The sequence below is a fragment of the Ostrinia furnacalis genome, unplaced genomic scaffold (genome assembly GCF_004193835.3).
Source record: "Ostrinia furnacalis isolate ACB-3 unplaced genomic scaffold, ASM419383v2 OfSCF1370, whole genome shotgun sequence".
NCBI classification, from domain to species: Eukaryota; Metazoa; Arthropoda; class Insecta; order Lepidoptera; family Crambidae; genus Ostrinia; species Ostrinia furnacalis.
In genome coordinates, this window is record NW_021131609.1 from 1 (window position 1) to 103,164 (window position 103,164).

Below are 103,164 nucleotides of genomic sequence, written 5' to 3' on the forward strand. Positions count from 1 at the left end.
GTATGCTAATTTAAATAATTAAACAAGTAAACTAGAAATAATAATAACAAGTGCCATGCATACTATTTTTGTATTAAATAAATATTTCAAGTAATAATTGAATACTCGTAATAACAAAGTAAACAACTCGTTTAATTAGTTCATTGGTTAATTGTAAACAAAAGGTCAAAGGTACCTTAATAACATTGTTTCAAGACCAAGTTAGCTAATATTGTTATAAGTAAATAAATGTACTGTCATGTTTTAAACAAAGAGTTATTATTGGGCTAATGATCAAACACAAGTTCAGTCATGTTTTATATTTTAATTTTTACTCGTTATGAAGTTACCCAAAAATAACTTATTATTAACATGAATTTTAGTTGTTCTCGAAGAACCTTTATGTACCAGACTTGTGATTTTTCCAGGTAAAAATCTCCAAAACAAGGGAGGATGTGACGCGCCCCGCGACGCATCGACAGCCCTAGCACCGAGCACGGAGATTTTGACAACCCTACGGCTGCGCGGCCGCACGCCGCACGGACCGAGCTAATATAAGAGACGGCGGCGACCGCGGGCGCCTAGCATTCGCTCGGGAGCCATTGTAACAGCCAGACGTTCGCGCGCGCGTCTATTATTCCCTCGGCTGCATTGCAAAGAGTCCCTAGCGAATAGCTATCCACATTGTTCCCTACTAACCCTAACTGTTCGACTCTGGCTTGATCCGATACCTCGTCATTAATCCGCGGCTTGCCATAAAGCGTCGTGTCGAGACGTTCTATCGTTGATAGCCAACCGGTTCTCGTCCTTACCGAGTAGTGCATGAGATACTCATCCCGAACCTGCGGTAGCAATCCTGCTGCCACCCTTCCTGAACTTCACACCTATGAGCAGATAGAGGTAAAAGTAAGGATCACTCACACGGCATATTGGAGGAAAGAATAAAGGTTAATTTCTTCCTTCAGCTTTTAAGTTTTGTCACACTTATTCTTTAACAAATTCGCTCGTCAGTTTGCACACATTTCCCAACAGAAATAAAACGTATTTATTAATAAAAAGTCATTATTTTGAAGAGCACTCGTACGGCCCGTGTGCGGTGTGAGTGATCCTAAATAATCGTCATAACTTTGGAACGGGAAGTGTAAGGAATTTCTGAATTTGTTAATAGTTATAACAAATTCTTAACAATTTTTCTATACTATAAAAAGAAGTGGAAAGGCTTTATTTTCTGAAATAAACATGTTGACGTTTTCTTAAAGCGTGCGGTATGAGTGCTCCTATTTATTGGCCATAACATTTTTATCTTAGGTTTAACAAATTTTTAAACTTCATCGCAATGTTTTAACATATTTTAAGTAAAACTTCCTCGATTTTTGTTTAGATTGAAGCAAGGATCACTCAATCCACATGCACATGTGCAGAATTGCCATTATTCACCCATAAGTTCTAGGTACTAAATCTTAGCCCACAAAAAGAAGCAAAGATGGCTGTTGTGGAAACTCTTGGGGCAGCCCCCCTAGACAAGTTGCACTTTTTGATCGAATAGAAAATCAAATCCGTCAAAACTCCATACAAAAAAAAAGACATTTCGACCATTTTTCGACTAGTTTGCGATTTTACAAATGTTTTCTCGAAACACTGCGGTAGAGCTAAATTTTACGACTAATTTAGTTCATAGCAACTTTGAGCTTCTTTATGAGGCCACAAGGTGGACCGACGACATCATTAACAGTTTAACTTTTCCCCGCGACAAACTTGGCCTTCATTGGTTGGGTTTTTGTGGCGGTCAAGCTGTAGATCCTGGCTACACAGGAGTTGCAGTGGTGGGAACGAGGGAATAGTCCCGTACCTTAATGATGTCGTCGGTCCACCTCGTTGTAGTCCATACCTAAATAAAGGTATTTAGAATTTGTCCATGGTCGCAGTTGGACTTGGACAAGATGCGTCCGGCGCACGTGACGTGTGCGCTGGAGGACGGCGGCATGAAGATCTGTGTGTGGGAGGCCGGCCACGTACTGGTTGCGCGCGACCACTGGGGCCGCTGGCAACTGGTCAGTATAAGGCTGGTTTTAGAGTCACGCTGACGCACGCTGACCGTCAGCGCTGACAGCCGAAATGTATGAAGAGTCGGCGCCGAGCGATCAGCGTCACTCAAGAACGTTCCCTTCAATTACAAACATATTGATCTGTCAGCGCCGACGATCATCGAGCGGTCAGCGCGATTCTAAAACCCGCCTAAGTAGTTTATAGTCTGTTTAGCACAGTACATATGCCTTTTCCAATGAGTCCATACTCCAACCAGGAGCTCGGTGTCACTCAGCGTTTATCAACCGTAGTACAGTTGCGCATATTGCAATACTTTGGACATGTCTCAAGGCGGGATGACAACTCCAATACTCCATAGAACGACGGGTCGTCCAAGGAAAAGTCGAAGGAACCCGTTCGCGTGACAGGTCACCGATGCGCTGGACCGACCAAGAGAAATCAGCAGAGGGAGACGGCAAATGTGACTGCACCAGACAGTCTGCCAACAGAGAGAGATGGCGGGAGATCGTGCGGAGAGTTGTATCCGCCTCTACAACTGATGTGAACAACGACAACCACGACCGCTCTGCCAAGAGCGAAACGAATAAGAAGAAGAAAACCCTTTCCAGAACACAAATATATAGCTTGCCCTACCACCACTTCGGGACAACATAATATGGGTAGCTTAATTCACGTATTTTGACAGTCAAAATCTCGCTGACGTTCAAAAGTCGTCGCATTGAAAATCACTGCACTGTGAGACTTCATAGTAATGTTTGTGAATACGGGCGTGAGGCTGGGTGCTGAGAAGTGGCGGAAGAAACTCAGTCAACTTTGTCAGCCTATTTTTTAATCCAATACATGAATGAGGACGTTTGATGTAAACTCACATTAAGCCTTCTGGTTTCAGCTGGGGGTGGGTCTGAACGGGCCGGGCTGCGGCGCGCCGGGCCGCTACCTGGACATGATGACGTACTGGCCCTGGGTCGTGGCCAGCCTCGGCAAGTTCCGGCGGCTCACCATCTCCAAGATCAACCAGCACAAGTTCGTGCTCAGAAGTAAGTTCGCTTGCCGTAAGGACTGTTGCTTACGGTGACTTTTTGTAGAGCGTTTTTACACTAAAGCGCCTTTCTAACAGCGCGACAAACGCACCAGTGGCGGATTTACAGTTTTGCCGCCCGTAGGCTAGGGTGGGGTTGGATCTTTATTTAACTTTTATCTTCTGAAATCGAGTAAGCGTCATCTGAAATCTGCCGCCCCTAGGACGCTGCCGCTCCTAGGCCGCGGCCTATACGGCTTATTGACAGATCCAGGACTGAAACGCACTAAAAAAGTAAGTAAACTAAGATTGATTTTGTCTGCTAACCATAAATACATATAAGTACCTACTTACTAATATTAAATGTTAATTTCAAATTGCCAATGTGAGCGCTTTGGATCTATCTGTAAGCTCACTTGCATTTTAATTAAATAAATAAATAAAATAAAAACGACGCTGCCACGCTGCTTTCGCGCTTCTCACGCCCTAATGTGAAAGCGGCCTTAGTGATGCTGTCGCGCGTTTCGTTGACGAACGACAGCAACGCTACTAACGCGCGTTAGTCGCATTTGCATCGCGCTACAGAAGCGATGCCAACGCGTTACTAACGCGCTACAGCAGCGCGACTGTATCGATGCAAACGCGCGACTGTGTCTGACGACATTGTGTAGGTTATTTATTTATTTATTTTATTTTATTTATTTGGAATAACANAGCAAGTAGCTTAAAGAATAATGTTTTTAGTTTATGGAGAGTACAGTTGTTAATTAACTCATTGGGAAAAAGGGGTGTGACAGCGTCAGAGAATAAGGCTACCAGAGACATCCTTACACCTTCCCTTGGGCATACCACCTCGCGGTTATCATCGTTTCGGTCAAATGACGTCATTCGTCCTCGCAGTTATACCTGGCTGAATAAGAGGACATCATTCACCCATAAGTTCTAGTCACCAATAAGTACTTAATCTTAGCCCACAAAAAGAAGCAAAGATGGCTGTGGAAACTCTTGGGGCAGCCCCCCTAGACAAGTTGCACTTTTTGATCGAATCGAAAATCGAATCCGTCAAAACTCCATACAAAAAAAGACCTTTCGACCACTTTTCGACTAGTTTGCGATTTTACAAATGTTTTCTCGAAACACTGCGGGTAGAGCTAAATTTTACGACTAATTTAGTTCATAGCAACTTTGAGCTTCTTTATGAGGCCACAAGGTGGACCGACGACATCATTAAGGTAGCAGGAAGGCGCTGGATGCAGGCCGCTACCATCATCATCATCATCTCAGCCATAGGACGTCCACTGCTGAACATAGGCCTCCCCCAATGCTTTCCACGCTGACCGGTTGGTAGCGGCCTGCGTTCAGCGCCTTCCTGCTACCTTTGTGATGACGTCGGTCCACCTCGTGGGTAGTCCGTACCTTCATCATCATCATCATTTCAGCCATAGGACGTCTACTGCTGAACATAGACCTCCCCTAATGCTTTCCACGTTGATCGATTGGTAGCGGCCTGCGTCCAGCGCCTCCCTGCTACCTTTACGATGTCGTCGGTCCACCTTGTAGGTGGACGCACATACAGGGCAGATATGTACCATCCTAGACTGCATCTCACTTAACACCAGGTGCGATTGCGGTCAAATACCTGCCTTGTCTAGCATAAAAAAAAAAGTCCCACGCTGCGTTTTTCGGTACGCGGCCTCCACTCCAGAACCTTGCTGCCCCATCGGCCGTCAGTTCTGCGTACTATGTGCCCTGCCCATTGCCACTTCAGTTTGCTAATCCGTCGGGCTATGTCAGCGACTTACGCCCGTATTCACAAACGATGCTTGCTTAAGTGAAGCAGCAAATGGAACGCACAGCGTTGAATAGAGCTCTGTGATTGGTTCGCATGTCACCCTATGCGTCCACGCACACTGTGTGACCTCATAGTAATGTTTGTGAATACGGGCGTTAGTCCGCCGTACCTATCGAAATAAAGGTATTTTAGATTTTGTCCATGGTCGCAGTTGGACTTGGACAAGATGCGTCCGGCGCACGTGACGTGTGCGCTGGAGGACGGCGGCATGAAGATCTGTGTGTGGGAGGCCGGCCACGTGCTGGTTGCGCGCGACCACTGGGGCCGCTGGCAACTGGTCAGTATAAGTAGTTTATAGCTGGGATGTTATGGACAGAGTAAATACAAGTGAGTATCTCATCTTCATAGAAACGCACCGAGCGCGGTTTGTATGTGAGCGCGCCAATATACGTATGCGGCGCGCACGCACACACTGACAAAATTTGGGGCAACTCACCGCTAATCAACGCAAAATTTTGTCAGTGTGTGCGTGCGCGCCGCATAGTACGTATTGGCGCACTCACATACAAACTGCGCTCGGGCGTTTCTATGAAGATGACCTACTCATTTGTATTTACTCTGGTATAATAGACTAAGGGCTAGTGAACGCCAGACCTACGTCATTTTATAAAAGCTCAAAGTTTGTCAGTGTATGCTCCCAAGATAGGTTAGAATGTTGGTGAATCATGAAGTTTGGGTCATCGTGGCTATCCTAAAAATACTGTCTGGCAAGGAGTTGGAACTGTCAAAACTATCTGGCTGATGAGGAAACTACTTCTAATTATTGCCCAACAACAAAATTCTACGTGCTCGCAGACCAGACTATAGTTAGCGCGTAAAAAATGACATTAAATGTTTGACTTTTAAGAACTTAAATTTTCATATATTATTTCATTTTTTAACGCGCTCACTAGTGAGGATTTTTGATGTAAACTCACACTAAGCCTTGGTTTCAGCTGGGGGTGGGTCTGAACGGGCCGGGCTGCGGCGCGCCGGGCCGCTACCTGGACATGATGACGTACTGGCCCTGGGTCGTGGCCAGCCTCGGCAAGTTCCGGCGGCTCACCATCTCCAAGATCAACCAGCACAAGTTCGTGCTCAGAAGTGAGTTCGCTTGCCGGACTGTTGCCCACGGCGACTTTTTGTAGAGCGCTTTTACACTAAGGCGACTTTCTAACAGCGCGACAAACGCACCCAGTGGCGGATTTACAGTTTTGCCGCCCGTAGGCTATAGGGTGGGGTTGGATCTTTAACTTTTATCTTCTGAAATCGAGTAAGCGTCATATGAAATCTGCCACCCCTAGGACGCGGCCTATACGGCCTTTTGACAGATCCAGGACTGAAACGCACTATATGACAGCGGATGCCTGCCTTCATATTATTGCTACGTACCAAAATAAAAAATCCTGTCGTGCTTGGTAGTATTAGTTTATTTGTTCCAAATAATTATACACGCACGGGTCGTCGCCATCACCGCGTCGGATTAATGTCCCCAATGGTGATGACCACCAATGATCGCTTGCAGGCGCGGGCAGCGGCGCCTACCAGCGCTTCGGCGCGTGCGACCCCGAGGAGAAAATCAATCTGGTGTACCGCGAGGTCATCGTCCTGCGCACAGACAACGACCAGTACCAGTTCATGACCTACAACGTTCGTATTCAACCTCGACACAACTTCTTATAAAGCCCGGTCTGTGAGCACGTAGAATTTTGTCCAATGACCCCAAGCTACCCATCTTACCGCTCGCGCGTAATTATATTGCTGTCGCGACTGTGCGACCGACGCCCGCAGGGTAGCTTGGGGTCATTGGACAAAATTCTACGTGCTCACAGACCGTGCTTTAGTCCGAGAGGGGACCGCAAGAAACCCTACGTCATTTGATACTGAGATAAGCTCCATGGCACACGTTCAGAAAATTTGTGCTAAGCTTGGAAAAAATAATTAATTCCGATTTTGCCGATAGTACAAAAAAATTGCTATTTTCGGTGAAAATAAATCGGGTCACTACTTCACGTCATTCGATAACGATGTAACACTTGGTAGCAGTTACTAATTAATTGGCAGTGACGGATGAATGAATCCGCCGATGACGATGGAGACCGCGTACCAGAAAACGCAGGGACCTCCACCCACAAGGTGGACCGACGACATCATACGAGTAAAGGTAAGGTTGATTTTGATTTTGATTTTGGTAGCAGGAAGGCGCTGGACGCAGGCCGCTGTCAACCGGGCAACATGGAAAGCATTGGGGGATGCCTATGTTCAGCAGTGGACATCCTATGGCTGAGATGATGATGATGAATCCAGTCTGCCGGGCCTTACCTATAGCTTTCCTGCCTTCCCGCCTCGGTGTGCTGACCTTTAGGTCCGGTTTCCACAAAGGTGGAGTAGAGCAGAGAAGTGTCGGGCCGTCAAATTTTTCTATAAGCTGTGCTTAGCGGAGAGGAGAAGTGGAAATAACGAAATCTGATTGGTTATTCAAAACACTCCGCTCCACTTACGTCTCTATCCAATAATCGTTCGTTTCAGCCAAAAGACGTTCACTGCTGGACGAAGGCCTACCTCAAGGATTTCCATAAAGACCGGTCCTGCGCCGCTCGCATCCAGGTGCCTCCCGCGACCTTCACCAGATCGTCGGTCCACCTAGTGGGAGGCCTGCCCATGCTACGTCTTCCGGCTCGTGGTCGCCACTCAAGAACTTTCCCGCCCCAGCGGCCATCAGCTCTACGAGATGCGCTATCCAATATTTTTTTTTATGCATAACAAGGCAGGTATTTGACCACAATCGCACCTGATGTTAAGTGGGATGCAGTCTAGGATGGTACATAAATATCTGCCCTGTAAGTGCCTATTCACTCTCGCCTTGAAGAGGCCTGGATTATAGTTTTGTAATAATTTGAGTCAAAGCGAGCGTAGTCCGTTTTACTTCTAGATGAGCGTGTACGAAAATGTGGAGTACTCCTGCCTGACCCTGGAGCTGGTGAACGCGTCGGCTGTATCGGAGATGAAGGTTCGCCACACCTGCGTCCGCGAGTCCTACGGGCCCGCCTGCTACGCCTACCGAGGTAAGGGCACAGAATAAGTAATAGTACAGGTACAGAAGGATTACTCCGCAAGACGATTTAAATAAATGCGAGTCTTGCTACGACGCGATACAATGGAATTCAGCTCGCACAGCACTACGTACCTGTAGTAGTTTATTCAACTACAAGTTTTGTCTCTTTCTATCGCGTGCCTCTGAACTCTTCTTACGCTGTTAGGGTTGCTGTCTAGTGAACAAATAAATTAATCTACTTATATGTAATGAGGTACGTATGTAGGTAAGTACGCATTCGTTATGGAAAACCTTGGGAAAGGCCTTTGTCCAGCAGTGGACGTCATTTGGCTGAAACGAAAGAACGCATTCTGAGCAGTAGTCATGGTAGGTTAGGTTCCTATACTATCCTAAGAATTATTGATTACCTACATGGCAAACATACCTTTCAGCATCTTTGGGAAGCGAAAAAAAAGATAAATCCGGTAGATTTCTTTTCGAATTTAAACACCCGAACGCCGCACAATATTTATTTCTCTTTATGTCCATTTTTAAATAATACTTCGATCATAGAATTAGGTACCTACTACAACGCACGCCAGCGTCCTGACGGGCGCGCGCGTGACACTCGACTGATATAATACCCGCCGGCGGAGCGCTTCGCTGTAGGTATTTATCGGATGTACCGCGCGAAGTGAGCCAGGCCTGGTAAGGGGGTGTCCGTTAATGACGTGAGACAATAGACAGTTTGACACCCCAATAATTCGAAACCACAACTGTTTTAATAAAGACTCTTCATTCTGGTCTTAAAAACCTAATTTATTTTAAATTACCTGTAAATTACGATTTTTGTTCGAATTGTAACTGAAAAAAGTAGTTTAATTGGGTTGACAAAATAGTGACGTCACTTGCTTGTAGTGCCATACAAAATCTATGGGAGAGTTTCGTTTTGACAGTTTTAAAAAGTACGTCAATTGATTGTGGTGTCAACATGTCTATTATGGATATTTTTGTACCCCCCTTCCCCCCTTGGAGAGATTTGGTGAGATTTTGCCTGACCCCCTCCCCCAACACCTAATCTCACGTGATTAAAAAAAAATCTGAAAGATTTGTAGTTCTGGAGTAATTTAACTGAGAAAGATTTTTTCTTAGTGCGAGTTGTGGTGCGAGTTAGAGACGGTATAGAATAAAATGTCATTATTATCAACTCAAATCAAATCAAATCATTTATTGCATTACATGTGTGGTTTGATAGTTGGTAAATGGTAGGGTAGTACATAATAAAAAATATTTTTTTTACTGACGTTTTCTGGGAAAACCCTATTTCTTGCAGTAAAAATTACGTTATATTTCCTGAGACTCCCACTCTCCCCCACGTGAGATTTAGTGAGGTTTTTGTTGACAAAAAAAGTCTCACGCACTTAATGGACGCCCCCTAAGTATAATATAATATTATGTAAATATTTTCAACTGCAACGCAACTGGACTGGACGACGAACGAAAATCAGCTGTTTGCGCAAATTCATATCGCGGTGTCGCTTTGACAGCTAGTTTAAACGAAGTTGAAACGTAACGGAACGCAACTGCGTTTTTGTGTAAAGCGCGCTCNCAGAGACAGACAGACAGACAAAAATTTTACTGATTGCATTTTTGGCATCAGTATCGGTCACTAATCACCCCCTGATAGTTATTTTGAAAATATATTTAATGTACAGAATTGACCTCTCTACAGATTTATTATAAGTATAGAAAACAAATAATAAGTATTTATTTCGAACAACTCATAGTTCATAATGTGGTTAGTAGGTAAACACACACCTTAAATGCTAATATTAGTAATCATTATCATTATTATTATGAGTTAATTAATTTAACAAGGTATTTTAAAATGGAAGGGTTATTTAACAATTAAGTACCGAGGCACACCGAGGGGAGTCATCGGTGTAATGTATCGGCGTACTTTTCATAATATTATTTTTCAGACTATTCAAAGATGATGTTTGAATGACTTGTCATCATGCTGATATCAATAATCATCGTGAACTTATTGACTACAAAAATCAATGGTGAGTCTATCTTTATTTCACTTTAGAGGTAGTTATAGGTATTTAACAAAAAAAAACATAGCGCTAGTTATGATAGTTTGGCAGAAAATAGCGCTAGTAACAAAAAATTGCAGCCTTTTAGAAGTACATGCTGTCACTGTCAAAAAATGTATGGAAAAACGTCACTTTTGATGTTCAGCAAACGTGTCCTCGCCGAAAACATGCTAAAGTTTCAGCAGTTGCCATGGCGATCGCTATTTTTTGATTAATAACATTTTTTGGCTAATATTTTCGGCTAAAACACAGCCATTTAATTGCCTTGTTCATTCATAGAAAGGAAATCTAATGGTCAAAGAATTTTTCAAATCGGTGTAGTTAGTTACTTTTTGCGCTTAGTGTATTGCGTACTTTCTTGCACCCTAAAGATTTTTCTTTTGTTTAAAGCTAAGGATTTGCACTGTGGGATCAGTAACGTCCCAGAACGTGACAACTATGAAGGCACAGCGGCCATAGAGGATTATCCTTGGCTTGGCAATCTATACTATCCGATGGGTAAGAATGACTTCAAATCCCATGAGTTTCGAAGGAATAGTTAGAAATAGAAACAGTATACAGTAGACTAGTTATCTGCCCAGGTTCCCATTCGGTATAATAAAATCTATTTCAATCAATTTTGCCTTAGTACCTAGGCTAGTTTAGTTTGTAGGAGTGAAATCATGATAGTGGTGCTTCAAATACGCACCATAGAATATATTGAAAATGTAAATTTTAAATAAACAACTTGAAAAAATCGAACTGCCTAAGGCGGGACACGAACCCACGACCAATCGCGGCCATAAGAGCGTACTACACTTGAAAACGACAGATTCATCCAGTGTCTAAGTAGCTCAGTTGGAAGAGCAATCGCCCGGCAAGTGGAAGGTCGTGGGTTCGTGTCCCGCCTTAGGCAGTCCGATTTTTTCAAGTTGTTTATTTAAAATTTAGTTTGAGAAGCGACTCTGGTCTATTCTATTAATTTAATAACGAATGTCTTATTTCGATACAAGGAGATAAAGATTTGGTGACTTCGGTGGTGTTGGTGAGCAGGAGCTTTGTGCTCGCCTCGGCACTGGAGCTCAATGCTATGCCTAAAATTAATTTCAGGTGAGTAGGTACCTACACGGAGTTTAAACTTCTTCTTCTTCTTTTGAAGGTTCCGTAGCTAAATGGTAAAAACGGAACCCTTATAGATTCGTCATGTCTGTATGTCTGTCTGTCCGTCCGTATGTCACAGCCACTTTTTTCAGAAACACACACAAAAATAAAAATAAAAATTTTTGGGGGTTTTAGAATCTGAAACTTAGTTTTTTTTTTCATCAAACCTTAAACATACATGGGGGTGAAATCGAAAGGTCTAGTCCTCACCTATCACCTGCCTTCGGCTTGACACCTTACAAGAAACACCCTGTATGGTATGTGTATGTATGTACAGGTTTGTACGGAACCCTCAGTGGGCGAGTCCTCCGAGATCAGGGAGTACGCTGAGTGACCATTTTAGCTCCATTCACTCCATTCGTATAAGAGCCAAAGCACACGATGCGTTGCGGCGTGGCACCGCGTGTGCCGTGGACTTAGTTAACCCCCGTTTTAAGTTTTACCCCCCCTGGGGGTTGAGTTTCGTAAAACCCGTTCTTATCGGATGTCTACACCCTATAAGGAAGTTTTTAGGTGTTATAGTTTCTGAGATTTCGTGATCAGTGAGCGGTATTATAGATTATAATAATGCTTCTTTGCAGAAAACTGGCTAAAGTTATGTTGGGTCAGAATTGCTCTAAGCCCCGCATCCCGGTGCGGGAGTACGTCTACCACCCAGACTTCAAGAACGGCACCAACAATAGCCTGGCCCTGGTACAACTGGACACCAGGTTTGTAAAGCAAGGTAAGTTTTGTTTTACTACCGCAAGGTTCAAATTCTTCTTGTTTTTGGACCTCATGTAAGGAAATTAGTAAAATTGTTGGGAACTAAGTATATCTAGATAGTGCTATTCTCGAGTGGCGGCCAAGTACCGGAAAAATAATGTAGGCAGNTATTTTTTTCAAATAGAAATTGTGAAAAAAATCGCTATGTTCATAAATCGCAATTTCGCTCCATAGTGAGGCGGGTGGCTGTCATTTATTTTATAGTTTGTATATTTTAAATAATCTTAATCATTGATAAACATTATGAAACAAACGATAATAATAATGAGTCGCACAGGAATTTTTCTTTGTAAGCAAACATAAAACACTAATAATATAAAAACTGGTCTCTTGCGAAGAAGGTTCCGTAGAAAATTTTGTTTAAAAATTATATTATTAAACTAGCATTTGCCCGCGCCTTCACCCGCGTGACATTCAGCTTGTCACAGATCGTCATAAATTACCTATAGCCTGTATGTTAGTCTGAGTTATAAACAATAATACTGTAAAGTATCATCAAAATCCATGTACCTAGTAGTTTTTGTGTGAAGGAGTAACAAACATCTCGCAAACTTTCGCCTTTAGGTATAAAAGTGTGATAGAGCTCGTATTTTTTGTAACTAGAATAATAGCAGAGTAAATACAAATGAGTAGGTCATCTTCATAGAAACGCACCGAGTGCGGTTTGTATGTGAGCGCGCCAATACGTATGCGGCGCGCACGCACACACTGACAAAATTTAGCGGGGTGTTGCGCCGAAACCGCGCTAGGTGCGTTTCTATAAAGATGACCTATTCATTTGTATTTACTCTGATAATAGTCAATTTCAAGACCAAGCGAAGGCTTGAGGAGACAAGTTGAGCGGCTTGAGCGTTGTTAACCTGAGAGCAGACCATTAGAAGTAAGCACGTTTTATACTTGTAGTATACCAAGTACCTACTAAAGCTACTGCAGCTGATGACCGTAGGAGTAGAACAGTTCTTGAACGTTGACCACGAGCCGGAAGACATAGAATGGGCAGGCAGGCCTAGGCTCCCACTAGGTGGACCGACGATCTGGTGAAGGTCGCGGGAAGTATCTGAATGCGGGCAGCACAGGACCTGTAGTTGTGGAAATCCTTGGGGATTTTGTTCAGCAGTGGACGTCATTTAGTTAAAACCATAGAGTGTATGTAAAGGGAGATGTGACAAGAGGGCGGGGCCGGTGTCGTAGCAATATGCCCAAAAACAGAACACATTGCTCGTGACAGCAATGATGACAGCAGCGACGTCATAATGTAAACAATTTACATTGCTTGCGTAGTACTAAAGATTATCCGAACGTTGAGTACTGATACCGCAGTGGATAATGAGCACATATTTTGAATACTTTGTGTGTGTGAATTTCTAATGCGACACTGAGTTTCGAACTCAGCGCATTAGTTCGCATCTCTCTATATCTCTATGGTTAAAACAAACGAACGAGAGAATATCAAGTTACCTACATAATACTCAGTGGTAGTAAATACTACCTCATCTCATAGTTTTAAGTGGCAGTGGGCTGGTCATATTAACCGCCTCTGTGGTTTCCCTGCTTCAGACTCAGAGGTCCCGGGTTCGATTCTCAGTGGGGACTGACTTTTCTTCCCATACCTATTTCTGTTCGATTTGGTTGGTAGGGCTTGTTCTAAATCCGCCTGGCTGGCTAGCTACCACCACCTTCCACCATCTTACCGATGTCTGTTACTCTGTGGTTGTAGATTTCTGGTGAAGCTCGCTTTCACCTTGGCCTGACCATCACTTTCCATGAGGCGAGAGCATGCCAAGAGTTTCCTCCATGATTGATGACGTATTGGACCCCTTATGTTCTTCCGATTAATTTCTTTGCGGTTACAATGACAGTTGATCTTTTTCCCGGTACAAAATTGGCTCTTATGAATAAATAAATAACTTTTATGAATTTTATAGTACGGAACCCTAAAATACATCTTCGGAAGTGATAAGTAAGTATAAATACAATTCATTATGTTAGCTACTAGGTAGTTAGTGCGTGTCCTAGCCAGGTGAAAAGTGATTTATATTGAGGAGGTTGGTAACTTCATCTTGTTTGTGAGATTGTAGAGTGCGTTTACTGGTAGTGTATCACCTATGCATACCTACAAAAATACAGGGTGTCCCTGTAAGTATGGATCAAACAAAACTGCGTTTAAAAATCCGACTTTAAAAAATTAAACTGACTCCAAAAAAGTACACTAAAAAGTAGAAAAATAATTACGTTCTTTATTTAATTAGGATAATGATTGATATTCTTGGAGTCGGTGCGAAGTTCAAGAAACGTACTAAATTTACCGGCACAGACTTAAAAGGGCTCGTACTCGTACACATAAACACGACGCATTGTGTTACGATGCGCCATCGTGCTCCGACGCGGCATCGTGCTCCGACACGGCATCGTGCTACGACGCGGCATCATGTTCCGACGCGGTATCATGCTTCGACGCGGCATCGCTCGTGCTACGGAGTTGATAGTGCCTTATGCTTGGACTTAAGATCAACCATTCAAAAATAAAGAAATTTATGGTGGTAGACAGAGCGCAAGTACTTCCAGACACCGACGCAATCTAAGCAAACTTACCTACCTAAAACAAACAGACATCATTTAATAAGACAACAAAATACATGAAAATAAAACATAAAAAGAACTGAGAGCCTAGTGTGAGTTTTCATCAAACGCGCTCAAAAAATTACATTAAATGTATGACGGATTGTACAGCGCCCCTAGCGGAAAACGTTCAAAATTTTCATACATTTTTTAAACGCGCTCACTAGTGAGCGCGTTTGATGTAATGTAAACTCACACTCAGCCCACTGCTGATTTTGTTACTGCAGGTGACAATTAAAAGAAAAAAAAAAACAATTTACTTGTCACTCGGAGAGATATTTAAACGCTTGCACATTTCCATCCTCCACCTCCAAATCAAAGTTTATGTTAATAAAATAAATAAAAAGTATTTATTTCGAACAACTCATAGGTAGTTCATAATGTGGTTAGTAAACACACACCTTAAATGCTAATGTTAGTAATCATTATCATCATCATTATCAGTCAATGAATTTAACAAGGTATTCTAAAATGGAAGGGTTCATCGAGGGGAGTCATCGGTGTAATGTGCGTACTTTCTTATATGTCCATTATGTCCATAAAATATACTAAAAAGTCTATGGTCTGCGCCTAGACTAACTCAAAATTATTATTTTTCAGGCTATTCAAAGATAATGTTTGAATGACTTGTCATCATGCTGATATCAATAATCATCGTGAACTTATTGACTACAAAAATCAATGGTGAGTCTATCTTTATTTCACTTTAGAGGTAGTTATAGGTTATTTAACAAAACATAGCGCTAGTTAAGATAGTTTGGCAGAAAATAGCGCTAGTAACAAAAAAATGGCAGCCTTTTAGAAGTACGTGCTGTCACTGTCAAAAAATGTATGGAAAAACGTCACTTTTGATGTTCAGCAAACGTGTCTTCGCCGAAAACATGCTAAAGTTTAAGCAGTTGCCATGGCGATCGCCATTTTGCTAACATTTTCTAACAAGCGATATTTTCGGCTAAAACACAGCCATTTAATTGCCTTGTTCATTCATAAAAAGGATTCTAATGGACAAAGAATTTTTCAAATCGGTGTAGTTAGTTACTTTTTACGCTTAGTGTATTGCGTACTTTCTTGCACCCTATAGATTTTTCTTTTGTTTAAAGCTAAGGATTTGCACTGTGGGATCAGTAACGTCCCAGAACGTGACAATTACGAAGGCACAGCGGCCATAGAGGATTATCCTTGGCTTGGCAATCTATACTATCCGATGGGTAAGAATGACTTCAAATCCCATGAGTTTCGAAGGCATAGTTAGAAAAAGAAACAGTATACAGTAGAGTAGGTACCTATCTGCCCAGGTTCCCATTCGGTGTAATAAAATCTATTTCAATCAATTTTGCCTTAGTACCTAGGCTAGTTTGTAGGAGTGAAATCATGATAGTTAGTGGTGCTTCAAATACGCACCATAGAATATATTGAAAATGTAAATTTTAAATAAAAAACTTGAAATAATCGAACTGCCTAAGGCGGGACACGAACCCACGACCAAACGCGGCCATAACAGCGTATTACACTTGGAAACGACAGGTTCATCCAGTGTCTAAGTAGCTCAAATGGAAGAGCAGTCGCCCGGCAAGCGGAAGGTCGTGGGTTCGAGTCCCGCCTTAGGCAGTCCGAATTTTTCAAGTTATTTATTTAAAATTTAGTTTAAGAAGCGACTCTATTCTATTCTATTAATTTAATAACGAATGAAATTGTAATTTATTGTCTTATTTCGATACAAGGAGAAAAAGATTTGGTGACTTCGGTGGTGTTGGTGAGCAGGAGCTTTGTGCTCGCCTCGGCGCTGGAGCTTAATGCTATGCCTAAAATTAATTTCAGGTGAGTAGGTACCTACACTGAGTTTAAACTTCTTCTTCTTCTTTTTAAGGTTCTGTAGCTAAATGGCAAAAACGAAACCCTTATAGATTCGTCATGTCTGTATGTCTGTCTGTCCGTCCGTATGTCACAGCCACTTTTTTCAGAAACTATACGATGTATTTTATGAACCGCATTAAGATATTCACACAAAAATAAAAAAAATAAAAATTTGGGTTTTTTAGAAACTAAAACTTATTTTTTTTTTCATCAAACCCATAGTACCTATGGAGTATCTATGGATAAGTCTTCAAAAATGATATTGCGGTTTCTAATATCATTTTGTTCTAAACTGAATAGTTTGCGCGAGAGACACTTTCAAAGTGGTTAAATTGGTGTCTATATTATAGATAGATTATAATAATGCTTCTTTGCAGAAAACTGGCTAAAGTAATGTTGGGTCAGAATTGCTCTAAGCCCCGCATCCCGGTGCGGGAGTACGTCTACCACCCAGACTTCAAGAACGGCACCAACAATAGCCTGGCCCTGGTACAACTGGACACCAGATTTGTAAAGCAAGGTAAGTTTTGTTTTACTACCGCAAGGTTCAAATTCTTCTTGTTTTTGGACCTCATGTAAGGAAATTAGTAAAATTGTTGGGAACTAAGTATAGTGCTATTCTCGAGTGGCGGCCAAGTACCGGAAAAATAATGTAGGCAGGCCACCTACTCGGTCCGGGGGCTTAGTGTGAGTTTACTACATCAAACGTGAAGACGTGAACTGGTGAAGACCAGTGACTGCGTAAAAAATGACACTAAATGTATGACGGATTGTACAGCGACCCTAGCAGATACTTTGAAGAACTAAAATCTTCAGAGATTTTTTTGACGCGCTCACAGTGACGATGTTTGATGTAAACGCACACTAAGCCCTCAGGTGATGGTTGCGCCAAGCGCCTAGATGCGGGCAGGGCCGGTCGTTATGAAAATCTTTGGGAGAGGCCTTTGTGCAGCAGTAGAAGTCTGTAGACTGTAAGCCATTTATTTATGATCACGCAGACCTGACGACCGATGCGGCAGCAAGGTTCTGTACCTCTANTCAAAATAAAATGTAGCCTATGTTACTCGTGAGTTATGTAGCTTTCGAATGGTGAAAGAATTTTTAAAATCGGTCCAGTAGTTTTTGAGCCTATCCATTACAACTAAACAAACAAACAAACAAACAAACAAAGTTTTCCTCTTTATAATATTAGTGTAGATTAAGGCGGAACAAAGTTCGCCGGGTCAGCTAGTATGTTATAAATGAACGTGGAGATTATTACTTACAGAGTATAACGTATTAACGGCAAGCAAAACACACTTCACTACATTAACTACACAGTCTACACACCCCATTTTTATTTGAACTGCACTTTCGTGAAACTAAAAAGTACCAGTTACCACGAGTTTCCAACCGTAAATAAATTAGGTAAATTAAGTTGATAGGGAAAAGTTTAAATTATTATTTTAATTATGGTTAAGGTTATTCATATATTATTTTATAGTATAAATTTGGAACGTTAACAATTCACGGAAAATAGTATTCCTTATCTCACCACAAAATTACAAAATACAGTAAGTAAACATTTCAGTAGGAAGTATGTTTAAAAAGACCACTAAAGAGTTAACGAATTAAATTAAACACTATAATAATATTATTTTGTTTAAGATTTTATGAGTTAAGAATGTTTAATCAGTTAAAGTAAAGGTTTAGTTTAATGTAGTTTATATACATAATATCACAGAATTCCTCTATGACATATACATAGAGGAATTAATTCCTCTATGACATTATTTATTATAGATAAACATTTAATAAAATGTTAAACTACTTAAATAAACTAAATAAATAGGTATTTAGCATTAGGTATACCGTGGCCCCGGTGACAAAGGTCAAGGTACCATATACAGGGTGATTTTGTAAACAGTATTCAATTTACTTAACTTATTTTTTTTAGTCTAGCTCTAGGTATTTTTCGCAAAAAAATATGTCTAAGCTTTGCAGTTACCTACTTGTTTGAACGTATTTTTCTATGAACGAAGTAACTTAAATTATCCACGTGTGAAAATAAGTAAATATGAAAAAATAATTTTGTTTTCTTGTTGAGTCGCTATTAAAAATTTGGACACTGATTGCAAATACACCCTTTATGTACCTAAGCAAATGAATAGCCGTGTAGCACAAGCTTTACAATAAGTCAGCCACAACTAAACTAACTACGTACCTACATTACCTTTTTTGGGATTCTGTTCTATTGCGTTATTGGTATTTCCGACACTAATTTTAACGGTTAATTTGGTTATACTTAAGTATTTCAAGGATAAAAATCATACAAAATTATTACAATATTAAGTAGGTACAATAGGAAATTGTAGGCTGAAGTATGTAGGAGATTTCTACCTTACTATTACTATTACTTTGACACCTAAAAACAGAAGTAACCTAATCATAATCAGGAATCAATTTTGGTCATCACGTTTTGGATCTTCCAGGTAGGGCAAGTTAGATGCAAGCAGCACGGCACTAAAGAAATATTATTTAAAACTGCCACCCGGCCTTCTATCAACGGGAACGCGTGGTAAGTAACTTACTTCTGAATGTAGGTATTGTTGTAACTTCCTACTTTTTTTACCCGACTACGGCAAAGCAAAAGGAGGGTTATGATTTTGACAGGCTATGTATATGTATGTATGTATGTTCATGTTCATGTGTTCCCTCGTAACTTCTAAACTACTTATCAGAATTCGACAAATGACATATCATTAGAAGCGTTTTAATTGTCCGATGGTTATAGGCTATATGGGGTTTCACAAAATCTAATGTGGCGCCCTCTAGCGGACAAAATATACGGAGTAAAAAAATAAAGTTAAGATAAATATGCCGTGTTTGGTATCATTTGAAAGCGCTTTACTTGAACATTTTGAATATACAGGGTGTTAGGTAAATGGGTATATGAGCCGACACTAGCCCATGTTAACATGGTCATATAAATGGTATGGTGAAGTCAGAAATTTGATATCATCATTTTATTTTTTTTAATTTTCATACAAAATTAATTTTATAAAATCCGATTTGTATGAAAAATAAAATAATTAAAATGAAGATATCAATTTTCTGACTTCACCATACCATTTATATGCCCATGTTAACATGGGCTATTGTCGGTTCATATACCCATTTACCAAACACCCTGTATATGATCGTTTTACTAATTTTAATTTAAATGTCACAAAGTATCTGTAAGACGGGCACATAAAAAATACAAACATTTTTTATGTAGAGTCACATAAAAAAATAAAGCCCCCCCATTCCAAGAGGAGGGGGGTGGGCCCACAATCACATGAGATCATTTTTTCGATTAAATTGACATCACAACATCGCCTTAAATTATCGCTAACCCTATCCCAAACACACTGTATATGGTAGATTTCTATTTAACAAAGCTTTATCAAGTAATAATATTTATAACACTGAACTTAATCTAGTAATATAACTATATCACTAAACTTGGGCCGTTTTATAACTATAGGTATTCCTAGTGAGATAGTAATGATTCGCTTTCGTATAACTATGTTACGGTATATAATTATATCCCTAGGGATATAACTATATTACGGTTATAACTATCTTACTGCGACACATACATATTATACATAGAAAACACCCAGTCCAATACAAACAAATATGTTCATGCACACAAATGTTTGTACTGTGCGGGAATCGAACCCGCTACCTCCGGAATAGTAGTCCGCTTCGAACCACTACACCAAACGGCCGACTTATGGCAGCAGTTACTAATTCATTGGTAGTGACGGATGAATGAATCCGCCGATGACGATGGAGACGTACCGCAGCGTGGGACGTCCACCCACAAGGTGGACCGACGACATCATACGAGTAAAGGTAGCAGGAAGGCGTTGGACGCAAGCCGCTACCAACCGGACAACATGGAAAGCATTGGGGGAGGCCTATGTTCAGCTGTGGACGTCCTATGGCTGAGATGATGATGATGATGATGATGATGATGACGGATGAATCTAGTCTGCCTGGCCTTACCTATAGCTTTCCTGCGCTTCCCGCCTCGGTGCGCTGACCTTTTAGGTCCGTTTCCACAAAGGCGGAGTAGAGCGGAGCGGAACGGAGCGGAGCGGAGAAGTGTCGGGCCTATAGAATTTGACAGCGGAGCTGTGCTTGGCGGAGAGAGAAGTGGAAATAACGAAATCTGATTGGTTATTCAAAACACTCCGCTCCACTTACGTCTCTATCCAATAATCATTCGTTTCAGCCAAAAGACGTTCACAGCTGGACGAAGGCCTCCCCCAAGGATTTCCACAAAGACCGGCCCTGCGCCGCTCGCATCCAGGCGCCTCCCGCGACCTTTACCAGATCGTCGGTCCACCTAGTGGGAGGCCTGCCCACGTTACGTCTTCCGGCTCGTGGTCGCCACTCAAGATCTTTCCTGCCCCAGCGGCCATCAGCTCTACGAGATGCGCTATCCAATAATTTTGTATGCATAAAAGGCAGGTATTGACCGCAATCGCACCTGATGTTAAGTTGGATGCAGTCTACGATGGTACATCTGCCCTCTAAGTGCCTATTCACTCTCGCCTTGAAGAGGCCTGGATTATAGTTTTGTAATAATTTGAGTCAAAGCGAGCGCAGTCCGTTCTGCTTCTAGATGAGCGTGTACGAAAATGTGGAGTACTCCTGCTTGACGCTGGAGCTGGTGAACGCGTCGGCTGTATCGGAGATGAAGGTTCGCCACACCTGCGTCCGCGAGTCCTACGGGCCCGCCTGCTACGCCTACCGAGGTAAGGGGGTGTCCGTTAATGACGTGAGACAATTTTGGATATTTTTCTACCCCCTTTCCCCCCCCCCCTTGGAGAGATTTGGTGAGATTTTGCCTGACCCCCTTCCCAAAAACCTAATCTCACGTGATTAAAAAAATCTGAAATTTTATACTTCTGGAGTAATTTAACTATACTATCCAACTATATGTGTATATTTAACTGTGGAAACTTAATTGGTTTATGTGTTTTCTTACTGCACCTAAGTTAAATTATATGGTAACTGTATGTTTCCCAAAAATAAATAAATAAATTAACTGAGAAATATTTTTTTCTTAGTGCGAGTTGTGGTGAGAGTTAGAGACGGTATGGAATAAAATGTCATTATTATCATAAAATAATTTATTTTTACTGAAGTTTTCTGGGAAATTTACCCTATTTCTTGCAGAAAAAATTACGTAATATTTCCCGAGACTCCCACCCACGTGAGATTTAGTGAGGTTTTTGTTGACAAAAAACAAGTCTCACGTAATTAATGGACGCCCCCTAAGTATACCATTGCTTCGCCCCGATTGCGCTAAATATTTTCAACTGCAACGCAACTGGACTGGACGACGAACGAAAATCAACTGTTTGCGCAGATTCATATCGCGGTGTCGCTTTGACAGCTAGTTCGAACGATGCTGTAACATAAACGGTACGCAACTGCGTCTTTGTGTAAAAGCTGACAGAAAGCTACTTATTTCAAACGCAAGTCAAACGTACGTACACACGGCCACACTGTTAACTATCATTTCCTTTTTTGCTCTCGCTCTCATCAAATGGTGATTCTTTGCAATAGAACGAGACGACAATATGACAGGCAATGGATAGTTAACACTGTTGCCGATGGTACACGTACCTACCCAGCTTATGCCCTAGGGGAGTCATATCCAGCTTAAGTAAGGAGCACGTTGAAAACTACAGGCCGATCTCAATCTTGCCTGCTATGGCCAAGGCATTTGAGGCATTGGTATGTCCATTGATCCAAAATTATTTCAGTAAATATTTGTCACCTTGCCAACATGGTTTCACTCCTTCTAGGTCAACATGCACCAATTTAGTAACTTTTATCGAAGACACGATAGATGCTGTAGACTCCGGTAAACAAGTGGACACTATTTACACCGACTTTAGCAAAGCTTTCGACAGGGTCTCTCACGATTTGCTTATTCAAAAACTTGAGGTGTATGGATTTGCTGGTGCACTTCTCAATTGGCTAAAATCATATTTAAGTAACAGATCATTTTACGTGGTTGCCGATGGATACAGGTCTAATTCCTATAAAATATCTTCAGGTGTACCACAAGGTTCACACCTAGGGCCAATTCTTTTCAACATATTCATCAATGATCTTCCACATTGTTTTATCCACTCCATCCCATACATGTTTGCTGACGATCTCAAAATTGCTCGAGTGGTTCACGATCAAACTGACGCACTGCTTCTTCAAAGTGATATTGACAGACTTGTAGAATGGTGCTCATTAAACAATATGAATCTTAACGTCAAGAAATGTTGCCAGATTACTTTTACGCGTAAATTGAACCCGGTTGCCAATAACTATCATATAAATGGTTCTATTCTAGACATAGTTAATGTTATTCGGGATCTTGGGGTACTCATAGATCAGAAACTTACTTTTATCCCACATATTGATAACATCATTAAGAAAGCTTTTAAAGCTCTTGGTTTTGTTATAAGAAACGCTAAGTCGTTTCACAAGCCCAAAACAAAAATTACTTTGTACAACTGTCTAGTGCGTAGTGTCCTTGAATATTGCTCGGTGGTATGGCGACCCCACTATGCGACTCACAGCTTGCGTCTTGAACGTGTTCAAAAGAGATTTTTGAACCACCTGGCTTTCTCGGCAAAAATAACAAAAAAGATTCCTAGTTATACAAAGCGTCTTGCTCACTTTAAAATAAAATCCCTAGAAGCACGTAGATCTACCCATGATTTAACTTTTTTGTTCAGAATTTTAAACTGTAAGGTTGATAGCCCCAATCTACTTTCTAAATTTAAACTTAAAATCCCTCACAGATACCCAAGGTACCATATTAAACTGCTATGCCCTCCTTACCGTAAAACTGTATCAGGATCCAACTCCCCTGTTTCAAGACTGTGTAAGTCATATAATAATCTCAGCGCTGATGTTAATTTGTTTGGCACAAATATTTCTAAATTCCGTCGTCAGATTAACCAAATAACCTAACTTAATTAATTAGCTAACTATTGTCAATCTAGGCACTCACTAGCCGCCTTGTGGTTGCTCGTTGCTTTGCAATTCAGTTTTTAGACTAAGTACTTACTTTCTTTGAATGGTTTGGTTTATATAAACGCATGCAGTGTTTACCTACTATTATATATTGTACTCTTAGAACATAGTATCAATGGATTTTTTTGTTATATTGTATGTATTATTGTACAATTGTTGGTAAACCAATAAATAAAAAAAAAAAATAATAAAGTCCTACGGGCCCGTCTGCTACGCCTAGTCATACCCAACTCCGATTGGAAACTTTTTAGGTCAGATCATTTGACTTAACTCCTTCAAAGCGATACATAGGTACTAGCTTTTGCCCGCGGCTTCACGTGAAACTTAGATTGTCACATTTGTCACAGATCGTCATAAGCGTAGGCGCAGACCACCGACTTTTAGTTGGCCGATAGTTGAACCCGATACTAATTTGTATGAAGAATCGGCCGATACCAAATCGGTGTAGTGTGCGCACTTTCATAATATCTCCATACTGGTCAAAAGCCCGATCCAACTATCGGCCAACTAAAAATCGGTGGTCTGCGCCTAGGCTAAGTTATAGCCTATTTATGTTATTCTAGATAATCTAAATATGTCACTCAAAGCTGACTGACTGCCTGACTGACAGGCATAGTGATCTATCAACGCACAGCCCAAACAACTGGACGGATCGGGCTGAAATTTGGCATGCAGGTAGATGTTATGACGTAGGCATCCGCTAAGAAAGGAGTTTACGAAACTCCGTAACTCCGTAAAAGGGATCCACGCGTACGAAGTCGCGGGCGGCCGCTAGTAAGCAATACTACTGTAAAGTTTCGTCAAAATCCGTTCGGTATACTGAGATATAGGTACGAGTAGATTCCCCATTGTTTCTCACCGCGGCATCAAATCAAATACATAAATTTATTTGCTTAAAACAAAGTCGTGTTAGTTACTCCACTTATAACTCAAGAACGGCTGAACCGATTTAGCTGAAAATTGTCAGGAAGGTAGTTTAGAGCCAAGAGAAGGACATAGGATACTTTTTATCCCGTTCGAAATTTAAAAAAAAGTCTGCTTATTTATTGCCATTAAGGTGGAACAAAGTTCGCCGGGTCAGCTAGTACCCTATAAAAATTCATGTCACTTAGCCATATTATAAGCGACTTAAAGCGACCTTTTGAATCTTGCATTTGGTAGGTTTTTGATATGGTTCGGGATACAACTGTATATCTTAAACACACATGGCATCACACTGATCAAGATAATGTTTAAGTTTTGGTAAGCTATCATATACTAGATGACTAGGATCTCTAACATTGAAGTTTACAACATCTTTTCGCTTTTTGAATAAATTAATATTACTTCTCACAAACAGAGCTACTTCAAGGATGTACAGACAAGGTAGGGGCAATATTTGTAGCTTTCTAAAGACAGGCTCACAGGATTGACGAGGGGACATACCACAAATTGCCCTTACGCATTTTTTTGCGCTTTAAATAATAAATTCATGTCAGTAGAATTTCCCCAAACCAAAAGTCCATGCCTCAGAATTGAGCCGACATATTCCATGATATGCTGCCAGACAAGCATTCAATTTATCTGTGTCCAGGGTCCGTGTTCGACATATCCGTGTACATGATGTTCTCCGACAAATGCCGCTTCGAGATGTTCGCGTGGGGCTGGAAGAAGAACCTGTCTCTCATCGACATACAAGACTGGAAGTGGGAGGAAGGCACCTACTACGAGGACTTCTCTATGACCCGCGTGAGGACCAATACACTAAGCCTGGGTTGCACCATCTTACTTTAACTTTGACAAACGTCAGAAATCTGTCAAATTCCATACAAAAAGCACCGGTTATCGTTAAAGTTACGGTCAAAGTTAGGTGGTGCAACTCAGCCTAACATTCACCGTCATTCTCATCATCATAGAGATATAGAGCGATGCCAACTAATGCGCTGAGTTCCAAACTCAGTGTCGCATCAGAAATATATGCTCATTACCCATTGCGGTATACTCAACGTTCGAATACCTAATCTTTACCACGCAAGCAATGTAAACTGCTTACATTATGACGTCGTTTTTGTCATCATTGCTGTCGCGAGCAATGTGTTCTGTTTTTGGGCATATTTGCTGCAACACCGGCCCCGCTCCCTTGTCACGTCTCCCTTTACTTTGTGATCTGTGGTCATCATCATCATTTCAGCCATAGGACGCCCACTGCTGAACATAGTCCTCCCCCAATCAAAATCAAAAATCAAAATCAAAAAATATTTATTCAGTTTAGACCACAAGTGGCACTTATGAACGTCAATAGAAAATAATAAAAAAAGAAAAAGGTAGCCCTTATGGGGCACTTTACATGTCTCCTTATCTTTTGGGCCCTACCAGCGCTTCGAGACAAACATATGGCAAGTGCTGAGAAGAAACGCCGGAACAAACTCAGTGATTCCCAATGATTCAATGATTCAATTCAAATTCAATTCAAATGATTGACTCAATGATTCCCATAAAGACAGGTTGGCAGCGGCCTACATCCAGCGCCTTTTTTACGGGATGCTGCATAATTGAATTGGGATAATAAAATCGAATTTCTATTTAGTCCGTCAGACAGATAATAAAAAAATATTGGACACGCATTTTTTCATTTTTTTCTTACTCGAATATTACAGTATTAATTGGGTCGAAATGTTGCGTGACGTTACTTCTAAGTAAAAAATCTACATAGGCGCGAGGTAACGCACCGTTTCAACTCGATGTAGCACTGTTATTATTTAATTATGAAAGAAAATAAAAAATACGAGTGTAATATTTTCTAATTATCTGTCTGACGGACAATTCATTGAAATTTTGTCATCTAAAGTCTGGTCCATGAGTCCATAACGACTGTGCGACTGGCACCCACAGTGAGTGTGCGTCGCGACAGCAATATAATTACGCGCGAGCGATAAGGATGGGTAGCTAGGGGTCATTGGACAAAATTCTACGTGCTCATGGACCAGACTATAGCCTATTGCCGTGGGAACAAGCACTTTTCGCGTTGTAGGTCGAGTATCGGGGCCCGGCCGACCAGACGGAGTACGGCTTCGAGCCCATCGACGAGCGCCTGTGGGTGCCGGAATACGACTACTGGACCACCACCGAGTTCGACAACTCCACCACCACCGTAGCCCCCACCACCCCCCAGAGTGAGAATTCATCATCATTTTTAGGGTTCCGTAGCCAAATGGCAGAAAACGGAACCTTTTTAGATTCGTCATGTCTGTCTGTCCGTCTGTCCGTCCGTATGTCACAGCCATTCTTTTCCGAAACTATAAGAGCTATACTGTTGAAACTTGGTAGGTAGATGTATTTTGTGAACCGCATTAAGATTTTGATGCAATAAAAAAATAATATAAATATTGGGGGCTCCCCATACTTAGAACTAAAACTCAAAAATTTTTTTTTCATCAATCACTACGTGTGGGATATCTATGGATAGGTCTTCAAAAATGATATCGAAGTTTCTAAAATATTTCTTTTCTAAACCGAATAGTTTGCGTGACAGACGCTTCCAAAGTGGAAAAAAGTTGGTCCCCCCCCCCCTCTAACTTCTAAAATAAGAAAATGAAAAATCTAAAAAAAAACATATGATGTACATTACCTACTATAAAAACTACCAACGAAAATAGTTTTGAACGAGATCTAGTAAGTAGTTTTTTTTAATACATACCTCGTAAATCGTAAACCGCTTATTACCGTGTAATCTTTCATACAAATAACTTAAATTAAAAAAATAATAATGCACGCACTTAGCCGGTTTTTTCTTCATATTTGTATTGCACAAATTACTATTAGTCCCGTTAGCCCCTCGTGGTAAGCTAAATAAATTAAACCCTAACGATCGAGGCAATAATAATTACTAATTACCTACTTATTTATTAAGACGAATTATTAATATTTATGTAGGTATACCATGATTGATACTTCTGGAGTCGGTGCCAAGATTATGAAACATGTAAAGTTTGCCTGCACCGACTCCAAAAGTATCAATCATGGTATACCTACATAAATATTAATAATTCGTCCTAATAAATAAGTAGGTAATTAGTAATTATTTTTCTACGTTTTAGTGTAGGTTTTTTGGAGTCGGTTTTATTTTTTTTTATAAAATTTTACTTATTTCTTGCTTTTTAGTTAACTAATTATTACCTTGATGTTACCACTGAAGGTAGGCAGTACACTGAGACCAAAAAAAATTGCGGCGGAGAGAATTCCACCCTGTATAACAGAAAAAGGCTCAACCCGTGTATGGTTCCAAAATACTGAACTGTCTTAACCATGACATTGACACCGTCAATACCGGATCGCTGGTTCCGATTTTTGCCATGTTGGAAACCATTATAGTTGAACGATGGTAGCGCCCCTCTGTCATTGAGTTTGGTGGGACAGTTCAGTGTGGGTCATCTATAGGACTAACTCGCGTTGTTCTTTATGTTACAGTGACGGCTGAGCCAGACTGGGGAAAGGAATACAATGTACAGGAAGACCAACCTTTAGATAAGTTTATTTTCGAGTCGACGGAACCTGAGAGCGAATTCCTGCTAGGCATCAGGTGGTAGGCTTTACCATTCTTGTGCTCATCGTCATCATTATCATTTCAGCCATAAGAACATACTTAGGTGGATCAGTGGTTCTTAACGGGTGCGTGACTGTTTATATAACTTTATATGATATAAATTCATTTCAATAACGTTCATATTGTATAATAAACGTATGTTATAATAACGCTTGATATATTTTTTTAACATATAATGTTTACTTCATATAATAAATTATTTCTAATAATATCATTTCAGATACCAATCACAACGCATAAAGACATTGATATAAACCTTATAGCCTGACCAGGAACATAAAAACCCTGGCATAGAGGCGCCTCAATTGCATTTGATAGTGCAACACTGAGTACAGTCGTACCTGTGTTAAATTAATAGGCTAACTTTATGTATCAGGATTCAGGATTACGGGCTAATTTGATATTTTCATAAATTAACGAAAAAAATATTATTATAGGTAACCTGGTTTAAATAAATTAAATAAAACCATCAATCGAGCTAGTAGGATTTATTTTATTATTCATCAATAATCAAATTCAGAACTTGAATATTCAACTACAATGTCTGCTCATGAACGCATCAAACTCGGTACTTCTTTCCCAATTCCATAAAATTCAACACTTAGAAAGTGACAAAAAACTTTAAAATAGGTAGTTGAAACAAACCATAGCTAATTTTCATAGTGGACTGTACTATACGATTAACATGTCAGTCAATTTGACAACCTTTGTCGGAAACATTATTCAGTGAAAATATTGTCCGAACCCTTAGTATTTCTCTTCGACAAATACTTTAACACATTGTGAACCACTTTTCTTTCACGACTTTAAAAAGATTTTAGCAATTTAATTCACAAAATCAATTGCACCCATTTAAAATAAAGTTTGTTTACACTTTGACAGCAATAGACTGACATGCAAGGTGACATGACAATGAAGTTTTCAGTTATAGTTCCAAAATACTGGACTGTCCTGTCGATGACATTGACAGTGGGGCGCCACCGTCAATACCGGATCGTTGGTTCAGATTTTTGCCATGTTGGAAACCATATAGTTGAACGATGGTAGCGCCCCCCTGTCATTGAGTTTGGCGGGACAGTTCAGCGTGGGTCATCTATACTGTTGCCATTAAAAGAAATTAGTACCATTAGTTTTCCGCAACATGGCGAGGGTTTTTATGTTCCTGGTCGGGCTATACTTAATCTAAGACTCATTTGATGTAATTTTGTTTAATATAAATATTATTTCACGTAACCATTACTTGTAATAAATATTATTTGTTATACTCTTTAATTGATATAATTTCTGATAGATATAACTTTAAGTATGTTCTTTTTTAGCTTGACTTATAAATGACTTTAGTGACAAAAACGAATCGCCGTAAAACCGACTCCACGTAGTCTTGTGTGCCCTACCCCTAGAGTGTAATTTAGAAGCGCGTAGGCACGGAGGGGAGAGGCGGCCCGCGGGCTGAGGAGCAGGTGGCTGGAAGCGAGGCGCCGCGGCTGAGGCTTTCGCCGGCCAGCAAGCCGAAGACGCGGTGTCGAGCGAAAGCCATCTGCGACGATTAGCACGCGAGGGACCGCCAGAGCCCCGCAGTGCCGGAGCCGTGACAGAAGTCTCGAGTTTTTAGTCAAATTTGCATGCTGCATGCCTGCATGCCTGCTTGCTTGCTTGCTTGCCTGCTTGCCTGCTTGCTTGCTTGCTTGCCTGCTTGCTTGCTAAAATTATTATTGTTATATGATTTAAGTTTTATAGGAAAAGAATTTTATGTCATTTGATTGTTCGACATTTTATTTTTATATGATTTGAATGTTATTTGTTTTAAATAGTATACATTGTAAGTTTTATAGAAAATATAACATTACATCAAACCATTTTATATCAGTTAATAGTTATTTGTCTTAAAATTATTCGTTTTAAAATTATATTATTCGTTTATTATAGTAAATAATTATTATATTAAACGATTTTATATAATTTGATGTTATATCCTCTAAGTATTATATGATATGTAGTTATATCATACATTACACACCCGTTCTTAACCTTTAAGTCACGAGGGACCATTTTACCAAATTTCTGTCTAGTCAGGGACCACTTTTTTTTTTCAAAATCCTATAAAAGGGGAGGTCGATTTCTCGCCCACTGTGCGCCGTTTGCGTTGTGTTGACTCGACGTCACGTCACTTATTAGGTACGATGTCTTCGTGGACCACTAGGAATGCCTCCAGGGACCACCAGTGGTCCGCGGACCACCGGTTAAGAACCACTGCGATAGATAGACCTCCCCCAATGCTTTCCATGTTGATCGATTGGTAGTTGGTAGCGGCCTGCGTCCAGCGCCTTCCTGATTCATCTTTATGAGGTCGTCGGTTTACCTTGTGTGTGGAAGTCCTACTCTGCCCTCCCGGATTCTTGAACTAAAAGCATTTAGTAATAAACTAACATTATCACTGAAAACTTGTTTTACTTTTCTGTCGCATGGCGTTATTACCTGACTGCGACAAAAAGAGGGTTATGTTTTATTTGTGTAGGACCTCAGTTCTAAATAAAAGAGAATGAAAGTGGTTCAAAAACCAATAGCGAGATGTTCTGGATTTTTGTAAGGTTTGTAAGGAGTATTAGGTGAATAAACTACCAACTCTAGCTGCTAGAATAAGTATCCAGCCAGACTGTGGAATTGACTGTCGTCTGCGGTGTTTCCGGACCGATACAACCTGCAAGCTTTCAAGAAGAAAGCGTTAAAGGCTGGAACCGCACCTGTAACGCGCCTGGGAGTGCGGGTGTCTATGGGTGATGGTAATCACTTACCATCAGGCGATCCGTCTGCTCGTCTCACTTAAAAAAAGCCTTTTTATGTATTAAGTGACTGTATCTAATTAAAAATCTAAGTCTGAAGTCTAAATACCTCCTAAAAATATTTATTCTAAAGTATTTTTTTTGTGACCCGCAACTGTTTTACACGAACCACCAGGCGGTTGGCTGTTATTTATATTATAGTTTGTATATTTTAAATAATCTTAATCATTGATAAACATTATGAAACAAACGATAATGAGTCGCACAGGAATTTTTCTTTGTAAGCAAACATAAAACACTAATAATATAAAAACTGGTCTCTTGCGGAGAAGGTTCCGTAGAAAATTTTGTTTAAAAATTATATTACGAGACTATATCAAGTTACCTACATAATAATATAATCTAAGTGGCAGTAAATACTACCTCATAGTTTTAAGTGGCAGTGGGCTGGTCATATTAACCGCCTCTGTGGTCTCATGCTTCAGACTCAGAGGTTTCGGGTTCGATTCTCAGTGGGGACTGACTTTTCTACTCATACCTATTTCTGTTAGATTTGGTTGGTAGGGCTTGTTCTAAATCCGCCTGGCTGGCTAGCTACTGCTACCACCATCTTACCGAAGTCTGTTACTCTGTGGTTGTAGATTTCGGGTGAAGCTCGCTTCCACCTTGGCCTGACCATCACTTTCCATGAGGCGAGAGCATGCCAAGAGTTTCCTCCATGATTGATGACGTATTGAACTCCTATGTTCTTCCGATTAATTTCTTTGCGGTTATAATGACAGCAGGTCTTTTTCCCGGTACAAAATTGGCTCTTATGAATAAATAAATAACTTTCATGAATTTTATAGTACGGAACCCTAAAATACATCTTCGGAAGTGACAAGTAAGTATAAATACAATTCATTATGTTGGCTACTAGATAGTTAGTGCGTGTCCTAGCCAGGTGAAAAGTGATTTATATTGAGGAGGTTGGTAACTTCATCTTGTTTGTGAGATTGTAGAGTGCGTTTACTGGTAGTGTATCTATCACCTATGCATACTTACAAAAATACAGGGTGTCAGTATGGATCAAACAAAACTGCGTTTAAAAAATCCGACTTTAAAAAATTAAACTGACTCCAAAAAAGTACACTAAAAAGTAGAAAAATAATTACGTTCTTTATTTAATTAGGATAATGATTGATATTCTTGGAGTTGGTGCTCAAGAAACGTAGGTACCTACCTACTAAATTTATCGACTTAAAAGGGCTCGTACTCGTACACATAAACACAACGCATTGTGTTACGATGAGCCATCGTGCTACGACGCGGTATCGTGCTACGACGCGGTATCGTGCTCCGACGCGGCATCGTGCTCCGACGCGGCATCGTGCTACGACGCGGTATCGTGCTACGACGCGGTATCGTGCTACGACGCGGTATTGTGCTACGACGCGACGCGGCATCATGTCACGGCCAAGGGCCGACTAAAAGCTGTAGTATGGTGCGAAAAGTCTGTATAGTACTTAAACAATAAGTTGATGGCGATGAACTTGCGTTTCTTTATTCGTCACTTACCTACCTAAAAGAAACAGACATCATAAATAAGACAACAAAGTACATGAAAATAAGATATAAAAAGAACTGAGAGCCTAGTGTGAGTTTTCATCAATTGCGCTCAAAAAATGATATTAAATGTATGACGGATTGTACAGCGCCCCTAGCGGGAAACGTTCAAAAACTAATATTTTCATACATTTTTTAAACGCGCTCACTAGCGCGTTTGATGTAATGTAAACTCACACTCAGCCCACTGCTGATTTTGTTACTGCAGGTGACAAAAGAAAAAAAATAACAATTTACTTGTCACTCGGAGAGATATTTAAACGCTTGCACAGTTCCATCCATCTACAAATCAAAGTTTATGTTAATACTAGCGTCCGCCCGCGACTTCGTACGCGTGGATCCCGTTTTACCCCTTTCATCTATCTTACGCGGTTTAGACTTTTCATANGTTTTTATACTATGTATAGGTCTAAAAATAAACAAATTATGTGGCGCTCTTAGGCGCCTTCATAGTCTATAGAATTTATGTACCTGTTTTCGGCCGCTTTTCTTGCCGGGCACTCCGTGTCACCTGTCTTGTGGCCGCAGGGTTTCTTGAAACGTAGACAGGTCGCACATTTAGGTGAGTCCGCTTTCTTCGAGCACTCCTGGATTGAGTGGCCATCTTCCCCGCAGTGGCCGCAGGTCGGAGAGGCGGCTTTGCACGTTTTCGCCGCATGTCCATATTGCTGGCACTTGAAGCATCTTGTTACAAGTGTAAAGTCTCTAACTGGGCATGATGTCCAGTTAATGAAAAGTCTGTCCTGTGAGATTAGAGCTTTACGAATGACGGCTGGTACTTCTATAACATAATTTGTGTTTTCCAAATTTTTTCTTCCAGACTTATGGCTCAATTTTATTGAGGTCAGAAAAGTATCACGTGACATTGTTGGAAGTTTGTCATGGAACAGGGCACGCCAATAATAATAATGCGCGGTTTTCGTTTGTTGGTTTCGTCGACAGTGAGACCCGAGTTAACCAGGTTGACCGAACTCTTGAGCTTTTCCATATCCTGTTTAGTTTCGGTGCTAATAATGACTCCTCCGTTTCTAGTTTTGCGGACACTTCGAACTTTTAACTTCATTTCTTCAGGGCAGATAATATTTTGTACCAGTGTCTTGGTGTCGTCACTTGTTTTTGATGCGTCATTAGGGAAAATTGCGACGGAGCTGAAGGGGTTTGGGCGAATGAAATTGTTTGACCCCTTCTTTACCATGTCAGCAAAGGAGGTACTTGCTGGCTGATGTTTCGTGCAAGCTTCCACGGACTGCTTCATCTCAAGAAGGCAGTCCGTTAGGTCTCGTTCTTTCTTCAGCTGTTGAATTGCAGAATGTGTTTCTATAGCTTTTTGCTTTAAGGACTGATACTTAACAGCCATTTGCGCGACTCCATGTCCAACTTTTCGGCAAATGTTGTTTATTCTTAATTTTTGGTCTGAGTTTAATTTTCCTTCACTAGCGATGTGGCATACCTCATTCAAATGTTGCTCGATTGCACTCATCCAGCCCTGCAGGTCTGACGTAGAGATGACTACAGGAGCGTCCCCTTGGTCCTGGGATACATTCTGGGGTGTTGACGGTGGTTGAGGGGAGCGGCGCGTAATTCCGCTCCGGCTGAAGGGGCTGCTTTCTGCTGACATTTTATTAGTATGTGCGAACACTAGCCACTAGTAAAATTGTCATTATAGTGAAACTATTCGCTGATTGAGCATAGCACAGTGAGTCACTATACTAGGTCACTATTTAAAATATTGTTAATTTATGAATATCGAGAAATGCGCGATGTGCACGTCTGCACTCGTCGAAAGTCCAAACTATCAGGAATGGAGCCACGTAACTGCAAACGCGGCGTGCGACGTCCACACACAAGATGAACAGACGTCCTTATAAAGCTTGTAGGAAGGCGCATTTGAATTTGAATTTGATTCTGGAAATCATTGAGGGTGGCCTTATGTTTAGAGTGGCTGAAATGATGATGATTAATAGTTACGTTGGCCATTTACGCGCCTTTTTTTTCTATGCAGAAGCTAGGCATTTGACCGTAATCCCAATAGATGTATGAGATGCAGCCTAGGATTGTAAATACCTGCTCTGTAAGTGCCGATTCACTCTTGAAAATGTGCGGATTATAGTGTTTTTTAGAGTTCGAGCCTTTTTCAGGGCTCGAGCCTTTTACAAGCTTTTTATTACTTTCATTTGAAAGTCCAGTTAACTTTTGTGTTAAGATCGTTCTATTTAATAAAACTGCAGAAATTCTGATACCTACACTAAAATAAGTACATATTTCAAAAACGTTTTTCACAAAAGGACACAAATCAAATAATGATTAGGTACCTACATACGATTAGAATTATAACTTTTCCTAACAAAATAAAATATAAGTTTAAGAATCTTATAATAAAAATCAATGTAGGTGATGTTTTTTTATTTTTTTCGAAGGTTTGAGCTCATTTGAAGGTTCGAGCTCTTTTGAAGGTTCGAGCTCTTTAGAAGGCTCGAGCTCTTTTAAAGCCTCGAGGCATGGCTCAGAGAGCTCGCAGCTCGGCTAAGCTCGGGGCACCGAGCCTACCGAGCTCACTGAGTCTTGCCATTCTGCTTCGAGGCTTCAAAAATAGGACTCGACGCCGTCGTATAAGAGTCAGCGAAACGATTTGTGAGCTGGTAGAATGTCGACAAATTAGGAATGGTACTCTAACATGTTAAAATAACTTCTTTTTAAATTACAGTTCTCATGCCCATATGCCCGCCCCCGTGGTACCTATCACCAACGGCTGCTTTCTATGCCATGAGGATATTAAGTGGTGGGGGTAAGTGAAAAAGCCTTCGGAATATCTTCTTCTTCATCTTTTTTGATGTTGGCAATACACGTCGGGGCCGACTTGATTTGTGCCATTTTCAAATAAGTGAGACGAGTTACAAAATGGAACCAAGTGGGATGGGACTTGGGTTAATGATATAATGAAGAATGATAGAAGAGACCCCTTCCCACCCTTTCTTTGAATACAGTTCTGTTTCTTTTAAAAAATAAAGGAATGTTTTATTTGAGTAAAAATTTCTATCTACAGTAGTACTCTTAATAAGAGTACCTTCCCTCCAGGTGGCATTACAAAATTCCACCCTGTATAGTTTCCAACATGGCAAAAATTGGAACCAGTGATCCGGATAGTTGTTCTTATTTCGCGTAGTATTAAATTATTAATAGACATCAGAATTTCAATAATTTATTATCGATCTGTCTATTACCACAGTTTTATTTCTATTGAATGTCACAATCACTACAATGTCTGTTGTTTCAGACTGTTACGATCCTATAGTCAGAGTGTACCTAATGGACTATGTAAGTCTGGAGGATTGCCATGCGTATTACAAAGAAAACAACGTAAGTATTTTAGGATCAACTGTTATGAAAAACAATCCTACTACCCGTTCGCGCTGTTTGCCGGTCCGTGGAATGCACGTCCAACGTGGATTAAACGCAATTAGTTAGTGATTAAACGCAATTAAGTGTTTTATTTTACGCAAATACACAATTTTTATCAATATTAATAAATAAAAAATATTTTCAATATAGTTCGCTATAGTTATAGACGCTTTCCTTCGAGTGACGTCATATCGCCAGCGGCAAACTTATCGCGAAAGGATAGTACTTCCTATTTAAGGTCATAGCAGACTTATCAACTTAGAAAAGGATCTTCTCATTTTTTTTCGAAAGAAAAAAAACAAATAATTATTAAATGCTCCAAATTATTAACCCAATAAATTAATTATTAAACCAATAAATTGTCAGAAAGATAATTTCAGTTACAGAGTAGGTAGGTTACTTAACCCTTAAACATATTTTTTTTATATAATAATATGTATTATAAATTTAACCCTTTTTACTAAAGCTTTTTAGCTTTAAGTAGATATAGAATGTATTTTATTTTCAATTAAATCTTTTAGTAGATCTATCATTGTTATATTCGAGGGGCCATGCAGAAAGGCAGTGATTGAAATGTGCTGTTTTATTTGGAGGAATCCAAAATTTCAATTTGTCTTTCGCTAAAAGTTCCAAATTAATCAAAATAAAGAGAAAATAAAATAGACTATTTATTTAACACCATTCCCCAATAATTCGAAATCACAACTTTAAAAAGAAACTTCATTCTGGTTTTAAAACACTTATTTAATTTTTAATTAACATGCAAATTGAGATTTTTGGTTGCATTGTAATTGAAAAAAAACCGGCCAAGTGCGAGTCGGGCTCGCGCACAAAGGGTTCCGTAGCAGCAAATATAATAAACTTATTATGTCAATTTATACACCTGGTGAATGGAGCCTAAACTCTCCCGATATTTTGCCTTGTACTTTTATGTATGAATATTAATTTTATATATGTATTTATAAATATTCCGAGCTAAANGGCAAGCGGAAGGTCGTGGGTTCAATTCCCGCCTTAGGCAGTTCGATTTTTTCAAGTTATTTATAATTTTCAAATGAAAAAAAGTAGTTTAATTGCGTTGACAAAATAGTGACGTCATTGGCTAGTATTGCCGTACAAAATGTCTCGTTTTCCAAATTTTAAAAAATTACGCTAAATGGGATGTTTCCTGGGTCAAAAAGCAACCGTTTTATTTGTTAGATTGACAAATAAAAATATATGTGTCCAATATTTTTGATATTAAACATGACGGACTAAAAAAATTTTTTTTAAGAAACTAGCCTATTGATTTTTCTTTTAGCTGGACGACAGCGATATGTGGCCCACGTATCTCGCCTGCGGCAAAGCGATGCAGGGCGGCGAGTGTCTCTGGGTGGCGGGGACAGCTCTCACAATATATCAGAATGGAAGGTGGCATATGGTAAGCTCCAATCAGTTTGTGTGAATCTTTTCTTATAGGGTTTAGGGTTATGTATCCAAAGGGTAAAAACGGCACCCTATTAATCACCCCTGAATCGGGCGTTGCTGTTCAAAACGACACACTCCAAGGCCCCGATTGTGCTAATTTGTAACGACTCCAATTTATTCGCGTTTCAACTTCAACCGCGCGCGATTCGCGCTCCAATTTCATTCCAGCTGATGTGCAATTCGGTATCACGGTAAAGTTCACGCGCTAACAAATACTAAACAACAGATAAAATTATCACTTCACGGGATTTTAAAACAAAACTTTTATAGTAAACTAGCTGACCCGGCGAACTTTGTTCCGCCTTAATGGCAATAAATAAGCAGACTTTTTTTTTTTAATTTCGAACGGGATAAAAAGTATCCTATGTCCTTTTCCTGGCTCTAAACTACCTCCCTGATAATTTTCAGCTAAATCGGTTCAGCCGTTCTTGAGTTATAAGCGAAGTAACTAACACGACTTTCTTTTATATATATAGATAGATAACCTAAACTACCTTTACCCAGTGCTAGTGGGCTGAGTGTGAGTTTACATCTAACGTTTACATCAAACTAGTGAGCGCGTTAGAAAAATGTATGAAAATTTTAGATCTTGAACGTTTCCGCTAGGGGCGCTGTACAATCCGTCATACATTTACGCGCTCACATGCAAACTCACACTAGGCCTTCATGGGGCTAGTGTATGAGTTTACGTCAAACGCATTCGATATCGACTGCGTTAAAAATATATGAAGATTTTAGTTCTTGAAAGTTTCCGCTAGGGGCGCTATACAATCCGTCATACAATGTAATTTTTTAGGCAGTCGATATCGAATGCGTTTGACGTAAACTCACAATATGGCCCCAGAGCACGAAAAACTTTTTGCGTATTTGACAAAATTCTACGCCTTGGAATTCAACGATAACGTGACGATCTCGATTGTCAAAATTTGTTTCGGGCTACCATTTTCTTATACTAAGTTCACTTTACGTCATGTTCATAGGGGCGCTGTTTAAGTTTTCATACTAAATCGTTTGATGGCGTTTTGAATACGCAAACGAATCAAAGTTTAAAGTTTTTGTGGTAGAGATGCAGCAGTGGACGTCATTTGGCTGGACATATTTTGGTCCATAAGTCTAGATATCAGCACGTCACTACTTTGTTTGTTATACTACGCAATCTTCTATACCTATTTTTGTACGATACACCATACAAGAATAGTAGTAAATTCAGAGAACTGCTCCTGAATCAATATATACCTACTACTGCAATTTCTTTTTATTTATATCAACCGGCAGACAGTGGTGAACTGGTGACTGAGTTTGTGTCATAAGTTTTGTATCATAAGTGCCACTAGTGGTCTAAATTGAATAAATATTTTCTTCTCAGCACTAGCCCAATGTTGTTGGTTTCGAAGCGCTGGCAGGGCAATAAAAAGATTATGAGGCAAGGCAATAATAATCAAAATGTTAGTTTTTTTTTGTTAGTTTAATATTTGACGATTTGTAAGCACTATTTTTTAATAATTCATGCAAATAAAGGAATTTTGACTTTGACTTTGAACGCCATGATATCTTTCTGCAGGCGGCGTTAGGAGTGTATGGGCCAGGTTGCGAGGCGCCTGCCCGGTTCCTGGACTATTTCCTGTACCATGACTGGGCCTCGCGTAGTTACTCGAGTCCCAGCAGGACAACACTCAGCAGAGTGGGTTCAAATGAAGTCATTTTAAGAAGATGTAAGTAGGTCTTTCACTCTAAAAAGAATTAGTTTGCATTTTTCTATATTTCATTTTGTATTTCTTTTTACAATTTTATTTATACTATTTTTCATTCGGCGAATCGTGCTTATTTTGACGTTTCTGATTTTGAAATGGCGGAAATATTTTAAATGTTTCGAACGCGAATGCGGCGCGCCATTGTGCACATAACAATTTGCACGTGTGCACATCATCGCTCATGCTCGCAGTCTGAACCCGCTAGGTATATTAAATTAACTTTATGAAGGACCTGTCTGTGTTGCGCGAAAAGCGCTTGTCAGTCTAACTATACACGACGTCAGCAAGGAACGTGAAACAGATTCATAAATGGACTGAAAAATAAAACGTATTTTATTTTACGTACACAGCGCTAACACACGTACGAAGGTACGGGCCCTGCGACGATGAGGAGAGGCAATATGAGATCTATGGTGACAGGACAACTATAGACCACGACGTGCAAAAAAGGGGGAAGGCTGTATACAATGTGAGCTTTTTTTAAGTATTTTTAAACCAGATGGTTGCTTTGTAATGAGGGTTTTGGCGAATGAAAGATCCGCTAGATGGCGGGACGTGGATGTGGGGTCTGACTGCTGCGTGATTGGTGGATTTTGACATATCTGTCAATGTCATGTCAAAAATAACCAATCATGCAGCATTTGAACCTCGCGTCTACGTATTGCCATCTGGCGGATTTTTCGTTCGCGAAAACCCTCATTGAAAAAAGTTAGTCGATAGAGTTTGCAAAATAATGACGTCATCTGGGGCATAGTGTCAGTTTGCGTCAAGCGCATTCGATATCGACTGCGTTAAAAAATAAATGAAGGTTTTAGTTCTTGGAAGTTTCCGCTAGGAGGGCGCTGTACGAACCGTCAAACGTCATTGTGTGTCATTTTTTACGCACTCGATATCGAAATCGTTTGATGTAAACTCACACTACGCCCTAGCCGGCGTGCACGATGACGATGGCGATCAGACTTTCGCATTGATCGCCATCGCGCACGCGGGCTGCACGCGTTGGTTTGGTCGAACTTTGTGATCTGCCACAGTGGTGGATTACAAGCGTTTTCTAAGCGGAGCGACCACGTAGCGAACACGTGTTGTGGATGCATCGATACAGTTCATACCTACGGTCACAATGCGGTCGCTAGCTGCCCTCGCCCATATAAATGCGTTTCTGTCGTGATGCAAACGCGATTCAGTAATCATCTTTTCTTTCCCCGATGTCGTCCGACACGGTCGCGCGTTGCATCGACACAGTCGCGCTGCATTGCTTCTGTAGTGCGTTGCAAATGCGACAAACGCGCGTTAGTAGCGATGCTGTCGCTCGTTTACGAAACGCGCGACAGCATCACTACAAAAAGTCGTGCCGTGGGCGAGGGGCGCCCTTAGAGCGCTTCCACATTTAGCAGCGCAACAAACGCGCGACAGACGCGCTGCCGAAAATTTCATACTATGTGATAGCGGATGCATGCCTTTTACATTATAAAAACACCGCTGCCGCGCTGCTGTCGCGCTTCTAATGCCTTGATCACACGTACCGAGCAAACGGGCGAGACAGTGCTTTCGGCTGAGTACTCGGTGTGTTGTATGAACATGTCTCGCTCGTTTACTCGGTACGTGTGATCAAGGCTTTAAGCCAGTAAAATGTTTACTCGGTCGAGACAGTTGGGTGAGCGAGTCACATACTCGAGCGCTCGGCCGAGCACTCGGCGTAATGTTCATACACATCGAGTACTCGGCCGAGAGCACTGTCTCGCCCATTTGCTCGGTACGTGTGACCAAGGCTTTAAAGTAGGCGCACACCGTTGATTTTTAGTTGGCGGATAGTTGTTGTGCCCGATTTTAAATTGTATGAAGAATCGGCCAAATCGAATCGGCCTAGTGTGCGCACTCCCATACATGCCCATACTGATCAACTGCCCGACAAAACTATCGGTCGACGAAAAATCAACGGCGCGGTGTGCGCCTACTCTTAAATTCTTAATTGAACGCGGCAGCTGACGTTGCTGGACACCGTGGAGTATTCGTGCGTGGTGGTGCGCGCCGACAACGCACTCGGCGGCGCCGCGCCGCGCCTGCGCCTGCGCCGCTTCTGCGCGTCCACGGCGCAGTTCTGCTACGACCAGCACCACCTCGAGGTCAAGTTCCACGTCACCATACACTTCGTTGGTACGCCATCATCCGCTCAATTTTAAAAACCTGCCCCCCTAGACAAAACGCACTTTTTGATCGAATCGAAAATCGAATCTGTCAAAACTCCATACAAAAAAGGGGCTTTTCGACCACTTTTCGACTGGTTTGCGATCATAATTTGCACTTTGTCTAGACCCACTGTACTTCTAGCATGAACAACTTTCGTCTTCGAATCGTTTGCGTATTTGACATAATTCGATACTCAACCTTCGAATTAAACGATAACGTGACAATTTTGATTCTCAAAATAAGTTTCGTGCAACCATTTCTCATATTAAGTTCACTTTACGACACGTTCACAAGGGCGCCTGTTGTAGTTTTCTTACTAAATCTTTTGATGGCGATTCGAGTACGCAAACGATTTGAACTCGAAAGTTTTTCGTGCTAGCCGTATAGGTTCTTCGATCTTCACCGGATCGTCGGTCCACCTAGTGGGAGGCCTGCCTACGCTACGTCTTCCGGCGCGCGGTTAGAAGACGTAGAGTAGGGTCTATAATCACCTTAAAAACGACCCAGGCGTTTGGTCTCTATAGTGCTTCAAAGGAACATACATACATAGGCTAGGCTGTTAAACACATTACCACTCCTTTGTGTCGCGCAGTCGGGTAAAAATAAAATTACTTCGACAGCTTTATCACCTTCGAAGTTCCCCAGTGTTAATTTTTTTTTATTTCAGGCCCCACAACATACCAAGTAAGAGCATACGGGAAGCCAGTCGTAACAATAGACCCGAAGCAAGCCATGAAGTATATAAACCAATTCGCTAAGCACCCTGAATTGCCTAAGTATAATACATTTTTTGACATGTTCTATCAGGATAGCGTTAACTACTCGTGGGTACCAGGATGGAAGCATGGATCTTACAAGGGCTTTAAAATTAGACGGTACGAAGTCTATGAACATTGCATGCAATGGTCTATAATGCCCCGAGACAAAAAATACTGTGGGCAATTGGAGTTTGCCGTTGAACCAACCTGGTGGTTTAAGAGGAAAATACAAAATAATTATTTTGGAATACCCGATAGGACACGCCATTTCATATGGCGTTATGAAGGACAAGAAGAAAAATTACAATACAACATCGCCGGTTACGAACCAATAATAGGGTCTGCACTTCAAAAGAGACGAAATCAATTCTTGGACCGCCTTTTTTTAAACGATCCTTATAATCCTGATCCGTACTTAGTTATATATGTCTTAAAAGGTTATAGGCATGTACCTACTGAATATTATCCTATAATCTTTTCAGTTGGCAGGCCTGTATAGAAGAATCTAGAAATATAGACATGATGTCAATTAAAAATTATACATCTACTATTACTAATACCTACTATATTATTATTATTAATATATAAAGCTGAAGAGGTTGTTTGGTTGAATAACCTTTGGTTTGGCCCTAAGGTTGACTGGAGGAAAATGCCGAAAGGCATTAAGTCCGCCTTATGTGCACCGTTCTATGTGCATATAAGTTTAAATAATAATAATAATACTAATGCGCTAATCTCAGGAACTACTGGTTCGAAAATCTGGGATTTTTTCCTTTTGAGAGCTGTCGCTGTCGCTGCGTAAACGGTTAAAGTTTCACAAAAATCATACTGAGCAGAGACCAATTTGGTACAATGTATTTTGCTTTTTAAGTTGATTGTACATATTGTTTTATTTTTTGATACCAAATAAACGATTTTTCTTTTTTTCTTTATTTCTTTCAAAAATAATTTTTATATGACAGGATTGTTCCACTTTAAAAGTTGTAAAAAAAGTCCACGATCGCATATTATGTCTTAAGGTTGGCTCACTATAACCTTTTTATGCCAACCAAATCATCATCAAAATTACCATATACAGGCCAAGAGCTTCCTCGATGTGGGTAAAAAAAACTGTTTAAAAATAATGCATTAAATTAAATTGCTGTTTTAAATTAATGCGTGAACAGACCACGCGGACGTTGCCCAGGGTGCACCACGAGGAGGTCCCTCACCATCGCACTCCAGAGTTCATATACTGGATTGGCTCAATGCTCAATTGAATATTGGCTGCCACAGCTTGACTGCCTTACGTAACGATTGATTTATTTATATTGTTTGACGTTCATAGGTGTCAAAATATTGGTTAAAATTGAATGAAATATTTTTGATTTGGTCCCGCTCGATTCGCTGGTATTTAAAGGGTTAAATTACGAGTAATCAATTAAACATTTATATCGGTCCAGTGGTTTCGGAGCCTATTCAATACAAAAATACAATCTTTCTTCTTTATTATTAGATAGAAGTCTACATAGCGACTGGTTGCTAAGATTCGTAATAAACCCGCCGGTCGGGACGGCATACCGACATAGTCAGTTGTTGTGAAACGAAACGCCAACTTATTGTTGTGGAATAACAAATAAATTCCTTCAAACCAAACAAAGTTACTTACTGCTCTGTACTTCAACTCTACTCTGTACTTTGTACAGCTATTCTGTACGCCAGTTGATCGTTTATGAATTTGACATAAACTGTGTTCAAGATGGGTTAAAAATCAACATTTATTTATTTTAACAATAGTAAATGTGTGTATGTAAATAAATAAATAAATAAATTTTATTTCAATCAAAGACATGACAAAGTAACTTTTCAGCATGCTAGTGAACCATAATTTTGTTCTTGGTGTTTTTTATATAACTTTCATTGATGGTGGTGAGTAATTATTGGGTGCGTGACGGATTGTATACAGGGTGATTTTGTTATCAGTATCCAAATTTTTAGGAGCGACTCAGAATCAGTAACATAATCGATTTACGTAAAAAAAAAACAATATATATTTTTTTCATATTTCATTATTTTTATCCGCTGCGCGCGGCTCACGTGGATAATTTACTTCGTTCATAGAAAAATACGTAAGTTTACTACAAAGCTTAATAGACACAATAGTACGCGAAAATAAGCCTTAATCTTTAAAAAATAAGATATGCACCCACGAATTAAATTTTCAATTAATATTTTCGCGAAAAATACCGCGATTAACGTTAATTAAAATAAAGTTGTATTTTTAAATTGTTCTATAAAGCTTATTAAAATTTGGATACTGATAACAAAATCATCCTGTATAACTTTTATGTTATTATAAATTAATAAGTACCCATACATACAAACTTTAGTACTTATAACATAAGTAGGTCTAGCTATACATCACACACACACACTCACACACACACACACACTCACACACACACACACACACACACACACACACACACACACACACACACACACACACACACACACACACACACGCACACCCACGCACGCACGCACACGCACACACACACACGCACGCACACACACACACGAGCGTGGTACTTATAATGGAAATAAATAAATTAACTGTTGCATCAAACGTAGCGCATGTAGCGCATATTATATGNTCTAAACTTACATATTAAGAAACTAGTAGAAATGACTCGCATACATAAATTTGAATAACTTGGATTGACCAGTCCCCGAAAGCAGCGCCTGTTCACAGACATGACGAGTGAACCAGCCATCGCTTCACTCGACCATATTAGAGGGAATGTAACGACCCGCCTCAAATTAGTACAGTTAATTATTATTCCTAAATACTACGATTTTACATTAAAGAAGGATAACAGTGCTGTTGGAACAATAAACCTTGATTGTGACGATGATCGACCGAGCGTGTATAGAAATACGCGTGTGCTCACAGGCGCGTGGCGGTCCTGACTAGGGATATTCGATATACATCGATGTATTGAAAACATCGATGTTTACAATGCGATACATCGAATGGATCCGATGTTTTGAAAAGCTATTGAAATACTCGATGTATCGATGTTTTTAAGTTTTCAGTATTAAAACATCGAATCGATGATAACCAATTAAAATTTCATAAAACTCAAGTCTGACCACTAAAATTTTACTTATACGGACAACCCAACTTGTATTTTAAAAATGTTGGTAACACTGCATACGAGTGCAGTGAGTAGTGTCTCTAGTGACAATAAAAAAAAACTGTTATGTCAATGTCGCGTCACGCGTGTCAGTTGGCGAGTTTGTTTGTGTCAATCAACAAAGAAATAGGCTGAAAGGCAAACGTTTAAATAAACTGTTGTTTTTGCAAAGTCTTCCAAAAGAACTCTGGAAATACTTGGGATATAAAAAATAATACAAAGTAATAAAAACCACCTGTTATGGGGGCATTATTTGGAGAAATTTATCAAATAACCAAAAAAACACGAATTTTAAAGCAGATTTTTTTCAAAAAGTATATTTTTTTATTATTTGTTGGCATTTTCTAGATATTTTATATATTTTTTTAGTATCGCTTATTATTAAGCATTATTACTGTTTTTATTTGATAAGGATATACCTCTTAGTTTAAAAGTTATTAAAATCTATAAAAAATAAAAAAAAATCTCAAAATTTTTTGACCTTTTTTTTGTCGATAAAAATAGGTCTAGTTTCACCTATTTTCATATGTGCACTTTAACGTGACTCACACTGTATAATGAAGATTTTTCTCATGTATGGCTTTTACTGTTTTTTAATAATACAATGCTTAAATTAGTGGATTATAAAAAATCTTAAAAAAGTACTCGATTTATACAAAACATCGATGTTTTCTTCCAATACATCGAAAGAAATCGATGTACAGTTTCAAAATATCGAATCGAAAAAAACATCGATGTTTTTTCAAAGTGGACACCCCTAGTCCTGACTGATTTGCAACTTGAAGTTGTCGCGCGCTGTAGGTAATTATCTCGGCCGGCATAGGCGAGTGACGCACGGTGGGCTGATATTAGAGCTTCATAGACTTAGCGTCGCTCAAAAATCAAGTGCCGAATTTTGAAAAAATAAATATGCCAATGTGTTCCTTTACCAAAAAGGAATATTTTATGTTATGTAACGTTTCTTGATAAAGTTATTATTTAATAAGTTATTGACAATTTCCTTTTTTTTTGTATGGAGTTCAACATTTATTTTTATTTTATTCGTTATTCTNGTCAGGGTTGAATAAGCAAATTAAAATAAATAAAAACTTAATTTTAAGAAGCATTTATTGTATTTACGATTGGTAAACTTTAATCTAGTGTTTTTTTTATAATCGTACCATCTCTAAAGTACCTATTAATAAACTTCAGTTTTGCGATAATTCTAAATTGGACACACAGTTTTAAAAGGTGTAGTGTCGGAAAATAGACACGGTGAAGTAAAAGTTAATGTTTTTATTAGCTAAATAATTTTTTTGTTACAGTTTTTTGTCATAAGTATTTCAAAATTATTTAAAGAGTAGTTTTTTTTAATTATTTAAATTACTACAGTTAATTATTATTCCTAAATATTACGATTTTCCATTAAAGAAGAATAACAGTGCTGTTGGAACAATAAACCTTGATTGCGACGATAATCGACCGAGCGTGTATAGAAATACGCGTGTGCTCACAGGCGCGTCACGGCGCATGGCGGCCTTGACTGATTTGCAACTTGAAGTTGTCGCGCGCTGTAGGTAATTATCTCGGCCGGCATAGGCGAGTGACGGAGGCCTGCTACTGGTTCGAAAATCTGGGATTTCTTCCTTTTGAGAGCTGTCGCTGTCGCTGCGTAAACGGTTAAAGTTTCGCAAAAATCATACTGAGCAGAGACCAATTTGGTACAATGTATTTTGCTTTTTAAGTTGATTGTACATATTGTTTTATTTTTTGGTACCAAATAAATATTTTTTTCTTTCTTTATTTCTTTCAAAAATCATTTTTATATGACAGGATTGTTCCACTTTAAAAGTTGTAAAAAAAGTCCGCGATCGCATATTATGTCTTAAGGTTGGCTCACTATAACCTTTTTATGCCAACCATAACATCATCAAAATTACCATCAGTGTGCCTACCATGAGTTTACGTCAGGTGTGCTCGCTAGCGACTGCGTAAAAAAATGACATTTAAATGTATGACATATTGTGCAGCGCCCCTAGCGGCTAATTTCAAGAAATAAAATCTTCATAGAATTTTTTGACGTATTCGCTAGCGAGCGCACCTAACGTAAACTCATGGTAGGCACACAAGTGATATACAGGCCAAGAGCTTCCTCGATGTGGGTAAAAAAAAACTGTTAATAATGCATTAAATTAAACTAATGCGTGAAACAGACCACGCGGACGTTGCCCAGGGTGCACCACGAGGAGGTCCCTCACCATAGCACTCCAGAGTTCATATACTGGATTGGCTCAATGCTCAATTGAGTATTGGCTGCCACAGCCTGGCTGCCTAGTGCGCGGGAGGCGTTGTGGTCGCATGAGACCGCGCGGTAACGATTGTATTATTTATATTGTTTTTGACGTTCATAGGTGTCAAAATATTGGTTAAAATTGAATGAAATATTTTTGATTTGGTCCCGCTCGATTCGCTGGTACTTGAAGGGTTAAAATACGAGTACATAAAACACTAAAACTCAGTAAAACTCATTTATTTCTGTAAGTAGGCTTTAAAAAGCACTTTTACACGTCCCATATATCAATAAAACATTTATATCGGTCTAGTGATTTCGGAGCCTATTCAATACAAAAATACAATCTTTTTTCTTTATTATTAGATAGAAGTCTACATAACGACTGGTTGCTAAGATTCGTAATAATCCCGCCGGTCGGGACGGCATACCGACATAGTCAGTTGTTGGTTGTTGTGAAACAAAACGCCAACTTATTGTTGTGGAATAACAAATAAATTCCTTCAAACCAAACAAAGTTACTTACTGCTCTGTACTTCAACTCTACTTTGTACTTTGTACAGCTATTCTGTACGCCAGTTGATCGTTTATAAATTTGACATAAACTGTGTCCAAGATGGGTTAAAATCAACATTTATTTATTTTATTTTAATCAAACACATGATTAAGTAACTTTTCAGCATGTTAGTGAACCATAACTTTGTTCTTGGTGTTTTTTATATAACTTTCATTGGTGGTGGTGAGTAATTATTGGGTGCGTGACGGTTTGTATACAGGGTGATTTTGTTATCAGTATCCAAATTTTTAGGAGCGACTCAGAATCAGTAACATAATCGATTTACGTAAAAAAAAATCAATATTTTTTTTCATATTTCATTATTTTTATCCGCAGCGCGCGGCTCACGTGGATAATTTACTTCGTTCATAGAAAAATACGTACGTTCAATTACTACAAAGCTTAATAGACATAATAGTACGCGAAAATAAGCCTTAACCTTTAAAAAATAAGATATGGGACCCACGAATTAAATTTTCAATAATTTTTTACGCGAAAAATACCGCAATTAACATTAATTAAAGAAAGTTGTATTTTTAAATTGTTCTGTAGAGCTTATTAAAATTTGGATACTGATAACAAAATCATCCTGTATAACTTTTATGTTATTATAAATTCATAAGTATTTAATAAATTCATTTTATTATCGTTCATATTGCAAATTCGTGTTCATTCTCACAAAAGTTTTAAATTATAATAAAGTTATAGATGCACTTGAAGTAATTTATACACTCAACATCAAATAAACCGCATTTTCCGCGACGCGAACTTTAAAGATTTTCTTCTGACACAGTCACGGTGCCCCAACAATATTGGTGTTATTTGAAAGCCCAATAATATTCTTAAAGAAAAACACATTTAAATTCTAAATAAATGATTGTGTGAATGTGACTTGAAAAAAGACCTCACTTTGGGTTCACCTTTGGGATCAATTAGAACAAATTTTATGGTTATAAAACCAAATAATGATCACGACGTGTCCTCATTAACAGATGGATAGCAATTAATCCCAACTTGACAGTTTTATACCCATAAAAGTTGGCTCAAGCGTAACCACCTATTTTTTGAAGAAGTGACTCTGGATTCTTCTACAGAGACATTTTTGGGGTAAAAACCTTTCCTTTAATGAAATGAAGTTTAGAACTAGGCTTTTAAATGGTGCCAATATTGGTGGGAAGTGGGGATGCATACGTTTGAAAGTGCTTGTCGCGGGAGGATCGATTTTTGTGATGACCAGTGAATTATTCCCTTAAGGAATGCCTGCTGAGAATAACTACCGAAATTCAACGTGTGGAATAGACAAGTCTCCCGTGGACTTTATTTATGAAGGGGTGGCCAAAATTGAGACGTACCCTTGGCTTGGATATTTGGTCTATCATTCAGGTAAGTGCTTTTTACTCTCCGTACATACCGACTTTTGTCGGCCGATAGTTTGGTCGGTCTGCTATCAAGATGGACGTATGAAGTCCAGGGATGTTATGGATATCCGTAACCGTAACAGAAACTATCGGATATCCGAAACTATCGGATATCGCCATCGCCATTGCGCACGCCGGCTGCACGCGTCGGTTTGGCTGAACCTTAATAGGTGCCAGTTAATATGTTACAATTTGAACTGTAGATCGTTTCATCCACGAAGACGCGCCCCACCAATTTTTGGTCGAAGGAAGCGCGGGGTGCGGGGAGTTTGATCCCAGCAATCCGAGCGTCATTATTGTAGTGTGCGTGTGCACTCATTGATAAATTTAGCGTGTACCGATTCGCTGATGAATGGTGGGGCGCGTCTTCGTGGATGAAACTAAAGCCTGGTCCGTGAGCACATATATAATTTTGTCCAATGACCACAAGCTACCCATCCTTATCGCTCGCGCGTAATTATGTTGCTGTCGCGCTCGCACACTCACTGCGGGCGCCCGTCGCACAGTCGCGACAGCAATATAATTACACGCGAGCGATAAGGATGGGTAGCTTGGGGTCATTGGACAAAATTCTACGTGCTCACGGACCAGGCTTTATCTGTACTCTGTTTTAGGCAACACTCGCCGCACGACCGCGGTGGTGCTGGTCACCAAGCAGATGGTGATCGGAACAGCAATCGAGATAGACCACATCCCCAAACGTGACTTCAGGTTAGTTAAGAGCCCCCTCCTTTTTGAAGTCGGCTAAAAACGCGTTGAGATTAGAAGGGATCCCTTCCTTTCGCATTCATGTTTTTACATTTTATAATTTTGGTTTTTTTTTCGCATAATATTATTTCCTTAACCGATTTAACTTAGTTAAGTACTAGCTTTTGCCCGCGGCTTCACCCGCGTGAAATTTAGTTTGTCACAGATCGTCATAATTTATAGCCTATATGTTATTCTGGGTTATAAACAATAATACTGTAAAGTTTCATCAAAATCCGTTCAGTAGTTTTTGCGTGAAAGAGTAAAAAACATCCAGACATCTAGACATCCACACAAGCTTTCGTATTTATAATATTAGTAGGATTATAGTGTTAAAATAGGTTAAAGTGCCCTAAACCAACAGACAAAATATTTTTTTTTGTATTATACGTAATTACCTACATTATGCCAAGATGCTAAAAATGTTATGCAAATGGATAGGGAACCGTAGTGGAACCGCGGACATTGTAGAGTAATATTTTTAACGCCATCTAGTGAGAGTAGCGCGGGTTATTTTCAGCGCCGCGTACTGCCTACAGCCTGAAACCAGGCTGAAGTCACCCCTCACTTGCCACGATCCTTGTCGCCGATGTATTTCGAAGTTCCTTGGTGCGACGCTAGGTGTCAGAAAATGAAGATTTGGAACCAATATTCTGAGTAGAGAACACAGTGTGTAACATTTGATTTACTTTTTGCAACTAGCGACCCGCCCCTGCTTCGCACAGGTACAATGTATTTATACTTAAAAACCTTCCTCTTGAATCTAAGCATACATAGGGACAGACAGACAAAAAAGTGACCTTGTTTTTTAATAGGTTAAAAGAAGACCTTGTTTTTAAAAGATTAATGAGTAACATCAACTTTATTAGAACTTTAGGAATTTTACACTACGCTATCGAATTTGTACAATGTAGGTAAATCAAGTGGGCGGGGCACATAGCTTGCATAGTTGATGGCCGTTGGGGCAAAAAAGTTCTCGAGTGGCGACCTCGGGCCGGAAGACGTAGCGTGGGCAGGCTCCCACTAGGTGGACCGACGATCTGGTGACGATCGCGGGAAGAACCTGAATCCGGGCAGCGCAGGACCGGTCATTGTGGAAATCCTTGGAGGAGACTTTTGTCCGGGAGTGGACGTCATTTGGCTGAAACGACTTCTTGTGTTTAATCTTACAGAGTCCGAGCAAGAGTGTACCTGGGTCGCAACTGCTCCTCAACGAGCATCCCCGTGAGAGACTACACGTACCACCCGGATTATATTAAACAGTCCCACAGCGCTCTGGCTCTCATACAACTGGACTTGGACCACGTGCGTCAAGGTAGTATAAGAAAAAACTTTAATGACACTGTATTTAGTTAGATTATTAGCTTACCACGATGGGTTAACGGGATTTTTTTTATCCACAACGAGGAAGCTCTTGGTCTGTATCTCACCTGATGGTAAGTGATGATCAGGCCGAAGGTGGAAGCGAGCTTCACCCGGAATCCTCAACCACGGAGGAACTGGCTATCTTACCTCTAACTGCCGGAACACAATAATGCTGTTAACATTATTGTTATGGCGATGATTATTAATAATTTGCTTTTACAAGTTGCTAATATTCTTTCTTATATATTTTACAGAATTGACATTCATATGTTCGCCGCCATCACACTTCATTGAACCTGTGTTCTACGCAATGACTCTGTCTGTTGGTAAATTTCATGTTTTTTAAACTATGTAAAGTCCATAATTCCAAGCTTGGTATTAAATACATTGTCTTTATTATATTCTAAAGTACGATTAGCAAGCTGAAGTCTCAATGGGCTGGGCACATAGTACGAAGAACTGAAGGCCGATGTGGCAGCAAGGTTCTGGAGTGGAGGCCATGTACCGGAAAGCGCAGCGTAGGACGTCCATCCTCAAGGTGGACCGCGCCGACCTCATGTAGGTAGCAGGAAGGCACTGGATGCAGGATGCAGGCCGCTGGCAGTGGCAACCGGTCATTATGGGAATCATTGGCCTATGTTCAGCAGTGAACGTCCTATGGATGAAATGATGATGATTCTAAAATACAATTAAACAGTTATTGGACTTTTCAGATTGCAAGAAACCAATTGTACAGCTATATCAAATGGAGTACGTCGACCCTGTACAATGCAAAATTTACTACAGGAAATCTGGCGTGCGTATTGATTTTAGTTCCTAAAATTACCTATACCTATGCTTAACTAACTTGCCAGCGGCAGAAGTACTTATCGTGCTCTTTCAAAAACCATAATACTGTAAAGTTTAATGTGTTTAATTTATTATAGTTTCAGTATCAGTTGAAAAAGTCAAATTCATCCATCTTCATAAACATTCACATGTATAGTGTTACATAATAAAGATTTTTTCGATAAATTAGATCAATTGAACTGCAACATTTTCTTTCAGTTGAACCTAAAGGCGTTGTGGCCGACGCACACGGCGTGCGCTCGCGCTCGCTACGGAGGGGACTGCATTTGGGGGGGAGGCACTGTGCTCGTACTCAAGCAAGCGGGGAGATGGAGACTGGTAAAGCCTGGTCTGCGAGTACGTTGAATTTTGTCCAATGACCCCAAGCTACCAACTCGCACACTCACTGCGGGCGCCCGTCGCACAGTCGCGACAGCAATATAATTACGCGCGAGCGATAAGGATGGGTAGCTTGGGGTCATTGGACAACATTCTACGTGCTCACGGACCAGACTATACATACTAGATAAACAGAGTAGACAAAGTAGGCAGAGTAAACAGAGTGGACAGTAGACAGAGTAAACCACCATGGGCCACCAACCACCGTGGGCCCTGCTGGCATATGCTGAGTGGAGTCCCATTGCGATGGACATCGCTGTTGCGACAGGGTAGCAGTGCTCAGTTCACTTTTTACTTCCTTTTAATATTTATGCTATTTCTGTCTTTTTTTCCGTATACCTTCTTTGTCCTTAACTAAGTTATGTTCATCGTAATAAATGTTTCTTTCTTTCTTTCTTTCTCTTAACAGGGTAGACAGAGTAGACAGAATATTATATTTCATTGAACACCAAACAAAGCAGAAATACCAAATCGAAATGGGCCATTTCAAATGGCACAACCTTTGGCAGTCTTTAAATCGCTAATTAATTCAAAGTGCTATAAGATACATTTGTTCACTTGAATTGTTTAATACCTCTAAATATACAGCATGTATGAAGTTTTAAAAATCAAAAATGTCTTTTTGTGTGTTGTCCACAATCGTCAATTTTTTTTCGTAAGGAACCTTTGTGCAAATGTTCTTAATTATGTCTCATTTTTTTTTCGTTTCGAGACAAACATTATTGGCAAGTGCTAAGATGAAGCTTGTCGTTCTCCAGGTTGGCTTCGGAGTGTATGGACCTGGATGCGAGGCCCCGGCGAGGTTCCTGGACTACGGCATGTACCACAGCTGGATCCGGCGCAGCATCCAAAGGATGGGGAAGCCGAGCGTCACTAGGCTCGGGCCAAACCAAGTCATCTTGAGAAGGAGTTAGTACACTATTGACTAGCGACCCACCCCGGCTTCGCACGGTTGCAATGGAATTTCCCGGCTTTTCTCTTCTATAATACCCATAAACCTTCCTATTGAGTTTTATACCTATAAACCTTCTTATTGACACACTCCTGGCACACAATCAGGCGAAGTTATGAGAAGAAGTGATGACATTTATCAACGATAGCAGCCCGAGGCGAAGTACCGTATTTGTGGTGTCAAGCCACAGAAGGGGGAGAATTGACTATGAGAAGGGACATGGATCAGAGAAATTTGTAGGGAGTCAAGCAAAGCGCCCGGGGAAAAGAGCCCAGAGCAAGTACCCGCGCGCTCTCCCGAGATTCGGTTCGTACGCCGTGAGGCAGGAAGAACCATGGGTGGTGGTGGGTTAAACTTTCTTATTAAGTCACAATCTATTAAAAAAACCGCTTCTAAAGATCTAAGCATACATAGGGACAGGCAGCGGAAAGCGACTATGTTTTATACTATGTAGTGATTTCTTGTGAATCTTAAAGGGGCCATTCATTTATTACGTAAGACTATTTTCGCTAGTTTTTGACCCCCTCCCCCATTATTATGTAAGAATCTAAAGAAAAAAATTAATACACGTTTGACGACTAGTACACAAGCCGGGAATTCCCGGGAGGCGCAGTGCGGGTGCACGCGGGTGCGTGGGTCCCATGCCATGGAAATGGAAATCGTTTACCTATACCAGGGGTGGCCAACTTGATTAGACATAAGATCTACTATTTACTAACGAAACCCTGGGCGATCTACCACTTACATACTTCTTGAAATCTTAAATGAACTAGTATACAGTCATATGGAGAGTTCGGTATATTGTACCGCCGGGTAAATTGTACCACCCTCATATTTCGTAAAGTATTTATTGAATGTCTGTAATTGCAACACTCAGCGATACACAACTAAAATCAATTAATATCGGCCATGTGGTTTTTGCCGTGACAACAAACACGTGTGTTTTATTTTGAAAAGTATTTTTTCATTGTTTTCAAGTAACTTTTGACAATACATGTTTAGTTTGTAATTTTGTTAAATTTAATCACATGGTGTTTCCAATATATTATTTAGAAGCGTAAATTAGTGTGGATTACAATTATTTGAAACATTTTTCGGTATTTATAAGCCATATTTTTTACCGATTTTTTAAAAGCACTATCACCTAGTCGGCTAAATTGTACCACATCAAGTTGTATGGAACTTTACCAAAGGATTTTGAATTTTTTTTTAGTAAATCATATTTTGAAGTTATAATAGCGTAGTTATGTTTGACTAACAATAAATGAAAGCAAAAGACTGGCAAAGTAGATTAGGTACAAGTGTGCGTTACGATAATTGGAATTACAAAACTTGTACTCAAAATCGTGATAACGTGTAAAACAATATCGATTGTCTATGTTATTAACTACTGTTCCTTTTCGTTTCCTAATTTGTTAAGAATGTATCGTATAATATTTTGCCATAGTTTTTTTATAGGCTTGAAATTGATTGAAATACAATTTAGTAACCCTGTGGTACAAATTATCGAACCGGTTGGCTAAATTGGACCGAAGCTCTGAACTTGTACTTTGCTGATTTGTGCTTAATATACAACAATCATGTTAATTAATACTTATGAAATAGTAAGTTGAATAATGTATCTTTTATTATATACCATGGACATTAGCAATAACAAAAGAAAACTATGTGTAAAATGGGATTGAAAAAAACTGGTCCAAATTAGCGGACTCTCCCTTATAGTATTTTTTGCCTTGCCACGATCGACTGGACTAATAGTCGCGATCAACCGGTTGGCCACCCCTGACCTATACGCATCCGAGAGAAACTCGCGCGGTTGTCCGCGCTTAGATATTTAAAGTATAATTTAAACTTTGCGCATTTTTGTGATCTTACATAAGAACTATCTAGACTCTCTCCCCCTTGTAAGAAAAAATAAGATATAGTCGAGGGAACACGTACACAACATCATAAAAGTAGCAGGAAGGCGCTGGATACAGGCCGCTACCAACCGCGCGATGTGGAAATCATTGGGGAAGGCCTATGTTCAGCAGCAGTGGACGTCCTATAGCTGAAATGATAATGATATTAGCTCAACTATGTACTTGTGAATCTTAAGCGCTATTCTATTGTATTTAAGTCTATTACACACGACGCCGCCACCGCGCCGCCGCAGCGCCGACGCCGCGCCCCTACACTGTTCATACGCGCCGCGTAAAGCCCGCCGCCACCACGCCGCAACCGCGCCATCAAAGCATAATTTCACCGCCGGCGCGGCAGTGGGCTTCACGCAGCGCGTATAAGAGTAGGCGCACACCGTTGATTTTTAGTTGGTCGATAATTGTGCTCGATTTTGATTTGTATGAAGAATCGGCCAAACCGAATCGGCGTAGTGTGCGCACTCCCATACATGCCCATACTGATCAACTGCCCGACTAAACTATCGGCTAACTAAAAATCAACGGTGTGCGCCTACTCTAAACAGTGCAAAGGCGCGGCGGTGGCGCGGCGGTGGCGTCGTGTGCAGGAGCGCTAAACCTGTGTCCATATAAATGCAGGTCTCGCCAACGTCCAGAGGTACGGGCCCTGTGACCTGGAAGAGATCAAAGAAGAGCTGTACACTGACGAGACCACCATCCGAGCTGACAAGTCTGGCCCGAGGAGGCTGAGGTATAATGTTAGTACGAAAGTATATCTTATAGGTGTGGTAAAAGAGTGTATGTACTATGATGTACCTATTCAACGAGTCACTAATGACACTATGACTCCTCATATCACAGCTAGCCGTATATACCACCAGGAACCATCTTCTTGAATTAGGATACTTTTACACTGAACTGTCCCACCAAACTCATTGACAGGAGGGCGCCACCATTGTTCAACTAATAGGTCTCCAAAATGGCAAAAAAGGGAACCAGCGATCCAGTATTGACGGTGGCGCCCCCTGTCAATGTCACGGGTTCCAACAGACTATTGCCACATTGGACAGCCATTATAATTATGGCATTTACATGAAGGCGCTACTATCAATATTACTATCATGAATGTAAATGACAATGAGGGCTATCGTTTTAGCGCTCACCAGTTAGCGCCACTGTAGAGTAAGGTCCTGTCACTTGCTAGTAGCGAAGACAGTGGCACCAACTGGTGAGCGCTAAAGTGGTAGGAGGACTATCGCATTTGCACTCATCAAGATGGCGCCACTGTAGAGTAAGGTCCTGTCAATCGCCAGGGGTGCCAACTGTTAAGTATAAAAACGATAGCCCTCATTACAGTAATATTTTTGCATGCCTAAAGGTGGAAGATGGAGATACCTACTTGAAAAATTGTAACACCTACTGATGTAAACCCATTTTCACAAAATATATGATTTGATTTGATTTGATTTGATATCAATACTAGGTTGTTAGTTTATTTTTGCCACTTTTCATTTCAAAATCGTTGGACTATATTATAACTAGCGACTCGCACCGGCTTCGCACCGGCTTCGCACCGGCTTCGCACGGATGCTAAGTATACATAATATAAATCTTTCCCTTAAATCACTGTATCTTATACAAAAAACCGCATCAAAATCCGTTGCGTAGTTTTAAAGATGAAAGCATACATAGAGACACAACAGACAGCGGAAAGCAACTTTGTTTTATACTATGTAGTGATATTGTTTCTTAGTAAGTATTGATAAGTTTGATTTATAATTATGCATGCCAAAAGGTGGAAGATGGAGATACTGTAATACTTGTAACACCTACGTGTAATACCCATGTTTGCAAAATAAATATATTTGATTTGATTTGATTTGTTTTGATTTAGATGACGATTTACGCGAACGTGGAATACAGCTGCGTGGTGTTTCGGGCGACGAGCACGGACAAGCCGCCGTCGCTGCGCCTGCGTCGCTGGTGCGCCGGCAACCCCAACTCTTGCAGCGGCTTCCAGTACATCGAGATCGACTTCTACGTCGAGGTCACCTTCTCAGGTATCCGTCTTCTTCTATCTTAGTTAAATAGTGGGCCACTGTGTCAACAGGCTCCCGCTCAGCATTTATCCTGACATGCTCGTAAGGGCATGTCAAGAAACTGGTCTTCCGTGCCGTGAGAGCCCTTGTTGTGGCTTCGCGCATCCCTTCGGAGAGACATCGACTCGAGTTCGATATTTCAGACAATTTCAAGATTGACCAGTTGATAGCGGCCTGTATCCAGTTTCTGTCTTATAGGCTGGCACAACCGAATTCCCTTCTGCATCATTGCGATTCCAATGACAGCTTCACTATCCCATAGGACCAACAATACTCCACTTCCAGGGTTTTATTGGCTGTTAGGATCATAGCACACTTTCTGATGTATGATGTGTGTTTACCTTCGAGCTGTTGATATTATGCTGTCTGCTTTTTGGTGTATGTAATAAAAGACCTATTTTTTGTAGAAGACTTCGACCTGTGATTACTTTACGGCTTGCTGTTATTGGCCAATTTTTAACACGCGTATGTAACTAACTATGTAGTGGAATCTTAGAATCTGAATTACACGCACTTCTAATTCTTGTATCATCATGAAACTTGGCAATTATGTAGATTAGATGAAAATACAATATTATGGTACCATCGAGCTGGTCTGATGATAGGACTGAAAGGAGGCCATAGGATTTGCCTTGTCTTTTCGACACTTTATTCGTCTCTTTTAGTGCAGTAGTTAAAAGCGTGTTTTTAGTTTTTAAACTATTAATTTACTATTTTCATTCTAGGATACATGAAATTCTCCATGAAAGCATACGGCCGTAAAGGCATAGTCATAGACGTGAAGCGCGCCATGAAGTACCTGAACACAATGCACCACTACCCAGGCATTTGGACTCCGTACGAGGTCAGCATGGTGATCGAAGCCCAGAAAATGGCCAGAACGACTACAAAGGCACCAAAGACAACTAGGACAACTAGGACACCTAGAAAGATACGGCCTTAGCCATTTATCTATAACTAGCGGCCGTCCGTGACTTCGTACGCGTGGATCCCGTTTTACCCCCTTAAGGGTGAAGTTTCCTAAAATCCTTTCTTATCGGATGCCTACGACATAACATCTACCTGCATGCCAAATTTCAGCCCGATCCGTCCAGTGGTTTGGGCTGTGCATTGATAGATCACTATGTCAGTCAGTCAGTCAGTCAGTCCTTTTGAGTTATACCTAATATTATATTTAGATATGTATAAAAGCGAAAGGTCACTGACTCACTCACTCATTCATCACGAAATCTCAAAACCAAGAAGTGCTAGGAGTCTCAAATTTTGCATGGGGGTTCCTTTTAGAACGTAGGTGCTCACTAAGACGGGATTTAGTAAAATCCAACCCTTAATCGGGTAAGACGGGATCCACGCGTACAAAGTCGCAGGCGGCCGTTAGTAGGTATAGATATAAATGGTTTATTTAGAAACTCCGTCAGAAAATTAGCTCGTTCGTTTCAACGGAATTTCGTCCACAGCTGGACAAAAGCACACGAATTGCCCCAACGACAGGTCCTGCGCCTAAAACGTAGTCCTCTAGACTAGATGAACCGACGATCAAATGGATGGATGGACCGGTCGATATGGAAATCCTTGGCCTTTGTCCAGCAATGGATGTCCTTTTATTTAAAGAACTTTTATGGAATACGCAGTTCCAATTAACTTCTTAAAATTATTAATTTTACAATCTTTGATTAAAATTCCGATAGTGAATAGACAGAAAAAGTGTTATTAGACAAATAATAAGTTATTACATACCTATTTATTTTTATTGTTTTTATCTTACATAACGATGCGAGTTTTGTATTTCCTTCAATAGACATTTTTTTTTAAATTGGGAACCCAAGGAGTTACTTTCCAATAGAAAGATAAAAAGTTTATGAAAAATTGGCCACATTCGCGCCCAAAGCCGTTAATAATTTTATTTTAAAAAAGTATGTCAATTATTAGTAATCTGTGCAACAAAAAGGTCGTTATTTACAGTTTTTCGTTCCTTCTTGGCTCCTGCGGGTCTAGTCAAAACGCACTTTAAAATCGCAAACCCATCGCAAACCAGTCGCAAACAAATAAACAAATCGCAAAAGAGGTCGATAGCAAAAAAGGCTTAGTCAAACGGCAAAAAATCGAATCGCAAAGCCCTACCTATCGATAATCGAAAGACTGTGGGTCTAGTCAAAATGCCATCGCAAACCAATAGGAAGTTTTCACTAATGTCAGTCGCCGCGTCACCAGTAATTCGATTCGATCGGAAAATGGCAGCCAAAATGCACATTGAACCACCAACGACGCGGCGACATAAAAGTTCATTCAAAATCGAATAAAAGTTTAAAAATGTCTATGACTTTGCGATTGTTTTAACTTTTTTTAGCTTTTTTATTTTAAATTAGTTTCTTCCTTCTTTCTGCTCTCTANGATTGACCAGTTGATAGCGGCCTGTATCCAGCTTCTGTCTTATAGGCTGGCACAACAGAATTCTCTTCCACATCATTGCGAATCCAGGATTTTTATAGCCTGTTAGGGTCATAGCACATTTCTTGACCTTTTCGAGCGACGAGCACGGACAAACCGCCGTCGCTGCGCCGGCAACTCTAACTCTTGCAGCGGCTTCCAGTACATCGAGATCGACTTCTACGTCGAGGTCACCTTCTCAGGTATCCGTCTTCTTCACCCGGGGCGATCACCCCCCTCCCCCTGTCATAAGTCCTAAGTACCGATTCGAAGATCGCACTCCCCCCCCTTTTTATGACATAGACCGCAGACTTGCCATGCAGATGCGCCAGTGAGTACTCATCTGCGCGACTTGTGTTACCCCCTGATGCTTGGCACCCTTACGCCGCTACTGATCATGCCATCATTTTAGCTATAGGACCACAGGCAATTTTCAAATTGACCAGTTGATAGCGGCCTGTATCCAGTTTCTGTCTTATAGGCTGGCACAATCGAATTCTCTTCCACATCATTGCGAATCCAGGGTTTTTATGGCCTATTAGGGTCATAGCACATTTCTTGACCTTTCGAGCGACGAGCACGGACAAGCCGCCGTCGCTGCGCCTGCGCCGCTGGTGCGCCGGCAACCCCAACTCTTGCAGCGGCTTCCAGTACATCGAGATCGACTTCTACGTCGAGGTCACCTTCTCAGGTATCCGTCTTCTTCTATCTTGCCATCATTTCAACTATAGCACCAAGAAAGAAAGAAATAGACTTTATTAACACAGATAGACTTTTTTAACACAGTAAGGACAAATTATATACAATAACAACACAAAATGAATATAGTTAAATAGTGGGCCACTGTGTCAATAGGCTCAGCATTTATCCTGACATGCTCGTAAGGGCTCGTAAGGGTCTTCCGCGAGAGCCCTTGTTGTGGCTTCGCGCATCCCTTCGGAGAGACATCGACTCGAGTTCGATATTTCAGACAATTTCAAGATTGACCAGTTGATAGCGGCCTGTATCCAGTTTCTGTCTTATAGGCTGGCACAACAACCGAATTCCCTTCTGCATCATTACGATTCCAATGACAGCTTCACTATCTTATAGGACCAACAAGACTCCACTTCCAGGGTGTTTATTGGCTGTTAGGATCATAGCACACTTTCCGGTGTGTTATGTGTCTTTGCTCTATGGTGTAAATAATGTAATAAATGACAAAGGTGACTGAGTTTCTTCCGCCACTTCTTCTCAGCACCAGCCCATATAATGTCCCGAAGTGGTAGTGGTAGTGGGGCAACTTATATTTGGGACGTGTGTGCCCTGGAAAGGGCCTTGTACTGTACTGTACTGAATAAACTATTTCATCATTCAACCTAAAATTTGTAGAAAAACTCGACCGGTGATTATTACATTAAAGCTTGCTGTTATTGCGTGTGTGGGACATCCACACTCAAGGTGGACCAACGACATCATAAAGGTAGCGGGAAAGCGCTGGACGCAGGCCGCTACCAACCGGGTGACATCGAAAGCATTGGGGGAGGCCTATGTTCAGCAGTGGACGTCCTATGGCTGAGATGATGATGATGATGATGATTGCTGTTATTTTCCAATTTTTCTCATTCTAGGGTACATGAAATTCTCCATGAAAGCATACGGCCGCAAAGGCATAGTCATAGACGTGAAGCGCGCCATGAAGTACCTGAACACAATGCACCACTACCCTGGCATTTGGACTCCGTACGAGGTCAGCATGGTGATCGAAGCCCAGAAAATGGCCAGAACGACTACAAAGGCACCAAAGACAACCAGGACAACTAGGACACCTAGAAAGATACGGCCTTAGCCATTTATCTATAACTAGCGGCCGTCCGCGACTTAGTACGCGTGGATCCCGTTTTACCCCCTTAGGGGTGGAGTTTTGTATTATCCTTTCTTAGCGGATGCCTACGTCTACCTGCATGCCTAATTTCAGCCCAGTGGTTTGGGCTGTGCGTTGATAGATCACTATCTCAGTCAGTCAGTCAGTCAGTCAGTCACCTTTTGAGTTATACATATATTATTATATTTAGATATGTATAAAAGCGAAAGGTCACTGACTCACTCACTCATCACGAAATCTCAAAAACAAGAAGTGCTAGGAGTCAATTGTACATGGGTTCCTTTTAGAACGTGGTGCTCACTAAGACGGGATTTAGTAAAATCCAACCCCTAATGGGGTAAAACGGGGTGCACGCGTACAAAGTCGCGGGCGGCCGTTAGTATACATAGATATAAATGGTTTATTTAGAAACTCCGTCAGAAAATTAGCTCGTTCGTTTCAACGGAATTTCGTCCACAGCTGGACAAAAGCACACGAATTGCCCCAACGACAGGTCCTGCGCCCAAAACGTAGTCTTCTAGGTGGACCGACGATCTGGCGAATGGATGTGTGCAGTGCAGGACCGGTCGATGTGGGAATCCTTGGCCTTTGTCCAGCTATGGATGTCCTTTTATTTAAAAGAACTTTTATGGAATACGCAGTTCCAATTAACTTCTTAAAATTATTAATTCTACAATATTTGATTAAAATTCCGATAGCGAAAGTGTTATTAGACAAATAATAAGTTATTACATATTTATTTTTATTGTTTTTATCTTACTTAACGATGTGAGTTTCGTATTTCCTTCAATAGACATTTTTTTTTTAAATTGGGAACCCAAGGAGTTACTTTCCAATAGAAAGATAAGAAGTTTATGAAAAATTGGCCACATTCGCGCCCAAAGCCGTTAATAATTTTATTTTAAAAAAGTATGTCAATTATTAGTAATCTGTGCAACAAAAAGGTCGTTAGTTACAGTTTTTCATTATTTATTTTATTATTGGCTCCTGTGGGTCTAGACAAAGTGCAAATTATAATCGCAAACCAGTCGAAAAGTGGTCGAATAGCCCCTTTTTTGTATGGAGTTTTGACGGATTCGATTTTCGATTCGATCAAAAAGTGCGTTTTGTCTAGGGGGGCTGATATAGTAGAAGCGTCAAAGAGAGAACAAACACGATGACTTGGTAAGTGACTACTTTGCATCACTTTCAATGGTCATCCTGTGTCTCCAACATTCTGTCATTAACTATTTAAATAAAAGCGAAATTAGGTATATCACAAAATCTCAGAAACTATACTTAACACCTACAAACTTGAATTTTGTAGGTAGGTTACCACCTTAGGGGTGCAGTTTTGTAAAAATCCCCTAAGGGGGTAAAACTAGCTCTAAAGTAAAACTCTATGATAGCCATTGATGATAGCGGGTCAGATACTATAGTGACTGAGTTTCTTGCGCTGCTTCTTCTCAGCACTGGCCCATTTATTGTCCCGAAGTAGTGGTAGGGTTAATACTGGGACGTGTAAAAGTGCTTTTTTTAAGACTATTTACAGAAATAAATGAGTTTTATGAGTTTTATCATTATTAATACTGACAGTGCTTCAATGTGGTGGTAGGAATGAAGGAATGACATATTTTATGGTGTGAAAAGGCTATTTGCAGGAGTGGGGAGATTCCGAAAGACATTACGGAAGGAAAGAATGACAGTAATAGTGATGTCATTATCTGATGGTGTCTGGAAGTAGCCGTACACAGCTGGGCTTAAATTTCCCCAAGGAACGCTTCGGTTAGAATACGCGCCACGATAAAGCCTTAACGTGGTATTTTATGGATTTTTATCGAAAAAAAAACGGTATAATATATCCTACTGGGCTATCCTAAAAATATCTTATCCTGCCAAAGACGGGTGTGACGACGAATTCGTCGGGCGCGAGTCAAAGCGCTCAGTTGATTTGCGCGGCTAATTTGCCTCAGTCGGCGCTTTGGGTGTAGAGTGGACTAATGTAAGAGTGGATGTGGCATAAAAATAAAATGTACCAAGTTGAACAGATTTTCTGAGGCTTGCTTCTTTAGCTACTTATTACTGCATTAAATTGGTATCTAGGCGTATCTTTATTAGGTGCATTACATTCTGTGCATATGAAAAGAACAATTTGATTGAATTTTACTTCTTTCTCAAATCTTTTGTTGTTTCTGAAGCCCATAATACATCTAGGAAGATTTGTGCATCGAAAAAATATTTGTAATAAATTGACATAAACTTTAGCAGCTACTACAGTCGTCAAACGTAATGTGCTCTCTGACTGAATAACTCTACAATCATTACCTACCTACATGAAAATGCTGATTTTACACTCTCTCCGACAATATCAGCTTATGTAGAAAATCTATTATCCGTGGTGTAAATCTTTTCTTAAAGGTTACTTAAACCCTTGTTTTGTCACCTATCATTTGCTTTGCACTGTGCACTGGAGAGAAATCCTATGTTATTTTGATTAATTAATTTTGTTGCGGATTTAATGACAGTTTAACTTTCCCCGGGACAAACTTGACCTTCACTGGTTGGGTTTTTATTGGCGGCCAAGTTGTAGGAGTTGCAGCGGTGGGAACGAGAGGTGGGAATAGTCCTGTAGCATATCCACTTTTTTCTCGTCGTAGCTCCTGGATCCTCGCTCGCGCCATCTGATTGCCGTCTCGAATATTTATTAAATAAATATTGAATCGTTTCGTGTCGATGCTGCGGCGCTCTGACGTCGGCCCTCTTCGCTGCTCCACTGTAAACAAGAAAGAATTACGGAACGCCCTGTATTTATGCGAAGAGTTCAGGTGAAACGAAAATATTGTTTACAGTAAACGTGCCGTTATACAGATGGAGATGATCCAACGCTTTTTGTACCTTGGACCGACTGTGACAAGAACTGGTCCTTAAAATGACCGAAATACTTATGGTATGCAATAAAGTAGTGTCCGACCGAATGTTCGGTTTCGGTTTTGTTTTCGGTTGAGTTTCGGTAAAAACACGAGTTTCGGTTTAGTTTCGTTTTCGGTGGCAAACTTGCCGAAACTATGACCGAAACCGAATGTGCATTCGGGAGTTTCCGTGCTGTTATCGGTCATGTTCGGCGCGTTGAATGAGGAATGAATCCGATCCCGATCAGAGCCAATGTCGTGATTCGCTCGCTTGTTTGTTTGCTGTTAGTTTTGTTTTGTTGTGGTGGCGAATTTTCGAGTGATTTATTTTGAATTTGGTAAGTTTTATCACGTTTTATGTCGTTACAACAAGAGCGAGTAGTAAACATCAAAAAAAATATTCAATATGACTGATAAAAGTATAATCAAGTTTAATCTAACCTATACTTTTTTTTTGGTTCGCAAATGCTATACGTAAACAAACATTAGTTAGGTAGTTAGTTATGACTATAGTGCATTTCATGGTGATAATATTATGGATTCAGAGTTTCAAAGTTCATTTTAGTATTTATCACCAAGGTATCCAAGTGGCAAGTACAGTAGATACTAACTTACGTACCTACTACCAATTTTGTTTTGAGAAATTATTAAGGTAAAAGACCCGACCATGGGACGGGTTATGTAGATGTCCTGAATATTGCGAGTAATTAAAAAAAATCAGAATTAACAAAAATAAGACTATTTATAAATCCTTCTTTTTCTTTTTTAATACATAATTTGATACCTTTTAGAGTAAAAAGGCGCTTTCGTTCGTTTCAGCCGAAAGACGTCCACTGCTGGACAAAGGCCTCTCCCAAGGATTTCCACGAAGACCGATCCTGCGCCGCTCACATCCAGGCACCTCCCGTGACCTTCACACCCTTTTGTACCCTTTGCACCACCGGCCTGCACCACTGGTGGTGCAAAGGGTATTTTTAAATCCCTCTTGCACCACCAACAAATAGTGCTGTGCTACCATCGACTGTAAAACTAGTAGTAGACTGTAAAATACTTAATAATTTAATTGTTATAAATAAATCAAAACCTACCTAAAAGTTTTAATTTGTGTGTGTGTAAGTGCCTATAAACATTTCACTTCAGACCCACGATACCCCGGGCCTACACCCTACCACAGAATAAGTAATAGTACAGGTACAGAAGGATTACTCCGCAAGACGATTTAAATAAATGCGAGTCTTGCTACGACGCGATACAGTGGAATTCAGCTCGCACAGCACTACGTACCTACAATTTTATTCACCTACAAGTTTTATCTCTTTCTATCGCGTGCCTCTGAACTCTTCTTACGCTGTTAGGGTTGCTGTCTAGTGAAAAATTAATTAATCTACTTATATGTAATGAGGTACGTTTGTAGGTAAGTAAGTACACATTCATTATGGAAAACCTTGGGAGAGGCCTTTGTCCAGCAGTGGACGTCATTTGGCTGTAACGAACGAACGCATTCTGAGCAGTAGGTAGTCATGGTAGGTTAGGTTCCTATACTACTATCCTAAGAATTTTATTGATTACCTACATGGCCAACATACCTTTCAGCATCTTTGGGAAGCGAAAAAAAATATAAATCCGGTGTAGATTTCTTTTCGAATTTAAACACCCGAACGCCGCACAATATTTCTTTCTCTTTATGTCCATTTTTAAATAATACTTCGATCATAGAATTAGGTACATACTACAACGCACGCCAGCGACCTGACGGGCGCGCGCTGACACTCGACTGATATAATACCCGCCGGCGGGGCGCTTCGCTGTAGGTAATTATCGGATGTACCGCGCGGAGTGAGCCAGGCCTGACCCTACATACAACGAATAAAGTACCAGGGCAACATAACCATAAAGGAGCTGTTTTGTGATACATGTTTATTTCTCGGGTCAACCAAGAAGAATTTGATATAGCTCCTTTATGATTATGTTGCCCTGGTACTTTAGGAATATTATTCGTTGTATGTAGGTATGAATGGTTGTTATTAATTTTTATGTTATGTTGTCAAATCTGTCCAGTGGTTCGGAGCCTATTCAGTACAAACAAACAATCAAATCTTTCCTCTTTATAATATTAATATTATATGATTGTAGATAATCGTTTTACAGTTAATGGTAGGGCGGCACTATTGGTGGTGCAAAGGGGATTAAAAAATACCCTTTGCACCACCAGTGGTGCAGGCCGGTGGTGCAAAGGGTACAAAAGGACCTTCACCAGAACGTCGGTCCACCTAGTGGAAGAACTTTCCTGCCCCAGCGGCCATCAGCTCTACGAGCTATGTCCCCCGCCCTCTGTCACTTTATTTTAGCGATTCGAAAAGGCGCTTTATAAGTTCAATTTTAATACAATTGAAAGAGAAAACAATAAAGACTGACTGATTATAATAACGTTTTCTTTATTTTTCCCTCAAAATATGAGCCTTGTAAGGAAGTTTCGGTTTCGGCCAAAATAGACACCGTTGCCGAAATTAGTTTTCGGTTTCGGTTTCGGTCGTAAAACTAGTTTCGGTCGGGTACTACAATAAAGTATTGAGTATTGAAACGGTTCCACTCAGCATCATGATAGTAGTACCGATTGTAAAAGTCTGTAGTTTGTGGGGAGTCTTAGGCTGAGTTGCATCACCTTATTTTAACCGTAGCTATAACCATATCAGTGTTTTTGGGATGGAGTTTGATAGACTTAGTTAAAGTAAGATGGTGCAACCCAGCCTGAGTACCTACATGTCAATCCCCATCTGTCAAAGTCTGAGCCCTACAACCTACATAGTATATCTTTAGCAATATCGTTAAGGCGGTAGCATGATGATCAGCATATCCCAGTTAGCTTGTACCGGCTGAAACTGCACAACAAACTAACGCTGTCGAACGGGCCTATTACGTGTCTTTACAATCACATAAGGATAAGCAGATAGATTATAAGAACAGAAGCCTCACAAGAAAGCTCAAGGTCACCCAAAGGGCGATGGAACGTACTATGCTCGAAATTTCCATGCGTGATCGAATCAGAAATGAGGAGATCCGAAGAAGAACCAAAGTGATAGCCCGCAGAATTGCTAAAATCAAGTGGCAGTGCGCGGGGCGCATAGCTCGCAGAGCTGATGGCCGCTGGGGCAGAAAAGTTCTCGAGTGGCGACTTCGGGCCGAAAGTCGTAGCGTGGGCAGGCCCCTACTAGGTGGACCGACGATCTGGTGAGGATCGTGGGAGGTGCCTGGAGGCGGGCGGCGCAGAACAGGAAATCCTAAGGGGAAACCTTTGTCCAGCAGTACTAATTTTATAAGAATATTAGTAATTTGTCCCGTTAACTCCTTGTGGTAAGCTAAGTGAGCTTGTGTTACGAGTGGGCTCACCACAATAGTACAGCAGGATAGGTTCGAAACCACATTCCTCGGATCTCGAGTCAGCCAGTCACGCCTTCAACATTGGGTTTGCGTCGCTTTAACATTGGACGTCCTCTGGTAAAAAAAATAGAATTTCCATAGCAACTACAAGGAACACGTAATGCGCCCCCCAATAGGCAGCTCTTCACAAGTTTACCGCCAAATTGGCAGAGTCACTGCGGCCACGTCAAGTGCCTTTCAATCCGGCTTGACAGGGGTTAATTAAAGAGCGAGACGGCAACACCAGCTGCGGCAGATGCTGCGGGAGAGACAGGGACGGAGCACTTTGAAGTTAGGACTGTTCTGCTAAAGGCGATTGGCGATATTGGATGACGGGTCGTTTGAAGGCGACAGGTTTAAAGGAAGCCGTGGGAAATAAGGATGCGGTTACACTGTAATGGGGAAAGGGCCTCAGTGCAATAACGTGTTAATTCCAATGCAATGTAGTGAGTCTCTGTTATAACCTTTAGTCGGTAGGAGACAAATATCTTTATCTCTAAGTTGCGTCTGTGGAAACTGGAAAATACCATGATTTTTAGCTTGAAATCTCGACAGTGATAGGACTTGGGGCTTAAATTCACGAACTTTAGTCTTTCTGCGACAGGTAACTGCTCTAGCACCTACATGATAAATACAGTAATCCTAGTTATAACGATTATTTGCCCGTTAAGACCGTATACATTTTACTGTTCCTATTTTTGTTATTTCTGGTTTTACAGTTCTGTGTAATGCAATAAAGAGTTCTTATACACTCATATTATGTCTGTAATATGCAGAGTATGAGATCATTCTCATATAATTCGTAACATGACTATCTAAACCTCTACAAATCTGATGACATTATCTTTCCCAAAGAACCATGATATAGTTCCAAAATACTGGACTGTCCTGTCGATGACATTGACAGTGGGGCGCCACCGTCAATACCGGATCGCTGGTTCAGATTTTTGCCATGTTGGAAACCATATAGTTGAACGATGGTAGCGCCCCCCTGTCATTGAGTTTGGCGGGACAGTTCAGCGTGGGTCATCTATACATAACAATTTAAAAGCAGAATTAGGGCTCAATTAAAAAAACAAACATCGATAAGAGCGACTGCAAAGCCAAAGCGTAACAAGCAACAACTGAATGAGCCAGCGGCTCAATTACACTCGTCGGCTGATTGAGCCATACATCACCCACTCTTTCTGTGGACCGACGACTACACTACAAACAACTCTATCTTCAAGGATCTAAGGTGGTATTTTGGTTGTGAACTAGACGCGTGCAATTAAAATAGGCTATAGATTACTAAGAACAATGCTAGTTTGTAAACAGAGGATTTTTAGAGTTCCAAATGAATAATATTGGTGTAATATCTATTTGGGCCAAGGGTTTATTTATTTATTTNCCTATTACGTGTCTTTACAATCACATAACGATAAGCAGATAGATTAAGAACAGAAGCCTCATAAGAAGGCACAAAAGGTCACCGAAAGTGAAGTGCGATGAGTTTCCATGCGTGATCGAATCCGCAGGAGAACTAAAGTGACCGATATAGCCCGCAGAATGACTAAAATCAAGTGGCAGTGGGTAGGGCACATAGCTCGCAGAGCTGATGGCCACTGGGGCGGAAAAGTTCTCGAGTGGCGACCACGGGTCGGAAGTCGTAGCGTGGGTAGGCCCCTACTAGGTGGACCGACGATCTGGTGAAGATCACGGTAGGTGCCTGGATACGGGCGGTGCAGGATCGGTCGTTGCGGAAATCCTAGGGAGAAATCTTTGTCCAGCAGTTCTTTTTTTTAAAGAAGATTAGTAATTTGTCCCGTTAACCCCTTGTGGTAAGCTAAGTAAGCTTGTGTTACGAGTGGGCTCACCACAATAGTACAGCGGGCTGGGTTTAAAACGACGTTCCTTGGATCTCGAGTCAGCCAGTCCGACGTCTTCAACATTGGGCTTTCGTCGCTTCAACATTGGACGTCCTTTGGTAAAAAAATTAGAATTTCCATAGCAACTACAAGGAACACGTAATGCGCCCCCCAATAGGCAGCTCTTCACAAGTTTACCGCCAAATTGGCAGAGTCACTGCGGCCACGTCAAGTGCCTTTCAATCCGGCCTGACAGGGGTTAATTAAAGAGCGAGACGGCAACACCGGCTGCGGCAGATACTGCGGGAGAGACAGGGACGGAGTACTTTGAAGTTAGGACTGTTCTGCTAAAGGCGATCGGCGATATTGGATGACGGGTCGTTTGAAGGCGACAGGTTTAAAGGAAGCCGTGGGAAATAAGGATGCGGTTACACTATAATGGGGCAAGGGCCTCAGTGCAGTTTCGTGTTAATTTCATTGCAACGTGGTGTGTCTCTGTCATAACCTTTAGTCGGTAGGAGACAAATATCTTTATCTCTAAGTTGCGTCTGTGGAAACTGGAAAATACCATGATTTTTCGCTTGAAATCTCGACAGTCTTAGGACTTGGTTCTTAAATTCACGAACGTTAGTCTTTCTGCGACAGGCAACTGCTCTAGCACCTACGTGTTATATACAGTAATCCTAGTTATAACGATTATTTGCCCGTTAAGACCGTATAAATTGTATTGTTCCTATTTTTGTTATTTCTGGTTTTACAGTTCTGTGTAATGCAATAAAGAGTTCTTATTATACACTCATATTATGTCTGTAATATGCAGAGTATGAGATCATTCTCATATAATTCGTAACATGACTATCTAAACCTCTAGAAATCTGAGGACATTATCTTTCCCAAAGAACCATGATACATAACAATTTAAAAGCAGAATTAGGGCTCAATTAAAAAAACAAACATCGATAAGAGCGACTGCAAAGCTAAAGCGTAACAAGCAACAACTGAATGAGCCGGCGGCTCAATTACACTCGTCGGCTGATTGAGCCATACATCACCCACTCTTTCTGCGGACCGACGACTGCACTACAAACAACCCTATCTTCAAAGATCTAAGGTGCTATTTGGGTTGCAAGCTAGACGCGTGCAATTAAAATAGGCTATAGATTACTAAGAACAATGCTAGTTTGTAAACAGAGGATTATTAGAGTTGTTGAGAATGAATAATCTAAAAAATATGTACGAGTATAACTCAAAAGTGACTGACATAGTGATCTATCAACGCACAGCCCAAACCACTGGACGGATCGGGCTGAAATTTGGCATGCAGGTAGATATTATGACGTAGGCATCCGCTAAGAAAGGATTTTACGAAACTCCATCCCTTATGGGGGTAAAACGGGATCCACGCGTACGAAGACGCGGGCGGCCGCTAGTGTTGGTGTATAATATCTAACTGGGCCAAGGGTTGATTGACAGAGAATTCCATATCGGATTCATCATCAACGTCAGGTCATTTAGGCTCGTCTTCACTATCAGTCCCTAATTTTTAAGTGACCCCTATGAATACAAAATTCATATTATGTGTGGAGTCACTAAATTAGGGGTTGATGGTGAAAACGGGCATTAGTATCCTCTGCAGGAACACGACACTCTCCAATTTACAAATAAGATGTAGTTTTTACTTTTCCTCGCTAATCAGAAGGGTTAGGAGTAGAGATGAAACGGATAGTTGTTTGGCCGGATACCGGATACCGGATATCCGGCCAGCTGCTAGGCCGGATAGCCGGATATCCGGCGGCCGGATAGTTGGCCCATTGTCTCGTTGCATGTCGTGACGAGTTTAGCGCTGCACAGGTGCTTCGAACGCGATCAGTGGGTCTATTAGTAGACTAGACTAGTCAAACTTTTCGAAAATCGAATCCGTCCGAATAGAATGTCAGATATTGCCACTTGTCTAGGGGGCAGATCAATTCGGGCGATTTCGGTTGCTATCGTGAGTGTGTGATTGAATAGCGAAAATTAAATTAGTTTACTTGCTGCGTAATCTGACTGAACTGCATCATTTTCATCAGACCATCAGTGAAAAAAGATCGCCTATTTTCTTTGGCAATATTTCGACATTAACAGATATATACTACATATGTATGTACTAGCTTTCAGTCCGCGGCTTCGCCCGCGTGGAATTTTATCTGTCACAGAAAAACTTTATCGCGCTCGTCCTTGTTTCAAAAACCGGGATAAAACTATCCTATGTCCTTTCCCGGGACTCAAACTATCTCTATGCCAAATGGCAATGCCAGATTTTGTATGGAAAGTGGCGTCTTTTCTTTTTCGCGCGGCCATCGACCAAACTTTGTTTTTTGATTACAAAATAGTGTAATTAACCAAACTTACTATGGCATGTATACCTCTAAACTCAGTCTGAACTGAGTTACGAGCATTAGAAGTTTGATGATTTTCATACTAGATTTGCTTTTTGTGGCATTGTCTTTTAATCAAAATCAGTTCAGTGGTTTAGGCGTGAAAGCGAGACAGAAAGACAGACAGAGTTACTTTCGCATTTATAAGATTAGTATAGATTTGTCATTAGAGTGAGCTCAGAAAAAGAAATTAGTTTTTTGAAAGGCTTTTTTGTAACTTTTTGGATTTTAAATAAAAGCCGTCATTATTATAAGCCATTTTATTGATATTTACCTCAAAGATTAATGTATTTCATTTTATGAATAGGAAATTGTCGTAGTTTTTTAATATCCGGTATCCGGCCGGATAGTGAGTTACTATCCGGTATCCGGCCGGATAGTAAATTTAGGCCGGATATCCGGCCTACCGGATAGTTACCGGATATCCGTTTCATCTCTAGTTAGGAGTCCTGGTGTTTGCATAATCTCCATTAGTCGCCTCTCATGAAATCTACGGGAAGAGTGGGGTTGGTTGTATTTTACCACTCCTCCTCTTCTGGCAGAATCACACGGGCTAGATTATTTAGTTAAAATACTTTTTTCCTTTACTAGAAGTTACTTTTTTTCGTTAATTTTGTCACTTAGCTTAAGGTACTATTCACTATTCACACCTCTCGTTCCCACTGCAACTCCTGTGTAATCAGGATCTGCAACTTGACCGCCAATAAAAACCCACCTTGTGAAGGCCAAGTTTGTCATTTACATTGTCAATTTACTACTTATTTTTGGTCCACTTTGTAACCACGATGATATAATATCACCATTCGGGCGTGGAGGATTCCAGGCTTGAGTCGGGCGAAGGCAAAATAGCCGGCTCCGCACGCCTGCCGCTCTGGTGAAAGTTTACACCTGCTATCGACAGCAGGGACACTGCAGGTGATAGGAACTTGAGCCTAAAATAAAATATGATGAATTTCTTACATTTTCCTTTATACTTAAGGTGTACCTACGACCAAGAATAAAGATACGGTAACAAGAAGGCACTGGATGCAGGCCGCCAACCGGCTATTGTGGAAATAATTGGAGGAGGCCTATGTTTAGCAGTGGATGTCCTATGGCTGAAATGATGATGATGGTAAGGTCGCCTTTTATAAACTTGTTAATGTTAATAAGAATAATAATATAAATAAGTAGGTCATTTACAACTTTTCATCTCCTAAAAATATTTAAAGTAATTTAAGCTTGATACTGGCCGCGCTCTCACTGAACCTGAAATAATTTAAAAAAATACCTTAGGTATTCAAAAGTTTTTTAAATTATTTTTTGTTAACTTTGTGATACTAAAAATATCAATGTTTTATTTATACGATTGCTCTTCGTCATTTTTGGCCAATATGTTGTGGTCCATAGCTGTCAACTTTGGAGTGATAAAAAAAACTTAGAAATGTCAAATGTAGCGCGCGGCTCACCGGTTGATCGTGTGATTCAATTTGTAAAATGGTTGTAAAATAATTTAGAAAGATTAGACACCAGTTTAGTGGTCAGTGTTTTATTTGTAAAATAGAAGAGACTGATCATAAAAGTTAAAACAATTTGATTTTTCCACGGACAGTGATAGTGGATTTTCAAATAAATTTGTGGGTACTTCAAGATTGGAGTAAAACGAATTAGTACGATTCAACGATTGGAAAGTAAACCCAGGTAAATTACAGCGTAACAGATTTATTATGACTTACTAATAATATCAAATGCGAAAGTTTGTGAGGATGTATGTAATGGACGTTTGTTACTCTTTTATGCAAAATACTGAACGGATTTTGATGAAACTTTAAAATGTTGTTCTTTACACATCAGAATCTTGGTAGGACTTGGCAAATCCTCAATTGTCTAGTGCCTTCTATTACAAAGTTTAATTGATTTTTACCCGACTGCGCCAGAAGGAGAGTTATGTTTTTCGAGTGTATTTTTATTTATTTTTTCATTGATATTTTGCCTCTAAAATATGATATTTTTCCTGTACTATGTAATAGCGCGAACCGTATCTTTTCCTTTTGTTTTAACACGTTTCAATGGTAGGTAACAGTTGTACCCGAAAACTACCCAAGTCCTCAGTTTTCGTGCCCCAGGTACATCTAACTCGGCGGGCGGGAGCAAATTCATTCATTCGGCATCCAGCCTCTCCCGGGAGAATCGGGATTCGTCCGTTTATTATTTACGGGGGCGTACCCTGCATTACGAGTATGCTGATGTCACACATTATCACCATTATCTGTTCTTTGTCCGCACTAAGAAAGTTTAGTGGGTCTGTAACTTGGACTGCAGATTTTTTTCATAAGTAAATGTTGGTTCATTGGAGAGGCACCCGCTGAAAACCAGCGTCGGGGCACGCGTGCATGCTGAGCGGGCGCCTTTTTGGCACAAAAATATGCGTGTATAGTTTTAAGTCCCTTTGTTCTGTTTTTTATTTTTTCTTTTTGTGTCAAATAAATTTTTTCTTATTCTTATTCTTATAAGTCGGTGCCGGACTGGCAGAATCGAGATCCCAGGAACGCGGATTTGAACCCCGCTGGATTACTGAGGTGAACCCACTTGTAACACAAGCATATTAAACTTACTATGAAACTATTAATAATAATATAATTTGTATCAGCTGTACCCGATACTAAAAAACATTTTATTAACTACCATAGTAGACTGCTAAAGCAAAGCCAAGGTGATCGCTCACCTACCTACCCACACATATTATTATGATTTTATAGAATTACAGCTCTTGAAAGACTTTGAGCCGGACGTTTGTCGTCCCGTTGCAGGATCGCAAATGGAAAATTGTATAAAAAATGCGTTGGAATAAAAATAACAATGATTATCACAGTGGCGGTCTTGCAAACGCAACACTGACGTCCTACTCAGAATCTTTGATTTGAAAGAGCTCATATTGTGAATTCGATGCGTCGCTCTCGCGAGCGTTCGAGTAAGTGTGCGCACACCTTTGTGGTTCCGTTTGTAATCAAAATTGTTGAGTACCCGCGCTTTTCCGCGATTCGGAATTTGTTTAGAAGTCAGATATGAGGATTACGGAAATGTTTTGAGGAAAAACTCGAGGAATCTTTGGGGAGAATGGACTCATTGCTGTGTAAACGTTATCGCTTAAGGCTGCGAGCATATGAAACGTATGGAAAGCTTGGATTGTTTGAAGTGGAAATCCATCGTTTTTACAAGCTTTTTATTACTTTCACATGTCTGGTGTCTGTCGTCAAATCTTGCAACTTAAAATTGACCCACTTCCCGGTTTCCTATTGAGCTGAAATTTTGCATACATGTGTAAGTCCGATGACAATGCAATATTATGGTACCATTGAGCTGGTCTGATGATGGAGTCGGAAGGTGGCCATAGGAACTCCTAAACAAAACGGCGGAAACTCATCGAGTTTGGGTTCGTTGGATTTGTCTTTTCGAGCACTTTAGTGTTAGATAACGTCCAGGGTCCTGAGATTAAGATATAACTAAAAAGTGTAAAATAAAATTATAATAAAAATAAACTTTTTTAAAAACAAGCTTTTATTCTGAATTTCGAAAGCTTGTAGCGCAAACAGAGAAAAAGAGGAATAAATTCCATGCGCGATACAAACTTTCGAAATTCAGAATAAAAGCTTGTTTTTAAAAAAGTTTATTTTTATTATAATTTTTAAACAAAATGCATTTTATTGTCCAGTTTAATATGATCATAATTATATTTCCGCATTTTCGAATTCAGATTCTTCAAAGCAGTCAATTTATTTGAATTTATTAATTCACGAGGAACTTAAAGAACACGAGAACTTTACAAGGTCAGTCAGCCTAATCAGCCGACCATATTGGATTCCCTCCGACCCCGAAGTCCAATCAGAGCGGAACGATTAGCTTACGAGGCAAAACAACACGTGTTACGATAATTTCTGCTTTCTTCTAATAGCCAATCTTTGAGAGATTACTGGAGATGGGTTTACGCAGTCCGATTGTGGTCCGATCCATTATACAAAAAAAAAAACAAGTGTTGCCCGTCATCCTACCGCTTAGTTCTACTGATAGTGTTACGGGTAATTTAGTTTTTAACCATATTACGAAATAACGTACCTAACCTATTGGTTAGGTAGCAAATTATTTTTTCCATGGTTCTATCGGGTAGGACTGAAATACCACGGGCAATATTTACGATTCGACCATGTTTTTACGCAAATTATGATTCTGATTGCACATCCCTTTTTTTACTTCGGGAAGTGGATACTGGTCAAGTGGTCAATGGAGACGGCCAGCGGATTGTGTGGGAAACTACACACGGAGGGCTACGCACAATCCTTTCCTATCCATAGTAGCCACTCAAAAACCACTTTTCCCCAAAGTTTTTGGTTTTGTAAGCTCCTTTTTGTGGCCTACTCCTCGCAAGTTCATTATGTTTAAATCAGGGATGTTATGATTATGAATATGAAGTTTCGGTTATGGATACGGTTACGGATATTAGAATAATATTATACCGGTTTCGGTTACGGTTACGGATATCCATAACATCCCTAGTTTAAATAATTCCAATTGAAGTGTTTCTCAGGAAGTGAATTATTGTTAATTCTTATGAGAAATAAAGTTCTTAAAGCGTGAGTCTTCGACATACTTATTAAAATCTTAAATATCGTAAAGTGTAAAAGCCGCCAAGTAATCCAGGATTGATAGGCGGCTGACACAAAAACAGTATTTCATCGGCCGTAATTAGTATCGAGCGATTTTTGAGGGGCCCATTTTGCAGACCTTACTTAGGTTAGTGATTACTTTCTTGTGGGGCACGAGATTGCGGTCTTAACCTGGTTTTGGAAACCTGTAGGCCTAAGATGCGCGCCGTGATAACTTTTATCGACATCAAAATGTATGAGCAAAATCGATAAAATGGCGTGATAACTGCTTATCGCGGCGCGCATCTTAGGCCTACTGGAAATGAATTTGTAGAAAAATGGGCATTTGTATACAAATAGCAATTAGTAATATCTATACGACTATCCTTAAACCAACTAAAGTCGCTGACATAGCCCGACGGATAAGCAAGCTGAAGTGGCAATGGGTAGGGCACATAATACGCAGAACTGACGCCGATGGGGCAGCAAGGTTCTAGAATGGAGGCCGCGTACCGGAAAACGCAGCGTGGGACATCCACCCACAAGGTGGACCGACGATATAAAGGAGGAAGGAGCTAGACGCAGGCCCCTATCAACCGGGCAACATGGAAAGCATTGGGGGAGGCTTATGTTCAGCATTGGACGTAATAATTATGGCTAGATGATGATGAATATCTATACAAACTCCCGTTCGGTGCATCGACGATCTAAAGATCTCGGTAAACACCTGGATGCGAGCAGTGCATGACCGTTCGCTTTGGAAATCTTTGGGGGAAGCCTTTTCCAGCAATGTCAATTCTTATCGTTTGTAAAGCCCGGTCTGTGAGCACGTAGAATTTTGTCCAATGACCCCAAGCTACCCATCCTCGCGACTGTGCGACGGGCGCCCGCAGTGAATGTGCGAACGCGACAGTAACATAATTACGCGCGAGCGATAAGGATGGGGAGCTTGGGGTCATTGGACAAAATTCTACGTGCTCGCAGACCAGACTATAGACATATGTCTGAAGTCAAATTACAAAGCACAGTTGACACAGTTAAGTATGACTTTTAATACTCATAAATGTACGTACCTACTTTCTTTCCTTTCTGAGCTCTACTTTTGCCGTGCCAAATTAAACGTTTACTTAAGAAAATATGGCCCAGCTTTTGCGCCGTCGCAGACAAAATGTAAATTATCGGCACATTCTGTTGCCAACTCAATATCTATTATATAAAAGAAAGTCGTGTTAGTTACTCCACTTATAACTCAAAAACGGCTGAACTGATTTAGCTGAAAATTGTCAGGGAGGTAGTTTAGAGCCAGGAGAAGGACATAGGATACTTTTTATCCCGTTATTTATTGCCATTAAGGCGGAACAAAGTTCGCCGGGTCAGCTAGTTACTAATGAATTTGGCCCAAATATTGTAATGTTACCTATTTAATCATTGTAGTCGAGTTCTACTCTAAAGCTCATTATTTTCTCAATTAGAATTGATTAAAAACATTGATTGTGGGCGGGGCATATAGCTTGTAGAACCAAAAGTAGCGAACTCGGATAACGTAGTGTAGGCAGGCCTCTCATTAGGTGGACCGTCGATCTGATTCTTGACTTGACATAAAAGATTTGGTGAGAAATTTACAGCTTTCTGTTTTACGGAAATCTATAGTAAATTATTTAAAGATGCCTAGAACTATCAGGCTTGTGATTCATGGTATGAGCCTTCGGTTCATCCATTAAGATACTTAAAAAATATTGCTATAAACGATGTATTAATCAAACATTGTTAGGCAACTGCTGAAAAATAAAACCCAATGGTCACTGATTGCCATCTCCGCTAATCAGCAGTGTGTAACCACCTAATAATTACATCGGTGATTGTGTATTCAGCTTTATACGTACTGTTTGGTGCCCACACATTTTGCTAACACTGCGGGCTTATTAATTTCGCAGTGTGCGTGTGGTTTGCTAATGGAGCATTTCATGAACACATACAAATGGAAATTTTGGGTACCAAGTGGTTTACCACTTCCTCTGTAAATAGTTCAATGCTCTGGGTTTTAAATATCTAAGATTTTTCTGCCAATTCTTCTCAGCACCAGTTGATAATGTCGTTTCAAAGCACTGGCGAGTTTTTATTGGGACGTGTAAAAAGAGCACTGAAAAGAGCCTACCATACTAATAAAGAATTTTAATTTGATCGTGAGAAAAGTCTTTTATTGATGATGGTACATAACAAAAACAATAATTTTGTGTAAGGAATTCATGTCATTAGGCAATTCCAGTACCTACTAAAGAAAAGATGCAAGAAATTATTTTGTTTAAACGTAGTATTGAAACATTTTTTTTTGTTTTAAAGATCTACACCATTCTAATGTAGCCAACATAAACATACGAACTATGCCTGGCGTCCGTCACATATTTTGACCGCCCCGGGTGCCAACCCATGCTACGCCGCCACTGCATACCAAGTCTATTTAAAAAAATATATATCAGTAGGTATAGTTGAAATTTGGAATTATATTGTTATGCAATGAGGGTAACTTGATATTCTTCATTCCATTTTTCGCTGGCCAGTATAGTAAAAGATTGCGGGTAGTTCGTTTTTATAGTTGCAAATTGACATTCACTTTACGTTGGGCGTTCAGTTTGACGCACTCAGCGGTCGTAGTGGTATGTTTGTTTGTTTTATTTCGGGACAGTATTCAAGTATTATTTCGGGATTTTTATCGACAAAGTGAATGTGCAGTGAAATAAAGTGTCGAATAGACAGTTTGAAGAATTAGAGGCCTATGGATTGACTAATATTTTGTGTTAGATTCTTCCTCTTATCGTGCCGACAACAAACCTCAGCCCAAAACTCCGCTACAAGAGTGGCGTTGTCAGCAGCATTCATTAGATACTCCTGCGTGCAGTGGTAGATTGATGTAGGTACCTAATGCTACTTCATGCTACCTCTGTACATAGGTAATACGAATGTGTGTGATGTAAGTGTGTGTTACAAGCTTTCTATCAACATTTATAAGGAGATAGATTTTTAAAAGAATATTTTACTTAGTCCTTTCTAAATTCATAGAAACGTGTGTACGTTAACCCACCTCGCGGCCTCGTGACCCTCTCGCATTAAGACATACCTAATGGTCATAAAAATAGTATGTTCACTAAATGATACTTTATTACAGGTCTTCGTTGCTGCACTCTGGAAAATGCATTGAGGAACATTAGAGTACTCGGGCGTTTGGATGGGTAAGTCATCAATTTTGTTTAGTTTTATTTGCCCGATTTTTTTCCGTACAATTTAAAATTAGGTTTTCGGTTAACTCTGTGACGAGTAAATTCGTCACACTTCCCTTACACATTCGAAAGAAATTGACGCATAACCTAATCACGTTTATGCCGAATTTAATTTCATTGTAGGTGATACTTACAAAAGTGTGACGAATCCCAACCGGTACTGTGGTGTAGTNTTGTAATCAAAATTGTTGAGTACCCGCGCTTTTCCGCGATTCGGAATTTGTTTAGAAGTCAGATATGAGGATTACGGAAATGTTTTGAGGAAAAACTCGAGGAATCTTTGGGGAGAATGGACTCATTGCTGTGTAAACGTTATCGCTTAAGGCTGCGAGCATATGAAACGTATGGAAAGCTTGGATTGTTTGAAGTGGAAATCCATCGTTTTTAAACAAAATGCATTTTATTGTCCAGTTTAATATGATCATAATTATATTTCCGCATTTTCGAATTCAGATTCTTCAAAGCAGTCAATTTATTTGAATTTATTAATTCACGAGGAACTTAAAGAACACGAGAACTTTACAAGGTCAGTCAGCCTAATCAGCCGGCCATATTGGATTCCCTCCGACCCCGAAGTCCAATCAGAGCGGAACGATTAGCTTACGAGGCAAAACAACACGTGTTACGATAATTTCTGCTTTCTTCTAATAGCCAATCTTTGAGAGATTACTGGAGATGGGTTTACGCAGTCCGATTGTGGTCCGATCCATTATACAAAAAAAAAAAAAACAAGTGTTGCCCGTCATCCTACCGCTTAGTTCTACTGATAGTGTTACGGGTAATTTAGTTTTTAACCATATTACGCAATAACGTAACCAATAATAGGTAGTAAATTATTTTTTCCACTGTTCTATCGAGTAGGACTGAAGTAGTAGGACCACGGGCAATATTTATGATACGACCGTGTTTTACGAAAATAAAAATTCTGATTCTGAATGAAAGAAAGAAAGAAATATTTATTACGATGAACATCACTTAGAGAACAAAGAGAGTATACGGAAAAAAAGACAGAAATAGCACATAAATATTACAAGGAAATAAAAAGTGAACTGAGCAGTGCTATCCTGTTGCAACAGCGATGCCCATCGCAGTGGGACTCCACTCAGCATATGCCGTGGCCTACGGTGGGGAAGGCCACGACGCTGGTTGTTGAATGCACATCCTTTTTTTACGTCGGGAAATGGCCACTGGTCAACGGGGACGGCCAGCGGGTTGTGTGGGATAACCACATACATAGAGCAACGCACAATCCTGTCCTATCCATAGTAGCCACTCAAAAACCACTATTCCTCAACGTATTTTGGATTTGCAAGCTCTTTTTTGTGGCCTGTTCATCGCAGGTCTTCGAATCTGGAACTGGTCGGCGACATTCGTTTCTTCACATGATTGACACAACATATCGTATATCGCCGCTTCGCCAACAGAACCTTTTACCGGCGTACGATTTGTCGACAACAGTCTTCGATATACTTATTAAAATCTTAAATATCGTAAGGTGTAAAAGCCGTCAAGTAATCCAGGATTGATAGGCGGCTGACACAAAAACAGTATTTCATCGGCCGTAATTAGTATCGAGCGATTTTTGAGGGGCCCATTTTGCAGACCTTACTTAGGTTAGTGATTACTTTCTTGTGGGGCACGAGATTGCGGTCTTAACCTGGTTTTGGGAACCAGGAAATGAATTTGTAAAATTAGGCATTTGTGTAAAAATAGTAATTAGTAATATCTATACGACTATCCGTAAACCAACTAAAGTCGCGGACATAGCCCGACGTATTAGCACAGTAGATATATGAGCTAAAGCAGTACGGAAACTTAGCCCTTTCGGCGAGTTAAATACCTACACTTCAACTGAGTGTTAGGGTTGGCACTCTTAATCTTTATAAAATTAATAAGGTTCTGACTCACTTATTTATTAAAACGTTTATTTAGGTTTTTTAATTATCAAATACCTAATGGAACAAATTAATTAACTAAGTAGTAAACAAAAAAATAAAACGTTAATTAGGTTCTATAATGATCGAATACATAATCGAATAAATTGATTAAGTACTATTTAGAGGCCGGTAGAAGATATCTATTCTCATAAATAAAATACCGGATACTTACTTTCACATAGCTATTGCCTCATTTTAAATACAGTTCATCACTTAGTACAAAAGCGCGCGGAGCATACCTATTACTTTATCAAATAGAACACATAAATTGTTAAAAAGCGTAATTACGTAATTTAAAAAGAACTATTACAAAATCAGATGTAAGCACTTTATTTAAAAAGTACTTTATTTAAAAAGTAACATTTAATCATTTTTACAATATTTTCAGAATTATTACGAAGTTTAAAAAATGAAAGTTCTGGTTTTGAAGATGCCGAGTTCAAGCAGCCGTATACTACGCAATACACTCGTGGCATGTTTTTTTTTTAAATACAGCGGACAGTGCATGCCGCGACACTCGCGACGGATGGACTGCGAGGTTCGCTTAGAGCTCGTGTAAAGCGTGCGTCTGTGTGCGTGAGTCTGATTTCGAGCGTTTGTATGAAGCTTCCGTACTGTTTGATTTATCTACTGTGGTATTAGCAAGCTGAAGTGGCAACGGACAGGGCACATAGTACGCAGAACTGACGTCCGATGGGGCAGCAAGGTCCTAGAGTGGCGGCCGCGTACCGGAAAACGCAGCGTGGGACATCCACCCACAAGGTGGACCGACGATATAAAGGAAGAAGGCGCTAGACGCAGGCCGCTATCAACCGGGCAACATGGAAAGCATTGGGGGAGGCCTATGTTCAGCATTGGACGTAATAATATGGCTGAGATGATGATGAATATCTATACAAACTCCCGTTCGGTAGATCGACGATCTAAACGTCGCGGTAAACACCTAGATGCGAGCAGTGCAGGACCGTTCGCTGTTGAAATCTTTGGGGGAAGCCTTTTCCAGCAATGTAATCGACATTGCTGGAAAAGGCTTTGCTTATCATTTGTAGACCTATGTATGAAGTCAAATTACATAGCACAGTTGACATAGTTAAGTATAACTTTTAATACTTATAAATGTACGTACTTTCTTTCGTTTCTGAGCTCTACTTTTGCCGTGCCAAATTAAACATTTACTTAAGAAAATATGGCCCAGCTTTTGCGCCGTCGCAGACAAAATGTAAATTATCGGCACATTCTGTTGCCAACTCAATATTACTAATGAATTTGGCCCAAATATTGTAATGTTACTATGTTACCTACCTATTTAGTCATTGTAGTCGAGTTCTACTCTAAAGCTCATTATTTTCTCAATTAGAATTGATTAAAAACATTGATTGTGGGCGGGGCATATAGCTTGTAGAACCAAAAGTAGCGAACTCGGATACGTAGTGTAGGCAGGCCTCCCATTAGGTGGACCGACGATCTGATTCTTGACTTGACATAAAAGATTTGGTAAGAAATTTTCAGCTTTCTGTTTTACGGAAATCTATAGTAAATTATTTAAAGATGCCTTAGAACTATCAGGCTTGTGATTCATGGTATGAGCCTTCGGTTCATCCATTAAGATACCTACTTAAAAATATTGCTATAAACGATGTACCTATTGATCAAACATTGTTATGCAACTGCTGAAAAATAAAACCCAATGGTCACTGATTGCCATCTCCGCTAATCAGCAGTGTGTAACCGCCTAATGATTACATCGGTGATTGTGTATTCAGCTTTATACGTACTGTTTGGTGCCCATACATTTTGCTAACACTGCGGGCTTATTAATTTCGCAGTGTGCGTGTGGTTTGCTAATGGAGCATTTCATGAACACATACAAATGGAAATTTTGGGTACCAAGTAGTTTACCACTTTCTCTTTGGTATAGTTGAATGCTGTGTTTTAAATATCTAAGGAGGTGGCCTTTGTCCAGCAGTGGACGTCATTTGGCTGAAACGAACGAACGAACGAACGAAATATCTAAGATTTCTCTGCCAATTCTTCTCAACACCAGTTGATAATGTCGTTTCAAAGCACTGGCGAGTTGTAATATTGGGACGTGTAAAAAGTGCCCTGAACAGGGCCTGGCCTACCATACTAACAAAGAATTTGAATTTGAACGTGAAAAAGTCTTTTATTGATGATGGTACATAACAAAAACAATTGTGTAGGGAATTCATGTCATTAGGCAATTCCAGTACCTACTAAAGAAAAGATGCAAGAAATAATTTTATTTAAAAGTAGGTAGTATTGAAACATTTTTTTTGTGTTAAAGATCTAAACCATTCTAATTTAGCCAAAATAAACCTACGAACTACGCCTGGCGTCCATCACATATTTTAATTAAAACAAGTTAAATTCAAACGGAAAAAAATATTCAGTGCATTTGGTATGCACTGAATATTTCTATTCTAAAAAATAAATATCAGTAGGTATAGTTGAAATTGAGAATTATATTGTTCTGCAATGAGGGTAACTAATCCTTCCTTTCATTTTTCGCTGACCAATATAATAAAAAGTTTGAGGGTAGTTCGTTTTTAGTCTCGAAAATTGACATTCACTTTACGTTGGGCGTTCAGTTTGACGCGCTCAGCGGTCGTAGCGGTATCGCTGTTTTATTTCGGGACAGTAATGTATTTAAGAATTATTTCGGGATTTTTATCGATAAAATGTGCAGTGAAATAAAGTGCCGAATAGACTGTTTGAAGAATTAGAGGCCTATGGATTGACTAACATTTTGTGGTTCTTCTTGTCGTGTCGACAACAAACCTACACAGTGTCAACCCAAAACTCCGTGGCGTGGAGTGGAGTTGTCAGTAGCATCCATTAAATTTAATATTCCTGCGTGCAATTTTATGCTTTCTGTATGAAATACGAATTTTGTGATGTGAGTGTGTGTAACGGGCTTTCTATCAGTATTTGTTAGAAGATAGATTTTTAAAAGAATATTTTGTCCTTTTTAAATTCATAGTGTGTACGTTACGTTTGCTATCACCTCGTACTCGTGACCCTCGCGCAATAGGCAAAGACGCAATGGTAATAAAAATAGTATGTTCACTAAATGATACTTTATTACAGGTCTATGCTTGGTCGCTGCACTCTGGACAATGCAGGGATTTGGAGTGATGGGTAAGTGACCAATTTTATGTTCTGAAGTCATCAGTATTCTGCCAGATTTGTTTCCGTGCTTTGGGAATAGAATTTAAAATTATTTTTTCAGTTCTTAAACGTAGTATTATTAGCTGGTAGTGTAACTAACTAGGGGGATTTTTATTTACCATAGTTGACTCTGTGACGAGTAAATTTGTCCATATTCGAAACAAATTGACGCGTAACCTAATTACGTTTATGACGAATTTCTTTTCATTGTATGAAAATTACAAAAGTGTGACGAATTCCAACCGGTACTGTGGTGTAGTTAATGGTACGAGTATGACGGGTTTTATTCTATTTTGTGTCCGCGTCGCAGCGGCCAGTGATGACGTCATAATTCCGAAGCACCCCCTCCAGTTATTCATGGCCGGTTTACGATCGTAGTGAGGGGCTAATTGTCAATCGACGTGCGCCGGTTTGTCGATAGTTTACGACATGTCGATAACCACACGTTCGGTTTTTACGGCCTATTAAATAGGGAGGCTGTTTGCTGTCAACTTAGGGCTTTTAGATGTTATTCTTTATTTTTATTTTATTTATAGAAGACGACCTAAATGAAAATTATTAAAAATACATTTTACAGGACGTTTTGGAAATAATTATAACACAAATTTAATATCTGACAACGGTGGACTACTTTTAAAATAAGTCAACATGAATATTTCTCGTACAAAGTACTAAATTATCTAAACATTGTTACATTATCTGGGTATATTATTGCTGAGTTTTCTTTGTGTATTTAAGTAATATACAAAAATCCACCCCAGAAGGAAATCGAATAATAAACTACCGTCTTAAATAAATATCACCACACAGCTAATTGTCCCCAACGCAGGCTGAATAGTGATGTTCCTAGCTCATTAAATATTTATCGATACCTTCGGCGACGCGTAACGATCGATAGTGTTGAATCATCTCTGCACACATGAGGCTGAGAGCTTTGAATATTAATAACTTGTAATAAAACAAAGACATCAGTGTTGTGAAGGCTACTAGGAGACCTATTCTGTCTACATTGTTATTGATAAGTTACATAATAATATGTAGTTATGGATTAGGATGATTCAACTTTCTTTCGCTATAATAAATCAAACACTTAATGTAGGTACTTGCACGAATTTTAGATGAGCTCATAATTTACAAATCAATCGTTTTTAAATGATAATTACAAAGATCGAAATAATAATTTGTGTTACAACTCTGTCAGTGATAGGGCATGAGAGAAAAAAATGTAGGAGATTCGAGACGTTTACATTTTCATCGGTAAAGGTTTACAGACGGATTATTTAAAAAAGCAGTTGTAACATTTAACACTTTAGACCTGCTTCAAACTGATTAATTCCATAACCCTATCTATTGCCAACCCAGCTCGCATAANTCACCCATAAATGCCGACATTTTTGGGAGCGCGTTACAAATAGACTATTCACGCTTAAACCGAAACTATCGATGAAACGCGCATCACTATTCCATAATTCACCGCTGCGCGCTCCGTACATCGTCTCGCGTATAAAATATTAACCGAAATGTACTGGATTTAGTACTGGGCTCCGGTGCGAGAGTTATTATCGACTGTTTACTTCGCATCTCTATTTTATTATTCAACCTGTCTGCGAGGTTCTGATTTTTGGAGTTGCCTCGGATGAGGAATGAGCTGGGGAGCTTTTAAGGTCTTCCATTGATTTTTTCCCAAGAACCATGAAACTATGCCAGATTTTAGATACCACTACAATGGTTTTGTTTGAACGAGAGGTGGGAATAGTCCCGTTTACTGTTAATAAGAATCAAATATGCGAGCCGTCTTACTATAATTTAGAACAACAGTAGGTATTTGCTTTAAATAAATTATATTTTATGGACTAATTTCCAACATGCAATATCATAACCAAACTGTAGAATTCCCCCATGATTATGTAGGACTAAAGAGCTGGTCCTTATAAATCTGTAGCCCATGATTTTCTGGCATCATGAATAGAAAAACAGCATTGTTCTTAGTTCCTCTAGTCAACCTGATTGCCCCAAAAAGAAACGGTGCTTTATTGTATGTTTTTCTTCCCAAAATTCCACAGAATAGTATGGTTTTCACAAAGATTTCAAATTGTGGTTCGTTAAGTTTTCTTTTCGTCAATTTTATTTGATTCGCCAATTTTGAAAACAAAGGCCTTTTGAGGCACATAAATAAATGCAGAAAAATCAACAATCTGCTTTCAGGATATACCATAGACTACAAAGGAGTCAAGCTGCTCACGGGGTTTCCGTTGCCACAATCAGTCTTTTGTACAAGAAACCACAGATTAAAATGCACCTGAAATTTAAAAAAATATATTTTAAACGTCTTTATCACCACGTCTTAGAGTTCAAAATGTGGAAACGTATCTTTTTCCCGTGGAATTTTTGGGATTGTGACAGCAAGGAGTTGTCATACTGCCCGAAGGCGGGAATCAAGTATTTCTCGCGCCATTTCGCGCCAAAACAAAGGTTTTAGGCGCCATCTTGTAGCCACATTTGCGAGGAAAGTTTTTGAAGTTGTATGAGGGGTGCGAAGTGTTCTCTTTTTGCTAACAATTTACTTTGGGCATGTGTTTAATTGTTACTGAGATGTTTTAAGTCTTATACTGGTGAATTCGGAGTTTGTGTAATTAACTGCTGCGCTATGTTCATATTAAAAGTACCTACTACCTGCTTATAAAGCAAAGTCAAAGTCTTCAAAGAGATACATAAAACAAACTTGANTCAAGTTGAGTTAATTGTGTTATTAGAATAGTACAGATCTTTTCTAAAAATGATAGTAATTGCACTGCAACAACGCCAGTCTGTTGTGAACTTGTGATTGTCAGTTAGAATTACCGCCAAAAATACTAATATTATTTTAAAACTACCCTCAGTCCGCTCTTTCAGCGATGTCGGTCTGTCAGTTAAGTATGCCCGTCTAATTTTTAAACGAAGTTCAAAACTTGATTCAATCTCAATCATCATCATCATCGTCATTCAACTGCTGAACATAGGCCTCCCCCAATGATTTCCAAAATGGCATCCAGCGCCTTCCTGCTACTCAAGCAATTCTTCGAGAAGGGTTGGTAGGAAATTATATAATGGTAAAGATTTCACCAAAGATATACGAGAAAAGGCTCATGTTATATTCATTACATGCACTTCTCCAGAGTATAATTCAATCCGACCAATTATAAAGTTAGCCGCATACGAAAGTCTGAAGTCAGGCACAGTTTAAATTCATACTGCGTGTCTCCGTCCCTTTCGCTCTCGTGCCAAGACCAAGTTGACAATCCTCTCGCTCTGTCCCTCATTTATAATGTAAGTGTTCACTCACAGCGTAGTCCCCGCCATCCCCAATGGGTATACGTCTATAATGCTACTAAATTGTAAATGACCGTTTCGACTTTGACTGAACTTCGAATTTGGGTTGTTTTTAATAATTCAGGGTAAATTGCCTGCGTACGGTGCGGTCGTTGAATACCTAAGTGTTGAGAGGCACGACCCTATGGATTAATTCGCTTGGAATGTGATTCGAAGCAGGGTTTTCGGATTACTTTAACTTTCAAGGTTTTCAAGGCGAGAGTGAATAGGCACTTACAGGGCAGATATGTACCATCTACTACTAGCATCTCACTTAACACCAGGTGCGATGGCGGTCAAATACATGCCTTGTCTAGCATAAAAAAAAACTTCTACCATCAATAGTGTGATACACATGGTTTTCGGCTTCGTTCCTATAATTTCTGTCGCAGCACTAGGGTGATACAAAATGATAAGGTTTGTGTGTGGAAGATATCTCGAAGAGCTGAATTATGAAAAAAAAGCTTCTTTTGTCACAACTCTCAAAAAAAAGTAAAATGGGGGTAGTTTACACCTTTCGGAACACTGTGGGGACTTCTCAAAGAAAAAATCTTCTAACTACCTATGTGACAGAGGAGTATCTACTTAATAGTTGGACAAAATACATAAATATGGTAAAGTTTAGAATTTACATTGTTAGACTACTGAACGCTGTCTTATATTTTAACTTATAAGTAAGTAGGCATTTAGATAATGTGAGATGTCGTTGTTATTTTCAATTTAGGACAGGTTGACTTGCGGGTAGAAATAAAAGACAAAAGTGGCTAAACAAAATTCCAAGATAAAGTGCTATAATGAGCCTTCCAGTGACTTGGTCCACTTTTAACTTGGCTCACGGGCCAAGTCACTGGATTGAACTTTTAAATTGTTTTTTTTCCAGATTCTAGGGTAGATTTTTGTTGATTTGGTGTTTAATTTATTAATAAAACATCGAAGTCATCACGGGAAGAAAATCTATTTAAAAATTCAAACCCGCAACTTGGCTCGTGGACCAAGCTAAAAGTGGGCCAAGTCACTGGAAGACTCCTATAATTTATTAAATTTTCCATCCACAACAAAAATTAATTGTTCAGTCACATCAGGCTTATACAGTTTCGTAGCAAAACATCACTTATTCCCTCTACATAAGACCATAATATTGTACAGCTTAATAATATGCTATTGTCCGCAATTTCTAAGTAGCTAGCTAACTTATTGCAAGCATCCCTCGAGGAGTTGTTCCAGTTCTACGAATACCTCAGTCATCTTGTATGGAATTTGCTTTGTGAGACAAAGATAGTGCCGCCCTATATTAAAATAGAAGCGATCGTTTATTAAAGCTTAATAAGAACGTAATACTAAATTTAGTGACTGTATTTTCAGAATATAAAGCACAAAGCTTTTAAGATATGATAAGAATGAATGACTAGTTGGCAATTTTCAGTGCAAGTTTGCTAATAATGTTATATTTTGACCATTACAATCTATCGGTGACATTGTGACCAAAAACTTTTTTTCAGTAATGGGTTATGTAAGCTCCACGCTAAAGTTCTACTTTACCAGAATATTCATTAATTTATGTTCCCATGTGTTTTGTTTCATAAGTATGTATAATGTGCTTTGTTTGAAAATATTCTCCAAAGCCTGTGTTCATCAGTGAAAGAATTCTCCAAATCAGTAGTACCTAGTCGTTTCGGAGTTTTCAATAGTTTCGAAGCTTATTCAATACAAATCACAACAAAAGCGCAGAAATGACATTGTTGCCACCTCNAAACTTGAGTTAATTGTGTTATTATAATAGTATAGATCTTTTCTAAACATGATAGTAATTGCACTGCAACAACGCCAGTTGTGAACTTGTGATTGTCAGTTAGAAATACCGCCAAAAATACTAATATTATTTTAAAACTACCCTCAGTCCGCTCTTTAGCGATGTTGGTCTGTCAGTTAAGTATGCCCGTCTAATTTTTAAACGAAGTTCAAAACTTGATTCAATATAAAATTATCATCATCATCATCATTTCAGCCATAGGACGTCCAATGCTGAACAGTGAACATATGCCTCCCCCAATGATTTCCAAAATGGCATCCAGCGCCTTCCTGCTGCTCAAGCAATCTCAAGCATAGGAAATAAAATGATACCTAATGGTAAAGATTTCACCAGATATACGAGAAAAGGCTCATGTTATATTCATTACATGCACTTCTCCAGAGAATAATTCAATCCGAACAATTATAAAGTTAGCCGCATACGAAAGTCTGAAGTCAGGCACAGTTTAAATTCATACTGCGTGTCTCCATCCCTTTCGCTCCCGTGCCACGACCAAGTTGACAATCCTCTCGCTCTGTCCCTCATTTATAATGTAAGTGTTCACTCACAGCGTAGTCCCCGCCATCCCCATTGGGTATACGTCTATAATGCTGCTAAATTGTAAATGACCGTTTCGACTTTGACTGAACTTCGAATTTGGGTTGTTTTTAATAATTCAGGGTAAATTGCCTGCGTACGGTGCGGTCGTTGAATACCTAAGTGTTGAGAGGCACGACCCTATGGATTAATTCGCTTGGAATGTGATTCGAAGCAGGGTTTTCGGATTCCTTTAACTTTCAAGGTTTTCAAGGCGAGAGTGAATAGGCACTTATAGGGCAGAAGACTGCATTTCACTTAACACCAGGTGCGATTGCCTGCAAATACCTGCCTTGTCTAGCATAAAAAAAACTTCTACCATCAATAGTGTGATCATGGTTTTCGGCTTCGTTCCTATTTTCTGTCGCAGCACTAGGGTGATACAAAATGATAAGGTTTGTGTGTGGAAAACATCTCGAAGGGCTGAATTATGAAAAAAAAAAAGCTTCTTTTGTCACAATTATCTCAAAAAAAGTAAAATGGGGGTAGTTTACACCTTTCGGAACACTGTGGGGACTTCTTAAAGAAAAAATCTTCTAACTACCCTATGTGATAGAGGGGTATCTACTTAATAGTTGGACAAAATACATAAATATGGTAAAGTTTAGAATTTACATTGTTAGACTACTGAACGCTGTCTTATTTAACTTTTAAGTAGGCATTTAGATAATGTGAGATCTCGTTGTTATTTTCAATTTAGGACAGGTTGACTTGCAGGTAGAAATAAAAGACAAAAGTGGCTAAATAAAATTCCAAGAAAAAGTGCTATAGTACCTTCTACCTAGTGCATTCCTGTGACTTGGCCCACTTTTAGCTTGGCCCACGGGCCAAGTCACTGGATTGAACTTTTAAATAGTTTATTTCCAGATTCTAGGGTAGATTTTTGTTAATTTGGTGTGTAATATATTAATAAAACATCGAAGTGGGCTCAGTCACTGAAAGAAAATCTATTTAAAAATTCAAAGCAGCAACTTGGCTCGTGGACCAAGCCAAAAGTGGGCAAGTCACTGGAAAACTCCTATACCTAATTTATTAAATTTTCCATCCACAACAAAAATTAATTTGTTCAGTCACATCAGACTATACAATGTCGTTGCAAACTATCACTTATTCCCTCTACTTAAGACCACACTGTATAGCTTAATATGCTATTGTCCGCAATTTCTAAGTAGCTAGCTAACATATTGCAAGCATCCCTCGAGGAGTTGTTCCAGTTCTACGAATACCTCAGTCAACTTGTATGGAATTTGCTTTGTGAGACAAAGATAGTGCCGCCCTATATTAAAATAGAAGCGATCGTTTATTAAAAATTTATAAGTAATAACGTAATAATAAATTAGTGTAAGTGCTTCCCAGTAAAGAGTGAAGTTTTGGAATGTAAAGCACATAGGTTTTAAGAAATGATAAGAGTGAATAGTGGGAAATTTTCAGTGCAAGTTCCCTAACATTATTATATTTTTCCTTACAATCTAATAGGTGGTTTAAAACGAGACGAAATCTTGTAAATGAACTTCGAGTCAGCCCTAGAAAGGAATGTCCATTTTTACAGCTGGTTTTAGTGACACAGGGATTCAGGAAGGGATGAAGGTGCTGAATATTATAGGTAGGGTAGGAGTTCATGGTAGGGAGTTGTATGACCAGGGTGCAAGACAATAATAATGTGACGTGACAGTTTTAATTTCAAAATAGCTGTAACATAACAACCGATTTTCGGAAAAACAATTTCGGAATTCAAACTGTCAAATCAATTATACAGGGTGACTGGAACTGAACCCGCCATAGCTAATACGCGTATAGAGGAGGTTATTTGCTAATTATTGAACCCTACTTTCTATGACTAAAGTTTTATAGTTTAGAAGATATGTCAATTTTTATACTATTTTCAGATTTTTCCGAAATTTGACCTAAAAACTGCTTAATTTTTTTTTCTCGCATGATTTTAACCGATTTTTTTATTTAATACTAATATCGAATAAACCTTTAGTCAAATAAAATAAATTTCAGATCTAGATAATGATTCAATAACTAGTTACGAGCCGTCAAAGTTAAACAAAAGTACAAACCACGATAAAAAATTCAAGTCCGAATTCGATTTTAAAAAAAACTAATGGTGATAATGGATTGCCAATGATCTTAAAAATATCTCTACCTTCTCTTCTTTCCAATGATATATCACACGTAGTAATTAGATATTGAAATTGATTTAAAATTCAAAGTTTATAGAAGAAAATGGAGTAATAATACGAAAATTATCCATACAAAGTTTCTTCAAACATCTCATATTTTCTGCTATACTCCTTTTCATAACTTTTTTTGTGTGTTTTTTTTAAAATGAATTTAAAAACAATAATTAAATTATGATGAAAAGAGTTTAAAAAAATTCAAAGTAAACTTTGTATGGATAATTTTTGTATTATTACTCCATTTTCTTCTATAAACTTTGAATTTTTGACAAATTTCAATATCTAATTACAACGTGTGATATATCATTGGAAAGAAGAGAAGCTAGAGATATTTTTAAGATCANCCTTTTTTGAAGTCGGTTGAAAATTGATTCAGCAGTTTGCTCCTGAAAACTTAAACTAATAAGCATAACTAACTGTTCGTAATTTTGTTTCATAAAAGGTACTTACTATCATGCATTTTGTTAATAACTTGTGTTTAAAATAATATTAATACACTAACGCAATTAAAACATAATCAATAATGTATAACAAGACCCAAATTACCACACCAGTCCCCGTTGTTTAAATTATAATTTTTGATTAACAATGTGCTGTATTTTTAATGAACTGGTGCAAACTGGATTTGGTTTCAATTAAACATTGTTATAATTTAACACGGAGTTTTAATAGTGGGAAATATGTTCCCGCATGTTTTAATGAGTAAATTGATGTGATTATGATTATAAATGAGTTTGTTATTAATGTGATATCCGAAACTTCCATCCAAATTAAATTCGTTCATAATGTGACCGACTAATCATAATTTTAATTTCTGAAATAAAACTGCAAACGGTTTATTTAAATAATAACATACCCGTGGTCGACTGGTTAGACTCAGCTCTGGCTCTGGGTTCGATTCCTAGGTGTTTTTTTCCTACTCTGGTTTTTATATTGCTCATTGAGCCCTGTTAGATACTAAAGTGCTCATAAAGTCTGATGTCCGAGACCACACGATTCGCACATACAATTATACAGTCGAGTGCGGGCTATTATAATTATGGTTATCTATGAAAGGCCTTTAGACAAGTATTGTAGTAATTATTTGGTATCAATGAAACAACGCAGTAAAAGTGAGTCACAAATCTAAGTCCGTGTTATGAATACGGGCCCCAAACGTGCCGATCCGGCGCTTTTGCATCAGATACAAGGGTCTGCTCAGGCTGATCAGATAATTATCTTTGAGCGGTCTTAACTGGGCTTGAGTGAACTATAGCTCGGGCACTCGACATTGTTTCATACGGGGCTACGGTATTGGTGGTTCCTTTGACGACGGCTTGGCATGGCAAAAAAAATCAAAATCAAAATCAAAAATATTTATTCAGTTTAGACCACAAGTGGCACTTATGAACGTCAATAGAAAATAATAAAAAAAGAAAAAGGTAGCCCTTATGGGGCACTTTACATGTCTCCTTATCTTTTGGGCCCTACCAGCGCTTCGAGACAAACATATGGCAAGTGCTGAGAAGAAACGCCGGAACAAACTCAGTCACCACTTATTGCCAGGAATTATCTAACGGTAAGAATAGTCAAATTTAAGTACATCAAATATGTGCAGACTGAACTGACCACGCATCCTTGTCATCAATATAGTCTCGAACCTTGTAGTACCCTTTGGACATAAGGGTATTTTTTATATGTATCTTAAATTTGTTTATTGGCAATTCGACAAGGTTGTGTGGTATTTTGTTAAATATGGTAATACATGCACATGGTGGTTATAAAGAGCTCTAACGCTAGATTAATAGTTCGGATCTTACTGGTGACTAATAATGTAATCAGTATATTTAAAAAATATGCAGCATTAAGCAGGTATTTGACTACAATCACTTCACACCTTATGTTAAGTGAGATGCAGTCTAGGATGGTAAAAACCTGCGTGCCTATTTATATTATATTATTCACTCTCACCTTGAAGAGCATATCAGATTATTGTGAAATAGCACTTAGTTATTATCATTACATAGGATACTACCTACATACCTAAAATATGTATTTTGATGTCTGTCGTCTGTTACAAGGTTACACCTAGAGACAGTCATTTCGGTCTATCATTCAAAATTATTTTTTGCGGGTTTAATAATAAAGATCCTTTATGAGTATGTAGGTAGATGTTTAGATACCCTGAAAAGGGCCTACCCTTTTTAGGACATCTAAACACGTTCCAATATAGTTTCCCCTACCACCACATCGGAACCACATATGGACTGGTGATGCGAAGAACTGGCGGAAGACACTCAGTCAAAATAAGTCAGTAAATAGGTATTTTTGTGGCTGTTTCCTTAACACTCTGTTCTCACAACTTTACTAAAGTACATACGTCATAAAAATCAGTACTTCTTCTAAACATGGAGTGACGTCGAGTACATTGTTACTCGCGCGTCTGCGGGGTCGTTATGGGTGTCGAATGTGCGACGCTCAACTCGCGGCAACTGTCGCCAAACGAACCCAACTATGTAGGGCTGTGCATAGAGAGGTCGGTGTAGAACTCGGACAAATATAACATTTCCATAGCTTTAAAAATATGAGATGTGGTGCTGGAGACGTCTCCTAAAGATCCCGTGGACGGCATTTCGCACCAATGTATCCATCCTCAAAGAGCTTCGTGTTAAAGATAGACTATCGTCAATTGTGCAACTACGGATACTGAAGTTGTTTGAACTGGTCACGTCTCTAGAAATGAGAACTCGATGGAGAGACTGGTAGTTCAGAGCCAGGTGGAAGGCAGGAGAGCACGCGGTCGATCGCCAACCCGCTGTCCGGTCGATCCAGTGTACTCGCGACGCCTCTAACCGTCAGAAATGGAAGCACATCGCCAGGAGAGCTACCCTCGGAGATGACATCACCCCACCATGTACCTCGTCAGCGCAACCACGACCACTCTGACAAAAGTGCCCGACTAAGAAGAAGAAAAATTATGTAGCAACAGCAAGCCTTTTTAAAGGAAATACATAAAAGATAAGGCTTTACGCTGAAAAACAAGCTGTAGAGTAACGTGAGTGCGTGACATCATAGAAACTGACGGTCAAGTCCGAAATGAAATGAAATTGAGTTCTGTTGGTAGAACGCTTCAGGTTTTGAGANAGAGTAGAGTGACGTGAGTGCGTGATATAATAGAAACTGACGGTCAAGTCCGAAATTAAATGAAATTGAGTTCTGTTGGTAGAACGCTTTAGGTTTTGAGACTAGTCCAGAGAAGAAGGCGCTAACTCTACTTTGGTAAAAATAAGAGCCTATGCACACGGTGTTTTTTAAGCCGTCTAGTTGTCACCGTGTTTGTAGCGATACGTCATGATACACTCAAGTCGGATTCAATCTATAGACGTTTAAAGTAAATAAGCGTTACTTACACACAATATAGGGATGTAGAAATAACTTTTCCTATTTCTCGCTTGTGCCAGCCCTGATCGCAAATCATTAGCGTGCTTCCGTCGATAGTTTACCTTTTACCTCTAACGACGCCGCCCGCCCGTGCTCCCGCCTAATGCTGTTTATTCGTGTGCACCGTGAAAAGCTGTAAGTGCTCTTAGGTGGTTATTCTTCAACTTCCGGTAGATGTAGTCAGTCTAGTCAGTATTTAGTTTTTGCACGGAATGTAGCGTAGTTATTTGTAGTTTTATGGCCGTTTTTGTACTAAAAGATGATGATGATCATCATCATATTTTCAGCCATAGAACGTCCACTGCTGAACATAGGCCTCCCCCAATGCTTTCCATGTTGATCGATTGGTAGCGGCCTGCGTCCAGCGCTTTCCTGCTACCTTTATGATGTCGTCGGTCCACCTTGTGGGTGGACGTCTCACGCTGCATTTTACGGTACGCGGCCTCAGAAAAGAGTAGCGTTCTAAATTTATGATTGGTCTTTCGGTAATTAATTACTTTGTTTCGTGTAATGATTCACTATTGCAGTTAACGAAAATAAGATGTGGCAAAACGATGCTATACGTCGTTTGAAGGACTAAGCTATGATATTGTATAGAACCTATATTTTGCCTAAAGAAAAAGCCCTTTCAAAAAGCGCTTTATACTTGATTTCATTTTATGAGCACAAAAATACTGAATCCCAAAAAAGACTGAATCCCAAAAACTAAAGACCAATTCAACCAAATTCTTTCAAATCCAAATCAAAGGTTCATAAAAGTGCAATAAACAAACAAACGATGGTGTTTGGAAAAAAATAATAAAACTTTCTAAAAGAGTGTTAGCGTGAAAATACCGACAAGCTACGAGATCAAATGATCTGAAAAACCGGCTAAGTGCGAGTCGGACTCACTCACAAACCTGTATGTATATAAATTTGATTTTGTTACAGCTTAAAGGTACTATAGACCTGAGTATTTGATATGAATTTCAATTTAATACCTCTACACGCTACCCCACGGACGGCTTATGTGACTGCACCAGAAAGTCTGCCAATAGAGAGAGATGGAGGGAGATCGTGCGGAGAGTTGTATCCGCCTCTACAACCGATGTGAACAACGCCTCAACGTGACCACGACCGCTCTGCCAAGAACGTAACGACTAAGAAGAAGAAGCTACCCCACACGTATGGGTTTGATAAAAAAAAAATTGAGTTTCAGTTCTAAGTATGGGGATGGGGACCCCCAAAATTTATTGATTTTTTTTTATATTTTTGTGTGAAAATATTAATGCGTATAATTGATATAATATTTTCAATAGTTTATAGTTTCGGAAAAAGTGGCTGTGACATACAGACGGACCGACAGACAGACAGACATGACGAATCTATAAGGGTTCCGTTTTTTGTCATTTGGCTACGGTACCCGAAAAAGCTTTGGCGGACTGCGAAAAATCCAGGCAGGTTCGAACCCGGCACTCTAATTGAAACCCATCAATCTGTCCACGCTAACATTGCTGATGAATTAAAAAAGTTCGGACTGGAGTTCGCAAAAATAATAACAATATCAAACGTAGGAGTAGGTACCTACAATTTGCTGATGATTTGTTCTAGAATCAATAATTCTGTTGTAAGGTTAATTTGGTCTGGACATTTATTTTGATCGTGGAATATTTTTTATCTTGGAATATGGTTTTCAGTTTTCTTCTTCTTATTCGTTACGCTCTTGGCAGAGCGGTCGTGGTCACATTGAGGATTTGAGGCGTTGTTCACATCGGTTGTAGAGGCGGATACAACTCTCCGCACGATCTCCCTCCATCTCTCTCTATTGGCAGACTTAGTTTTCAGTTTTAATGTAGTTATTATTTTTCTAAAATGAAAGTTACTTTAGTTACTTAAAACGTCGGTTATTGCCAGATCTGCAAGTTAAAGTCCCATCAAAATTTGATCCTGTAGTACCACAAGATGTTATGTGTCTTGTGACTAAAATTAATCAAAATTCGACGGTTACACAGTGACGGACAGATAGAGTTATTTTTACAAGTATGAATAGTTCTGTTGGTCTTATTTTTGTATCTTTTTTTTGCTGTTTTGTTATAAATAGTCATCCACAAAAATTATCTCAATGTTCAGTAACTATTTTTTAACGAAAATCTATTTCAATTCAATTCCATACACGAAATCGAAAACAGAATACCTCAAATCATTCGAAATATGCACAAAACATGCACAATAAGACCCTGCTGAATTTATATTTATCGAAATAGATCCTTTTCATTCGATGGAGTCCAGGTGGACGTATAATACGGCGGTCTTGCATACGAAGGGGCGTATAAGCCAATGCAAATTCGACTGCCATTCGTCTGTATTGAGTGGCCCTATATCGCTTCCACTCGTGGAATCGCCGGCGATGTGGCCCAGTTTGAGGCATGAGCGGTAGCGATTTTTGGGTTATGACATTTATCTATTGTGCAGGGATAGTTTAGCTAAATAACTTAAAAAGTTCGGGATAACAGGTGTTTTAATGAGTTTTATTATGTATTGTTACGTAATTTTTGATCTCGCTTTGTAGGTTTTATGTATTGTGCTATAGAGATATGTGTAAGGCAGGAGAGAGACTTGAAAAACTTTAAAGGGGGTACAATAGAGAAACATGATTTCTTATTGCGGCCACCAGCGTTTTTCGGAGCCCGAGTCGGCCAGATCAGTTTTACATTCACCGTTTGGCTTGGCTAGGATATATCTATAACTAGCTTTTGCCCGCGGCTTCACCCGCGTGAAATTTAGTTTGTCACACATCGTCATAAATTATAGCCTATGTGTTAATCTGGATTATAAACAATAATACTGTAAAGTTTCATCAAAATCCATTCAGTAATTTTTGCGTGAAAGAGTAACAAACATCCAGACATCCAAACTTTCGCATTTATAAAATATTAGTAGGATAGGAAGTAGGATAGCGAAAGGTCACTGACTGACTTACTTATAACGAAATCTCAGAAACTACAAGTGCTAGGAATCACAAATTTTGCATGGGGGTTCCTTTTAGAACGTAGGTGCTCACCAAGACGGGATTTTGCAAAATTTAACCCCTAAGGGAGTAAAACTGGATCCAGGCGTACGAAATCGCAGGCTGCCGCTAGTTTTAAAGAAAATATAGGTAAACAAATCGCTCTCGCTCATGTTTTGCGTGTGTTTGCCGTATGTATTATGATTTTACTCGAATGCGCTTATTGAGAGAGCCACTATCTCCGCTCTATGGACTCTTGGTGCGCACCGTCAGCAATGTAGGGCGCTGTCAGTTGTAGAGACGACGGCACGTCAAGTTTTACATTATGATATCATATCTAGTTGTAATAGGTGTTAGTTTATAGCAAAAAGGTGTAATCTGATGTTCTGGTTAGGCACATCAAAAATATTCAGTAAATAAATGTAAACATATCTTTGAAAGATCAAAATCTCAATTCCCAAGCAATTATAATCCAAAATTTCAAGCAAATTGTTAATGGAGAAAAGTTGTTCAAAATAGGACCTCCCCACTCTTCAAGTAAACGGTTCAATGTGATGATCAGTGGCCAGTTGGTGGTGGCCTGCTTCCAGCGCCTTCCCACTGCCTTTATGAGGTCGTCGGTCCACCTTGTGGGTGGACGTCCTACGCTGCGCTTACCTGTACGTGGTCTCCACTTCAGAACCTTGCTGCCCCATCGGCCGTCAGTTCTGCGTACTATGTGCTCTGCCCATTGCCACTTCAGCTTGCTAATGCGTCGGGCTATGTCATCGACTTTAGTTTGTTTACGTATCTCCTCATTTCAGTAAACGGCTACTGAGGGACATAATTATAGTATAAACATCAGGCCTTTTTGAACCGTCTGATTACGAGTACGCCATTGGAGACCATGTTTCAGCAAGTGTAGTGTAGGACTCCTCTCAAACTTAGTGACCATCAACACGCTTGACAAAGTTGAATATTTTAAAACAAAACAAATTTTAATCTACCCTGCTGCTTTATTTGCTGTCCGTACACCGGGCAGTGGCCGCGAGGGCTCGCCCGAGCGCGATCGCTATGATTTCGTGCACTGTCTTGAATTCCTGATGCCCTGGTACTAGCTTGCAAACTTACAATCCCTGCGGATCTGAGGGTAGTTGAGGAATTAAGGACGAACTATTATGTGTTGAGGTCTTATAAGGAGATCATTTTTGTATCATATAATGAACTTTTAAAACTATTGTCCTATTTAGATTATGACTCGGTCTTTTATGCCTAGGCGCAGACCACCAACTTTTAGTTGGCCGATAGTCAGGCCCGATTATAATTTGTATGAAGAGTCGGCCGATACCAAATCTGTGTAATGTGCGCACTTTTATACTCGTTCGTACATCTCCATAGGGAACAGCCCGACTCAACTGTCGGCCTAAAAATCGGTGGTCTGCGCTTAGGCTTAGGCTGTAGTGTGGCCTGTACAGTAAGCCTGTTGTCAGACTTTTTTGACATCTGACTGGGTTTAATCAACAAAATCTCGCTGGCATAATGACCCTCTCAAGTATAGAATAATGATTGCTCTCGAATACCCAGGTTGTTTCAAGATATTGCAAAAAATTAAAAGAAGAAAGAAAGAAGGCTCCTTGACACTTTCCCTGACAATATCCCAGACACAATAGAAGTTTAATTGTTATGACGGCTATAGCAGTTCACTGTCCTGGAAAGAGTTAAGAACAGGAGTTGACAAAAATGCATTTGATTTCTTAATTAAGTAATATTTTCTTTCAGTTTCAGCAACAAGTTTTACTGCTGTCCTAATAATATATATTACTAGCGGCCGCCCGCGACTTCGTACGCGTGGATCCTGTTTTACCCCCTTTTCCCGAATTTTCTTTGCTATAAACCTCACGGAGCCCGAGACCTTTCCAACGAATGCAAAACCGTGGAAATCGGTTCGTGCGTTCTGGAGTTATAGCGTCAGGGAGGAAAACCCGACTTATTTTTATATAGTAGATGTAGTAGGTATCTACCGAAACTATCCAACTAAAATTATCCTTATTTCATAATATTAGATTAAGCTTCGTTTTTGTTTCAGCGGGAGGTTTTGCGGCGGAATTCAAATTGCAAGCCTTCGGGGGACCGCCCTGCAGCTGACAAAGCCTTTAATAATACTGGCGGGGAAATTCTTACGCTATAAGACAGTGTAGAGGGAGGCAGAAGCACCAGGAGAAAGGCAGTTGCAGATGGAGTAAAGGTAAGTGGTGATATTATATTTTGCTCTTCCATTATATTGGGATAGTATTTATTATTAATATGAAACTTGACTTTATTTACGTTTCAAAGATGCTTTGTATTCACACTACTTGCACTGGTTCATACTCACCATAAATTAAACAATCAGAACCACATCAAGAATCGCAATGTTGGCCGTTTGATTGGGATAATAAAAATCGAATTTGACAACAAATTGAAAACCAACAGTTTTCAGGGTGGAAAAGAATAAAGTGTTTTGTGCACGTAGGGACGTTGTTGCTACATGATTTTCTTATTTAATAAGGTATCAAAATAGTCTACGTTCCGTTTACACGAGGCCTCGACGATATGGAGTATAGGTACCTACGTTATAACTACTACTAAGAAAGTAAAAGTATAATAGGATTGTAAATTCTGCGACTCAGCAGCCTACGAAATGTCATTTTTATACTATTGAAATTCCTTGGTCTATGTTACATCACTATTATCTACCCTAATGTTACATTATCACGATCTAAAGTAGAGTCGCCGAGCACGTAGAATTTCGTCCAATGACCCCAAGCTAGCCATCCTTATTGCTCGCGCGTAATTATATTGCTGTCGCTACTGTGCGACGGGCGGCCGCAGTGAGTGAGCGAGCGACCGGACTTTATGTATATATTATTAAAAAAATTACGTAACTACAAGAAATAAATCTTTTGTATCTACATACATTGTGGTCATCGTAGTGCTTTAGAGCGGGGCGTCGGCCGATCGACGAGGCTCGAGGATGCTTTGTGTCGCGCCGACACACTTACGCGTCTGAGCGGGGCGTGTAATATTTTTTGTGATAGGTGTTTTCATTAACAGTAATACGAGTAGGTACAGCTTCTATGCATCACTTTTGACTTTTACAAATTAACCCTTTCTAAGCAACAACCTGTAAGCCTGCAATGTCCTAAATAAATTAGGAACTTGCACTCATAGTCAAGCTAGTTGCCTAAAAAAATTTTTTTAGTCCGTAATGTTTAATATCAAAAAATATTGGACAC

The 103,164-nt window shown here is 39.8% G+C and overlaps 2 protein-coding genes and 1 pseudogene across 2 annotated transcripts; 2 read left to right on the plus strand and 1 right to left on the minus strand.

Moving 5' to 3' along the window:
* Positions 1-5,061: 5,061 nt before the first annotated feature.
* On the plus strand, positions 5,062-28,033 carry LOC114352459 (uncharacterized). Its single transcript, XM_028304069.1, has 7 exons — positions 5,062-5,172; positions 5,831-5,978; positions 6,400-6,524; positions 7,807-7,939; positions 25,042-25,196; positions 26,479-26,620; positions 27,915-28,033. The coding sequence occupies exons 1-7, from the start codon at positions 5,062-5,064 to the stop codon at positions 28,031-28,033; spliced, it is 933 nt and encodes a 310-aa protein (XP_028159870.1).
* A 4,817-nt stretch (positions 28,034-32,850) lies between these two features.
* On the minus strand, positions 32,851-34,225 carry LOC114352463 (uncharacterized; annotated as a pseudogene).
* A 1,468-nt stretch (positions 34,226-35,693) lies between these two features.
* LOC114352461 (uncharacterized) lies at positions 35,694-61,962 on the plus strand. Its single transcript, XM_028304070.1, has 19 exons — positions 35,694-35,792; positions 37,135-37,254; positions 38,863-39,013; positions 39,403-39,521; positions 41,035-41,206; positions 41,907-42,434; positions 49,256-49,384; positions 50,034-50,130; positions 51,339-51,481; positions 51,786-51,857; positions 52,245-52,327; positions 52,579-52,698; positions 53,517-53,667; positions 56,248-56,366; positions 57,503-57,668; positions 58,433-58,599; positions 60,235-60,337; positions 60,706-60,825; positions 61,745-61,962. Exons 1-19 carry the CDS (start codon positions 35,694-35,696, stop codon positions 61,960-61,962), a joined length of 2,877 nt encoding a protein of 958 aa, XP_028159871.1.
* Positions 61,963-103,164: the final 41,202 nt, after the last annotated feature.

Bases quoted from the DNA above. Each gene is read 5' to 3' on its own strand.
- LOC114352461 (XM_028304070.1), top strand. From the start codon at position 35,694: ATGTCTGTTGTTTCAGACTGTTACGATCCTATAGTCAGAGTGTACCTA. The intron at 39,014-39,402 runs GTAAGTAGGTCT...TTACGTACACAG, and splicing joins TGAAGTCATTTTAAGAAGAT to CGCTAACACACGTACGAAGG. The intron at 52,699-53,516 runs GTAAAGCCTGGT...GTCGTTCTCCAG, and splicing joins AAGCGGGGAGATGGAGACTG to GTTGGCTTCGGAGTGTATGG.
- LOC114352459 (XM_028304069.1), top strand. From the start codon at position 5,062: ATGCGTCCGGCGCACGTGACGTGTGCGCTGGAGGACGGCGGCATGAAG. The intron at 5,173-5,830 runs GTCAGTATAAGT...CCTTGGTTTCAG, and splicing joins ACTGGGGCCGCTGGCAACTG to CTGGGGGTGGGTCTGAACGG. The intron at 26,621-27,914 runs GTGAGAATTCAT...TTTATGTTACAG, and splicing joins AGCCCCCACCACCCCCCAGA to TGACGGCTGAGCCAGACTGG.